Source organism: Cyprinus carpio, chromosome A1 (assembly GCF_018340385.1).
Source record: "Cyprinus carpio isolate SPL01 chromosome A1, ASM1834038v1, whole genome shotgun sequence".
Lineage (NCBI taxonomy): Eukaryota > Metazoa > Chordata > Actinopteri > Cypriniformes > Cyprinidae > Cyprinus > Cyprinus carpio.
Window position 1 is genome coordinate 2,910,863 of NC_056572.1, and position 126,726 is coordinate 3,037,588.

Below are 126,726 nucleotides of genomic sequence, written 5' to 3' on the forward strand. Positions count from 1 at the left end.
CTCAAATTCTTCTCGACCTAAAAAGCCTCAGCATCCATCTGAGAAGCTCTGTGACCAGACGAATATTAAAACACGGATGAATCAACTCATCAGTTAGGAGTGTAAACCTCGTCGCCTTCCTTTGTCAGTTGTGCTCGTTACAGTTGTGTGTCTTTAATCTGGCATCCCACATGAGCATCGAGTCTGAGGAGGAAACTCGCTTGAATATTTTGAATTTGGACTGCAGTTCCCATTTCAACCACTAGCTGTCAATATCACATGCCGCAGCTTTAACCCTCACTGATGCAGTGTGTAGCATTTTGTTTCTCAAACAACCGTGTAAGAAGACGTACACATGTACAGTCTTTCACAGGTTGAGCCTGATGAATTTTTGCATATGGAATATGTTCATTTTTATTTTTTATTTTTTGGCCAGGCAGTGCATATACACATTGTGCAAATATTATTGCATCAAGTAAGTTAGTGTTAAATGTGTTAAATATAAAATTGGGCTGGGAAACCTAAAATATCCCAGTGTAGCTCATGGAAAGTCCTTTGAGGTTCTTCATAACCACAGGCACGTTAGCTATTTTTAGCGGTCTCTGATTTGAAACCATCTCTCTGTTCTCTGACAGGTGGAGACTGTTGGTGATAAGTACATGACCGTGAGTGGTCTTCCGGAGCCCTGCACCCATCATGCAAAATCCATCTGTCACCTGGCCCTGGACATGATGGAGATCGCTGGACAGGTGAAAGTAGACGAGGATCCTGTGCAGGTGATCACTTTTCTTGACCCAGATACAAGTTTAAACAAACAGAACATCTTTTGTTCCGGAACATCTTATCAGCTCCAGGATAATGTAGTATCATATCAGAAGAGCTGAATTATGTGGACACGAAATTAGAAAAGTGTTTGCTCAAATCTTATCTTAGCCTGATGACTGTAAGATTGATTATATGTAACGGAGAACATTACAGCATCGTCACATGAACAAGAATATCCAGTGCTGCTTTCCAAAGACCCCCTCAAACAGTGATTAAGCATATAATACATTTTGTATTTTTTGATGTCACTGTAACTTCTTTTTTCATTCAGTTTTTTCTGGTTTCATTTTTCTGGTTTTAATGGTTAAATTAAATTGTAGTAATCAAAATTAACACATCTAATTAGCTGAAATCATAAAACTCATCAAATGTAACAACAGTTTCTTTGTTTATGTACGTATATATAAGTATGTAGAGTATGTATGGATTTCAGAAATTCTGTTTCCTGTTTTAATTTTTTTCTGGATGTATGATTTAATACATGAGTATGAGTTAATCAGATGAATGCATAAAACGTTAACGTTTAAAATACAATCAAATGAAGATTTAAACACAAAGGAAAAATTGTGTGATTATTCCTTTAGAAATAAAGTTTAAATAATCGTATTATTAATAATAAATGAATAATTATTAAATATTAATAAAATAAAAAAATAATTTAATATAGTATATTTTTATTTTATATTAATATAAAATAAAAAATAAAATTAATAAATTTTAATAAATTAATCATTGTATTATTATTATTATTATTATTATTATTAATAATAATATTATTATTATTATTATTACTTTGAGATGTACATTCATTTCTGTCAAAATTTCTTCAAGTTAAAGCAGACTTTTATTTTGATGGGTTGTTGTGAAGACCTTTAAGTTTCTGTGTGTGTGTGTGTGTGTGTGTGTGTGTGTGTGTGTGTGTGTGTGTGTGTGTGTGTGTGTGTGATATGCCGACTACACTCTAGAGATTTCAATATGTGCGCAGCACTACTTTTGATTTATTCATCCAAGATTTGCAACATTCCGAGACATTCCATGTCTTACAGTAAATTCAATTTTTAGGATTGGATTCCGTGATTCAGTCTGCATTTTCCACATTGTGGAAACAATTCTGACTTTTTTCTAGCAATTCTGCGTGATATAACGTACAATCGCAAGAAATGAAGTCAGAGTAGCGAGTTTATATCTTGCAATTTTCTCAGAATTGCACATTAATAACACACAATTCTGACTTTACAGCATGCAATGTGAGTTATAAAGTCAGAATTGTGAGAATTCAGTCAGAATTCAGTGTGTGGAATCCCATATAATACACAAGTATATAATGGCCATTATGTATTTATAATTAAATGCATAAATAAATCCTGAATGTTTAGACTTGTTTAATGCTCTGCCTCATAGCATCAGTTAAACAACATATCTTGCATATTTTGTGCACCCACCCACCATGCTGTCCTTCATGAAACACCCCCATCATAAAACATGCTGGAGTGCAGTGTATTAAGGGTGTTTTATGATTTCTAAGAATAGCTCTAGAATGCATCTCAGAGGTGTTCGACGTGTCTGTGGTGAAGTCTCAGTAAAGGATCTTTTGTTAAACCAGACGGCACAGGTACAGCATGTTATTATATGTGCGACTGTTGAAGATGTGCCCCTGGAACACTAAGAGCATCTAAATTAGAGAGAAATGACTGTATTAGGCGAATGGCATGGACACTTTCACACCAACACACACACACACGCATGCAAAAGTAAGCACAGTCTGGCACAGGGAGACACCGTCAGATCATCCTTCCTTTCAGTGTTTAAAAATACACCCACATGCACTTTTTTCTGCTGGTTAGCTCAGCTCTGGCACGTACACACTGTCTCGCTCAGAGGAGGAATGCTGGAAACACAAATGCAGGAAAGAAATGAAAGAAAGACAGATTTCTCCCATATAAATATGTCTGAATTGTTAAAGACGATGTGAATATTAATGGGTCATGTGTGAATGTGAATACATTGCCCATGTAACTGTTATGTTTTGGAGCAGATCACCATTGGAATCCACACAGGAGAGGTGGTCACAGGGGTCATAGGTCAGAGAATGCCCCGTTACTGCCTGTTTGGAAACACCGTCAACCTGACAAGTCGTACAGAGACCACAGGAGAGAAGGGAAAGATAAATGTGTCAGAGTACACATACAGGTGAGAGGAACCTGAAGGATAGAAATCTGCATTGAATAGTATGGATTATGTCATGTTTTATATATATATATATATATATATATATATATATATATATATATATATATATATAAAAATAAATAAAAAGATTATTGTACAATTCCAGTTTTTCTACTTCAACATTTTACATTAAATTACATTTTCTTCTTAATTGTTTGAAAAGTATACTTGCAATTTTTGAGTGAAAATAGTTTCTAGACCATCTTTTTCCCACTGTGTTTGTTTTTTTTTATGAAATGGTCAGTGTGCAATTAATATACTGTACTTTTAGAAGGTTATTAAAACACTGTAAAAAGTAACATATAACATTACAGAGCAATTGCATTCAATCTTTTTTTTTTTTGTTGGTATAAATTAAATTATAAATACTTTCTTTCAAAAACATTTGTAATGATTAAGTGATGCTACACAAAACATATATATATATATGTACAAATAGCCAAAGGATATAAATTTCAAATTAGAAATACACATTCATTAAAATAGATTCAGATGTTGCAACTTTGTATCTCAAAATTGACAAAAATAAAAATAAAAATTAGAAAAATGTATTGAAATATATGAAAATAAATTTTTTTTTATAAACTAGATTTTTTAAGTATTGAGTGATTTATACTAAGTCACGATTGTAAATAGGGCTTGTTTATAAACCAAAATTACTTATATTTCTTAATATAGGTGTAGATATGATGTGAGTATTTTCTTGTGGAGAGATATGTGTAATCAAAATAATAAAATAAAATAAAATAAAATAAAGTAAAGAAAGATTTTTGTGTGAATAAATAGAATGTTGTTATTGTGTTGTTTTTGTTCAGGTGTTTGCAGTCGGTGGAAAACGCTGATCCTCAGTTTCATTTGGAGCACAGAGGACCTGTAACCATGAAAGGAAAAAAAGAGCCAATGAAAGTGTGGTTTCTCTCACGTAAGACCTAACGGACGCACCGTCTGCCGTTTTTAGTGTGTCAGTGCGCTAATGTGTGTTCTTTCTGAAATCTATGAATAGGAACATACTTTGCTTTCTTCATCCAGATCTTTTTATTCTTCCCCTCTCAAATTAAGAAGGTTCTTTAGTGACCCGTGCATTTCAAGTGCCAATTATCTCTGAATCACAGATAATGACAGAACAGGGGGAAAGGGTATTACGGAGCTGATGGGAAACAAGCTCTACACATTTCACACAGAAATATGGAAATGACCGTCCATTTGATATTAACGATACTACTCTTGAGTGCCAACTATTGAACTGATTTAATACAGAAAGAGAACATCTGAATAAATACTACTGGAACATGATACTCTATGCAACATGCAGATGTGCTCATCAAGTGTTTATTTCCATCATTTTTATATTTATAGCAGAGAATGCGACAGCAAGTTATTTTCCTGTGTCCTGAGTGTTCGAAATACCTAAAACACTGTTTTTGTTTTAATTGTGCACATTAATTGAGAAATAGATGAATCACATGTATTATATTGGAAATACTCTATAATTAATTTTGCTAGACGGATGCATGCTGTAAATAATAAAAACGCCTGCTCATTGGAATCATATTAACACTCTTACATTGCATCAGAGAATTTACCAAATATGTAGATATAAGCTATTTTATGATTACGGTTTAGTATATGTTATTGTGTTGCTTTGAGGAGTCGTTACTGTGTGAATGAATGGATTCTAAACGAGTTGAATATTAAACATTTGAAAAGTGGATCCGTTTGTATTTAAGTTTGTATTCATTGAATCTCACTGATAGAGCTCTGTTTTGTAAAACTGTCATGTCACGATGATTTTATGTGCACCGCTATTTGCAGCATATATCTTGTATTAAAATATTATTTAAAAGATCTGCATAGTCCGGTTGGTTGGAGTTTTCTTTTTTTCATTTTATGACCCTAAACATATTCATAAGTCTGTCTAATTGAAATACAAATATATAGTCAAAACAATTGAAAACATAAACATAGTCAAATCTAAAATCACATTTTTAAAAAAAAAAATCAGACAAAGAGCCTCAGACTCTGTGTTAGGAATACAAACATTAATAAAAGCATAAATGTGACTCTGGAGCACAAAACCAGTCATAAGGGTCAATTTTTCAAAATTGAGATTTATGCATCTCAATATCTTCATGGAACATGATCTTTACTTAATATCTTAATGATTTTTGTCATAAAAGAAAAATCTATAATTTTGACCCATACAATGTATTGTTGTCTATTGCTACAAATATACCCCAGAGACTTAAGACTTGTGCTCCAGGGACACAAATTTCAGGAGTTTAGAGATTGATTAAACATACTGAAAGTGTTTATTTCTTTAGAATTGTGAAAATGCTTACTATAGTTTGTAATTTTGACCGTTTGAACCTAAGCAAACCAATATGAGCACACTAATGTATTATCATCACCAGAGAAATATCGTCCTTTTACAGTCAGACATGAACAAATACTGAATCACACATGAATGAGGCACTCATCTCCGTCTCCTTCTTGTGTTACAAATATATAACTCCTGCGATGTTCAGCTCGGAAAACTACTACAGATTCAACTTTACTGCCATTTCTAGTTCACCTTGGACTTTGAAATCACTATAACCTCAATATTTTTCATATTTACACTTCCATCTAAGAGAAATCACCTTTCATTTGTAGATTGTGTAGTTAATCATTATCCTCTGGACATAAACACCATGCCATGTGCAGTAAGACAAATCATTATGTCATAAAAATATTGAAACATCACAGAAATGGAATTGGGTCTGAACTAAATGTCAAAGATAGTTAATGTTAATATCACATGATCACAGCAACAAGCATGATTTCATGCGGATTAATAAACAACCTTTCACGTTTCATAGAGGAAAAAATGTTAGAATCATATCAGAAACAAAATATTAGAAATAAAATCATCATATTAGAATGATTTCTGAAGATCATGTGACACTGAAGACTGGAGTAATGATGCTGAAAATTCAGCTTTGATTACAGGAATAAATTACAGTTTCACAGATATTCACATAGAAAACAGGTTTTAAATTAAAATAATATTTCACAATTTTTACTGTATTTTTTATCAAATAAATGCAGCCTTGATGAGCATAAGAGACTCAAAGAACTCTTGTTTAACAAAAAGTATCACTCTTATTTTTGTTAAAATTATAAACATTTTGCATACTCTGCAAGGTTAACGTATGACCACAGCTTTTTCAACTTTTCTAAACCATGTATATCATAAATTAGTTTTTAGTATAAAGCTTCTCTTATCTTTGCTTTCAATGGGACGATACCAAAGGTCTTCAGAGGCGCTGTTGAGAGATTAAGCCTGAGGTAATGATAGAATAAAGCATTATCAGAGATTATCACGTCGCTTTATCTTTCCATATAAAAATTTCCACACCACAGGCTTTGTACAATTATCGGTTTATATGTTCATTATTAGTAAATATCCCTCAGTGTGTCTCACTCAGTATTTGAATCATTGTAAGCAGAAAGAGTGAAAGCTGGTGAGTCATACAGAGAAGAAAAGCCATGCAACTAGGGTTAAAAAGCACAATTAGTCAAAAAGTCAAATTACATTTGATAAATGCATTGCTTAAACACACCACTCAACTAGAGAACAGACACACCCTACACAGTTTATACAACAAATAATTCAGATAAAAGCAGGACAATACAAGCGAGCGCTTGTTCTTATGGAACGACTTGAAGCCTCAATCAATGAAGAAGCGATTTATACTCTGTGAGCTTTACTCAGCCACATCAGCATGAAGATAATACTCCGATAAGAGACTCGCACAGGTATAAAAGTCAGACGCGGGGTAAAGTCAGGCCACCATCAGGATCACAGCAGTCTGTCATCATGACCTTCAACGGGACCTGGAAAGTCGACCGCAATGAGAACTACGAGAAGTTCATGGAGCAAATGGGTGAGTGGACATGAACGCTGCTGGTTTCCAGATCAGCCGCCGCAGGAATCTTCTCTTTCTGACCCTGTTGAGGGATTCAGAGGGTCATTGTTTATAAGGTGCACATGCATGTCTTCAACAGGCATCAACATGGTTAAGAGGAAACTAGCGTCTCATGACAACCTGAAGATCACTCTGGAACAGACCGGAGACAAGTTCCACGTGAAGGAAAACAGCACTTTCCGCTCGGTGGAAATTGACTTTACTCTCGGCGTCAACTTTGAATATTCTCAGGCCGACGGCACTGAGCTCACGGTAAACACAATCCGTTCAGATTTCAGTCTATTTCAATCTGTGATTCCACAAAGACCCTTTAACCATTGCACAAAAAGGTTCTTTATAGCAGAATAATTGTATAAAGCATTCTTCACACTCAATAGGCGTGCATATGGTTCTTTTAAGAAATTAGAGTTTCTTTGGGGAACCCAAAATGGTTCATTGCTTCAAAAAGCTCCTTTGGGATCCTTTTATTTTTAAGCATGTGCATTCTCAGAAAAAAAAGGTGCAAAAGCTGTCACTGGGGTGATACCCTTTCAAAAAGTACACCTTTGTTTTCTCTTAAAGGGTGCATATGTGTACTTTAAAGGTCCATATTTGTAAAAGTGCACCACTTCAAAAGGGACAAATATGTACCATTTAGATTTAGACTTTAGGTGTTAATATGTACCTTTAAGGGTAAATAAGGAACAAATATGTGCCTTTTGAGAAGATTCTGCCCTAGTGATTGCTTTTGGACCTTTTTTTCTGAGAGTGTACTGATCAGATCAACTGGACATATTGCTGCTCAGTTCAAAATGAGTCTGACCTTTGACCTTCTGATTGCAGGGATCCTGGGTCATGGAGGAAGACATGCTTAAGGGGACGTTCACACGCAAGGACAACGGAAAGTCACTTATAACAACCAGGAAGATCATCGGTGGAGAGCTTGTACAGGTGAGCTGCTGTTCAATCCTCAGATCTAACTTTGTAGTAAATGCTGTGAACTTGTGTTGCCTTATGCATTTTTTATTTTTATTTTTTCATTTTGCTTCCAGAGCTATACCTATGAAGGAGTCGAGGCCAAGAGGATTTTCAAGAAGGTTTAAAATAACATCAGCATTCCCAAAAACTCAAAATGACATCTCTACTGAATCTATTGTGTGTTGAACCGTGAATACTCAACCTGATAACAAGTGTTTTAACAACTGGCAGCCCTTAAGTTTACAAAGCATGTATGTATTGCACTGTGAGTTTTGATATTTATGGTAATAAAGCCATTTTTACATCCTTTTGCGAACCGTTTTATTTTTATGCAATAAAATTTTCAGAAGTGAGAAGCAGGTTGCATCAGTGATTGAACGCTTGAGGTTTATTAAACAAAGGATGAAAAATAACTGCATAGACATCTCCAAAAATATACAGCGGATATCATTTTACATTAGTCAATATTTAGCATGAAAATAAATCGCAGGAAGGCACTCCACACACAACCTCTAGGGATCATAAGACCATTTGCAATGAAATTAAAGTCGAGGACACAATCGCTATCTTTGTCTTTAAGACTAGGAAAACTGTTTCTTTTAAGTGTTTATATATTGTATTAGCTGTCACAATTCAGTAAAAGATAATCAACAGATTCAATGTTCAGCATAAAATGGTCATTCCTGTTCACAAGCAATTACTGATTCGAGTCTGACATAAGTGCATACTGCCCCCCTGTGGATGGATGGCTCTTAGAAGATACTTCAACATCATAATTACAGAAAGAGGGTAAGAAAGGACAAACCTCAGTCTCACATACAAATATACTGTAAATACAAGTATAAAAACTATAATTTTTTACGGCTCAGTGGGTCACCAGGACCTGATGAGAAAGAAGACTGATTATACACCATTGTTTTTACTTACATTTACATTTATGCATTTAGCAGACACTTTTATCCAAAGTGATTTACGGTGCATTCAGTTTAAATTATTATTATTATTATTATTTTAACATACACATACACATACATGGAGGATGTTTTTAAATGCTTAAAGTACCAGTCAAAAGTCTGAACACACCTATTAATTCTTTATTATTATTATTATTATTATTATTATCTCAAAGCACATTTTAACAAACTAGTCAACCTATGTCTAAATTCAGAACAGCACGCCAGTGTTATTTTAGTATTATTTATATACTATTATAGTTTTTATTAATATTAGGGATTGGCTTAGTTATCCTTTTTATTCGTTTTTTTTTATTTAGCTTTATTTATTAATTTTTTTTATTTCAGTTTTAGTAATTTTAGTAGTTCAACTTATTGGTAACACTTTACAATAAGCTTCATTAGTTTATATTAGTTAACTACTTTAGTTAACATGAACTAAGCATGAACAATACTTCTACAGCATTTATTACTCTCAGTTAATTTCAGCATTTACTAATGCATTATTAAAATCAAAAGTTGTGCTTGTTAACATTAGTTAATGCACTGTGCATTAATGAACTAACAACTAACATTAACAAAAATTAATAAATACTGCAATATATGTACTGTACATTGTTTGTTTGTCAGTGAGAACTGGACTGTTTTTACAGCTTTATACAAATGTACTAGCACTTTCTTATGTATAAATTAATATTAATCTAAACTAATTCATTTTCTAAATGTGTTTATTGCTAGTTTGTGTTATTTAATGCAATAACAGTAACACTTTATTTTAAGGTGTCCTTGTAACACGTTACATCTACTTACTATTATAATAACATTTAATTATGCATAATTACATGCAAGTAACCCTAAACCAAATCCTAACCATATAGTAAGTACATGTAGTTAATTAATATTACTCAGCACTTAAAATGTATAACTACACTATAACAAGGACACCTTAAAATAAAGTGTAACCGCAATAACTAATAAATGTTATTAGTTGTTACAAAAATGTGCAATATTACTTAAAAATTGTGCTTTTTATACTCGTGGATTTGGACCAACAGAAAAAACAATATCTGAAGGTTTAGTGAGAACTTACCATAACTTTCACAAATATCCATTTTCATCCAGCCCTGTAGCAGTGGGCTTACTGTTGCTATTGCCTTGAAAAGATCATTTAGTTTAGTTCAGCTACTAACTACAGTTCACAAGTTATTAAATACATACACTACTGTATTCAAAAGTTTGAGATCAGTCAGATAAGTGACAGTAAAGACATCTCTAATGTTACAAAATGAACATTTCAAATAAATGCTGTTCTTTTGAACTTTCTGAATCAAAGAATCACAAAAAATAAAAAATAAAAAATAAATAAAATGTATTTCAGTTTCCACTAAAATATTATTGTGCAGCACAACTGATAATAATCAGAAATGTTTCTTGAGCAGCATATCATCATATTAGAATGATTTCTGAAGATCATGTGACACTGAAGACTGGAGTAATGATGCTGAAAATACAGCTGCGCATCACAGAAATAAATTACAGTTTAACAGATATTCAAATAGAACACAGCTATTTTAAATTTTAATAATATTTCAGAATATTGTTGTTTTTACTGTATTTTGGATCAAATAAATGCAGCCTTGGTGAGCAGAAGAGACCTCATTCAAAACCTTTTTTTCACAATATTACTGTATTTTTGATCAAATCCAATTTGAAGAGACTTTTCTTACTGACCCAAACTTTTGAACACGATAGCCTCTCTCTGACTGAATGAGGAGATCAGCGGAGCTTTAACACACCAGAGTCAGGCTTGTTTTTGGTTTGGTTCTCTACGCGGCTGCAGTGTCCCGTGTCTGTCCCGTCCTTCACAGCTCCTCTGGGCTCAGGCAAGGAGAGGACCAGCGGCCTCTGGTGGTGATGCTTAGTCTGTAGGTGTCTGTCATACAATTATCCACTGAGAAATAAGTCATCAGTGCTACTCCTGATGCTGAAGTCGACGGTTTATCACAATCACAAGGTCTTTCTTCAGGCTCCCCTCTCTCCTGGTCTGATGAGCTCGGGCAGGTGCCGTTGATTTCCATTCGCCTGGATGCTCCGGAGGCCGTCTGTGAGTGCTCCTGTAAGACTCTGGGATGGAAGGGTGTTGTCTTTATCTCGATGGGTTGCTGTGCATGTTTGGAGTGAGTTTGCATGAATGGAGCTGTGGCTGGCTCCTTCCTCGGCTGCGGAGGGTAACTGCGGTTAGGACCCGGGGACTTGTGCGGAGCGACTTCACTGTTGTTGGAACGATACGCACTGTCCTCCTGCTCTGAAAGAGGGTTTGTGAGTTCATCAGAACTGTTCCACTCTGAACTGCTTATCTTATCCAGGCAGTGCAGGAAAGGGCTTTCTGGGCTGTGGTGCCAAACTTTCTGTTGCTCTGCTGAAAGTTGGTCTTTCTCTGCATCGCTCCCTTTCCTCGCTCCACAGGATGAGTATCTCAGCTTCCTTCTGTGAAGCATGAACACATATGTGACCCTGGAGCACAAAACCAGTCATAAGGGTCAGTTTTTTGAAACTGAGATTTATGCATCATCTGAAGACTGTATAAATAAGCTTTTTATTGATGCATGGGACAATATTTGGCCGAGATATAACTATTTAAAAAAAATTGGAATCTGAGGGTGCCAAAAAAAATCTAAATATTGAGAAAATCGCTTGCATATTACTAATCAAAAATTAAGTTTTAATATATTTACAGTAGGACGTTTAAAATATCTTCATGGAACATGATCTTTACTTAATATCCTAATGATTTTTGGCATAAAAGAAAAATCTATAATTTTGACCCGTACAATGTATTTTTGGCTATTGCTACAAAAGACGGGTTTTGTGCTCCAGGGTCACATATTTCGATGTCACCACATCTTCATCTCCACTCATCCAATTTCTCCAACTGTACCTTAAGTTGTAAACCGAATTTATTTTAAATACTTATTTTAAATATTTTAAATACTTTTTTCTTCAATAAGATATTAGGCCAGTTATATCAGCTTGACTTTTTTATTTTGTACCCCTCAAAAACTAATTTTAATTCATTAACATTAAACAGTGTATTGAGGTAGAATTGCATTTTTAATGCATTTATGAATAAATTAATAGATAGGACAAAAATGAGCATCATACAATTGACCTAAATGCATTACTGTCAATGCACAAGAAGGTAATCGACCAGAGATATTGTTTATATGATCCAGTACAGTATATTATTCCTTTATATTACTCATGGCAAAACAATGCCACATGCATTTGTAAAGACAAAGCCTGTGAACACCTTGAACTTGGGCTGCATTTCATGAGATGTTGTGAGTTCTTTCCCTGAATTTTAACAAAAGGCTTACCTGAAGGAACAAAATGTGCAATCACTTATTTTTTTGAAACATAAAACAGACAATCAAGCCTCAAAGGTGAATTTTTGCATCTCTGACGAGGGTGTGTAGCGACGGAGGAAGAGAGCTGCCAAAATCAGTCTGGCTGGACGCAGTGGGCACAGACACACTCACTAGGACACATCCTACTCACTTATTTATAGACAGACTATTCATCTCTTTCCTGCCAACCTGCTGAGCTCCATGTGAGGAGAAAGCCACAGGATACGACACGCTCTACGTCTAAGCTTATGGAATACATTTTACAATTAATGATGTTTTTAGCGTTTTTTACTTTCACAGTGCTCCTGTAAGTCTTTACCAAATGTGTGCTGTCCTACTGCCTTCTGGTGCTTTTCCCTTCACTACGAAGGGGCTTTAAAATTCCATGACTTCTGGGAAACAGACATGGATCGGAAATTCATGCAGATTTGAAGGACAGGGATATCAAGAACACAAGTCAGATCGACTGCAGTGCAATTTAAGCTTCATAAAGCATTCCTTTTTCTCTCTCATCTGTGTGTTCTGACGTAATACATCAGTCTTTAGTGAAGCAAAGTGTTTTAAATTTTAAGCTGCTTCTGTCTCTTCTTGCAGAACAGGAGGAGAGAGGGATTTTCTCATGCAGTCTTTGGCATGCTACCATGGAGTTAGTGAGAATTATAGTTGCGTAAAATCACAAAGTTTACAAAAACATGACAAAACTGTAGATGAGTCAGTCTTTTGGAATGACTCCAAACGCCTGTCTCTCTTTGGGCTTTGATGGAGCTTGGTTTCATATTTAGCTGAAACTAAAAGATTATTTTGAGCGCATGCTATACAAAGGGATTACGATTGTGACCTGAAATGCTCATTCTGTGAAAGGGATATGCATTTCAATTAAAGACAATATGTCTACAGAATGAGCATTTTTTTTACGTAAGGTGTTATCAAGTTTTTTTCGTCCAATAATTTTGTGCAAAAAATGGAATTTTGTGTCACGTAATTTATTCAGTCCATGGAATTAGTTACTAATTACTAAATTACAAAGCACATAAAATAAAATTTAGCTTTTTGGGCTTTTCTCCACTTTTTACATGTACATATACTAAAAATATTATACTTTGGACCAACTTTTAAAACAACAACAACAACAAAAGGTTTGTTACTTTGTTAAAACTTTGTAACAAAAATTTGTTACAGCCAAATTTATTAGTTTTTCTCAAATTATATTTACCATTTGGTCAAACATTATATTTGGATTTAATATTAAGCAACCATTTCCCATAACAAAAGCATTCATACAAAGTAAAAATAAAATATATTTATAAAGACCATATACTTAAATAATATATGTTCTTTAGACATGAGCCAAAATGTTACTTGAATGAATAGTTTAACCAAAAATGAAAATCTATCCTCTACAGTGAATGGGTGCCGTCAGAACGAAAGTTATTTTAATTTAAAATTTTAATTTATTAATTATTAGCTTTTCATTAACCTCACGAACCCTCTACAGTTCATTCCTTCACTTAATGTAATGTTTAATGCACTTCATGATGTTAATAATAACAAATGAAATATATTTTCTTATTCTTAGTAATGTTTATATCAGAATGGTACAAGATTATCCTATTCAAATAAATATGATAAATTAGTTAGATTAAACATAGTCTGATTATATTACCTAAAATGTGTAATGTAACTGATTACATTACTAATTACAATTGTCATGTAATTTGGAATAAGTAACAGATTACAATATGTAAGTAATCTAACATCACTGCTGTTAAACAGTACTGTCTAAAAGTCTTTGTTAAATATATAAACATTATTTTCAAAGCCAAACTTTATTAAGTAACATTGTCTCCAAAACCAACGTTTGAAGCCAGTTTAAAGTTAGCAGCTTTGCTGAAATCATATCTGTGTTGTGCTCAGCAGAAGTGTTTCCAGCTCAGTCTAAAGTACAGAGCTCAGCAGAGACGACAGGAACAAGCCGGCGCAGATCCCACATTAAACATCCTTCCAAAAGCACCAGACGAACAAATCCACAGTCTACAAAAGACTGAGCATCTACCAAAGATACACACGAAGGTCCAGCAGAGGAGGGACGCTTTCCAGGACAAACTGCTGCACAACTGCACTAGTTACCCATGTACAACACTGCATCAAATCAATGAAGCTTACAGGAAAAAAGAAAAGAAATACAAGCACTACTTACAGATATTCATGGGAAAATAAGAATGCTTTCCCATTCCAATATGACAGCCTGGGGAGAATATCCAATTAGCACATCAGGCAGAGGAAAGCAAGAATGGATGGAAAATTCAGTCGAGGGGACAAGAGAGTAACAGTGCAATGCACAGGCCAGATACGGAGAGAGAGAGAGAGAGAGAGAGAGCACACGTCGGTGATAAACCCTGTCTCCAATTTAGTTCAGAAAACCATCCAGAAATCAACTCATCTATCCGGCAAATGTTTGCCACAAAACTGGGATTTGTGCTGAAAGTCAAGGTTACAAACAGAATATAGTAATGGATGAAAGCGCAACTTACATACCTCTCAGAGCCTATTGGAAGTTGGTCTATACCTAATTTCCATACAAAAGTCCATTCACAATATATATATATATATATATATATATATATATATATATATATAAATGTAAAAAATAAATTAACAGATTAAAGGGGTCCTCTTATGCCCTTTTCTGAAGTCTTGATTTGGTTTTTGGGGTGTGCTACAACATGTTTTCATGCTTAATTATTGTTTTTTTTACTTATTTTACATTATTGCAGCAGCTGTCTCGAACGCTTTATTTAGTTCCTGTTTCGATGAAGCCCCTCCTTCTGAAACACAAACTGTGCTCTGATTGGTTAGCTGGTCCAGTGCGCTGTGATTGATGTGTTCTGGAAATGACACGCCCCTTACCATAACCATGTGTTTCATCTGTGAATATTAACGATGGCGTCAGTTTTGCCCGATTCAGACTCTGAGAGCGTTTACGAACAAGAGGATCGTGCAGAACGTCTGCAAACACACGAATAAAGGGCTTTTGCATCTTATCGCCACGAGGACAACACGCTCTTCTTCTTCTTCTTCTTAGTTTTCTGTAGCGCAGCTCAACCAGACCACACCCGTGGGTGGAGATTATTTAAATGGATTACATTGTGACTTCACAATACGCAGAAGAAGCGTGATGTAGTTTTCTTAGTTCTTGAAAAGTGTTTTCTGTTCAAGAGAATATCTGCCTTTGGAGTGGACTTGCAGATCGTTATTATGCTCAAACAGCAACATTACACACCAACTAAAGCTGAAATAGTGAAAAAGCATAACAGGACTCACTTAAAAATGAAAAAAGATTACTCCCAAGTCACACAGCCAAAAACACTATGAACATTCATAAAAATTATAAGGTATGTTTTCAAGTATTAGCAGAATAAAAAAAACAATTAAATGTGAATAACTTAAACCAGTGGACAACATTGTGGTTCATCTCCTGTTCATACACTGTTATACATGTTATATTTCTCATTGAGGGGGGTGTTATAATGGGACCACAAGAGGAGCGGCTGGAAGTGACCCCGGATACATTTAAATGCAACATCTTTCCACTTGGAGCCAATCTAGATACAAGATATTAGACACAGAAATATGTCAGTGAACACAGAGTTCAAAAATCTGAGAGCATATGAAGATATTGCTTCAGCAAAGTTTTTAGCATCTGCAACCATAGTCCAGTGCAAACTAGGTTAAATCTGAGCCTAATTTAAAATTCCTTGCTAATGCTAAACATAGATTAAATTATTATTCACGCATTAATGACATCCGGCTTTACTGGTCAGGAAATCCAAAAAGTAATCTTAAAGAGATGAGTGCTCTCTGGTGCTATTCCAGAAGGTGGCGAATAGAGATATGTCATCTATGACGTCCAAATGATGTCCAGAGATTATTGTAAAATAGCAATAGAATGACTCCATCCTCTATGGGAAGGTGCCACTCTTAAAGGGATAGTTCACCCAAAAATGAAATTTACCCCATGATTTACTCACCCTCAAGCCAGGTGTATATGACTTTATATATGATTTTTTTTTTCTTCCAGACGAATCCAATCAGAGTTATATTAAAAATATCCTGCTCTTCCAAGCTTTGTAATGGCAGCGAATGGGTGTTTTTTTGTCTTGTTTGCTCCTCTCCGTTTAGATTCTGGCAGGATCGCTGTTTTAATCGCAGGTATAGCGATACGTTCATCACGTGAAGCAATGATGTCTGAGGCGGGGGACCAAACCTGTGGGGTTGTGTTTACTGGAACAGGAACCTTGAATATGTTTTCAGGTTTCTTAGGTGTTGCCTTGAGACGCCTCTGACTGGTGAAAAACTTTTTGTCCTTGATTATGTCCACCCATGAAGGGCTTAGCAGTTCTGTTGGAGACAAGGGATCCTTGGTGTGCTGATTGCTGTAACATCTGTTGCTGAAATGGTTGTCTTACATAGATATCTTGTGGGGCTTGTGTATTTTTTTCCTGCAGAGGAGGCTTAACAGTTTCACCTTCAGGTTCAACAGTTGCATTCTTTGACATGCGTTTTTGTCTAATTTCCTCTTGTTCTGCTGTCAGTGTCATGTTAAAGCACACTGATAGAACCAGCATTTAAGTGATCAGAGCGATGCTTGCATGCTTGATAACACTTTCTGTTTCTCCACGATGGAAATAGAAAGGTGCAGAGGGGCTGTCTGACCTTGTCTCAATAAGCTCCTAATTGTAGTTTTTAAGTTAAGGTATGTGAATATGATCATGCAGAATAAGGCATTACTTTATAAGTAGTAATAAACAGCTAATATGCTAGTAATATGCATACTAATAAACAACTAGTTAATAGTGAGAATTGGTCTGAATATATATTTACATTTAGTCATTTAGCAGCTGCTTTTATCCAAAGCGACTTAGAAATGAGGACAATAGAAGCAATCAAAACTAACAAAAGAGTGATGATGTGTAAGTGCTGTGACAAGTCCTGGTTAATCTAACGCAGTAGACATAGCAAGGTTTGGTTTTTATATATAATAAATTAGTAGATAGAATAGAAAAAGAATAGGGAACACTAGTGTGAGAGGGTCATTTTTTTTTATTATTATTATTATTATTTTTTTTTTTTTTATTGAATAGAAAAAGAATAGAGAATGCTAGCATTAGAGGGTCATTTTTATAATAAATAAAAAGAAAACAAGATAAAATAGAAAAAAAATAGAGAATGGTAGTGTTAGATGCATCATTGATAATAATCAGAATATTTTTAATTAGTAGTAAATAATGTTTTTAGAATGATTTCTGAAGATCATGTGACACTGAAGACTGGAGTAATGATGCTGAAAATACAGCTGCACATCACAGAAATAAATTACAGTTTAACAGAGATTCACATAGAAAACAGCTGTTTTAGATTGTAATAATATTTCAGATTTTTTTTAACTTTTTTTTTTTTTTGATCAAATAAATGCAGCCTTGGTGAGCAGAAGAGACTTCTTTCAAAAACGTTTAAAAAAAAACGTTAATGTAGATATGATGGAATTACTGTATAATCCCCAAAGGCAATGCAAGAGTGGCTCTATTCAAGTTCATGTTAGTTCAGACTTCTGAGGCAAAGTCCATCCAAAAATACGCTCTCAGCATCGCTCAGTGATTCTGACACCAGTCTCACGTGTCAAGGTTATGCTTTTGAAACTTTTTTTCTTTTGTCCACTGAATCTTTCTAAAACTGAGCTGAATTTAAAGAAGAAATTGTGTCTGACAGAAATGTTAAACATTTGCTTAAATCAAGGCAGATGGCATTTATTATTTTATTATAACACTTACAATAAACAATAATAACCCGTTTTAAAAATACATCTTACAAATGACCACTATAATTCCTCTGAGACAAGAGTTACATTGTTCAAATATCGATAAAGTCACACATAAAATTACTTTGGAATTCACTTTCACTGACAGAGAGAGAGAGAGAGAGAGAGAGAGAGAGAGAGAGAGAGAGAGAGCGAGAGAGAGAGAGCGAGAGAGCAAGAGAGAGAGAGAGAGAGAGAGAGAGAGAGAGAGAGCATGGTTAATTCATGGTTAACTCATCTTTTCATTTATTAAGATGGATTTTATTTATTTGTTATCTATGTGTTTTTTTCTTTTTCTATATTGATTCTTTTTATTTATTTATTTATACATATGTTAATGCTTTGGCAACATCGTGTTACACAGTCATGCTAATAAAGCTTAATTGAATTTAATTAAAATTGAGAAAGAAAGAGGCATTAGAGAGGCATCTCTTCTCTTTTTGTTGATATCAAAACTTTATCAAGGCCTAAGTCATTTAGTTATATATCAATATAATTACTAATTAGCATTCATTAATTTTCATTAATGACCTGTTGTTAAATCTGTTGCCCAAGCATACTGTACATCCTAATCTAGAGTTAAGGAAAGACACTGAGGATTTAATCAATCAAAGAAATCATGCATTTAGAGAACAGAAAATAGCACCAAAATGATATTTGGGGGTTGAGGAAAGAAGCAAAACTTCATCATCTTTGTTCATTATTAGAGCAGCTTTAGAGGAAAAACATTGTGCGTGTCTGTGCATCATTTTTCTGATATATAAGTAACATTTTTAGGTCGATCAAAATGACCGAAATGGTAAAATACAAACTAGATTCTTTCTTCCGGCAGCTTTTGAAATCTTGATAGACTCCTTTTTCTTTTTTTACACGTATGCAATTTTTATTTTCCCTTTTTTAGAAAAAAAAAATTGTTGGATGTAGAACAGTGTTGAATTAATATATTATGAATTAAAAGATCACTTTTGCATCATATATGATACAAAAAAAAAAGATGTTACTTTATCACAAGTTTTTGATGTGCGTATTTGACTTGAGTAACATGGTTCTAGCTTGACCTCGAGAAATAATCCTAGTCTACCATAAATTATTTATATATTGCATTTAATATGAAAAAGCTTAGGGTTAAAGGAGCTTTGAATCTCTACCCAAGTAAACCGAGAGTGATTAGGGTTAAAACGTGTGATACAGCGAGTATGAAACAGCTGGTTAGTGCTAAAAATGAGCCGGGACGCAACCACAGAAGAACATTAGAATACAATAACACTGATGATGTGTTGCTGTTTCACCACTTTAACACAACACTAACGTCTATCAAGGTTCTACATTCAGCAGTCAGTTCACAAAAGACAGTCTGGACAGCCCCGGACAGCAGGGCAGGAAAGCTGGCGCTATCCGGTGAGAATGGTCCAAGTGCTGACTAACATCTAAACAGCATTGTCAAAAATCTTAAGAGACTGCATTATATCCTCATCCTGCAAAACAAAAGCACCAGCAGCTGTGTTATCATGCATATCCTCTTTAGGCAATAAAGGTTTCGATAAAGATACAGTAAGCCTTACTTTTTGGCTTTTGTCAGTGGTTTATTAATTATTTAATAGTCCATCCTGGTTTATGTCCATTTTCTTAGGAGAGAAAAAAAAGTGATTAAAATGCATTTTTTGCGTTCTAATGTACAATGAGGCAATGCATATAAAAACTGATTTTGATAGCGATTTTAATGAATATGTCTGCTGCATAACCAGCCTGATCTTATAACAAATGTGCATAATTAACTATTTAATTGTTGCTACTGTGTCTCACTACAGTTTCCAGGAGAAATGTCCACTGGGTGGCGCCAAAATGTATATTTTCAAAATAATGTTCTTTTTTTCTTTTTTTTTTTTTTTTTTTTTTAAGTCTAATCCTTAATTAATTAAAATTGAATCCAAAATTACAAATGTAATGTAGCCTATTTAAGGAAGTCATAATGCAGTTTGTGTGTTTCCTGCCATTGGAAGCCATGTCTTTGATTGAAAGTAGAGCTAAATTACAGTTTATATTAGATGATTAACAAAATCGTAGAACTGACATGAAAGTAAAAATCTTTTATAATGCTGCTGTTTTCAAGATAAACTGTTCTGAGACTGTACAAGAGGTTTGCATGACAAACAGTGTGATATTTAAGGTGCTATTAAAAAATGAAAATTCTAATCAAACCGTTTCGGTTACCAGTTTTTTCCAGTTTAGAACATTTCTCAGAATATCTTCTGTCATGCTCCACGGAAGAAAGAAAGTCATACAGGTTTGAAATGACATGAGGGTTAGTAATTGACAGAAAGTTCATTTTTTGGGGTGAACTATGTTCAAAAAGGATTAAAAATCTTAGTGTTTCTAGCGCCACCCTGTGGACATTTTCACCTGGAAACTGCATAATATTATGCAAAACGGCAGGTTTTACATATTTCTCCATTATAATAAATAGTGCATAAAAGCATTACTTGGAAAAACATTCTGACGTGTTGCCTCACTGCCTCCTCTTTCAGTCGAGGATGGATAGATTTCCCCATCAAATCATAAATAGACTTCAATACATCCAACATCTCCTGAAACAAAAAGAGCATATACAGTATTTGCATTCAATACTTTACATCAAAACTCAAAATGTAGTTCAGTCAAAGACATCATCTTGTAGATCAAAATGCTTTCAGACCTCTTTAGTGATCTGTCCATCGTTGTTGATGTCGTATAGATTGAAAGCCCAGTTCAGCTTCTCTTCAGTAGTGCCTCTCAACAAAACAGAAAGATCACAGACTAACTCCTGCAAAAAAATAAAATCAAAGACTTCATACTTCCATCGACACTGAACAGATAAAGAACTGACATGATAAAGTGCCTGTACATTCCTAATCAATTGTTCAATCAAAAAAAAAAAGTAATAAATAATGAAATTGGATGCAAACTATCCAAACACTGTGTGACTTTTTTCAAATTTTATCCAAAAACAATTAAGTTAAAAATCCTTACCTCAAAACTAAGAGAGCCGTAAAAAATCCTTACCTCAATTATATGAGAGCTAAGAGAGCCGCGAATAAAAAAAAAAAAAAAAAAAAAAAATATAATATCACTGCATGTAAAAAGTGATGTTTCTGTGATGTGTAAATATCTAAACATTTAATAATAAAGAAATATTATGATGGCAGCCAGTTTTATTATGCATTTAAGTTGTCTTTTATTAAATTGTCCCATAACAAAATCAGGATTTTGATTAAAAAAATGTTCCCAAGGGATTAAAAAGTTAAACTGGTTTCATCATATTATAATATAACCTGTTAAAAAAAAGTCCTGATATCATGTGAAAAATACCTCAAGGAGGAGACACTGACTGCAGTGTGCACTAAAGGTTATCTGGTCTTCCAACTGTTTTGTTTTAATGTGATTTAAATGCATTAATTTACTAATATCCTTATGGTCACACATAAGATACTTTTTTGGTTTCCTATAATGAACTTTTATCAAAAGCGGCATCATATAGTGTGGATAAACATCTATAAAACACACTGAAGTAGACCGACCTCCCAGTGGGAAGAACAAGGCATAGATGTTTTTAAAAGTGTCCTCATTCACAACTCCACTCGGACAATCCTAGCAAAAACAGGAGTAGACAAGACAGCAATATTTAAGAGACGGTCTGGACAGCATGATTTTTAATGTCTGCACCCATCTGGGGTTTAACGGAGCGCTCACGTTCTTGAATCCTCTGTAGAGTAACTGCAGCTCTTGTCTGGAGAAGTGGGTCTGCGACTGCAGCTGCTCCAGATTTTCCGGGTGATAGCGCACCGTGGTGCTCTCTTGTTCTTCGTCCTCATTATCTACAACACAGCACACACAGCCGCCATCATTTGTATGAGCAAAACAGCTTCTGTAGAGAGGAATCAGTGTTTTTTCATGCACCCTTTTGCTTGCGAACTGTCCAAGAGCTTTATCTTTAATTAAGAATCCCGGCACTGCAGGTCCGGTGACACTAATTACACAAACGCTTGGCTTTTTGATGAATAATGAAAAGAGAGTGACATGTATTGATGGCTTTGTCAAGGCCATGCTTCCTTTTACACGCCTTTGAGAAAATGCATTAGCGACGAAACTGATTTTGTGTCATGTTTAACTGTTTTGATAATTTAAAGCGGTTTATAAAATACTATTTAGCAGCTATTATGTATGTGGGTGCAATATTTATTGCATAAACAGCTTAAAGGGTCTGCTGGCCTGTTTCTGTGAATTTTATGAAATATTCACTACTGTGCCTTAGCAGGTCAGGTAACTAAAGACACAGAGCGGTGTCTCCTTTAGGACATGAATAATACCTCTGTCCCAGATTCTCATGAAGAACGTTCTGGTGCATAGGTCCTACAGAAGCACAGCGCTTCACGAGATACAGTCCCTGTGCTTAAAAATGTTCTACTTCTAGCCTAATTTCTTAACATCCTTGAACTATACCATACCTGAGGAAATACAGAACACTATGATAATCACATGATCTCCTTTAAAACATTCAGTCCTGCTTGAACATTTTATTTGTTTGTTTAAATTAATGTTTTTATACCCTACAGTACAAAAGCTACCATATTTACCCCTACATGATACTAGTACATTAAAGGTACATAATAACACTTAAGAATAACTTATTCACTATTAACTATGGCTTTCCCCTCAATAAACTCCTAAGGTGCTTATCAATAGTTATAGTAGAATAAGGCATTAATATGTGCTTAATTACTACTATTAAATGGCTAATATTCTAGAAAGTATGGATGCTAATAAGAAACTAGTTAAGAGACCTGAAAATAAAGTGTTACAGGTACATTTTAGTATTTTTCAAGTACATATTAGTACCTTTTGAAAAGGTACCGCCAGAGTATGCGTATTAGTAAATTATGAGTTTTTGACAAATAATCTTAAAAGTTTATGGGTTTCTTTGTGTGTGTGTGTGTGTGTGTGTGTGTGTGTGTGTGTGTGTGCATCGCCTGAGTTTATTCTTTTAAATTAGCATTTTTATCAGGCTCCTATGAAAATAACTTTGGACACTAAAAATAAGTAATTTCAATAACTGACTAATAACCTTTTCATTGCCATTTATGGTAAATTACTGTATAAAAGCCTGATAAAAAAAGCTAATTTAAACGAAGAAAAACAATGTCAGAAAAATCTTAGAATCTTAGACTTAGACAGAGGTTTATTTAAAAAAAAAAAAAAAAAAAAAAAAAAATATATATATATATATATATATATATATATATATATATTAAAAAATGGTGTATGTGAAATCACTGGCCTTAAATTGAATTTACACGGCAGAATACAGTATTTCACTCTATTTTTTAGGACTGAGAATACAGTTGTGAGAAAGCTAAAGTTAATGATTGCACAAACAAGTCAAAACAACATTATTAACAAAAAAATAAAAATAAATCTTCGGCTCAGATGAAAGAATATATTGAAAAGAATGGTGGGTGATTGAAGAAAGCTATAAAAAGGAGCTATTTTAGTAATCCTTTTATAAAAAATGACCCATTTTGCTGCATTTTCATTAGCAAACCATATCTGTTCATTTCAGCAGGGCTTAGTTTAGTGTAATTTCTCTCATTTTTCTACTTATTGCCACAGTGTGCCATGAGAAATGAGTGGCAACATGCAGTATCACTTCAATAAATGTCTTCCGTGGCCTGTTTCTGAAGCAGAAAGAGGAAAAGGTTGAATGGTTTGTAGCTATTTTTGTCAGATGCTTTTAAGGCAAAGCAGGTGCTATATAAATACAGACGGGGCAGTGAATCCCCAGCAGGAAAACAATCAGATGAATTAAATGAATCAGATACTAAATGTAATCAGCATGCATGAATGTTCAAGTATAGCAGAGAAAACAGGAGCACAAAACCTTCTCAAATGCAGAGAAAAATGAAGCCAAAAATCCAGTAGAAATGTGTCAGACAAAATTACCTGAAAAAGATACCAGTGTCTGCAATACTTAATTTATGGCATTATTAAGGGATCATCAGTGTCTTATGGTCGGCTATGGAATGATGGAGTGTGTAATTATATTTAGTCCCACAAGGATATGAAGCATAGCCAAGGGAAAGATGAAATTAATTAGAACTCTCATCCACAAAGTTAAATCCATTAATGATTAGCACTGTAACTTCAATAATAACTCATACAGGGTGTGGTAAGAGATTATTTATATTATTATTATTATTATTATTATTATCACACCTAAATAATAGACAGTGATGACTGAATACAAACACAATCTAATTTACTCACTACATTGTGTCAATAAATAATGCAATTTTATGGAAAAACAGTGTGTTAAAACCTTAGCTTATAGCCTACAACCTAGATATTGACATTATTGTGTAAAATGTGTAATTACACCCTTGAAGAATCAAAGAAGAAAAAGAGGTGTATTTATAATCACAAGACTGTCTGGAAGGAGTTAAAACACCCGTTGACCTTTCTATTAGCTTAGAAGTAATATCATATGTATTAATTTTATTAATTAAAAACTTTCTGTGAAGTTTCTCAATGCCCAATAGTAAAATAATAATTTTTAAAGAGATACTTTCACAGCCAGTTTGAGTTGAACTAAAAACAATGTCCTTTGCTGCTATAGTGATGCCCTTTTTTAATCTGTCTAACATCATTCGTGATCAGTTTTTAATAAATTTTTGTCCCCTAATCTATCAATATTGGTATTAGATCTGTGCCTGCTTTTTTTCTAACCATTTTTAGATGATCTATTGTCATTTAAGTGCATAATATGATTTTTATAATGTCTGTTGTCATGGTTTTTAAAATAGAAAAATGAATTGTCATGTGCAAAAATGACATTTATTATGCATGTAAAACCAAGGAGGAGTGTATATATATATATATATATATATATATCTATATGCTATATATATATATATATATATATATATATATATATATATATATATATATATATATATATATATATACCTTGTAATATGAATCCTATCTTTCTTTCATTTATTTATTTTTATTTATTTATTTATTTATTTTATTTTTTTTTTTCTGAAAATTTAAAATGGTAAAACAATTGGATTGGCTAAATGTAATTACTGAATGAATCTACAACATATTTTTATTTATTTCTCAAACATTAGTGGCTGGCATTGTCCAGATCATGTGTGTGATCCCCAGTGAATCCTGATGATGTACTCTATGCCTTCAGTGCAGTGTTGCTTTGGATAAACGAATCAACCAAATGCATAAATGTGAATTTAGTTGTAGCTTTGCTGCAGGTCAGAACAGCCCTTGGTCTTTTTGACTGGTGTGTAGACTTATGGCAAAAAACACCATTAGTGGAAACTAACTCTTTTGTCTTTTACTAATTGTTGGTTCCTTTTTTAACCTTTACTTTAAAAAATAAATAAAAAAAATTGGTTGCTAAATTTTTGCTATATTTTTAGTTGCATTTTTGGTCATATAACAGATAATTTGTTAATGTACATTAGTTTAAAAGTCATTCAAGTCAATCATATATTTTCACACACAGCAGTCATGAACTAATGATCTGTAATTAACCTACTAATTACATTGAATGTGTCTATTGTGTCGCAGTCCTCCTCTACATGAGTTTGTGTGAAACACACAGTGAGCCTTTGACTGAGAAATCCTCAGATTCAGAACTGGCTCATGCTGCCCCTCGGGTTTTAACACAATCACTGCTTGCACGATGTTTATGGTCCTCCAGTTATTTAATGTAACAGTTTAGAAACAAAAGCTGAGCGCGATAAAAGATGTAATAAACTTCAGCACAACAAAGCGACAGTCAGACGATGAAATAAGTCTCTTAAGTCATCTTTTTGGTCTCATCCAGAGCCAGATCTCAGATCCAGAAGGACTTTACCTGAGCTCAGAGTTCCTGTGATTAATCGAGTGATGTGCTGAGTGAACTTGATCAGCTGCCGCTTGCATCGTCGCCGTCGGCTGCTCATTTTCATTGACAGAGAAGGAAGGAGATCAAAAGCGAGTTCTCTGGTTTATTATTCCAGTGTTCTGTCGGCTTGAGTTGCGCTAGTTTCAGTTTCTGGTCAGGTGTATGGATGAAGAGAAAGGTGTGAACGCGCGGAAGCTTTACAAACACCTGAGAGCGAATCTCTCTCTCTCTCTCTCTCTCTCTCTCTCTCTCTCTCTCTCACACACACACACACACACACACCTCTTTAAAATGGTTTTCCGAGTTCTCTCACTTAGGTTTGAACTGTGAAACTCCATACAGAGCTCTTACAGCCTCCCTCAGGTCTTTATTTAAAGCTCTTAGTATCCCTCGGGTGTATTTGACCTCGTTTTTAATTATTTCTTCTTATTATAACAGATGACCTTTGGTGTCATACAGATCATTTAGTGAGTATGCAATATATATATATATATATATATATATATATATATATATATATATAAAGTTTTTTTTAATGTATGTTTATACATAATAAAACAATATTAATAATAATATGGCAATACACTTCCTAGATAGAACCTGTACATCTGCAAGATGTCTATTAAAGATTTGGAAAGCATCTGCTGTGTACAAACATCTGATAGACTTCTTTAAGATTTTACATGCATTTTAAATAATTAACCTCTTAAAGACATCTTCTAAACGCCTATTTGACATCTGATAGGAAACATCCTGTAGATGTATAGCAGATGAGCAAAAAAAAATACCTCTAACAGATGTTAATGTAGACTTCAAATAGACGTCTCTGTGATGTACATGTATAATCAGGGTTAGTTACAATGAAAATCATTCTATCTCTCACACGGTATAGATCTAGTAGCATCGCTGTTGAAGAGTAGTTAGCTAATGAAGTGGATTTTTTTTATGTATTGTAGAGTTAACTAAAATTATCATGTGCATTGTTACATTTGAAGCGGATGTCATAATAAATGTGAGTAAGCCAGGAAGATTTTAGAAACAGCGGTTCATTCATAAATTCATTCCACTCTGTGGAAATACAAACCGGAAGACAGAAGACAACAAACTCTGCGCTGAAAGGGGCGGAGCTACATAAAGTCTATAAGTGCCTCTTTACTGATGACAATATAAAGCAGCCATTATATATTAGTAAGTGGGTCCCACATGAATTGATTGTCACATTTAGGGATACAGTTATACAATGAAGGCAACACATGGCAAGGGTGTAACATATGGAAGGCAGACGGGGCCAAAAGACTTTAAACGAAAGGTGTGAGATTTAACTGAAACACTTAACTCTAATTTGCCTTATTTTTAGTGAAACTGTATCATGAACGTATTTGCAACATGAAAGAAATTACAAAAATGACTGCAAGTGATATGAGGTCTGATGCAATGGCGCCCTCTGGTGGTGTGAGGTACTTCAGATAACACATTGAGAGTCTTTATACTTTATGGGAATATAAAAATTAATTTATGGATGTTTTTTCAATGTCTAGGCATTTTCAAGGAGCACTGCAGATTAGTTTGACTTAAAAAATGTATAGGCCTATTTTGTCATTTTAAATAGTCCTACGTTTTTAGGGTTTTAAAGTGGTCTTAAAGGTTAGATTAAATTGAGAACAGAGAAAATGCTTTAAAATTAATAATAAAAGTAATTTATTATTGTGATAAATTCATCCTTATAAGTCTAGAACACTGAATGCGGTAAACATGCATTAACAGAATGAATGTAACCATTACATTTCATGCATTTCTGAGAACATACAGAGTTTATTACAGAATCAGCGTGTAGAAGCACAGCATGAGAAAGGAAGCCGTCAGATTCAGGAAACTGGGACTCAGGAAACTTGACGATGATTCTTTAGATTCTTCAGACAAGCTTTAGACAGAAAGAGAAAATTCAGATCAGTAGGTTTGTTTTAGATGTGCTCAGTTTATCACAAATTAGCATTGCATACAATCAAACAAATCTTTACTGCTCTCTCTCGATCTCTTACCTGGCAAGACTGCTGCAGTCAGAAGAACTGTAAAAGTAAGAATGCACCAAGGTGATCTTTGTATACTCATCATTACTATTAGTAACATCCGTGATATCCTTAACTGTGAAAACTTCAGTGGGTGATATTAGTTCATCTATTTCCTCTGAACTACACCCATACTCATCAAGACTGATCACAGAACAAGACGTGATGTTGAAAACAGTCCCAGTGTTTCCAGCTTCAGTTGCAGCAGTAAATTCCAGTTTTGCTGGTAAAAAACTCACAAAACGAACTTTCTGCCCAGTTGTGGTCTTATATTCCTCCTTTGTGCCAGAATACACTGTACGACATTTCTTTTGGCCTGTGAGTTGCATGGCATCTGTCAGCAGGAAGAAAAGAGATTTGAAAGGAAACTCGTCTCGGTAAGTCGAACTGCTCCTGCCATGGTTCTGAACCAATTCCTTGAATTTTTCATGAAATTCAGTAGTAGCATCAACATAACTCTTCAGCGCAGTCATGTGCTCCGGTGTACTCCCTGGAATGGCCCTTCTACATGCTGCATTACTTTGCCACATAGTTTTAAAATCAGTATTGTTGTTAAGCTCAGTCTGCAGCAGACCTCCACTTTTTGTGACCATCTGCAGCATCTCTTTCCGACAGTTGTAGAATGAGTAATCAGCAGCTTCAGGAAACAAGCCCATGTCTATCGATTCTTCTTCAGTTATCTGCACCACAGTCTGAAAACACAATTTAGAAATACAGCAGAAAATTCGGAGACAAAAAATAAGTCAAAGATTCACAATTTTGATGAGTTCCTTAAGTTAAAAAGTTCAAAGTAGTGATGATAAAAGTGAGAACTTACAGTGAAGAGCAGCAGGAGAAATGCATGGAACCTCAAACTTCCCATTGTTTTAGTTGGCGTATGAGCACAGGTCTGGACAAAGACAATAACATGGACAGCAGGCTAAAAAAAAAAATTCTGTATGCAAGTTAATGTAGCAAACGTTAGCATAATGTGCAATGTTTACGATATAGTAAACCCGGCCAGGGTGCATTTACGTAACTTGGCCTATTGGTTAACATTATATTCTAAACACCAGAATCAATGTGCACGTCTCATCGCTCTTTTCAGATATCGTTGATTGGGCTTTTTTTTTTTTTTGAGATTTAGTTTAATGTGCCAATGGAGGGACTGTTCTTGTTATTAGCTATGGCTTGGCCATTGTGTATACATGTGTATATCAGCAAAATATTATTTTAAACATTAAATAATTAGACATTTCTCCCTTTAAACATAGTTTCAAAATGCCACACCTGCTTATGCTACCCAGCTTATTGAATACATTATGCAAAAATTGTCAAGTTAAATCTATGATGCACATGCAGTTGACCATATATTTGAAATGTCCTTACAATTTGCAGTTAAAGTTATTTTTGAATAGGTATGCATGGTTTTATTCAGGGGTTATAGTTATAAATATAAGTAAAACTCTTGATATTTAGTAACAGCAGCAAGTCATTATAACCTTTTAAATGTAGAATTCACAGCAGCGCTCCTGTATTGAATTGAAGTTTACTTTACAGATGTACATTATATAGTGGCCAGTGTATAAGTGTGCAATTCTTGTAATAAATATTTGTGCTCATTTTTGTTTGTAATCTTTCATGTAGTCCCACAGGATTCAGACATTGAGTCACAAAGCACCATGGAGCAAACTGATGGGAGTGTATGTCATACTGAAGGAGGGAGCACTGCCTGACGATGACCCACAGGACACTGGTGTCCTAACTGAGGGTGTGGAAGTAGCATTGCGCAGGCTTGTGCTCTGTTATTTGGGCTGATGTACTGTTTGAACATGAGCTACTCACCAGAGCTCAAATGCACTTTTGAAGTCATGCAGAAGATCTTTCTAGATCTAAATGGACAGAGGTTGTCATCCAAGGCACAGCTCTTAAAAAAACAAGCTTTCGGAGTAAATAAGCTTGAAAAAGACAGAAAAGTTAAACAAAATACACTTGGAGTTCCTTATGTATAAGGACAATATTTTTTGCCACAGTTCCTTCAAAACATGCTACTGGAGCAATTGAGCTTGAACAGGACTGGTGTACTTCAGGAAGATGCACATTTGTAGTTAGACAGAAACTGTTATTCATGGCACAGTTCCTTTAAACAGGGTGCTGGAGCAAGTAAATAGAAGCAGTTGTTATACACTTACAAATATTTTATAGGAGTGATTTTCTTATTTTCAGATGTAATGCAACATGGCTACACTGGTAATTTAGAATTATCAAAATTTTCATGTGATATCATCACAGCAAGCTGCTGCAAGGTTTTTTTTTTTATAGTATTGCATATCTTTATTATTATTATTTTACAGCTCAAATCGTTATACTCACAATTGTTTGTTTTATCTTATGTTCATTCATGTTTATGTTAGAATGTTGTTGTCAGGCCAAGGTTTACTTTTCCCCGGGTGCCGCAGCATAAATGGCTGCCCACTGCTCCGGGTGTGTGTTCATAGTGTGTTCACTGCTGAGTGTGTGTGTGTGTGTGTGTGTGTTCACTGCTGTGTGTGTGCACTGTGGATGGGTTAAATGCAGAGCATGAATTCTGAGTATGGGTCACCATACTTGGCTGTATGTCACCTCACTTTGTCACTTTGTCACTTTACAAATTCCCGAAAAGGGTGGTGTTAAAATGGCTTAATTTTTAAGAAGTTTAAATACAGAAAGGGCGTTAAAGTCCTACAAGCATTATTTGGGGGTCTGTTTTCTCAAGAGCCTAGATTTTGTTGGCTAAATGTTTCTTATACTTTGTGTTTCAAACACTCAAATGGATAGGAGACTTAAAGTGAAGAAAGTGGTTTAAACTTTATCAGGTGCTTGTTAAAGCCTAATGAAAAAAAAATGTTTGCATGTTTTTTATTTTATTTTTATTTTTTAACTGAATTTTTGCTAATGTCTTGCTTCTTGGTTCTGTCATCTAAAACAAATCTAATTGAAACAACAAGATGGATATTCATTTAACTACCAAAACAATACATGAACAAGACATTAACTAGTTGATGTACCAAGGCAGAATTTTGTTGAATTGAAGAGCTTTACTGACACTGAGTGAATAAGAATAAATTTGATTAGACTAACACAATACACACATTTTGATTTAATTAGTTGCAAAGAAGTTACATTTACATATCTCAATCATGTTTAATATACATGTTTAATGAATATTGTGTTCATATAACATATTCAAAGCAGTTTAAGTTTACTTAATTTGATTAGATGCAGAATGGGTGCTACGATTAAATCATGTTCATTCCACAAATAATTTTTTTTGAGTGTATATATAATCATTTTCAGCACAAACGGAGCACAAGCACAAAGCCATAAAGAAAACTGCATGAAGCACTACAAAACACCTGTTGTTCATGATGCATTTAATTTTGTTAGAAACATTCACCTAAAACAAGTGTCTGAAAACTATAACTGAAAAAGGCAGCACTCACCGTCTCAAGATGTCTGGTATTTTTAGGGTTAGTTAAGCGAAATGGTCAGAACTGCAGGGTGTTCACACACTGACAAAAACAAAATGACAGGAAAGCTTATCACTGCAGTCACACCATCTGCGTTTCAGTGAAGCGCGGTCACGCTATCTGCGCGTCAAGTTCTCTGCGCGTGTACTCGGCGGTGTGTGGTAGATTAAGGTGTGCGCGTGTTCAAGGCGCTACAGTCTTCTTCTTTTAGTAAATCCTCCTTCGGTTGTCATATTTATTCATATTCGTATTTATATTCATATTCACGGCCTTCTATTTCGGTTTTCACCGTTTATTTTACTATAATTATGTTTTTATTTTATTTATTTGTTATTTTTGGTTCAAAGCTGTATACTTTTTCATTTTTTCATGTGGAATGCTGCTAAATTAATGCATAATTTGGATTATGTGTTGTACAAATGTTTTCTTTTCTTCTTACAGTTAACATTATTCTATATCAATTGGATCCATGGGTTGTTGTTGTTTTAAGAATGACGGAATTCATTCATGTTTTAAGTATTATAAGTGCATATGTTATCATTCAGTCTGTACCTGCTATTGTATGTTGTATCCTGCTTATGTGGAGAAAATCTAAATAAAGTGGGGGGGGGGTTATTAAAAAGGACAAAACCAAACCGTTTTCATGTCATTTCACTGTTTCATTCTTTAATAATTGCATGCCAAAATCATGAAAAATGCTATCCTTCTCAATATACCCTCAAATTTTGAAACTTCATAAAAATAATTGTTTTCTGCAAACTCCACCAGATTCTTATTCTACATCATCCCAAGTACCACTGTGGTTACCATCATCCTACTTTACTGTATCATTTTTTAAATAATTGCTTACAAAAATCATGACCAATGCTATCTACGTTGCTGTACAGACACATTTTTCAAAAATCATAACAAAGGAAATCAAATTGTTTTCTGCAAACTCCACCAGATTCTTATTCTACATCTCCCCAGGTACCACTCTGGTGATTGTCATCTTACTTTACTGTATAATTTTTAATAATTTCTTACCAAAGTCCTGACCAATGAAAAAGATAGCATTTATCATGATTTTGGCATGCAATTATTAAAGAATGATACAGTTAAAATATATGAAAATCACCACAGTGGTACGTGGGTATATGTAGAACAAGAGTCTGGTGGAGACTGATCACACACTTTATTTAGATTTTCTCCACATAAGCAGGATACACCATACAATAGCAGGTACAGATTGAATGATAGCATATGCACTTATAACAATTAAAACATGAATGAATTCCGTCATTCTTAAAAAAAAAGAAAAGAAAGAAACAATAACCCATGATTGCAATTGATATAGAATAATGTTAACTGTAAGTAGAAAAGAAAAAATTTGTACAAAACATAATCCAAATTATGCATTAATTTAGCAGCATTCCACATGAAAAAAGGAAAAAGTATACACCTTTGAACCAAAAATAAATAAAATTAAAAATATAATTATAGTAAAATAAACGGTGAAAACCTAAATAGAAGGCCTTGAATATGACTATGAATACGAATATGATTAAATATGACAACTGAAGGAGGATTTACTAAAAGATGAAGACTATAGCGCCTTGAACACTCGCACACCTTAATCTACCACACACCGCCGAGTACACGCGCAGAGAACTTGAAGCGCAGATAGCGTGACCGCGCTTCACTGAAACGCAGATAGCATGACCGCGCTTTACTGAAGCGCAGATGGTGTGACTGCAGTAGTTTACCAGAGCTTTGCAGGTGCGAAACTACCGGGGTGGCATGGAAAAAGCTGTGCCACACCCGAAATAATCACAGAATAACATATAAATGTAAGCAGTGTTTCATGTTCTACTTTTCAGCCGCGGCGATGACAGATTACGCAAAATAATGATAAAAAACACGTCTTTCAATAAACTGTGCACGATGGTTGCACGCGCACGCAGCGTGCCAGTGTAGTCGGCTTCATTAACAAATGACTCTTATGAACCGAAGTCAAAATCACAAAGCGCGGCCCAGTTCACTACTAACGAATTGTTTATACATTGTTTCGTGAATCAGATAATGACTGCTTCCCAGCTCACTCGGAAGTCCTCTGAGAGATTGGTGTGTGGAGAGTCTGAGAAATCCACGTATTCAAAATGGGTTTTATTCATAATGAGAAGTTTCATTTAAATGTTTAAAAAATATTCCATGGTAATGATATGTCTCATATAAAAATAAGTTTCATTTATATATTCAAGATGTCTTTTGGTAAATTTTGTGGTATATCTCATTTGTAATTTCAAAGTATTTCTAGCTGCGTAGTCAGCTGAGTCTGTTTTGCATAAGGAGTTAAACTGCACGTATTGTTCTTTTGTGCCAATATTTCTAAGATCTATCAGTTAGTATGATATTTTAGACCTAAAAAGAGGAAGAGGTCCAAAATCGAGACACTGACTAGACTATTTTTAAAGGTCATGATGTATTGTTAATTATAGTTCTTCTATGTTGAAGATGACAACTTCTGTCTGGAACAATAGTATATAAGAAAGAGCCAGTGCACTATGCAAGTTATGACTTGACTTTGACTTTCTGAGACTCTCTGGTCTCTCTCTTTCTTTTCAGCTCTCACTTCCTCTTCTTTGGCTTCACTCGAAAACTCTTAGACTCAGACTTAGAACTCTTACAGGTTTTTATTCAAATTCAGATACTTTGATACTTTAATACTTTGGTACTTTTGATTTAAACAGAATAATTGTTTATGTTTTAATTACAATTTTATTAATGTTTTGATTAATACTAGATGGGTTCAATCCATCATAAATGGATTGTTATAAAAAATGTACTAACATTTGATTTGCATTTTCTATATTCGAAGGTTGTTATTATTATCAAGAGTTTTATTTCAAAGTTATGATTTGTGGTTTCTGTTCTCTATATTCTTTTTAATAAAAAATTACATACTTTCATCGTGGATATAAGCAGTAACAACAACAACATGAAATCAATAACATGCCAATCACAGAAACTAACAGCAGAGTTAAGTAAGAATCTAGTCGTATTGCAATTTTCTCGATTGTTAACATATAAATGATTTTAGTTGGCACTTTTCAGTTTTCAAAACAAGGACATTTCTCAAAAAGTTTAACAAGTTAAACATTAGGTAGCAAAACTGATGACACACCAATCAGAATCTCTGCATCTTAACAACGGAGAGAGCTGAGCCAATCATCTACAGGGGTTACTTACACATACAGTATAATTACAGTTCAGTACATTATGGAAATGTAACTATTCTATATGTACAGTAAACTGTAGCACGTTGTACACCTTCAAACTGTGACTGCCAAATTTCCTTTGTAACCATTTATGTAAACTGCATTTTTGCAGAACTGAGAAATTATAGCGATATAGATATTCTTGTGTCAACATCTGTATCTGTTACGATGGAGGCGTCGTGACAACAGAGTTGAGGATCCAAATGCAGGCTTTATTATAGAGAGTGGTCAAACAGGCAGAGTCCAGTACCAACAAACAATAATGTCCCAGGCAAAGACAAAGAGGAATCCGTAAACAGGCAAAGGTCAGGGCAGGCAGCAAAACAACCAAAAACCAGATGAACAGTCCAAGGTCAAAAACAAGGAGGCGAGGCAAAGCAAAGAAACAGGGTAGAGGCTAAACAATAATCAGCAAAATGTGTGTGGATGTGTGCAACCTTTATAGTGCGAGACTGATGAGGTGATGAGAGACAGGTGTTTGCAATTGATGAGGAGTCCTGGCAAAGGATTATGGGAAATGGAGTCCAGGTTGAAGAGGCAAGAGTCTGGAATGGAGTGCCCTCTAATGAAGCTCACGGGCACTCCAGCTAGAGATCGTGACAGTATCTGTAATTTAATTTATGTATACTGTAATAGACATTGAGCTGCAAAAATAATTCCTGAATCCTAGTAAGAGTTTTTTTTTGTTACAGTGTTATTGATCTCAGTGTTCACTGGGCAGGAAAGTCGTCTGTGTATTTGAATTGTAAGCATTTACAGGATTTTTCAACTGCTTGCACACATAATCTTTACTTGTCACACAAATTATGAAAGCTGACACTCAAACAGCAGAAGCACACACCGAATCTGCAAAACCATATGCTAATTCTTGGCCTTTGACTCAGTTTTCAAATTCATAAAACACTTTTTGCAAAACACAACACACAATTCTCTGTAACACACAATGATTGCTTTTGAGATATGTTTGAGATATTTTGAATGCAGTGCTCCATTTTGCAAAATATGAGAGGCATTTTGCACTTTGTGTGTGCAATTCTTGGATTTAGGTGTAAAGTTTTGAAAAAAAAAAAAAAAAAAAGAGGCAAAGTTTTGAAAATGTGTGAAAGCAGTTGAAAAACAAAGAAAAAAGAAAAAATGTAATAACTAGATTGAAAAGTTTGAAAGACGTACAGTACAGACCAAAAGTTTGGAAACATTACTATTTTTAATGTTTTTGAAAGAAGTCTCTTCTGCTCATCAAGCCTGCATTTATTTGATCAAAAATACAGAAAAAACAGTAATATTGTGAAATATTATTACAACTTAAAATAATAGTTTTCTATTTGAATATACTTTTAAAAAAATAATTTATTCCTGTGATGCAAAGCTGAATTTTCAGCTTCATTACTCCAGCCTTCAGTGTCACATGTAACATCCAGTCTATCACATGATCATTTAGAAATCATTCTAATATTCTGATTTATTATGAGTGTTGGAAACAGTTCTGCTGTCTAATATATTTGATGAATAAAAGGTTAAAAAGAACTGCATTTATTCAAAATAAAAATAAAAATTTATAATAATATATATTCTAATAATATATTTTCTTTACTATCACTTTTTATCAATTTAACACATCCTTGCTGAATAAATTATTGTTAAAAAAAGTATTGATTTTATTTAAAAAAAAAAAAAGAAAAAAAATTACTGACCCCAAATTACTGACCAGTAGTGTATATTGTTATTACAAAATATTTATATTTTAAAAACATAGCTTCTTTTTTTTTTTTTTTTTTTTTTTACTTTTTTATTCATCAAAGTATCCTAAAAAAGTATCACATGTTCTGAAAAAATATTAAGCAGCAGAACTGTTTCCAACTTTGATAATGAATCATCATATTAGAATGATTTCTAAAGGATCATGTGATAATGATCCTAAAAATTCAGCTTTGCATCACAGAAATAAATAATTTAAAGTATAATAAATTTAAAAACAATTATTTTAAATTGTAATAATATTTCACAATATTACAATTTTTTTCTGTATTTTTGATCAAATAACTGCAGGCTTGATGAGCAGAAGAAACTTCTTTCAAAAACATTAAAAATAGTAATGTTTCCAAACTTTTGGTCTGTACTGTATATGGTTTTGTCAGTTAGATGTTCTAGATGTTTGCTAAAGTGTTGCTAGTTGGTTGCTAGGATATTCTGGGTGGTTGCTAGGCTCTTGCTATGCAGTTGCTGGGGTGTTGCTAGAGTATATTTGATAGAGTTTGCTCTGGGTGATTACAAACATTCCCACCTCTGTTAATAACAGAAAATCAAATAGTTTCAGGGCTTCAATATTACTGTATTTCTTTCTAATGTTAGGAAATTCAAAATTTTTTGTTGCTCTTAAACTTGTACTGAACGTGATTTTAAAATCTAAGTAGCCTATATGTGATTTTAATAGAACCGCATGTCATCTTTAGTAATACAAGCTCAGAAACATTTAAAACCTGTTTAAGTTTTTTATATTGTGTATTGACTTGGTGTCATGATGGATATTTAAATGTTATTTATTTTTCATTTTAAACAGTATAGATGAATACTTAATGGTAATACAATATTTGTGAACAGAACTGTGTATGTCAGACCACAAATCCCCAAAAACTATGCAAGGGGGCTTGCTTTGGTGTTGCGACCCCGCGTAGACCCCCTGCCACCCTAAAAATTATTTTCTAGATCCACCCTGCTCTCTCTCTCTCTCTCTCTAGCACACACACGCACGCGCACACACACACACACCTCTTTAAAATGGTTTTCTGAAACTCCATACAGAGCTCTTACAGCCTCCCTCAGGTCTTTATTTAAAGCTCTTCTAGTCTCCCTCGGGTGTATTTGACCTCGTTTTTAATTATTTCTTCTTATTATAACAGACCTTTGGTGTCATACAGACCATTTAGTGAGTATGCAATATATGTAATACTTTGCAAGTTTTTTATGTATGCTAACACAAATAAGAGAAATAATAATAATAAAATAATAATAATATGACAATACAATTCCCAGATAGCACACATATGTCTACAAGATCTCTGTTAAAGATCTGGAAAGCATCTGCTGTGTACAAACATCTGATAGATGTCTTTAAGATGGATTTATTTATTGTAGAGTTAACTAAAATTATCAGGTGCGAGATTTAACTGAAACACTTAACTCTAATTTCCCATATTTTTAGTGAAACTTTATCATGAAAGTATTTGCAACATGAAATTACAAAAATGACTGCAAGTGATATGAGGTCTGATGCAATGGCGCCCTCTGGTGGTTTGAGGTACTTCAGATAACACATTGAGAGTCTTTATACTTTATGGGAATATAAAAATTAATTTATGGATGTTTTTTCAATGCCTGGGCATTTTCAAGGAGCACTGCAGCTTAGTTTTACTTAAAAAAAAATTATAGGCCTATTTTGTCATTTTAAATAGTTCTTCGTTTTTAGGGTTTTAAAGTGGTCTTAAAGGTTAGATTAAAATGAGAACAGAGAAAATGCTTTAAAATTAATAATAAAAGTAATTTATTATTGTGATAAATTCATCCTTATAAGTCTAGAACACTGAATGCGGTAAACATGCATTAACAGAATGAATGTAACCATTACATTTCATCCATTTCTGAGAACATACAGAGTTTATTACAGAATCAGCGTGTAGAAGCACAGCATGAGAAAGGAAGCCGTCAGATTCAGGAAACTGGGACTCAGGAAACTTGACGATGATTCTTTAGATTCTTCAGACAAGCTTTAGACAGAAAGAGAAAATTCAGATCAGTTGGGTTTGTTTTAGATGTGCTCAGTTTATCACAAATTAGCATTGCATACAATCAAACAAATCTTTACTGCTCTCTCTCGCTCTCTTACCTGGCAAGGCTGCTGCAGTCAGAAGTATTGTAAAATTCAGAATGCACCAAGGTGATCTTTTTATAGTTATCATTAATATTCCTAACAGTTGTGATATCTTTAACTGTGAAAACTTCAGTGGGTGATATTAGCGCATCCATGTCTTCTGAATTACACCCATACTCATCAAGACTGATCACAGAACAAGACGTGATGTTGAAAACAGTCCCAGTGTTTTCATCTACACTTGCATCTTCAGTTGCATCAGTAAATTTCAGTTTTGCTGGAAAAAAACTCACAAAACGAACTTTCTGCTCAGTTGTGGTCTTATATTCCTCCTCTGTGCCAGAATACACTGTACGACATTTCTTTTGGTCTGTGAGTTGCATGGCATCTGTCAGCAGGAAGAAAAGAGATTTGAAAGGAAACTCGTCTCGGTAAGTCGAACTGCTCCTGCCATGGTTCTGAACCAACTCCTTGAACATTTTACGAAATTCAGGAGTAGCATCACCATAACTCTTCAGCGCAGCCATGTGCTCCGGTGTACTCCCTGGAATGGCCTGTCCACATGCTGCATTACTTTTCCACATTTTTTTAAAATCAGTATTTTTGTTAAGCTCAGTCTGCAGCAGACCTCCACTTTTTGTGACCATCTGCAGCATCTCTTTCCGACAGTTGTAGAATGAGTAATCAGCAGCTTCAGGAAACAAGCCCATTTCTATCGCTTCTACAGTCTGAAAACACAATTTAGAAACACAGCAGAGAATTTGAAGAGAAAAAAAATCAAAGACTTTTAAACTTCACAAATCTGATGAGTTCTTAAGTTAAACATTTCAAAGTAGTGATGATAAAAGTGAGAACTTACAGTGAAGAGCAGCAGGAGAAATGCATGGAACCTCAAACTTCCCATTGTTTTAGTTGGCGTATGAGCACAGGTCTGGACAAAGACAATAACATGGACAGCAGGCTAAAAATAAGATTGGTGAAGAAATGCTCACCAAATATATATATATAAAATCATTTTCAGCACAAACGGGCACAAGCACAAAGCCATAAAGAAAATTGCATGAAGCACTACAAATCTTGATATCTTAAAAATACCTGTTTTTCATGATGCATTTAATTTTGTTAGAAACACTGGCCTAAAACAAGTGTCTGAAAACTATAACTGAAAAAGGCAGCACTCACCGTCTCAAGATGTCTGGTTTTTTAAGGGTCAGTTAAGCGAAATGGTCAGAACTGCAGGGTGTTCACAGACTGACAAAAACAAAATTACAGGAAAGCTTATCAAGGCTGCGCTCTGCCTTTTCCTTCCTGTACTTCAATTGCTACCGTGTTCAGGAATGAGCAAAATCAGACAGCAGAAGAATCTTACTGTAGAACATTTTTAAAACGAAGAAAAATTAAACATTAAGAATGTAAGGCAAATATTTCAAATAAGGTGGTAGAACTATAATTGTCAGCCATGTGAAGAGATTCATTAAAAAAAATAAATAAAAAATAAAACAGCCAAGAAATAGTTAACAAACTGTCTTCTTGTTTAATTTTTGTGTTATTTGTCCCTAGTTTTCCTATATTATAGTGTTCAGCTTGCAGCACTACTCATTTCTGTGGTGTCCGCAAATAATGATTGACAGCTGTAAAACGATTCAGTGACGTCAAGGCTAAAATGTGACGGGTTTAAGAGGCACATGATTTAGAGCTATTATGGATTATTTATTAAATACAACAAATAATTGCATGTCTGATCTGTCTCAGGCACTACAAAACTATATATTATTAACTGAGTGTTGACATGAAAAGATCTTAAAGTAAACCTTCTTTATTTTTGGAGGGCTGAATTTGTAATTGTGAAATGTTTGTCCTTGAGATGGATTCGCATATTATGTTTAGTATAATTTTTACTACTTCCCGTGGCTACCAAGGCTCAAAAAATGCATTATTTAATTACTTATTGTTATGTTGTTTTTCAGTATGACTCATGCACTCAGAGCTTGGATGAAGAGCTGATTTTCCTAATGCTGTAAAGTGCAAACCTGCAAGACTGGGCCACTGTTGACTGCTATTATAGTAACACTAAATTGTATTTGTACATAATCTTACATGATCAGAGTAGCTTCACATAATCAACTTTATGTCAAAATATTACTTTCTCCGATCTCTGAATGTTCTTGATCGAGGCAACGGTGAAGCAACTTAAGTTTGGCTGAACTCATTGCCCAGCCTCCCTCATAGTCATACCATGGACAAGGACTTGGTCAACTTGTGGCACAAATTTCATCTGAGACTCATTGTCTCCTTGCCTCTCATCCTCATCCTCTTCCTCTTCCTCCACTCCTTACTGCTCTTGCTCATCCTCTTCCTCCTCTCTGATGTCCTCGACCTTTTCAATCACTTCTCTCTGGATCCAAGGTTCTGACTGGTGTGTGATAAATTTTGACTCTTAGTGTTTCCACGTGGGTGCCTGTGTGCTAATTGAGCTCAAGCTGTGCTGACTTGAGTGAACAATATTGAATGCTATAGTGTTTTCTAAATGACCACATGGTGTAAGCACTGAGAAATGTAGGGATTTGTGTGTAGAGTTTTGCAGTAAGGGTTCACCAAATCCGACTCATGTGTTAAAGCAGGGGAATAGTGTTTATAGTTCAGCAAAATGGGTGTGCTTTCTGAAAAATGGCGTTATGGTCTTGAAATTTTAGCTCAAAAGCCTGCTTATAGTGTTTAAGCAATCGAGAAAACTGTAATATAATGTAGACTACTGTCAAAAAAAAAAAAAAAAAAAAAAAAAAAAAAAAAACAGGGGTTACTGGCAGAGGTAGTGTGCAAATGACTTGTGCTAGGTGTGTTTTCTGTTTTCCTCTTACCTCTGCGGCACTAACTGTCCTCCGCTGCAGCAGCCGGATTTAAACCTTTTGAAAAGAGTTCGGTTAATTTTACACATTTAGCAGAGTCGGACCTAAGCCCTTTTTTTTGTCACTTTTCTCAAAGTTTTTCCTGCACCGCCTTTCCTTTTTTGAGGTCCATTGTCTAGCTTTTACTGAACATTAGCTCGTGTTGCAATCTCTCTGATGACGTGCTTGGTTTTGACAGAACGGTTCGGTCGGACCATCTCGGGACCAGGCAGCCGTTGCCGACTGGGCCAAATGCTTAACATTTATTTATTATTAACATTATTATTATTATAACCGTAGAGAAATCGATAAAACCCTGTCCTATGCGCTGTTGGCCCGTAAAAACAATTTTATTTATATATATTTAGAAAAAATCTGACCGGCCCATATTACACAAAATGGTCCGGCCCCTCTGGCATTTGCCAGAATTGCCAGATGACCAAATCCGCCCTTGCCTGCAGTAGAATCCTGGATGTCGTCATCTGCGATCGTGATGACCGTATAATGAGGCTTCTTCCGCTTGAATTGTGATCTGTAATCCCTAGCCCCCAAATTCATCTTGTCACCAACCATATTTATTTTTAAATCTATATATCCCTCCATAGCATATTTAAGTCCCACTTGAATGGTGGTCCTTTCTATGTCCTAAATTTATCAAAAACATCTTAGGACAAGGTTTTCACACTGACAGCTGTCATTGTAAGACAGTCAGCAACTCTGTTTGTTTGTCCGAGTAAGCAACAGTAGCTAAGGGGGGCGGGGCTTACCGATAGGTCAATTACTTCGAATGGGCGACGTCATGCATTGCCAAACTGAATTTCTGGTCTGAATTTCTGGCGTTACTTGCCGCAGAAGTAAGCATATGGACGAAGACTTACGTTCATTAGCCGCTATAGGGAAATAATGGGATGAATAACACAGTAAATGGTAGAAGTGCATTACAAACCAGTGTGTTCATAATTAAGATGATGCATAAAAAATAATATGGTAATAAACACCAGTTTGCCATAGCAAAACGAGCTGTTTTGCACAGCTGAAAATAGCTGGAAGTGGATGAGACCGATATAACCGGATAGTTACTTTGACCCAATCAACAATAATAATCATAATAATATTTTATTTTAAATAAAAAAATTAAAGTTGCATCTGACGAATGAACTGCATTACCTTTAACAGCCACAATGGTAGCGAAATGAGTGTCGCTTAACTAACGTTAGATCCATAAAGGTGGAGCTCTACTAGGTAAAGAGAGGTGGAGCTTATGTGTAGCTCCTCCCCACTGGTCGTCTAGCGAGGGGGAACTACACGTAAGCTCCACCCATTTGCTCTGCAGCCCTCTGGCAGAAGTTGAAAATTGTTCAACTTTTCAAGAGCAAGTGCAGGCGTCAGCCAATCAGATTTCCTATGTAAATACCCTAGCGCAGATGCTAGCCAATCGCGTTCATGGATCATGGGAGAAGTTATATGATTGGCTATTGTCACTATGACAGTCGCCTCAGCACCAAGCTTCAGACGCTGACACCTCGTGTGAATGAACTGTAACGCTTTTGGTATGTTTTGCATCCCATAGAGCTTCATGAGAAATTGTTCAGCTTACTCCAAACGTGCTTGGAATCTTCAGTATCATGTCATGTGTAATCATCACTAGCACACATGAAGCGGACTCGCTCACTCAGTCAGGATTGCACTTCTCGAAGTGACCTCGTTTCAGTATAACCGAGGGGATATGGAAGGCCAAAAGGGCCAAAAACACGTGAATTTTAATGCGGCAACAACACGTTAAATACGCGTATTTAACGTGTTAAATATGCATGAAATACACGTGAAATACGTGTTAAATAGGCGTGAAGTACGTGTTAAAAAAGCTTAGGGGGGTGTACCATTCATAGACTAGGCAACTTTTTTTGTATAGCCTACATAAATAATATATTTAAATTGCAGTTTGATGAAAAACGAATTTTTTACTCATGCCTCTTTGTAAATAAACACATTAGCGGACATTCTAGCTTCAATAGTGATCAAACTTAAAGGGTTGGTAACTAAGCAACTAATCTGTTTTATGGATGTTAGCTGTAAAATTATTACTGAAATATTATTAGTAATTAGTTACACTACTAGTTCCTGCAAAAGCAATATTATTACAATAACTAAATTACTAGTAACTAGTTACTGTTCAACTCTGACTTTCAGTGGGAAAAAATCATTTGGACATTCTCCTGCTGAGAAATAACTGATAAAAATGTAAAAAAAAAAAATTTATATATATATATATATATATATATATATATATATATATATGCCCAAGATAAATTTTTCATATCCGTTTTATTTGACATTCAATATCTCAGGACATAAATAAGGTAAGTTAAGGTGTATTTGTTTCAAATTTTGTGGTGATAGTATAAAGTATCCAAAAGTTACAGCATTTTGTAACAAAACATGCCTTTTTGTTTAGCTCTTGACTCCCAGAAGGATTTTTAAATACTGTTGTTTTCTGAGTGCCATACACAAAAATACTGACTCATAACTCCATGACTGTAGCAAGAAGAGTCAGAAGGTATAGTCTGATAGAAATTTTAATGGGAATTTTTTATTTTTTTTTATTTTTTTGTATTTGGATATTCTCATGCTGAGAAATAGGTAAATTTAGTGTGGTCAAGGGAAATTTTTCATATTCGTATTTGATGTTCAATATCTCGTGAAAGAAATAAGGTAAGATAAATTATTTTTGGTGATGTTCCATGTATGCTGTATGTGAATTAAATTTTGTGGTGATATCAGGAAGTAATCAAAATTTACAGCATTTGGAACCAAGGGAGTCCTTATCTTAGCCCTTTACAGTTTTGAAATTGTTGTTTTGAATTTGAAGTAATGCCTCACTCAAGTTTAGTCAAGGCCCCAAAATATTATACTTGTTTTATTATACTCAACGAGACCATTCAAATGACACATGACTATCTGAGCTGTATGATGTTTCAGACATATTAGAGTACATGGAACAAATACACGGGTACACTCCGGTTTAGAGGAAGTAGGCAGCACTGATCAGGTGTTGATCAAAATGATTGGATGCATTCAAAAGCTGAATTTATAAGCTTTAAAATGATACCTAATTTTATATATATATATATATATATATATATATATATATATATATATATTATATATATATATATATATATAGACAGAAACATTATAGGTTTTACATTCTGCTTGCCAAATGTTTAATAGAGCTCTCCAACTGATTCATGGGTTTAGGTATTATTTACACACGAAAGATGTAATGGATTGTTTTGATTTTAGACTCATTTCAGTCGTGAGAATCTGCTGTAAATAATGATATGCCATTTTCCACAATCAGAGCATGTTTCATGAAATGATAAAGGTATAAATCCATGAGAATATTGCAGCATTTGCACATTTGGAGTAATGTTATAATTCGATGACGAATATCTTTAGATCTAAATGACAGATTATTGTATGATTGGGCTCATTTTTTTAGTGGGAGATTTTTTTCTGAATATTGTGGCGGTTTTTTATGTTATATGTGTGTGTTTCGTGAAGTTATGAATGAAAACATAACCTATGTTTTTGTTTTGTTTTTCAATTTAATGGTTTCATGTGTGTGATTAATATCGTATGTAATATATTTAGATCAAATGAACGAATTACGATGTGTTTGAGCTCCTTTTAATCGGGAGAATTTTCTGAAAATAATGACGTCGAATTTTGCATGATCTATGGATGTTTCATGAAGTTAAAAATAAAAGCGCAAAGTGAAAGTTATTTGTCCTGCTACGCCTGAAGTGCGCCATTTGGGTTTTATGTCTTATAGCAATATGAGCAATATCTTTGGATCTCATCCACGGATTTTGGTATCTCTGGGCTCATTTGTTCAATTGGGAGAATTTTCTGAAAATAATGATCTATGCATGTTTCCTGAAGTTATGAATGCAAACGCAAAGTGAAACATAGAGCTGTTTTTCTTTGCAGCCTCAGTGCGCCATTCTGCTTTCATGTGTCACAGCTCTATGAATGAAATCTTTCGATCTGATCAAAGGATCTATGCAAGTTCAGTGAAGTTAAGAGCTAAAACGGAACAGGACTAAAACCTAAGCTACATGACCTAATTATTTTCTATGTGTTATAGTGTAATGGTTTATGGTGAGTTTCAACACTTTTTAATCTGGAAAATTTTCTGCAAATAGTGACGTGCCGTTTTCTATGATATATGCATGTTTCATGAAGTTATGAGCGAAAAGGCTACATGACAGCTACCATAGATTTTTTGGCTAAACTACATGCTCTCTGTGCAGTTTTATGTGTGTTATAATATAATATATGTTATAGATATAAATGGCAGACTCTGGGCTCTTTTTAGTCAGGAGAATCTGCTATAATGGTGCATAATTTTCCACTGATCATGTTCTATGAAGTAACAAGTAAAACGGTGACATAGATATATTATTTTATGGTCTGGGGTTGACTTCTTGTACAAAACTCACTCCAGTTTATTCAAAGCCCCAAACAATTTCAGGGCTCTAGAGTGCGACCAATTTGTTCAGATGCGGACCGGGCCTCCAGCCTGTTTTGGACTTCTCCTTACTTTTATATTTAGACATCCATCAATTAGTGATGTAAAAAAAAAAATTTCCGCGCTGGTGGAAACAACACGAGACCGTGCTACCACGACTGTCAAGAGTGGCTCGAAGGTGTTTAGTGTCCCGCAGCAGCAGCGCAGCTGAACTGGGCTGAGTTTCCCAAAAGCTTCGTAAGCCTAAGAAGTTCGTAAAAACGATCGTACGACTGATCTTAATATTACGGTCTGTTTCCCAAAAGCATCGTAACTTGAGTAGCACTTGAAAATCATCGTAGATCTACGAGTGCTCTGGAGTAATCGTAAAGCCCTAAGTGCGTCGTAAGAAGACAGATTTATGCGTTCACCTGCAGGACAATCGGCAGATTACACCTTTAACTTGATTCAAGTGCAATGTGCTTATAATATAAGGATTTGATTGTGCTTTATTGTACACTTTATGACTCGTTTTTTTTTTTTTTTTTTTTTTTTTTTTAAATTTATAAATGAAATAATTACAGTAAAAGGGGCAGAAAAAAATAGAAACACGTCTTAAATGACTGAAAAAAAAACGAATAAAAGAAGTAATGTAGGAAATGCTTTAAAGACTGGGGGGAAAAATCTGTCAATGATTTGCTGAAGTGCACGAAAACCAGTATTGGACCCGGAAATAACGTCTCTCTCTCTGTACTGTATATAAAGTACATTATATATTATTATGTATAGATCCATCCAGCAGACTCACCTCACAGGAACGGAGCTGCTGAAGCTGCTGTCCGGACTGTGAAGCGGGCTTTGCACAATCTGGGGGGTAATGGAGTCTTCACATGGGGTGAGTTTCAGACTTTCCTTTATATGGCTTCCAACCTCGCCAGGACTCAGAGCCGGGAGGACTGTGTAGAATACATTAGCCCAAATTCACTTCTGCTTGGAAGAACTGGACCCAGAGGAGATCCAGGGACCTTTGACTTTGAAGGCTACTCTTACAAGAGATTAAGAACCATCCAAGCAGAAGTTGACCGGTTCTGGAGGAAATGGAGCCAGTTAGCCGGACCAAACCTGTTTGTCCGGGACTAAGTGGCACACAGCTCACAGGAATGTGGCAATTGGAGATGTCATCTGGCTGGCTGACCAGAATGCCTTGAGAGGTCAGTTCAGGCTTGCCAGAGTTATTGACGTCAATACTGACAGAAAGGGAGTTGTGAGGGATGTATATCTCCGATCCTTCCCCAGCTACCCAGTCGCAACTGTGAAGCCCACTAAAAAGATGAAAAAACACTCAACCAAGATACCTGCAACAGTTCTTCACGGGGATGTCAGACGAATAGTTGTCCTGCTTCCAGTTGAAGAGCAGCAGCAGCTACAGGATCAAAAAATAGAGTAACTAAATCCAACATATCACAGTACTGGTGTGACCTCCTTGGGTTGAAGAACCAGGAGGTCAAGTGGGAGGTGTTGTGTCAATTCATGGTTAAAAGTTGTACTGAGCACTCCAGCCTAGATTCACCCAGGATACTCAGAGCACTCCCAAACTGCAGGGGGCAACCATACAACAGGAGGTGGAACCAACTTCTCGGAAGTGCTCTGGGGACCATATTTACCGGAGCACCCACAGGGAGTGCATGGCATTGAAATGTTTGGTAAGAGCTCAGTTGGCCCTCTCACCCATTCCTGGAAAAAGATACTCTAACCACAGCTCCTGATCCATTATCCAAAGACGCAACTGGTAGGACAGAATGTGATTGTGTTTGAATGTGTTGAGTTCAGGTTTCTATATGATTTTTTGCTTGGTTGTAATGTGCAATTTAAATTAAATAGTGAAGATTTTATTATGTCAATGTAGAACTTGGCAGAAGTAACGTTACTCTAAGCATGTGTATTGTTTAAATTATATAAGTTTAATTATGGGATTGGTATTTTAATAATTAACTATTAGAGATCCTGGGTTAATCTAAATTACTTTGTTTGGTTTGGTTTGAGGGTTCAGTAACATCTATTTATTATTACTTTGAGAAAGTGGTATTGAGATTTATTTGTGATTTATTTGTAATTAATTCATGGTTTTGGTTTGTGTATCTTAAAGGTTATCAACCTATTCTGTTCCATCCCAATCTATCAAACCATCTTTAAGAAAATAAAAGAAAAGAAAGTGAACAGTTTTGAGTTGCCCTTTGCGTTCATCAGAGATAAAGCAGTTTTCAAGTTTGGGCAAAGCTGTGGTCAGTCAGCAAACACACAGAACTTGACAATATTATACACTATAATATAATATAATATTGTATTGTATTATAGTTATTATATCCAAGTTGTCTGTCTGGAACGCAGCATAAGGTTTAGATTTCAATAAACGATCGTGTACTACAATTAAGAGCCATTCTATAAGGTCTATAAGGTTTGTTAAGACATTTCAGCACTTGACAAACGGATAGCGACTCCTAAGTAGCACTTAAAGCACAGCTAATGGCTCGTAATTGTAGTAGCTTACTACACGCTAGTTTATTGAAATTTAACCTAATGTTGCGTTCCAGACAGCTTGAATATCATATCATATAATATCATATCATATCATATCATAGTTATAAGTATATTTGTAGAGACTTTCCATTTACATTTAATCATTTAGCAGACGCTTTTATCCAAAGGGACGTACAAATGAGAACAATAGAAGCAATCAGACCAGCGAGAGAACAACAACAGTATACAAGTGCCATGACAAGTCTCAGTTAGTCTAGCACAGAACGCATAGCAAGGTTTTATTTTTTTTATTTTTTTTTCCTTCCCAAGAATAGGATAGACAAGAAAATAAAAGGTAAGTGCTAGTATTAGTTGGTCAAGTGCTGGCGAAAAAGATGAGTCTTTAGATGTTTTTTGAAAATGAGTAAAGACTCGGATGTTCGAACTGAGATTGGGAAGTCATTCCACCAGCTGGGTACAGTCCAGGAAAAGGTCCGTCAGAGTGATTTTGAACCTATTTGGGAAAGCACCACAAGGCGCCTTTCACTTGCAGAACGCAAGCTTCTGGAGGGCGCATACGTTTGAACTAGTGAGTTTAGGTATATCGGTGCCGTGCCAGTGGTCGTCTTGTAGGCAGGCATCAGTACCTTGAATTTGATGCGAGCGGCTACTGGTAGCCAGTGTAACCTGATGAGGAGAGGAGTAACGTAAGCTGTTTTTGACTCATTGAAGACAACCCTTGCTGCTGCATTCTGGATCAGTTGTAGAGGCTTGATAGAACATGCAGGAAGGCCCGCCAAGAGAGCATTACAATAGTCCAGTCTGGAGAGAACAAGAGCTTGGACAAGAAGTTGGATGGCTTGCTCTGACAGGAAGGGTCTAATCTTCCTTATGTTGTATAGGGCAAATCTGCAGGACCGGATCGTTGTATCAATATGATCTGTGAAGCTTAACTGATTATCCATCACAACTCCTAGGTTTCTGGCTGTCCTGGAAGGAGTTATGGTTGATGAACCCAGCTGTATAGAGTAGTTGTGATTTAACGATGGGTTAGCTGGAACCACCAGCAGTTCTGTCTTAGTAAGGTTGAGCTGAAGGTGATGGTCATTCATCCAGCTTGAAATGTCACTCAGACAGGCTGCAATGCGAGCAACTACCGTCGGGTCATCTGGTTGGAATGAGAAGTAGAGTTGAGTGTCATCAGTGATAGGAAAAGCCATGCTTCTGAATGACAGATCCTAATGACGTCATGTAGATGGAGAAGAGAATTGGTCCAAGCACTGAGCCTTGAGGAACCCCAGTAGCAAGAAGTTGTGACTTAGAAACTTCACCCCTCCAAGACACCCTGAAGGATCTATCTGAGAGGTAGGACTTGAACCACAGGAGTGCGGTTCCAGAGATGCCTATCTTTCTGAGGGTGGACGGTAGAATCTGGTGATTAACTGTGTCAAAGGCAGCAGACAGATCCAGCAAGATGAGTACCGAGGATTTTGAAGCTGCTTTTACCAGTCGCAGGGCTTCAGTAACCGAGGACAGGGCAGTCTCAGTTGAGTGGCTGCTTTTGAAGCCAGATTGGTTGCTGTCCAGGAGGTTGTTCTGTACAAGAAACATAGAGAGTTGGTTGAACACGACTTGCTCAAGTGGCCCAAGATGGCTGCACGTCAGTAAGTCATTGACAGTTTATTTTTTTTTTTATCCCTATTTTTCCCAGTCTTTGAAGCATGTTTCCTACATTATTATTTTATTAATTTTTTTGTTCAGTCATTTAATTTAGTGTTTATTTGTATGTTTTTGTTTTCTGTCCTTTTTAATTATTTCATTTATAAATTCAAATTCAACTATTATCACATGAATAAAGCACTTGAATAAAGTTAAAGGTGTAATCTGCCGATTGTCCTGCAGGTGACCGCATAAATCTTTCTTCTTACAATGCACTTAGGGCTTTACGATTACTCCAGAGCACTCATAGATCTACAATGATTTTCAAGTGCTACTTAAGTTAAGATGCTTTTGGGAAACAGACCATAATATTAAGATCAGTCATACGATCGTTTTTACGAACTTCTTAGGGTTACGGTCACCTGCAGGACAATCGGCAGATTACACCTTTAACTTTATTCAAGTGCAATGTGATTATAATATAAGGATTTGATTGTGCCTTATTGTACACTTTATGTGTAGTTTTCTTTATTTTTTAATTCATTTAAAAATTAAATAATTAAAAGGGGCAGAAAAAAATAGAAATACACTTCTAAATTAAATGACTGAAAAAACGAATAAAAGAAGTATTGTATGAAATGCTTCAAAGACTGGGGGAAAAAATATGTCAATGACTTGCTGAAGTGCACGAAAACCAGCTATGTATTGGTCCCGGAAATAATGTCTATCTCTCTCTCTCTCTCTCGCTCTCTCTCTCTTTATACTGTATATAAAGTACATTATATATTATTATGTAAAGTTCAATTCAGGTTTATTTGTATAGCGCTTTGTATGATACAAATCATTGCAAAGCAACTTTACAGAAAATTAAGTTTCTACAATATTTAGTAGTATCTTATCAGTGGTGACTGTCAGTTTATGTGCATACGGCAGAAATGTTCAAAAAAATCAATAAAAGACGTAAACAAACAGATGATTAACACTATTAACAGCAATTATGCAATCAGACTTATCTAGATCTAGATTTAAAGTATAATATTATACACTATAATATAATATATTGTATTGTATTATAGTTATTATATCCAAGTTGTCTGTCTGGAATGCAGCATTAGGTTAACGTCAATAAACGAGCGTGTACTACAATTACGAACCATTCTATAAGGTGACATTTCAGCACTTGACAAACGGATAGCGACTCCTAAAGTAGCACTTAAAGCACAGCTACGTGCGATTACTTTACATGCATTGTTGGGAAACACACGTGAAACAATAATGAACATTCGTAAAATTACTCATAGAAAACACTCTTAAGCTCTAAGATGAATCGTTATTGGGAAACCCGGCGCACAATGGTTCGTAATTGTAGTAGTTTACTACACGCTCGTTTATGGAAATGTAAACATAATGCTGCGTTCTAGACAACTCGAAAATAATAACTATAATACAAATTTATTATAATACAATATTATTATATTGTATTAAAATTTACATAATAATATACTTTATATAAATATTGATACTGAATATCAAATAAGACGGATATGAAAAATTGATCACTCAAATTTTTCTTACATTTTTATCAGTTATTTCTCAGCAGGAGAATGTCCAAATGAAATATATTTTTTTTCCACTGAAAGTCAGAGTTGAGCAGTAACTAGTTACTTGTAATTCAGTTATTTGTAGTAATATTACTTTTGCAGTAACTAGTAGTGTAACTAATTACTAATAATATTTCAGTAATAATTTTACAGTTACCATCCATTAAACAGATTAGTTGCTTAGTTACTAACCCTTTAAGTTTGATCACTATTAAAGCTAGAATGTCTGCTAATGTGTTTATTTACAAAAAGCCATGAGTGGTGAAAAATCAGTTTTTCATAAAACTGCAATTTAAATATATTATTTCATACAAAAAAAGAAAAGAAAAAAGACAAAATAATTTGGCTGAATAAGCTGATCTATAGCATGTTAAATGGTGGTTGCCTAGTCTATGAATGGTACACCACCCTAAGCTCACAGAAGAGGTTTGACCCAAGTCCTCAGCAGCCAATGACATTAACCTGTTCAAAGGGATTTTTAATGCTACTTCATTCTATTTAACACGTATTTCACGTGTATTTAACATGTATTTAACGCGCTGATTTTTCACACGTAAACGTCACGTATTTAACGCGTTATATATGTGTTTTGTTTTTGTTTTGCAGTGAAATACGCGTATTTAACATGTTGTTGACGTTTAAATTCACGTGTTTTTGACCCTTTTGGCCTTCCATAAGGGGATTCCCGTGAGGGAAGTGCTTAGAGAAGTTTGTGAGTACAGCCAAGTTGAAGAAGATGGTTTTAGGATTTGAAAACATTCACAAACCAGTTCCGTGAATCAAACCCATCACTTACACTTACTAGACATTAAACTATGGAGGAATGTGAGCTGAGCAACAGTCCTAGACATGAAGAACAGGTCAAACTGAAGAAAGATAAGAATAATGTGGAGCAAACACGTACGGATCTGGGTCCTTGTGTATGCGGTTATGACTGCTGTGTTTGTTTCCAAACCTGTGATTGTCCTGGATGCTGTGATTGTCCTGGATGTGATTGTCCTGGATGCTGTGATTGTCCTGGATGTGATTTTTCTGCATGCTGTGATTGTCTTGGATTCTGTGATTGTTCTAAATTTTGTGAGCTTGTGTGTTCTGGATTCTGTGATTGTTTTTCATCCTGCTGCGAGTGTCTGGGATCCATTTTGGGATGTTTTTGTCAGGTAAGTAACATTTAGAATCACAAAAAAAAAAGCCTTGTTTTAAAAAACAATTTCCATTTCATTTGGATTAAGTCACAAGAGATGTGACTAATATACATATATTATAATGTTAATAATGCATCTTTCAGAGCCTTTTGGATGCTTGAGTAAATGGATTTCAAGGGACGCCACAGAAGTCAGAAGAAAACATCCGATACAAAGCCAACAAACAAACATTGGGAAGTCTTCATTAAATATCATAATGGAATGATTTTTAAACTTCACAAAGATGTTGTTGTTATCTGTACATTTACAAAAATGCAACTGTAAAATACGCTAAAACAAATCCAACAAAAGTTGAACTTCTTCTGCAGTAATGTCTGATTGTAGCTTTAAATACAAACTGCTCGAGAGTGAAGAGAAACTAAAATGCACCAGCATAAAACAAGTCTCTTGAGATTGTTGAGCCACAGAGTTTGATGATGTGGTTTGAAAAATGTCATCAGTTTTGGTTTCGTTTGGAGGATGTTTAATCTAAACCAGATTTTGTTCTATTTCAGGCAGAAGGAGAATAGTGTGATGAAATTAAGCAGAAGGTTTGGTCACATTAGATTTTATGCTCTTCACTTCCATTCATGAGATCCTCTGGACTCTGTAAGAGTAGATGAACTCTCACTCAGAACAGATTAACTTTCACAGCTTAGTTCTGCTTTAGTCTGTCTTTCATGTTCATGCCTGTCTCAACGAGACAGCAACAGGATATTAACCCTTAAAGACCTAAAACATTTTGCACGTGTACTTTTCTTTCTTTCAGACCTATTCTAACAGTCAGCATCAAGCACCATATATCTTTATAAACAAGAGAACTAGAACAAGAGAAAGTCCCAATTTTCCTTTTGTTTTCTCTGAGAATGAATGAATTTGCAAGAATTTTAAGAACAACGCAAGCAACAGTTGGGTGTGTCCTGGATTTTTTTTCTTAAGCGTTTTCTTTAGTGCTTTATTTTTTGAATCAGTTGGCACATAAGGGATAATGCAGGGCTAGATGTGCATTAAACGATTTTAATACACAAAGTGGAGGTAAAGAACCACCTGACGTGAAGAATTAAAATATCATGGTCATTTGCCAGCATTGACAAATGAGAGGAAGCAGAAGAGGGGTAAGCGCGGAGGTATCTGGGCTAGGCTAACGGCTAACCCACACAAGCCATCTATCCCCACCATCGTACTGGCTAACGTACGCTCTTTGGACAATAAACTGGACTTCATCCGATTACTACGTTCAACTCAAAGGACTGTAAGAGACTGTTGTGTTTTTGTGTTCACGGAAACATGGCTTAGCAACAGCGTTCTGGACTGCGCCATTCAGCTCGACCAGCTGACGTGCTATCGAGCAGACAGCGCTCTCGTCGCGGGAGGAAAAACCCGCGGCGGTGGGCTTTGTGTTTACATCAATGATGCGTGGTGCCGCGATGCTGTTGTGGTCTGCAAACACTGCTCACCCCTGGTGGAGTTTGATTATTAAGTGCTGGCCGTTCTATCTGCCGAGGGAATGTACTGCCATACTGCTCGTTTCGGTTTACATTCCCCCAAACAACAACAACTGCAACAGGAACGATGCACTAAATAAACTGCACCAGCACATCAGTGAGCAGCAGACAGCACACCCGGATGCTTTTCTCATCATAGCTGGGGATTTCAACCATGCTGACTTAGAGAGTGTGTTACCAAAAATACACTAACACATTCATTTTCCAACAAGAGGTAAAAACATTTTAGATTTTGTTTATATCACACAGAGAGGAGCTTACAAAGCCCTCCCCCTCCCCCACCTCGGTGCCTCAGACCACATCACTGTCATGCTAATGCCTGCATACAGACCGCTCGTTAAAGTAGCCAAACCAGTTCAGAAACAGATTCAAGTGTGGCCAGAAGGGTTGTCAGACGCTCTTCAAGACTGCTTTGATACAACTGACTGGAATATGTTTAAGCAGGCTGCCACTTACAATAGCACCACTGACCTCCAGGAGTACTCAGAGACTGTCACTGCTTACATCAACAAGTGTATTGATGATGTCACAAAAACTATCACTGTCCGGGCTAACCAGAAGCCGTGGATGACAGGGGAGGTCTACAGACTCCTGGAGACACGGAACGCTGCATTCAGAGCTGGAGATGAGGTGGGCCTTAGAACAGCCAGGGCCAACCTATCCCGCGGCATCAGAGATGCTAAGAGACAGTACTCCAGGAGGATAGCCAATCATTTCAGTGACAGCAGAGACACTCAGAGCCTGTGGCAGGGGATACAGACCATTACGGACTACAAGCCCCCACCACGGACTTATGACAGCAACATCTCTCTGCTGAACGAGCTGAACACCTTCTTCGCTCGCTTTGAGGCACAAAACAGCTCCACTGTACAGAAGACTCCACCTCCTCCCAGTGACCAGGTGATGACGCTGACCCTGGACAGCGTGAGGAGATCCTTCAGCAGGATCAATGCACGCAAAGCTCCGGGACCTGACAACATTCCTGGGCGTGTACTGAGAGACTGTGCAGCAGAACTTCACTGATGTCTTCACAGACATTTTCATTTTCTCACTTAGTCAGGCTGTTGTCTCCACATGCTTCAAAGCTACCACCATCATTCCAGTCCCGAAGAAGCCATCTCCATCCTGCTTCAATGACTACCGTCCTGTTTTGCACTTACTCCCATCCTCATGAAGTGCTTCGAACGGCTAGTCATGCACTATATCAAGTCTGCCCTCCCCCCTCCCTGGACACATTCCAGTTTGCATATCGGTCCAACCAGTCGACCGATGATGCCATCTCAACTACCCTCCACTCAGCACTCACACATCTAGAGAAAAAAGACTCATACGTCAGAATGCTGTTCATAGACTTCAGTTCAGCGTTCAGCATTCAACACAATCATCCCTCAACAGCTCATTCACAAACTATTCGAGCTGGGGCTCAACACTTCGCTGTGCAACTGGCTGTTGGACTTTCTGACTGGAAGACCTCGGGCAGTACGGGTCGGCAGCAACACATCCAGCACCATCACACTGAACACTGGGGCCCCCCAAGGATGTGTGCTGAGCCCCCTCCTGTTCACTCTGCTGACCCACGACTGCACACCGTCACACAACTCCAACCTCTTCATTAAGTTTGCGGATGACACGGCAGTGGTGGGTCTCATTAGCATTAGTCCCCCCCCCACCCCCCCCCCAGATTCCACATCTGCAGGTCCTTCCAACCCCCCCCTCCCACTAACATACGATGACATGCACCAGTCACTTTGTGCAGCATTGGTCTGCTCACTACCTCATTCACCATGGAACTGACGTCATTCTACCACCTCATCTGTCAGTTAAATTAAATAACTGCTCTTGAGCCCTTTTGTCACTTCTTTATGCACTAAAAATCTTTTTATCTTGAATTTTTTTTTAATGTTTTTGGTTTTATGTGTATCTGCCATGTGCCTTGCGCTGCTTTTACTTATTTTTATTTTATTTATTTATTTATTTATTTTATTATATGTATTTTTTACATTCCCTTATTGTATAGTTATATCTTATATTTTATATTTGATCTAGATTTTTTTAGGCTCTACTGTTAGTGTTATCTGTATGCACCGGGGGTCTGAGAGTAACGCAATTTCGATTCTCTGTATGTATGTACTGTACATGTGGAAGAATTGACAATAAAGCAGACTTGACTTGACTTGACTTGACCAGAATGGTAAAAAAATGACAGTTGACCTGCATCTGCGCGTCTCTCTCTCAATGAAGCTGTGAGTTTAGTTATTTCAAAACCAGCGATTTTACCCCCTCGTTGCTGCGGAATATAATGCAGTGTTCCAGTATCTAAACTTATAAAAGTTTCTGCATGTGTGCAATAATATCTAAACTCTGTGTGTGCATCTATAGCAGCATATCAATAAAGAACAGAGATTAAACTGACTTGGAACTACCTGTGCATTACACGGTTTTAATGCATACCTGCCAGCCAATCAGAATCAAGAATTAAGACAGACCATGGTATAAATATATATGTGACCCTGGAGCACAAAAGCAGTCATAAGTAGCACAGGTATATTTGTAGCCATAGACAACAAGACATTGTATGGGTCAAAATGAATTATCCAATTTCCTTTTATGCAAAAAATCATTAGGATATTAAGTAAAGATCATGTTCCATGAAGATATTTTGTAAATTTCCTACCGTAAATATATCAAAACTTAATTTTTGATTAGTCTGATGGCAGATGGAGTATTCTGATGACGACTTTCATACCTTTTCTGGACCTTGACACTGTTATTTATTTGGCAGTCTATGGGACAGTCACAGGCCTCCCGGTTTTCATCCAAAATATCTTAAATTGTGTACTGAAGACAAACAAAGCTTTTATGGGTTTGGAACGACATGGGGGTAAGTGATTAATGACAAAATTTTCATTTTGGGGTGGAGTATCCATTTTTATAATTTATTGACCTCACTAATTTTCAAACACTGGCTACGGCCATGAATATGACAACCGAAGGTGGATTTACTAAAAGAAGACTGTAGCGCCTTGAACACGCGCACACCTTAATCTACCTCACACCGCCGAGTAGACGCGCAGAGAACTTGAAGCGCAGATAGTGTGACTGCAGTGAGGAGAAGTTGAAGAAGACGGTTTTAGGATTTGAAAACATTCACAAACCAGTTCCGTGAATCAAACCCATCACTTAAACTTACTAGACATTAAGCTATGGAGGAATGTGAGCTGAGCAACAGTCCTAGACATGAAGAACAGGTCAAACTGAAGAAAGATAAGAATAATGTGGAGCAAACACGTACGGATCTGGGTCCTTGTGTATGCGGTTATGACTGCTGTGTTTGTTTCCAAACCTGTGATTGTCCTGGATGTGATTTTTCTGGATGTGATTTTTCTGGATGTGATTTTTCTGAATGTGATTGTTCTGGATTCGGTGATTGTTTTTCATGCTGCTGCGAGTGTCTGACATCCATTTTGGGATGTTTTTGACAGGCAAGTAACATTTAGAATCACAAAAAAAAAACATTCCCTAACAAAAGGCTGTTTTCTGATTTGCTGTCACGATTGAAAAACTGTAATCATCCATGTTTATAACTATAAAATCGCAATGTGTCAAACATGCTTTCATTTGGATTAAGTCACAAGAGATGTGACTAATATACAGATATTATAATGTTAATAATGCATCTTTCAGATCCTTTTGGATGCAGGGACTTGGATGAATTTCTAGTGACGCCACAGAAGTCAGAAGAAAACATCCGATACGAAGCCAACAAACAAACATTGGGAAGTCTTCATGAAATATCATAATGGAATGATTATTAAACTTCACAAAGATGTTGTTGTTATCTGTACATTTACAAAAATACAACTGTAAAATACACTAAAACAAATCCAACAAAAGTTGAACTTCTTCTGCAGTAATGTCTGATTGTAGCTTTAAATACAAACTGCTCGAGAGTGAAGAGAACTAAAATGCACACAGCAGCACCAGCATCTCTCAAGATTGTTGAGCCACAGAGTTTAATGATGTGGTTTGAAAAATGTCATCCGTTTTGGTTTCGTTTGGAGAATGTTTAATCTAAACCAGATTTTGTTCGGTTTCAGGCAGAAGGAGAATAGTTAAGATAATAAATTAAGCAGATGTTGTGAAGGTTTGGTCTTTAGATCCTCTGGACTCTGTAAGAGTAGATGAACTCTCACTCAGAACAGATCAACTTTCACAGCTTAGTTCTGCTTTAGTCTGTCTTTCATGTTCATGCCTGTCTCAACGAGACAGCAACAGGATATTAACCCTTAAAGACCTAAAACATTTTGCACGTGTACTTTTCTTTCTTTCAGACCTATTCTAACAGTCAGCATCAAGCACCATATATCTTTATAAAACAGAAGAACTAGAACAAGAGAGAAGTCCCAATTTTCCTTTTGTTTTCTCTAAGAATGAATGAATTTGCAAGAATTTTAAGAACAATGCAAGCAACAGTTGGGTGTTTTTTACTTTCTATTTAAACTGACTTGGAACTACCTGTGCATTACACGGTTTTATTGCATACCTGCCAGCCAATCAGAATCAAGAATAAAGACAGACCATGGTATAAATATATATGTGACCCTGGAGCACAAAAGCAGTCTTAAGTCTCTGGGGTATATTTGTAGCAACAGACAACATTGTATGGGTCAAAATTATCGATTTTTTTTTTATGTCAAAAATCATTAGGATATTAAGTAAAGATCATGTTCCATGAAGATATTTTGTAAATTTCCTACCGTAAATATATCAAGACTTAATTTTTGATTAGTCTGATGGCAGATGGCGTATTCTGATGACGACTTTCATACCTTTTCTGGACCTTGTCACTGTTATTTATTTGGCAGTCTATGGGACAGTCACAGGCCTCCCGGTTTTCATCAAAAATATCTTAAATTGTGTACTGAAGACAAACAAAGCTTTTACGGGTTTGGAACGACATGGGGGTAAGTGATTAATGACAAAATTTTCATTTTGGGGTGGAGTATCCCTTTAACCCCACCCCAGACCTCACTAATTTTCAAACACTGGCTACGGCCATGAATATGACAACCGAAGGTGGATTTACTAAAAGAAGAAGACTATAGTGCCTTGAACGCGCGCACACCTCAATCTACCACACACCGCCGAATAGACGCACAGAGAACTTGAAGCGCAGATAGTGTGACTGCAGTGAGGAGATTCCCGCGAGGAAAGTGCTTAGAGAAGTTTGTGAGTACAGCCAAGTTGAAGAAGACGGTTTTAGGATTTGAAAACATTCACAAACCAGTTCCGTGAATCAAACCCATCACTTAAACTTACTAGACATTAAGCTATGGAGGAATGTGAGCTGAGCAACAGTCCTAGACATGAAGAACAGGTCAAACTGAAGAAAGATAAGAATAATGTGGAGCAAACACGTACGGATCTGGGTCCTTGTGTATGCGGTTATGACTGCTGTGTTTGTTTCCAAACCTGTGATTGTCCTGGATGTGATTTTTCTGGATGTGATTTTTCTGCATGCTGTGATTGTTCTGAATTTTGTGGGCTTGTGTGTTCTGTATTCTGTGATTGTTTTCCATCCTGCTGTGTGGGATCCATTTGGGAATGTTTTTGTCAGGCAAGTAACAATTAGTTACACTTTAACATTAACTAAAAAAAACTTAAAAAAAAAACATTCCCTAACAAAGGGCTGTTTTCTGAATTGCTCTCACGATTGAAAAACTTTAATCATCCAGGTTTATTACTATAAAATCGCAATGTGTCAAACAAGCTTTCATTTGGATTAAGTCACAAGAGATGTAACTAATATACAGATATTATAATGTTAATAATGCATCTTTCAGATACTTTTGGATCCAGGGACTTGGATGAATTTCTAGTGACGCCACAGAAGTCAGAAGAAAACATCCGATACAAAGCCAACAAACAAACATTGGGAAGTCTTCATGAAATATCATAATGGAATGATTTTTAAACTTCACAAAGATGTTGTTGTTATCTGTACATTTACAAAAATACAACTGTAAAATACACTAAAACAAATCCAACAAAAGTTGAACTTCTTCTGCAGTAATGTCTGATTGTAGCTTTAAATACAAACTGTCTCGAGAGTGAAGAGAAACTAAAATGCACCAGCATAAAAACAAGTCTCTCAAGATTGTTGAGCCACAGAGTTTAATGATGTGGTTTGAAAAATGTCATCCGTTTTGGTTTCGTTTGGAGAATGTTTAATCTAAACCAGATTTCTTTTGGTTTGAGGCAGAAGGAGAATAGTTAAGTTAAGATAATAAATTAAGCTGAGGTTGTGAAGGTTTGGTCACATTAGACTCTTCACTTCCATTCGTGAGGTCCTCTGGACTCTGTAAGAGTAGATGAACTCACTGAACTTTCACAGCTTAGTTCTGCTTTAGTCTGTCTTTCAAATGATCAGGTTTCAAATTATCTACTCCTTACTTTGGACTCCGGTAAATCTGCTATTTTAATGCTACTTGATCTTAGTTCTGCATTTGATTCAATTGATCATGCTACCCTTCTTAATCGTCTAAGGGATAAAGTTGGCATTAGGGGCACGGCACTGGATTGGTTCTCATCATACGTCTCCGATAGATCAGTTAAGGTGATGATTGGACACCCATCCTCTCCTTCTGCACCGCTCACTAATGGGGAACCTCAGGGCTCCCTCCTGGGGCCTATCTTATTTTGTTTGTATATGCTCCCCTTGGGTTCGAGCATGAGGAAATATAATATTTCATATCATTGTTATGCTGAGGATACTCAGATCTACATTCCTCTTAGTTCTGATCACTCTTATTCTGACCTTTTTAACTGCTTTGAAGATATTAAAAGCTGGACTGGCAGAAACTTTCTACAACTAAATGAGTGCAAAACTGAGATTGTTGTCTTTGGACCCCCGGGTGCTATCAATATTAATCTAGATTCTGTCATCAAACATTCATCCTTTTGCTAAAAAAAAGTGCTGTGGTGAAGAGCTGCTTTTTTCAACTAAGGCAAATAGCCAAATTAAAATCTACGCTCTCGTTTAAGGATTTAGAGATAGTTATTCATGCCTTCATCACTTCCAGACTTGATTACTGCAATGCACTTTATACGGGTCTCAAGCGTTCATCGCTGAATCTCTTGCAGTTGGTCCAGAACACAGTCGTGAGGTTGCTGACTGGTACTAATGATGGGACTTCTCCTGTCCTAGCATCTCTTCATTGGTTACCAGTGCAGCATAGGATCCATTTTAAGACTTTATTATTTGTGTATAAAGCATTAAATGATCTAGCCCCATCATACTTCTCAGCAATCCTCTCGCTCTCTCAGATCCTCTGATAAACTCTTCTTGCATATACCTCGCTCTCGCTTTAAATTTAAGGGGGATCGGGTTTTTTCTGTAGCCGGTCCTAGACGTTGGAACAGCATACCTCTAGATATTAGATCTGCGCCTTCCCTTCCTGTTTTTAAATCCCGCCTGAAGACTTATCTGTGTTTCTTGGCATTTGGATGAAATGTATGTTTATGTATCTTAATGTGTTTTTGTATTGATTGTGTTTGGAGTCATTTCTTTTTATTCTCTTAATCTCTATATTTACTTCATTTGTATATGTACAGCACTTTGGCATACAGTACACTAGCTGTTTTTAAATGTGCTATATAAATAAACTGACCTTGACCTTTCCTCTTCATGAGACATCAACAGGATATTAACCCTTAAAGACCTAAAACATTTTGCACGTGTACTTTTCTTTCTTTCAGACCTATTCTAGCAGTCAGCATCAAGCACCATATATCTTTATAAACAAGAGAACTAGAACAAGAGAAAGTCCCAATTTTCCTTTTGTTTTCTCTAAGAATGAATGAATTTGCAAGAATTTTAAGAACAATGCAAGCAACAGTTGGGTGTTTTTTACTTATCTTTATAAACAAGAGAACTAAGTTTGGATTTTTTTCTTAAGCGTTTTCTTTAGTGCTTAATTATATTTTTAATCAATTGGCATGTAAGGGATAATGCATGGCTAGATGTGCATTAAACGATTTTAATACACAAAGTGGAAGTAAAGAACCACCTGATGTGAAGCATTAAAATAGCTTAATGCACAGCTAGCCGTGCATTATCCTGCTTATATCATGACCATTTACCAGCACTGACAAGTTAAAGCCAGTAATGACGTTTGCAGAATTTACCCCCTCGTTGCTGCAGAATATAATGCAGTGATCCAGTATCTAAGCTATTTTATAAAAGTCACGGGGCAGCGCTGACACGTTTCTGCATGTGTACAATAATATCCAAACTCTATGTGTGCATCTATAACGAATAAAGAACAGAGATTAAACTGACTTGGAACTACCTGTGCATTACACGGTTTTAATGCATACCTGCCAGCCAATCAGAATCAAGAATTATGACAGACCATGGTGTAAATATATATGTGAGACCCTGCAGCACAAAAGCAGTCATAAGCAGCACAGGTATATTTGTAGCAATAGACAATGATACATTGTATGGGTCAAAATTAATTATCCAATTCTCTTTTATGCCAAAAATCATTAGGATATTAAGTAAAGATCATGTTCCATGAAGATATTTTGTAAATTTCCTACCGTAAATATATCAAAACTTAATTATTGATTAGTAATATGCATTTCTAAGAACTTCATTTGAACAACTTTAAAGGTGATTTTCTCAATATTTAGATTTTTTTGCTCCCTCAGATTCCAGATTTTCAAATAGTTGTATCTCAGACAAATATTGTCCTCCTAACAAACCATACATCAGTGGAGAGATTATTTATTCAGATTATGTATTCTTAAATTTACATTCAAGGCTTGTTTTGTGCTCCAGGGTCGTATCTATTCAATATATATCCAAATGCATGAAAAATTGAGACTGATGACACTTACTGACAAAAAACAAACAAACAAAAAACCAAAGAGTTTAATCATGTTTTCTAATCTAATTATATAATCACAACCCACTGACAGCTTTTTTTTTTTAATGTTTCATCCAGTTCCTGTTGTTTTGTCTTCTATATAAAATGTAGTATTTTGTACAGTATTTCATACTGTTCCAGCAGTCTTTAATGAAAGCAACGCATTTCAAATGAATTGGACTGAAAAATGAAAAGCCTCTGAAATTCTTCACAAAAGCCGATCAGATCAGAAGTCAAAGTTAAATGAGGTACGGTAGTCTCGTTCCCATCTCTGGTCTCGCTCTTCTTTCCTCTTAAGCTCTTTAGCGCTGAGCGTCGCTCCTTTCTCCTGCCTCAGCCTTTTCTCTTTATGGATGTGTTGCACTGCTTGAGGATCTCTGGGCTGGAAGTGTGTGACTTTGGGCTGCGGGGTCTCTCCGTATCCCAGGCCCGCCTGATCTCTCTTTAGTATCGTGCTGACGGGGTTTGTGCGGCCCGAGTGGGCGGGGCCCAGACCAGAGGAGGGGTTCCAGCCCAAGCGGAGCATCATTTTATAGCTGGTGCTGGAGGAGGGCAGGCAGTATTGAGGCGTGGCCGGGGGGCGGAGCTTACTGAACTGATGCAGCGTGGACCTGGAGTGTGTTTCAGTGCTGTCTGTGTAACGCACGGCACACACATCACACCACTGAGAAGCAGCACTGTGGAAACACACACACACACACACACACACACACACCGTCATTCTCAGATCTCTTCAAATTACACTTATTACACAAAACAGAACTTTTAATATTCCTATCTGACAGGATGCTCTACCTGGAAAAATACACTCACTCAGATCCAAAGCACTTGCAATACTGAGAGTGGGTTATAATGACGTAAATAATGTTCAGTTTCTTTCACAGGCCGATGGTTTTGGACATCTGGACACCAAGTGAGGCGTAAACACTAACCTCTCCGCATGGTTTGCAGTAGGTGTGTTTGGCGTGTCAGAGATCACAAACTGCTCCAGTTCTCTCACTACATCCTGGTGCCCAGCCTGCAGGGCCAGATCCCGAGCATCTCTGCCCTGAGAGAGGACCAGAAAGAAAACAGGATGGAGATACAAAAGAAAGGAAACGACATGCTTTTACAGGAACAGTGTTTCTATAGAAACAGACTGTGTGCCTCGGTGACTGGAACGCTTTCCATGAGGCATATATCAGTGTGACTAATTATTTTAGTTTAAAGATATACGACTCGTTTAAAGGAACTGTTATGAATAACAAATACTTCACTGCCCTTGTGTTATATGTTATCATTCTCTCTTTTTGACATCCGTTCAGTGGCACAGACAGGGTTAGTATCGTAAGACAAAACTGATACAAAAATATTACTGCCAATGAAAATAAAGCTGAAATAACAAGAAATGTTAGAGTTGAGGCACTAAAATTATTAATTGGATATAAATAAAAACTAAAACCGAAATTATACTAAAACTGAAATGAGCATATATATATATATATATATATAAAACGAATGCCAAAAGCACATGCCAAAACTATAACAAATATATAAGCACAAAACAGACAAAAACGTTTTATATTATTATTATTTAATACACCTTATTATTCATATCCAATATCTTTTCATACATTATCATCTCCTCAGAATGCACTGTGGAGGCTTGCCTTCTCCAGAATGTTGTTATTGGTTTTTGTTATTTGTTTATAAGTTTTATTTATAAATATTATTCATATTTATTAATCATCTTTGTTAATTTGCACAGGTCTTTTAGTGAAGATTATGCGTGAAACTGGTCATGAGGGTCGAAACTGAGATTTATGCATCATCTGGAATCTGAATAAATAATCTCTCCATTGATGTGTGGTTTGTTAGGAGGACAATATTTGTCTGAGATACAACTATTTGAAAATCTGGAATCTGAGGGAGCAAAAAAATCTAAATATTGAGAAAATCATTTTTAAAGTTGTTCAAATGAAGTTCTTAGCAATGCATATTACTAATCAAAAATTAAGTTTTGATATATTTACGGTTGGAATTTTACAAAATATCTTCATGGGACATGATCTTTACTTAATATCCTAATGATTTTTTGCATAAAAGAAAAATCTATAATTTTAACCGATACAATGTATTTTTGTCTATTGCTACAAATATACCCCAGAGACTTAAGACTGCTCTTGTGCTGCAGGGACACATATTTTGCATCTTTACTATATATTTGGTTTCTTAAAAACTCCTTCTATTGTCTGAATTACTTCTGTATTTCTTGTATAAGCTTAACACATGCACATTTTTTATACCTTTAGAAAATTGGACAGAAGTGTTATTTGTCTTATTAGTAATAGCGCACACAAGCGCAGTGGTTTTGCTGCAAAGCGAGTAAGTTCAGTCCGCAGGAATGAATGGTGGAGGTAAGTTACGATGGGAACATCTACTCTGCTCTCATATAGAGGAGGATTACGCACCTGTCTGTCCACCACTCCCACCCAAGCAGCTCCGTGACGCAGCAGCAAGCGAACGGCCTCCGTCTGTCCTGCTTTACTCGCACACATCACCGCCGTCCAGAAGAAATCATCGCGGAAGTTGACGTCACAGCCTCGGCGCAGGAGCTCCTTCAGGGCCTGAGTGTCTCCCTCCTGAGCGCATCGCAGGAGTCTGTGTCCGTCTCGCTCGGAGCTGCTGACCGCTTCGGCACGAGCAGCTTCTCTTCTTCTGCGTTTGGCTCCTCGTGTCAAAATAAGATAATGCGTGTAAATACATGCACACAAAACATTTATTTGTTGACTCATTCTTTGGAACATAATTGAAACAGATACACCTGTAGCCAAATCTCAAACAATTCAGTCTCGATTTCATTAATCAGAGTAACAAAACAGTTATAATGAAGTTACAAGAGCAATGCCTCGGTTTAAGATTTTATTTCCTCATCCTCCCACGCTGCCAAAATGAAAATAAAAGTACAATTAATTTCAGACCCTAGGCCTGTCATGATGTTTTGTTTTTTGCAGCTGTGCTTTTAAGACGTGTGTAAAATGTTTGTCACAGTTAGGAAAAATATAAACCCTGGCAACACATCTGTATCTGCTTTCATCTGTGGATTGTTGTTGATTTTTAAAGCGAGACACCACAAGCAAAACATTTTTCTCATGCATCTGGAAACTTTTTTGGGTTATATTTCAAATATAACACACATCAAATGTTCATTTTCAATTTGTAAGATTTGTTACATTTTATTCCTGAAAAAAAAAAAATGTGAATTGTTTATTTTATTTATTTACTTTTAATTGTTTTGGCTGTTGAGCCTGACTTTATCCAATGTTCGGATTTTTGTTCTAAAAATGTATGCATATTTAATTAGATAATGGGTCATTTGCATGTTTAAATGTAGCATTTCAGAAAACTTGTGATACAAAAGGATTTATGCATTTTTAAATGAATTATTACACACAATTCCTTGATGACTGCAGTGGCACAGCAGCATAAACACAGATCAAAGGACATAGAAAACCCCCAAAACATGCCTAGATACTAACATTTATTTTAATATTATAGTTATTTTTTACGATTTATATATTTTTAATGCATTTTTTAATATATTTTTAATGCATTTTTTTATATATATTTTAATTCATTTTTTTATATATTTTAATGCATTTTTTAATATATTTCTAATGCATTTTTTTATATATTTTTAATGCATTTTTGATATATATTTTAATGCATTTTTTTATATATTTCTAATGCATTTTTTTTATATATTTTTAATGCATTTTTGATATATATTTTAATGCATTTTTTATATATATTTTAATGCTTTTTTTTTTTTTTTACATATTTTTAATGCATTTTTTATACATTTCTAATGCATTTTTTATATATTTTTAAACATGATCTTATTTATACATTTATTTAAAAGTGGACTGTTTGGATCATGTATTTCTTTATTTTATTTGCTCTTGCAGCGGTGTGCTCTCTCTCTCTCTCTACCTGCTCCTCGTCTCGCTCTTCTCGCTGCTGCTTCTCCTTCTCTTGGCTTCCCCCCGTCGGTCTCTCGCAGCAGGTTTTGGTAGAAGTCTCTGGCCTCCTGTCCGGTAATTGTCTGTCTGTCTTCTCTCTTTCTCTCTATCCAGCGCTTCTCCTCTTCTTTGGCTCTGGTAAAGTAGACTGGGTTGTTCATCTTTAACTCAATCTCTGCTAAAGAAGAGAAATCTGAGAGATCCTGCAGCAGCCGCTCATGACCACGAGACTAAAACCAAGAGAAGGAACAAACACACGCTTTAAAATACTGACGGATCTCATTTCCAGAACCCAGTGTTAGCTTTAGCATCTCACAAACCAGACGTACACTAGATAAAAACAGCCTTATACGATATGTGTAATTGTATCAGATTAGTCTGAACGGAACATAATATGAGATACTTTCAATTCGTATTGGATTTACGAGCGATACCTGCGAGAGTGGAGCCAGAAAAATAAAAAAAGACGCGACGGAGAAAATAAAACAGACGTAAACGCCGTCTTCTTCTTCTGATGATGATGTCTTTAGGAGAACATGCTCTACTGCTGCCACCCAGCGGCCAACCGCGCGAGGTCCCAAGGTTCCATTAGTTAATGTCAGCTAAATAAAGCAAACAATTATTTTAAAGTGCAAAAATATTAAGCAGTATTACTATTTACAGTGTTTTGGACCTGGTTAGATTAAGAGAATTTTTTCCAAAACATTAAAATATTTCACTGACCCCAAACTTTTGTTAGTTAATAAAACAGATTCACGTTATTTCTTGTGGATGTATTTTCAAAACAGAACTACACTTTAACAATTTGCAAAGAGGCTCATTTTTGCTTTTCCTTTGGGATCAAGGTCTTAAACGAGTCTCTAAGAATAAGAATAACTCTCTCTATAATAACAAACGAGTAAATAAACACACACAGGAACGTGAATATGAGCAATATGAATTTTTATTGAATTTTAGTGTCAAATGCTGGAACTGCTGCTTGACAAAAATATGTTTTTGCTTTGAAAAAGTGTCCCATAAACAAACATAGAAAGAGTGAGCGCATGTACAAAAGCCCTCTGGGTTAAATTAGTCCCTTCCTTCCTGTATACTATAATCAAACTATAATCAAGAGTGTAACGAGGGAGATTAGCTGAAATGTTTCCCACTTCAAAAACGGCACACGTATGTGTCTATTAACTGTTCATTCAGCTGCACGCACACAATTTAACCAGTATTCCCAGTCCAGATAAACAACAGTGCACCATCAAACAGGTATCTGCTGTGAAAACGGGAGATCGTAGTCTCAGTTTATGGTTTTCTGAGAGGCGACGATGCTCTCTCCTCCATTCTTTGGCTCCAGAAACAGATCAGAAGTAGAATTTCTTGTCATTATTAGGTATAAAGCACCGAGAAGCGAACCGTAAAAGAGTCTGTGTGTACTTAACCAAGCAGAATCTGTAAATGTGTGATGTTTCAATATGCAATAAAAAGACAAATTTAAAGATAAACATGCAATAAAAATGAAAACAAATAGACTTGACCCCATCAAATGTTGTATTTCGGCCCAAGCACTTCATTTGAATAGCACAGTTTATTTAATACCTTCCTTTAAGCCCTCATATTTTATGCATTACATTGCAAAAAAAACAACAACAAAAAAAAAAAAGTCTTGAGAGAGCACCGTGAACACTAACAAGTGAACATCAACCAAAAACAACTGAAGCTGAAAACATAAAGCAGTGTTAATCCCTCAACCCAAACTGTGTTTCATGGCCATCGGAAGCTGCTGATTTCTTTCCTTCGCCACAGCGCTCACGCTGCATGCATACATTCACAAACAAACACAAAACAGAGGAGAGAGCGGCATCTCTCGGTTGTTGCACTTCTGTTTTCTCGGAGGATGAGAGATGAAGACGGTCAGAACTGACTCCTGATCCTTCTAGCTCTTCACGAGCCCTCCGTCGCCTTCACTCACAAAGCGCTTGCGCCCCCTGTTGGCCACAAGAGTACATCTGTTACACTAGTGCTTACAGGACTTACCCATCAAAGTGCACATCCTCTAGTCTGCACGTTCTCTGACCTGGTTGGACAGGAGTCTCTCAGCTGCTTCGTGATGACCTGCTCCTGGAAACAGAGGTCCACAAAGGTTTCCATGATGGAGTGTGCATGAGGCACATCCAGACTGATCTCCGGCAGCTCGTCGTAAACACGCTGGAAGCCCTGTGTACAACACGCAAACCCTTCAAACCTCTGGGCTTCTTTGGTCACTTCTGACAAAACTTAGTGACTTTTATTTATAAAAAAAAAAAAAAAAAAAAAACGTTTGTGGCCCTCGAAATAGGAAATGAATGGAAATGAAAAAAAAAAAAAAAAAAACTACAAAAAAAAGGTCCTCACCATAGAAAATGAATGGAAATGAAAAAAAAAAATAAACTACAAAAAAAAAAAAAAAAAAAAAAATCACATTTGTGGTCCTTGCCATAAGAAATGAATGGAAATAAAAAAAATACAAAAAAAAACAAAAAAAACTACAAAAAAAAAAAAAAAACACACATTTGTGGTCCTCACCATAGGAAATGTACAGAAGAGGATTAGGGCCAAGCAATAATAAAAAAATAAAACCATCTCGAGATTAAATTCATTATATTGCGAGATTAAACTCGTTAAATTTCGAGAAAAAAAGTCGAAATACAGTCTTGAGAATAAACTCATTACATTTCGAGAATAAAGTCGTGCTTGGCCCTAATCCTCTTCCGTACCTCGCCATAGGAAATGAAAAAAAAAAAATTGCATGTACATTCTACAAATCAGCCATGATGAACAAAAAAGGTGCACAGCTAGTCTCTATTTTTACCCTGAAGAACTGCGTCAATTTAAAAATAATTCTAAAAAAAAAAAAAAGCCATTTTCAAAGGGGATATTGATTCATAATTATTGCATAAATATTACTTGGTAGCACTACATTCTCTCAAAATACAAAATGAAACAGAAAACATATTATTGAACAAAAATTCATTACATTGATTTTCCTAAGAAGAAGAAGAACAAAAAAAGTTACATTTCAAAGCTTCAAGGTATCAAATGTGACCCAAAAATGCAGGGGTTCAGAGGGTTAACAATTCAAGGAAAATGTATTCATTCATTATTTTATGATTTAACACCATGTCAGCAGCGATAGCTATATTCATTTCAAAACCATTCAATCAAAAATCCTGTTTACAATAATTTAACCATTTTGTCACTCATATTGTACCGCAGCTATTTCATATTAATCTGGTTAAATTACGCACCGAATGATGCTGGATTCAATGAGTCAGTTATGAGGAGATAGCTTTAAAAACCAGGACCATTAATAATATGGGAAATTAAGAAAGAATGAATAAATCAAAGATTCTCCCTCACTACAAACACCAAAACTCCATCCAACAAAAAACCAATCGATCAAATCAAGTCCCTGTCCTAGATTTCATCGTTTCTGATGCTATGCTTACTCTCACCACTGATGAAAGATCTGCCTCTACTTACATCACAACTACAGAATCACCAAAGTACACGAAGAAGAGCGAGTACAAACCCTGTTCATCTGGTCCAGAGTGATGAGGCCAGTCTGCCAGAAGACTTGAGCAGTTTGACCATCATCTGTACGCGGATGTCACCCCCGTGGACTCCAGCACCATGACCACAAGGCCTGCAACCCACCACAGAGAGGAAAGTCATTGTGGGACAACCAACAACACCGCATTCATGTACATTCTACAAATCAGCCATGATTTACAAACAAAGTGCACGGCTAGTCTCTATTTTTACCCTGAAGAACTGCGTCCATTTAAAAATCATTCTTAAAAAAAAAAAGCTATTTTAAAAGGGATATTGTTCATAATTATTGCATAAATATTACTTGGTAGCACTACATTCTCTCAAAATACAAAATGAAACAGAAAACATATTATTGAACAAAAATTCATTACATTGATTTTCCTAAGAAGAACAAAAAAAGTTACATTTCAAAGCTTCAAGGATCAAATGTGACCCAAAAATGCAGGGGGTTCAGAGGGTTAACAATTCAAGGAAAATGTATTCATTCATTATTTTATGATTTAACACCATGTCAGCAGCGATAGCTATATTCATTTCAAAACCATTCAATCAAAATCCTTGTTTACAATAATTTAACCATTTTGTCACTCATATTGCTACCCAGCTATTTCATATTTAATCTGGTTAAATTACGCACCGAATGATGCGGGATTCAATTAGTCAGTTATGAGGAGATAGCTTTAAAACCAGACCATTAATAATATGGGAAATTAAGAAAAGAATGAATAAATCAAAGATTCTCCCTCACTACAAAACAAAACTCCATCCAACCAAAAACCAATCGATCAAATCAAGTCCCTGTCCTAGATTTCATCGTTTCTGATGCTATGCTTTACTCTCACCACTGATGAAAGATCTGCCTCTACTTACATCACAACTACAGAATCACCAAAGTACACGAAGAAGAGCGAGTACAAACCCTGTTCATCTGGTCCAGAGTGATGAGGCCAGTCTGCCAGAAGACCTTGAGCAGTTTGACCATCATCTGTAACGCTGTGTCCCCCGTGGACTCCAGCACCATGACCACAGCCTGCACCCACCACAGAGAGAAAGTCAACAACACAAGCGCTTCACAGAACACAGGGCTACAATCACTACTGCTTTGCATTAAAACAACACATTTATTTCTTGGTTATACACATTTGACAGTAAAGCAGAGCTCGAGTTGGGAAGCCTATGAAATTTATTAACAGTAACACATGCAAAAATCTAATTTTTTTATATTTTACTGTTATTAAATGTACAGTTATTCTTCTATAGTGTTATACTGAACCGACCGAGAACATAAGGAGCGCTCTGCACGTCATCTGTGATTCTGTCCCAAATTAAAGAAACATTTGTGTTCTCTTACTTCATATGCAAAAAAAATAAAATAGTGCAAAACTTTGACAAAATTTGATTTCTTGATGATTTGATATTTTATAATAGTGGTCCTACATGTCTTTTTTTACTTTAAACAAGTGTTTGTTTACCACAAAGTATATTTTGTTATAATAACATTTATTTTAGAGCTTTACAGTGCTGGAGATTGTTGAGAGTCACTGAAAAGCGTTTGAATTTCTCTCTCAGAAGTCGTACAGACCCTGAAATGAATGATGTAATAACATTCGACTCTTTCTGGCACGACTCCACGGTTCTAGTTAGTGTAACTGCTTCTGGTTTTCTACGTCAGTGCTGATTGATCAGTTTATGAGAGAGAACTCGAGCGCTTCACACCTCGTAGACCAGCTCGTGATGGAAGTGTGGCACTTCTAGATCTCGCAGACAGTGCTCCGCCTCGGAGAGCTCACCTGACACCAGGTACTCCTTCAGCAGCAGGTTCATCTGGGAAACAAGCACAGCGTCACATGTGGGTCAGAAATCACTGTAGCAACCCGTTTCTGGACCGGAAGTCTTGCATTTGAAACTTTGCATGCTCCAAACACTCAGTCGTCATTCAAATGAATGATAAAGTCCTGAATGCATAAACATTTAGTGCAGCAGTGCTGATGGAGAGACCGGCGTACCTCTTTGATGAGATGTTTGACAGGCCTCTGGCCTCCACCAACTCCCCACACATTATCAAGCCGCATGATCTCTCTCTTCATGGAGAGCAGAACTGATGCTCGGTCCAGCGCAGCTCTGACCGTCAGGAGCGAACACAACACAAACACATCAGCAGCAAGCATACGGAAACAAAACTGAACTGCAAATTCATTTCAGGAGCCAGTGTAGGGTGCACCGATTCATCACTTCAATTCTAGCCTTTTTCATGTTTTAACTTCTGAAAAACCAACATGCATCGTGAAATGCTACTTTTACAAATCCAGGCCAAATTCTGCCACTTTCTGTGGAAACGTCCAGATGTGACTCTCGTAATGTAATGCACGAGACGGCTGGCGAACAGCACATCAAGCTCACCTGGCATGATCACAGTCTACTTTGCCTTTGTAGCAGTCGAGGAAGCTCATGGGTATGGCGTGGTCAGCAATGGCTCGTGCAATGAACTGACCGAGCATCTGAGGAGAGGTGATATGGAGAATGCATTTGATGTAAGGGATGATGCACGGCTTGCTGCACGCTGAATGATTTTAATGCACGATGTGGAGACAAAGAACCACCCGAGGTGAAGTGAGTGCATTAAAATCATTTAATCCACAGCTAGCCGTGCATTATCACACTTATACCATGCTCATTTGAATTAAAGAACTCTCTTCTGCTCACCAAGCCTGCATTTATTTGATCAGAAATGCAGTAAAAGCAGTGATATTGTGAAATATTTTTATTTTTTAAATTAACTGTTTTCTGTGTGAATCTCTGTTAAAGTGTAATTTATTTCTGTGATGTGCAGCTGTATTTTCAGCATCATTACTCCAGTCTTCAGTGTCACATGATCTTCAGAAATCATTCTAATATGATGATTTACTGCTTGAGAAACATTTCTGATTATTATTATTAATATTTAAAACAGTTAAGTATATTTTTTCAGGATTCTTTGATGAATAGAAAGATCCAAAGATCAGCATTTATCAGAAATAAAAAGCTTTTTTTAATACTTGTATTTAGCTTTAAAGGATGCTTTAAATTCAAAAGTGATGATAAAGACATTTATAATGTTACAAAAATATATACACATGCTGTTCTTCAGAACTTTCTATTCAAAGAAACCTGAAAAAAACCTATCCCGCTGTTTTCAACATAATAATAATAATAATAATAAATGTTGAGCAGCAAATCATCATATTAGAATGATTTCTGAAGATCATGTGACACTGAAGACTGCTGAAAATACAGCTGCACATCACAGAAATAAATTACACTTTAACAGAGATTCACACAGAAAACAGTTAATTTAAATAGTAAAAATATTTCACAATATCACTGCTTTTACTGCATTTCTGATCAAATAAATGCAGGCTTGGTGAGCAGAAGAGACTTTTTTTTAAAAATATTACAAATCAATTTAAAAGAAAGAGACAGAAAGCATTTATTTTCAGTGCTCTTTTGTGTTCCACAGTCACGAGGGCCGAGTGTTGAGTCGGAGATATCTCTGCTGTACCTGTGGAGCCTCCGGTGTGTCCAGGATCAGGTCGGGCAGCTCTTTGAGCATTTTGTCGAATGCACGAGACATGTCGCTCTCCGAGAGCACCTTTCCAGACAGGTCCGAGAGCAGACGGGACGTGAGCTCCCTGTGGCTGGCCTTGCCTTCCAGAGACAGAGACACAGCCCGAGACGAGAACTCAAACTTGTGATGGCCCAGGTTCAGCTCTTTGAGCAGCATCTACCAGACCAGAGAGGAAAAACTGATCAGTTCACAAAAATAACAGAAAACTGAATTCTCCTTTTAAATATATTAACTTGCATGTCGTTACTTTTATCCCCAATATCTACCTGATAAAACAGAGATGGGCATAACTACAAAATGTAATAATAAAAAAAGTCTTTTTTTATTCAGTTGTGGAAACTTAGGCTTCCTCATTTATCCGAGCTGAACCCTGGATCTTAAAGGTGGTGTAGTGAACTTGATGTAGATGTGTTTCTGGTTGAGAAGCTCTATTCGCTGATCAGCTGCGGCTCACCTGCACCTCTTTAGTGTCTCCGTGCTCAAAGTACTCCTGCACAATGGGGTGGATGGTCTTCTCGAGCTCCCTCTCGTCCAGCTCTGGCACTACTGTGGCATACACCGTGTCTCCCTGATCAACAAACAAGAGAAATGCCTTTACTGTACATGACAAGTACATACCAAGTGATAAAATGAATTTATGTTTTGCATCTGTGCACCGAGTAACATCACTGCAGTATTCAAACAGCAGCTCAAATCTAACACTGACTCTCTGAAAAAGGCCAGTGCACTCAAAAATAAAAACCCTGTCATTATTTACTCACCCTCGTGACACTGCAAACATCAAACCTCAGTCACGGTGACATGATGCAGGAATATATTAGTGACATGTCACTGTATTTGATTTGGGAGTTGTAAACATGAGCTCTTTATATACACATGCACGTGCATTTATATAACTTTTATGCTTTGATTTCCTGATTTAATTAGATTTCATAGAGAACTGTTGCAAACACTGTGACACTATTCATTTATAACCCACAGTAAGCTAAATCCTCATTCGAGGCCGTGTATCCCATCATGCATCATGTTCTGGAAATAAACCAAGAGAGTATTTGCTGATAACTCACGAGATGACGCGGAAACATTTGCAGTACCAAGTTAAATAATAATAGTTGGATATTTGTGGAAGCTTTTATTTCTGCCACTGAATAAAAAAAAAAAGGTAATCGCGACTTTTTATCTCACAATTCTTTTTTTATTTTCTTGCAATTGTGAGTTTACATCTCGCAGTTCTGACTTTTTTTCTCAGAAATGCGTGACAGAAACTCGTAACTGCAAGAAAAAAGTCATTTATGGGAATATGGGAAAAAAGTTGCAAGTTTAAGAAGACAATCCCTCAGAACTAGACTTGAGAGAAAAAAGTTAGAATTGTGAGTGAAAAAAGTAGAATTGAGGGAAAAAGTAGAATTGTTAGAAAAAAGTAGAATTGTGAAAAAAGTAGAATTGTGAGGAAAAAAGTCAGAATTGTGAAAAAAGTCAAAACTGTGAGAAAAAAGTAGAATTGTGAGAAAAAAGTAGAATTGTGAGGAAAAAAGCAGAATTGATTAAAAAAGTCAGAATTGTGAGAAAAAAGTAGAATTGAGAGAAAAAGTAGAATTGTGAGAAAAAAGTAGAATTGTGAGGAAAAAGTAGAATTGAGGTGAAAAGTAGAATTGAGGAAAAAAGTAGAATTGTGAGAAAAAAGTAGAATTGTGAGGAAAAAGTTGAATTGTGAGAAAAAAGTAGAATTGAGGAAAAAAGTAGAATTGTGAGAAAAAGTAGAATTGTTAGAAAAAAGTAGAATTGGGGGAAAAGGTAGAATTGTGAGATAAAAGTGGAATTGCGAGAAAAAAGTTAGAATTGTGAGAAAAAAGTAGAATTGAGAGAAAAAGTAGAATTGTGAGAAAAAAGTAGAATTGTGAGTAAAAATTAGAATTGAGGAAAAAAGTAGAATTGTTAGAAAAAAGTAGATTTGTTAGAAAAAAGTAGAATTGTGAGTAAAAAGTGAGAATTGCGAGAAAAAAGTCAGAATTGTGAGGAAAAAGTAGAATTGAGGAAAAAAGTAGAATTGTGAGAAAAAGTAGAATTGTTAGAAAAAAGTAGAATTGGGGGAAAAGGTAGAATTGTGAGATAAAAGTGGAATTGCGAGAAAAAAGTTAGAATTGTGAGAAAAAAGTAGAATTGAGGAAAAAAAGAGAATTGTTAGAAAAAAGAACAATTGTTAGAAAAAAGTAGAATTGCCAGAAAAAAATTAGAATTGTGAGTAAAAATTAGAATTGAGGAAAAAAGTAGGTTTGTTTGTTAGAAGTAGGTAGGTTTGTTAGAAAGTAGTATTGTTGTTAAAGTGTGAGGTTTGTGAGTAAAAAGTGAGAATTGCGAGAAAAAAGTCAGAATTGTGTTATCTCAATTGGGGGGGGTTAGAAATCATTGGGGGGGGGGGGGGGATTCAGAACTGTGAAATAAAAAGTCACAATTATCTTTGTTTATTTTTATTCAGTGTTGGAAACGGGCTTCTGTGGATATTACATGTAATTTGGTAGTAAAAGAAATTGTTGCACATTTTACTGGTGTAAAGAGGAGCTGTCCCTTCGAGTGATGAAAGCTATACTTGAAGACTTGGGCTGAACACAGGAGATACGTCCTGCATGTAGACGAGTGCATCTACACTAGCCTCCGCAGTGTGCTCTTACTTGTGCAGATTCATCATAGTTAGGGTCATCAGCGTCGAGCTCCTCCACCTCGTACACCATCCCCGCTGCCCCCCACACACCTTTACCTCCCGCTCCACCTGCTCACAACAACAACCAGTGAACAAACGTCAAGCCCTACAACAGAAGAGGGGACTGTTACATCCGCCACTGTCTTGCATCCATTAAAGAAAGAGTACAATCGCATCAGATTAAGCATTTATTTAACACGGATATATAGGAAAACATTGTTAGGATGATTCTGCAGCAAAACGAACTACATCATGATGATCATCACGTCACACAAATAACTGGAGGTACTGTATAAAACACACATCTCACCTTTTTTGGGCAGTCCTCTGCCTTTTCCGGTCCGTGACTTTCGGTCATTTACAGCAGCTTTGGCCTTAGGGCTGTGTGGATCGGTAGACGGCTCTCCTGACACCGAGTCCGAGAGCGATTCTCGGGTGGAATCACGGGACGATGACTTACGCAGGCGCCGCTTAGCCTTCGCTTTCAACCGGGCCTCGTGCAGGGCCTTTTCCTGAGGGGTCCAGTTCCCGTTGACCTCCAGCTCATTCAGATCCTCGCTGTCGTCCTCGTCCTGCTTCTGCTCGAACGAGAACACACCTGCGCCAGACACAGAGCCAACAGAGTCTTTCCTGCACACCTGCTCAGCTTCACATGTGAGAAACCTTGAAAAACAGTCTTCTAGTTCTCAGCCCTAAAAGCATGCAACCATCTAAATTCAAGATATTCAAGCTTTTTCACTCCCCCTTTGAGTCTTTTCAAACCCGTCTAATGGATCACAAAAGAAGAATATTCATGCACTTAATGTGGCAGTGTGTCCCAATATATTTCAATACTCATCATAAGAAAATCCTATATTTTCTGGGAATATAAGTCAGGGTTTTAAACATATGAAATGTGCTTCACTTTCTATTCCAAACGATGCAATTAACATCAAGCACTCGCAAGACACAGCTTTGGTATAATAGCATTTAAATAATACAAAAAAAAGTGATCCAAGTCACTTTCAGATCAAACATGATCTCAGAAGATAATCAGAAGTATGAGCTGAGGTCCATCCAACAATACATAAACCACACTCCACTCGGTTTTAAAGGGACAGACTCTGAAATAAACATGCTTATAGGTCTGTAACGACGTTACGGTGTAAACCCCACCGGTTTTACCTCCGCGTTCACTGGATTACACAAAAGCATGAGCAAATAAAGAGATGCAGGGGGCAGCAGCACAGAGGAGGCAGAAAAGCTGACGCTGTGTATTTCGATGCCTTGCTGGTGCTCCTGCCAATCCTGGCCACATATGGCAGTGTGGGAGACACGTTCACAGGAGACAGGAGGCGTAGGAGCGGCCTTCGTGGTAATAAACACTAGCTACGGTCAGTACTTACTACAGAGTGCCAGGAACAGCAACACAAAACAGACGCAGCAGGGCCAAACCAAAACACAGTGCGTCCAGTAAACACTTTCAGATATTGATCAGACCTCTGAAGCTCTGAATTACATTAGAAGGAAAAAAACATTTCTTTTTGTTTTGAGTACTAAGTGAGTGGGAGAACGGGGGTGTGGTAGGTGTGTTTAACCAGCGGTTTAACCGTCAATAACAAAGAACATTTGCCTTGATAAAAGGAAAAAGTCTTATCTGTTTCTGTCAACTATTGCAGGCATCTGGAGCTGTACATTAGACCCGCTTTACAACACACACACAGTCTGTACTAGTGCCTTGCTGCTCTATGCATTACACTACGATCCAATTAAAAATACAGGGATCCACAGTTAGGCAGATATTCTTATATCATCTCATTTGTCTACTGCATGCTACACAGAAAAACACTTTCAACATACGTAATATAAAATGCATGTGGTGGAGATAAACAAACTGAACAAATTAAAACCTCAGCAATCAGAAGAAAGTTATAAAGTAGATATCAAAAAGCAATTACTAAGTAATAATTCCTTTATTGTGCATGAGCTATATTAAGTTTTTTTCATGCAAGTAATAAATTAATATCTTCTCTAAATTTATACAAAAAGTACATGTGTGTTAAGCAAGCGTGCAACTATTTTTTTCCTCCAGAACTCCACGCGGTGACACCTGATCTGTTACTACTATTATTACTATTGCTATTATTACTACTACGAGAGGTATCGTTTTACGTTTATGAGACTACACAAGTGACACAATTGCATTTACTGTTTGCTGCAAATATGCAGGGGAAAAAACAGCTAGATGATGGGCAAAAAACTGATAATACGACAAAAGTTTAAAAACATCTCGTGACAAAATACCAAAACTGGTTAAAGATTTCTGAAACTTTCCACATTTTAATTTTTACACAATTACTTTTAGTTCTCGATTATTTGGATAAATATTTTCCAACATAATGATACTAATAATGAAAACAGACATAATCAAGTCGTCGGTTACATGATTCACATACTAAAGTCAGATAGTCATCAGATAAGAGAAACTCACTGAAGCAAAGTTCTGTGTGCAATCTAAAACTCCAGACAGGTCAATAAACAGTCAATAACAGCATTTTCATGGACTTTGCGTGTGAGATTCTTGTGCAGAGCAGCCAAAATAAGCAAATTCAGATCTGAAATCAAATCTCTTTATCAGGCATGCTCGAGAGGTTCAGATCATTTCTTTCTATAAGGACCTTTTCAGTCCAAATCTGCTCCATTGATTTGTGGAGTTCCCCAAGGTTCAGTTCTTGGTCCAATCCTGTTTTTACATGTCTACAGAATATTATTTCTTTCTTTTATATATATATATATATATATATATATATATATATATATATATATATATATATTTATATATATATATATGTGCATGCATCTAATATTGTTAAAGCCCGAAGCTGATATATCACTGGTTTCTGTGTTTTATATGCATGCACTTATTTTTCATTATCCCTGATGAAAATAATATGTTTGTATATATGTGTGTGTGTTTGTGTTGGGGGGTATAGCACTGATCTGGACCTCTGCACTCATGCATTTCTGAAAGACAATCACAAGGAACGTCTAAAAAAAACCACTCGTACTTAAACTCACGTGGCAAGAAAAAAACCTAACATCCGGGTATCTCAGAAAGGGGGCGTAGTGTTAAATATAGTTCCGCAACAAAGACGCTTTATTATTTTATGTTATACTAGATCAAATATAAAAACATGTGATTAGAAAATAAATATATTTAATGACACGACCAGTCATTGAATATTGCTTTGCTCACAAACCCAGTTTTGCAGCACTAAACACGTTGGTTCCTATGTTTTGGCTCCAAGATGTAGAGTTCACATTACGAACGAGTTAATTTGTGTAAAATCTAAGAAAAAACTGTATTTGACCGCTTTATTTGTAAAGAAAAGGAAGAAAAAACAAGCTACTACGAAAAAAAAAAAGTTTTGCTTTAAAGAGTCGCAGTGTCTTTATGAGCTCAAATTAACATCCACTGAATCCTGGATTTAATGCAGTAATGCAGTGCTCATGTTTATTCGAGTTTACACACATATGCGATAAACAACCCTGTCTGCCAGAGCACATGGTGCAGCGCGACTGCAGCTCGAGGCCGTGTCCACTGCTAAAGCGACACGGTAAAAGACCAGCTATGTTTTCATTATCCAGATGCACGCTGAATGCATTAATGCACAGTTTTTATTTTAATGTTCGTACCATCGTTTTGAGGGCCAGTGGTCCATGCTTCAATCTCAGTCGCCATTACTCGCTTGTTTACCGTCCTCCTAAAGCCTGCAGATCACGGAAACAAGTACCGTTAGTAACCTCATCACAATCAAACGTGCAAAATCATGAGCTTTACATTACCAACACTAATCAGTAGAAGTCATTTGACCGTGTTAATGTTCATTTTAGTCATAAATGCATTGAGCTTAGCCTCACCTTAAACCGAAGGCTCGCTTGTCACTTTAAATCTAACAGTGAGGCTGCTGGTAATGTAAACAGTCCTTGAGAAAAATAAGAAGATCTGTCAAAAATATCTTCTTTGATTATTAAAGATCTACAAAAATATGATTTGCATTGGCAGTGCACGTTGCAGGAAAGGAGCAATAACACGGACAGTGTTTTTAACTTCAGACAGCTCATAGCACGTCTCATGCATATTCATGAGCTGGGCTTGTCTGTCGTCCAGTAAGAACGTGGACTGTTCGGCAGAGGACGAATGAGCGAGGCGTATGCCTCATGAATATTAATTACGTTACGTGACTGTGCCGACGCTTTCAGCGTCGCAAAATTAATATTCATGAGAGAAGCTCTCTCCGTGATGTTGGATTGGTAGTTTGGCAATCTGAACTGGGATTGGTGGATGAAGGGGCGGGATTAAAACAGTTTGTCCAATCACACAGCAAAGACGAACTAGGAGGAGTTTGACGAGTTTGTTGCTTTGGTAAACACGTTTCAATTTCCGCGTTCTGAGAATACCAATGTGTGCTATATTAAATTACTTACTTAAATAGCTTAAAACTTGAAATATTAGGCCATAATGTGATTTAGTCTGCATTATTTTAAATACCTTCAATTCAACTTGTGCTTTATTTTCATGACAGTTGTTACAATGTATTGCCAAGGCATATAGTGTTTACATCTAGAACAGATATATATATAAACATTTACATTACATGTACATTTAGTCATTTAGCAGACGCTTTTATCCAAAGCGACTTACAAATGAGGACAAAGGAAGCATTCAAAAACAACAAAAGAGCAATGATATATAAGTGTTATAACAAGTCTCAGTTAACCTAAACGCAGTACACGTAGCAAGGGCTTTTAAAAGTAATATAATAAATAAAAAGAAAACAGATAGAATAGAAAAAGAATAGAGCAAGCTAGTGTTAAAGGTCTTTTTTTTTTAATTGTATAATAAATGAAAAGAAAATAGATAGAATACAAAAAGATTAGAAAGGTAGTTAGGTTTTTTTTTTTTTAAATAGAATTAGAATAGTGAGTGCAAAAGTTAGAGGGTCAAATAAAGATGGAAGAGATGTGTTTTAAGCCGATTCTTGAAACATGCATGTATATACATTTAATAAGCAACAAATCAACATTTTAGTATTCTATGAACAATTTCAAATTGAATGTGGCGTGTGTGTGCGTGCGTGCGTGCATGTGTATGTGCGTGTGCGCGTGTGTGTGTGCGTGCGTGTGTGTGTGCGTACGTGTATGTGTGTGTGCGTGCGTGTGTGTGTGTGTGTGTGCGCGCGCGTGTGTGTGTGTGGTGTGTGTGTGTGTGTGCGTGCGTGTGTGTGCTGTGTGTGTGTGGTGTGTGTGTGTGTGTGCGTGCGTGCGTGCGTGTGTGTGTGTGTGTGTGTGTGCAAAGTAAATACTGTTGAATACAAGAAAGGGAAACCGTCTAGTCATAATTAGGTTTGAGTTCAGTCTGTCACTCTTCTAGAGCTGTGTTATTATATCATTGTATTATTACATTGTGTTTAACTTCTGCCTTCTACTGAATACAGAGCCTTTAAATTCCCCTGTGCGCCACCAGGCGTCGCTGTCAATCATAATAAAAGTGTTCCAGCAGAGCTTCTCTCCTGATTCCTGCAGATTTCACAAAATACAAATCTGGTACAATATTATGCTTTCATTTTGTTTATAACATAACTGATATCATTTTTTCTAAATCAGCTTGACATTAAGTCTTTGAATCATTTATTATGAATTATTATTATGATGAATTATTTCCAGAACAACTTTTTGTAGTTGCACTATTGGTATCAGTTATAACATTTGATTATAATTCAGTAGTCCAACAAATTAAATATCTCTCTTTTTAAATGACTACAGTATGATAAGCAATTGGTCCAATTTTGAAGCAGAGACGTTTTCATTAAGCATGTATGTTTTTACTTGTTTGAAAAATTAAAAGCAAGGAGATGAAGCTGCATTATCATAAGGTTGTGTGTAATTTTCCTTCGCATTCAATAGAAGTAGAAACTTCATGAAGTTTGGTCAATGGCATAATGTTTTTTTTTTTTTTTTTTTTTTTGTTTTTTTTTTTGCTTACATTTTTCAGAATTAAGTAAATTAATATTTTGCAAGTAGTAGGACTGTGTGTGCAGAATAATGCCATATTTTGCTTTTCTGTATGATAAATCATACTGCTGCGAAACTCTAATCAAAGTCAAGTTCAGCTTTATTTATTAAACACTTTTAACAACACCGGACATTTCAAAGTGCTGCACAATAAAGAGAAACACAGTAAGTACAGAATTAAAAGACTAATAGATTAATGGAACCTAATAGATTAAGCCATCAGTCTCTTAACTGTTACATTATTGATACATTGTTTAATTCTGCATCAACTGTAACGGTTAATATAATGATATGTTTTTCCCTGATTGCTGAACATAATAACATGAGTCAACCAATGATGTGTTTGTGTGAGAGGCCATTTTTAAACATTTCTCTTTTAAATAACTTGCATGTTGTAAATCTTAGTTTGCATCGTTTCTGTATAATACACTTGGAGGAAGTTGAAACCTTTGATTGGCCTGGTTTCTGCAGAAATCAGTCACAGAAACAGAATCTTAAAGTCATAGCAACAGAAATACCACGCACACAATGAAGTGTTTTGATGTCTTTACTGAACACACTGCAGTGTAAACATTCAGTGCATGGTGGAAAAAGTAGGCCAATGACTTCTCCAAAAGTTAAACGGAATTAAAGGTCAGCTAAACTGAAAGTGTTAGGCCGAGCCTCTCGCGCTGTACAACACATTTTGAGTTCGCTGTTCACGAGAAGCATTATGTGAACCACAGAAGAGTTCTCAGAACACCTGAGATAAGAACGGTTTATTTGCATGAAAGCTTACACTGGTAAAAGCCTTGATGCTCATCAGTCCACGGTAAGACTAATCGTCTAAAAATAGAGAAAGTTGAGTGCTGCTGCTGCTCTTTCGTGAGTGGGCGTCCTGCAAAGATGACTGCAAGAGCATAGTGCAGAAAAGACTTGCAGAAATCTCTGGAACACGCTGATATCTGGTGTACAACGTAAAAACACTAAATGAGAACAGTGTTGAGTGGGAGGACACCACACAGCCATCCCCCAAAAAACCCACAAATATCAAATCCTCATCCCATCTGTAAAGTACGGTTGGAAGGCCACTATGGTTTAGGATAATCAGTGATAAAAAAGAAGTCTATGTAATGTCTCCATTTAGATAGCTACTGTAAGTAATCACTTAAGTGGATTTATTTGTTTGTTTTCTAAATGCATAGTATATCACATAAAGCTGTTTTAAGATAATTTTTCATTAATGAAAATCAGACAAATAATTCTCATATTTCACGTGAGTGCTCATCTTTCTTCCCCTCTGTGTTTTCTTCTTTTCCCTCTCTCGTCTCTCCTCGGCTGAGTTCAGAATCTCAAGCAGAATGTAGGTCAGCAGTCGACTTACCAATTACAAACAGCTGTGTTTTTTTTTTGTTTTTTGTCCATAGAGTGAGCGGAGGTCAGCGATTTCTACTTTCTGTCTCATTCTTCTTGTTGTTTCCCCCTCTCTCAGTTCCCAGTCTACAAAAGTAACGTTTACAGTCCCTTCTCTCTGATTTATGATGATGATAACACCCCAGCTCTTTCTGCACTAAACATATATATTGTTAGAAGGAGTAGGCCGGTTAAAACAAAATAAAAAATCTGTCATTATATGTTCACAGAAGATGAAATTTTACTAGTATAGCTCTTTTAAAATCTTTAATCACTGAAGCTTTCTCTAACCCTAACCCTAGCTGACCTTAAGGGACAGAATTTTAATTTTTGGGTAAACTGATCTTTTAATGACAAAATAATAATATTAAGTTAACATGCGTGTTCTGCAGACTCATGTTAACTGCCTTGAGAGTTTTTTGTGACATGCAAACAAACATTTGGTTTTGAACACTTGTTTTTCAAATTCTGCTGAATTGTTAACAAGAACACCAAGTTCTTGCAAGAAAAAAAAAAAAAATCAAGAATGACATGTGATAGCCATCATCATCAGCAAAATTTTCTCAGCAAAATATTTATACCTGTCATGGACTTAAGTTATAGCTATTGCATTTCCAGTTATATATGCAAATAATTAAAATAACATTTTTTTGTATTTTTTTCTATATAAATATACACACAAAATACTAATATTTCACACTTACAAAATCAGAAAAAAATATTTTAAATAATATATATTTTTTTTTATTGAACTGATCTTTTATTTAAAAAAAAAATCAAAAACTGGTTAAATAATTAAGTTAACAAACAAACATTTGATTCTGAACACTCGTTTTTCAAATTCTGCTGAATTGTTTACAAGAACACCAAGTTCTCACAAGAAAAGAAAAAAAAATCAAGAATGGCATGTGATAGCCATCATCATCAGCAAAAGTTTTTATAACATGTATACCTGTCATGAAGTTACATTATAGTTATAAAGCTTCCAGCTATTGCAAATAATTTAATATAATAATTTAAATAATTTACATTATTTTTAAAATTCTTGTTTTGACGCTCTAAAAAGTAGCCACTTTGAAAACCAAAGAGCACCAGGATGAGCATCACGTCACAGTGGACCGCGCCCTGGACGTCTTTTCTATCAGTGAGTGTCAGCAAAATTAATGATACATGTGAACTAATCAACACCTTGCTTTTTAAACGTCAATAAGTGAGTTGCAGTAGGATTGTAATGAGATTGTAGCTCAGTAAACGATCAGAAACCTGACTCTCAAGAACATTTCCTTTTGCTGACTTCTTCCAGATGCGACTTTGTCACTAGTTCAGCGAACGCGTTTACAAGAAGACACGCCCACCATCCCCGTCGTCCAATCAGCAGCTCGTACAGTGTTCGTCAGACCAATGAGAGATTTAGGGGTTGAGTCACACGTACTGTTGCTAGGGCATGGCTGCAACATTGTTACTATCACTGACTGACCAATCATGTGACATTTCGCAATGTGTCAACATCTTTCCTGTGAACTTCTCTCTTTGGAGTCTTTGATTGGATACAAATGTTTCTAGCTCCCGCCTTTCATACTTTTCTGTTGTGTGATTGGACGAAGAAGCCATCGCTCGCGCTCCAGATTTTAGTTTACGTGCAGTCTGCTCTGCATTCATTTTTGTTGAGAGTCTCTACGACTCAGAATAGAACTGTTCACATCGAGCGTCATCACTTTTTTTGTTTATTTGTTTAGTTTTGTTTGCTCCCTTTGTTTTAACAGTGCACCATACGTTTTTTTTTTAATTTCTGTAAATAGCCTACATCAGGATGGAACTTAATTCTCTTCTTCTTCTCCTTGAGGCAGCAGAGTATTTGGAAAGAAGAGACAGAGGTATACAGCCTAATGATGTTTGTGTGCTCAACCCATAAAAACATATTCTTTGTCATTTCTATATTGTTGTTGCACTGGTCTAATGTCACTTATAAACCTGCCTGCTGAGCAAGTGCATTTAATACAAGCCCAAAGGGACGATGGCATCATAGTTATCGAGTCTATAAATGTTCAATAATCAGAGATCAATGGCTTACGTGCATATGAAATGCAATGTGACTTCGTTTCATTTTCCGGGGTGTTTGCTTGCTGTACAGTAAGCTGATAGAAGCATAACTGGTCAAATCTGAAAACATATCAAGTGCCTAACTTTCTAACATTCCCATCTGCGTCTGGATTTAATGCTGGTTTTGTTATCTTTCTCACTAGAAGCTGAACACGGCTACGCGTCTGTTTTGCCCTTCGATAGCGACTTTTCCGGAAAGAAAACGAAATCCTCTTCCATTTCGAGAAAACCCCACAACAATAGGTAAATGCAATACAGTGACACTGCAATATTAATGGATGAATACATTCAAATGATGTGTATTCTTCATGCATTCGCCATTTTTGTTGTTGGGCTTGGCTGTGTATAAATATTGCCACGCGTACAGCGTTAACTCTCTGCTGCTTTCTCTTTTCCACTTCTGTCATCTCCCTTCAGCGCAGACACTTTCTCGTAGAAGCACCACACTATTCATTGACCGAGAACTTTTTCTTGTTTACAGACGACTGGCAACGACTGGTAGCTACATTTTAAGCATTTATCACACAGGCCCGTGAAGTGTCTTGGGAACATGAATGAAAATACGCTAGAATGTTATATTTCAAGACTAAAGTTTGCATGCATAAATTTTGTCAAGCTTTTTTTTTGTTTGGGTCATGCATTCTTGCATACAAACAGTAACTGTAGAATGAATGTGCTTGCCACACTTGAACTTATTGCTGACTTGTGTAAGCATTGATGTGACACATGTACATGTCATCGACAGTATGCATGCGTCTAGTGCAGTTTAGGTGTGGTTAAACTCTCACTGTTGGGTGTGGTGTGAATAGATGCAAGTCAGCTGCTGGAGAGCATTGACCCCTGGATCTGTTTTGCTGCATTAGCCTCCTTTCCTTGCAATGTCAAAGCAAAACAGCAGGAGCCTAGTGTGCAGCCCTTCCCCCACGTATGCATAGAAAGCACTGAAAAAAGGAAATCTATGGAATTAGGACTTTCTAGAAAAGCTGTGATGTTTTTCTTTTACTTCTTTTCTTTTCTTGTCTTTTCTTTCTTTTTTTTTTTTTTTTTTTACCAAAACTTACCTGTACTTTTAACTATCATGTGCGGCAATTTCATCATGCATTATAAGGGAAATGTGGCATCTTTATTTTTGCAGTCCCGAATGATGACGCTAGTGGCGCAGAATCTGCACGCTGCAGCTTCGGCATACAACAAACAACAACTGATGCAGTGACCCATATATTATTTTTTATCTTGCATGCATTACAGTCCTTGTGTTTTGTTTGTTTTTGTTTGGAGGAAAGTGCCATCGTGCAGGCCAGCATTCATACCCTGGACTAAAATAGCAATGCGTTATAGCATGCTGAATTTCCTCTGCGTCGCTGAGTGCTTGTTGTGCTTTACTTACAGTGATATCAGCCTAGCAGACACAGTAAGGCAATGCAAAATTATTGTGTTTTGTGTGCAGTCTAGAATTCAAAACAGAACAGCATGTGGTGTGTGAAGGGGCCAGGGAGCATACATTCATTAATTCATGCATTTGTTCCAAGTGAAACTGCATTATATTTGACATTGCACATTTTTAGGTTCAGTCATAATTTGTTGAATATTTATATTTGGGGATAAATGGGGACATTTTTGTTCATTCACAATGAGTAACATGTTGACCAAGTGGCAAACAAGAGTGCATGTGTAGTGCTAACAGACAAATGCAGCCCTTTGAGGTTCCTTTTGGAACATTACATGAAGAACATCACCATTAATTCAAGACCTACCCATGTATTTTTTTTGAAAATTGCCTTTATTGCATCTTCTCTTACTGTAAAACATTTTATTTATTTATTTTTGGAGTATCTTGTTTTAAATTATATTAGGAATCTTTTTTTTTTATCCAGAAAGTACATTAATAGACATTTTTAAATAAGTGGGAAAATATTTTAATAATTTTTTTCTGAAAATAATATTGTTAAATAATTGTATGCAATTAATTGAAGTAATGTTATTAAATTATTTTAAATATATTTTTTTCCATGAATATAGCCTTTGATGCTGATATGGCATAACGTGATGAATGTTTATATGAATCACCATTAATTCATTAATTATATTATAGATTATAAAAGCATCACTCTCATTAGAAAAACATCCTGTGACAGTTCATTGATCACTTCTGCCCTTTTATTTATATTTTTAGTAAAGAGTCAGTGTATTTATTTTTTATTTTTTTGTACTTTTAAAGTAAAGAGTCAGTGTTCTTCTTCTTAATTTATTATTATTATTATTATTATTATTATTATTATTATTATTATTAGCTGAACTCATCTATGCTTTTCTTTATTCCCTGTTCAGGTCATCACACAATGAGCTGGAAAAACACAGGTAAGAATCTACCTGGTATACCCGACATTAAGAAGTGCCTTTGAGAGGGCTTGTTTTCATGTGTGTGATTTGTTTCCCTCGTGCTGATATCTTGGAGTTTGCTCGTCACATGCTTGAGTTTGAGGAATTGATTACTGCTGCTCTGAGAGAAATATGTTCAGTCATGTCCTTCCGCAGAATGGACCATTAGGAAAAACAGGAAAAGGGTGGTTTATGGTTTATTTTTTAATTTTGAAATGTAAATTATAAGTAGAAAACATTCTAATGTCATGCAATTTCCCGGAGCATCATATTTTTAGTTAATGCTTTTAAGTTATAATTAATAAAAGGTATGAGAGGCCATGCTATACACTGAATATAGTCATTTTGTGGCTGGAGATTGATGCACAGCATTATTGTTTGAAAGGTTTTCTAATTTATGTTTGCACATGACACTGAATGCTCAGGTTTGTCTGCCTTATTAGCATTTTAAAATAAAAACATTCAGATATGAATTCAGACATTCAGAACCCATTTCAGAGGCTCCCATGCAGAGATGATCTCCAGTCATATCCACTGTGTTTGGATTTTTTATTTCTTCTGGTGATTTTGGCTTTTTATGTCAAGCATTCAATAACAGCATTTGCCACTCAAGTACATGCGTGTTAGGATCACCTGTGGCAGGAGTTGCTGCTATCAGTGTCTATTGTTGACTCACAAAGAGATCGTGCTTCTCTGATTTTTGGCAAACATTTTCAAGCTTTATCAAGGTGCACGGGGATTGTTTTATTATATAGATGTTCAGCTGGATTGGGATCTGTAGGGCCACTCTTGTTTTAAGCCAGTCCAGCTTTTTTTTGCTCTGCCTTTGCTGTATACTCTGGGTTATCAGAAGTATAAAGTGTCTTCCAAGTTACAGTGCCCTTCCTCAGTTGTTGGCACCCATCATGAATGTCAAAGAATTTATGCACATAATAATTCCAGTATGTTCCTGCATGAAGCACTGACCGCAGTGCACCTTTGCCAAGTGCATGTTTTAATAAGCGTTTTCCTTTTCAAGTGAGACAAAGAAAGGCATCCGAGACCCACAGTAAAATGTGATTTCGACAGCTTCAGTGATTATACTATGATTGGAGCATTCTGTTTCATCGTCTGCTTCCTGTGCGCAGTTTATTAAAAAAACTGCTGACCACAAGCCCACGACTCAATTCTCTTTCATAGGTAAATTAATTCAAATATATGTCAGTATCAACTAGGGCTGGGTCTTATGTTTTTTTTTTCAGAACTTTTCAAATTCATGATTTCATTTTTTTTTTTTTTAACTATTCAACTTCAAATGTTGAAATAATAAAACATGATTCAAGTAACATTTTTTTAGAATAGGGAACACATTAAATAAGACTTTTCCCTCAATAAACTCCTAGTTTGCTGCTTATTAATAATAGTTAGTAGGTAGTTGCACTTACACATAATCAGATTGATATTTTCAAAGAAGCCCCTCCTTCTGAAACACAAACTGTGCTCTGATTGGTTAGCTGCTCCAGTGCGCTGTGATTGTTGTGTTCTGGAAATGACACGCCCCTTACCATAACCATGTTTCATCTGTGAATAGATTATTTAAATGAGTTACACTGTGATGTCACAATATGCAGATGAAGCATGCTGTAGTCCAAACGAGCCGTTTGCTGTAAATTAAGTGTCGTTTTTATGCTCAAATAGCAACATTATACAGTAACTAAAGCTGAAATAGTAAAAAAAAGGCATAATGGGACCCTTTTTTAAAATTTTGAATAATCACAGGAGCAGTCCTCTTACATGCAGCTGTGATCACAATCTCATTAATCTAGTTTCCTAGTCACGACTGCACCGCATCAGACCTGCAAGCTTTGTTTTGGCAGCCCACAGCATCCTGAATCAGTCTCTAAGATCTAAATTTATCCCAGGCTAATACTTCACTCCAGCCTGTTCTTTATTTGCAGACGTGCCAAACTGCGATTGTACCTGGAGCAGCTGAAACAGCTTGTGCCTTTGGGTCCTGATAGCACCCGTCACACCACACTGAGCCTGCTCAAACGCGCCAAAATGCACATCAAGGTACGAACAAATCAGCATCTTTCTGACAGTATCTCTGTTTGCACAGCAGTGCAGCGGTTAGAGCAGCTCGAAGCAGTTACAGTCAGAGAGGAAGTTCATCAGGGACTGTCTACAGGAAGCTTATGTCACTCTCAGATGACCCACAGCTATTGACATGATCTGAGATGCTCATTTACTCCAGCTTAAAATTAGTCTTCTTGTCATTGAAATGTGTGTTTATGTTCACGTACGTGAATCATTGCAGCATTTTCTGATTTAAGATTCATGTTAATATTTTTGGGTGATACAGTTGTCCTCATTAAAAGAATTAAATTCTGGAAAAGAGACTGCTTTGATGCTTGCTAGTATTTAAAAACAACTCATCTGCCAAATTATGTAGTGCAACCAAAAATAAAAAAATAATGCATTAACACGAAGGGAAGACAGCAAAACAGAAATTATATCATAGAGATGTCTCTTAAAATAGAAGATCATTTATGATAAGGCGAGCTGAGTTTGTGTGTGTAATATGTAGTGCTACTCCCTAAAAACATGATGATATTTGTAAAAGTAAATAAAAACAACTTGAAATAAACACTGCCGTTCAAACGTTTGGGATCAGTGAGATTTGTTATGATTTTTAAAGAAGACTCTTCTGCTCAAGGCTGCATTTATTTGATCAGAAATACAGAAAAAACTGTGATATTGTGAAATATTATTACAATTTAAGATAATGGTTTTCTGTTTTAATATTTAATTAATTTAACTGTATTTAATTTAACTTTAATTAGAAGTAAATAAGAATAGCATTTAATTAAAATATAATTTTTTTTGTAACAATATACACTACCGCTCAGTAAATTGTTTGTTTTCTTTTTTTTTTAAGAAATTAATACTTTAATTCAGCAAGGATGCTGTTAAATTCATAAAAAGGGATAGTAAAGACTTACATTGTTAGAAAAGATTTCTACCTGGAATAAATGCTGTTCTTTTTTAACCTCTTATTCATCAAAGAATCCTGAAAAAAGATCCAAAAACATTTTTTTAAGAAGCACATCTGTTTCCAACACTGATAATAAATCAGCATATTAGAATAATTTCTGAAAGATCATGTGGAAATTAAGATGCTGAAAATTCAGCTTTGATCACAGGAATAAATTAAATTTTAAATTATGTTAAAATAGAAAACCGTTATTTTAAATTTTAATAATATTTCAGATTATTACAGTTTTTTTCTGTATTTTTAATCCAAGAATACAGCCTTGATAAGCGGAAGAGACTTCATTAAAAAACATTAAACATCTTACTGATCCCAGACTTTTGAATGGCAGTGTATTAAAGGTTATGAGTTACCGAGAACAGTTTGTTTCCCAACATTCTTCAAAATATCTTCTCTTGTGTTCAGCAGAAGAAAGAATCTCGTTCAGGTTTGGAATAATTGGAGGCTGAGCAAATGATGACAGGACTTACATTTTATGGTGAATTATCCCAAGATCTTTCAAAAAAAAAAAAAATACTGATTAAGTTTTGTACAGTAACATGTTTTCAAGGTTACACCCAAGACATCTTAAAAGTCATTTAATTGAAACTTTTGTAAGAACTAGAGTTTTCCTTTCCTTCATCACAGGCACTTTTGAAAGTCGCTGATTCATTTATCTCTGCCACAGGAAAGTGTTCAACAAAACGTCACTGCAAGTGTGTGACAGAGACGAGACAAAGAAAACCCAGTAGCATGTGTCTGCTGACCCTTTTGTTTCTTTCCTGTTTGTTACAGTGTTTCGGCTCGACCTGCCGGGTTTCCTGTCATGCAGCATAGAGCTGTCTTTTTTTTTTTTAATGAGATTGTTTGCCTTTTTCAGCTCACAAAATTGTGCAGGCTCACGTCGACTGTTAGCTGATGCATGTCATGCAGTGTGGTGTCTCTGTGGTCTGATCAGTGGAAACATGTGCTCTGCAGAAGCTGGAGGAACAGGACAGGAAGGCTCTAAACATGAAGGAGCAACTGCAGAGAGAACACCGCTACCTCAAACGGCGCCTGGAGCAGCTCTCTGTACAGGGCTTAGAGCGCATTCGCACTGACAGCATGGGCTCCACCATCTACACTGACTCTGAGCAAGGTACAGCACAGCTGAAGTATTCACTGAGCACTGAGTTACACGTGCTGCACACACACTGTGTGTATATACTACACAGACTGTATGAGCTCAGGTGACTGCAGATCAGATCTACATACTGAGTATTTAATTGTGATTAATCGCTGCATATACAGTGAGGTTCAGACTTCTGAGGCCAAACTATCTACTGTATTTACAACCAGTGCTGGGTAGATCACTTATATAATGAAGTCTGTTACTGATTCCAAATTACATGACAAAAAGTGAAGTTAGTTACATTACATTAGAAATTTATTTTGATTTAAATAGGATAATCTATGATATAAAAATACTAAGAGAAATAAAAATATATTCCATTTGTTGTTTGTAACAGCATGATATGCATTAAACGTTACATTATATCAAGGTTTCCCAAACTGGGGTTCACGAAGAAATGGGTTTTAATGCAAAGCTAAAAGTTAAATATGTTGTAAAAAGATATAAAATTAAAATGAATCATTTTAAAATAACAACAGTCAAAATAAAAACACTTACTTAAAAAGATTAAATATTTTATTTGTTTGCATGTCATGTGATGATTAAACGACGTTAGAGAACTATGAAGATGCAGATATGTAGTGTTAATTAAGTTAACGAAAAGTGGGATGAAAAATGTTCCTTGACAAGCTTTTTTTCGCATGACTATGACGAGACGACAACAAGGTCAATAAACAATAACTGTGACTATATCAACGTCCAATATCGTTATAGATAAAAGATGAGACTAAAATGAATTTTTTTTTTTTGTTTTTTTTTAACCTTTATTTAACCAGGAAAGTCCCATTGAGGTTAAAAACCTCTTTTTCAAGGGAGTCCTGGCCAAGAGGCAGCAAAAACACAGTAAATTACATTTATGAAAGTTATACAATACAAATAATTAAAAACATTTACAATTTAAACAGGTCATTTCTGGTTCTCTCAATTTAAAAAAAAATTCAAACTATACCAAAATTTATTTTTATTTTCATCGAAAAAAAGGAGACAAAACATAATTTCGGACTGGTGTACATGCCTCTAACATACAAGCTTTCATGTGTGCGGTTGCCAGAAATCAAGAGTTAAAATCCAAAAAATCTGAGCTTCTCTGTTAAAAAAATAAATTTTCTACCCGGTGCTTTGCTTATTTTTTTGCAATCTGGCAACCGTGAGCATGCACTCCTTCTTCATCTCAGGGGAACTTATAAATAAATATATCATGTGAAAGAGGTTCGGCTGACAAAAAAAAAAAAAGTTGGGGAATCCCTGCATTACATGCAAATAAGAAATAACGTGAATTTGTGCATTTTAATGTGTTTGAAATACAAAAGCCTTCCAAAGTCAAAGTAACGCATGGTTAAATAACCGCTGAGTGATACTTTATGAATTTAAAAAATGGAAAATAAAACATTTTAATACATGAAAAAGAAGAATTTAGTGTAATCAATAAATTATGAATAATTTACTGCTATTACATGAATAATATGTAATCATATAATCAATAAAAATTAACTAGTATGATTTAAAGAATGTATATTAAAATGTAATCTAAGTTCAAGTACTTCATTTTTGGAATCTGATTACATAATCCAGATAACATGTAACCAGTTACTACCCAGCACTGGTGGTAATCGACAGCATGGCAAGAGGAGCATCCATAGAAATCATAACACAGAATATCCCTCCATTCGTGAGATCACTGCTAATGAGTTTTAATTTCTGTGTGTGTACAGAAGTGGACGTTGACATAGAGGGGATGGAGTTCACAGCAGGTGAGGGTGATAGTGTGCACAGTGTTAGCGATGGTGAAGACCACTACAGCCTGCAGAGCAGCTCCAGCGACGGAGGACACCGTTCACATTCCTGCAGATTACAGGCTCACATCTGCTAGACCGCAGCGGTGTCGCCTACCCAACATATACATCAGCCGTCACAGCTGGCAGGAAGCACCTGGCTGATTTACACTCCTCGGAAAACTCTCAACTCTTGCAACGCTTTATATCAAACCCTCCCCAACACCACAAATACACAGACAAGCAATATGTGGTTTAGGAAGAACATGTGGTGCGGTAATGCAGTTTTAACTCGTCTCTTCTGCTGTGTATGAGTGAGAAAGTGTAGCTCTGTTCCAAAACCTAGTGTGTCATCTGCATAAACCGTTCTGAGACATCATCTTAACTCACAAGGAACAGGCTTGCGTACGTGATTTTACTGTGTACTTCTTGGCTGCGTTTACACTTCAGATTTCAATCAGATTTTTTATAACTAACATCTGGCCTAGATCGGACATCGTCGCACATGTGTAATCACAAAGATCCATTATATCACCTCGGTTCTGAGTTACGTGATCAGATTACTTTTTTCAAGTAACTAGTAAAGTGTTTATGCATTACTTCTAAATTTACAAGAAAATATCTAAGTTACTTTTTTAAATAAGTAACGCAAGTTACTTAGTCTCCCCGTGTATCGACTGACAGCTCTTCTGTCCTCATGTTGAGAGAAATCAGGGTTTTTTTGCTATTAAAAACAAAGAAGCTCAGCCCAGGTGACAAAAAGTAACACAAAAGTAACGCATGCATTACATTCCATAAACCGTAACTAAGTAACGTAATTAGTTACGTTCCCCAACAGTGCTTCTTCTGAGCCACTCCAAACATTCAGGAGCACGGAAGCCTGTCCCATGATATTAATGAATAAAATAGGTTCTTTACTGAACATTAAATTGTATTTTTTGACAGCAAAGTGATAATTATTCTAATTTGGACCGGAATGAATGTAAACACACATATTAGATACGAGGCATGTCTTATATGATTATAAACAGAAGAGGAAAAAACGGATATGATCAAAAGATTAAATCAGTGCATTAATGTAAACACAAATGTAAAAGAAAAAAAAAAAGTGGGGAGTAAGTCTGTGATACCCAAGATGCTATCTAGGTGTGCAGCTCACTAGGTTTGTGAATGGAGCTTGCTTGTGTGTCAGTTTATTTTGCATTATGGTTTTGAATAGGATTCTTGTGTGGTTCCTAAAAAAGTGCAAGTCGTAGCATCATGCACACTAATAGACTCCATAGTAGAGTAATGGATCGGGAGCAAAAGGACAGAACTTCAGGGCACTTCTAGGAGTCAGTGGATTTTATTTCAGCATTTACCTCAGATTCATTAATTGGCTACTTCTTTGCGAAAGAAAAGAGAATATCCATTTATAACGGATGATTCAAGTTGACTCTGTTGCAAAGAAACGGTGCTGTGCAAATGCATCAGAGTGTAGAAGTCTTTATCTAAAACTATCAGCAGTAAATGATGTAGCAATAAACTTGGAAAGCTACGGCTTTCTGATGCAGTGAACTGATTCTGGCCCAAGCCTGAAAGACGTGAGAAGATGAACAGAGCTGTTTTGTTTCAGTTGTATTGCACTCAAACTGACAAGTTAAAACTGCATGACCGACCGTGCATGTGAAGGTGTAGGGGTAGAAGAAGCTCTGTGGAGGTGTTGGTACTGTCAGAAAATTATACTGATGCTTTTAGTCCTGTGTAACTTACTCGCAATCATTTCTGAAGCCTTCCTCCTTCAGCAGTATATATGCAGTGCAGTGTGCAATATTCCGTGTGTGAAAGAAGAGAGTTCTTAGTGCTGGGAGTTCCAGCTCTTCACAGACAGTCCCAGACCAAAATAAAAAGAAACAGAAAAATATATATATATATTTGAAAAAAGGAAAGAAAAAAAAGTGTAGTTTATATTTTCTGTAGTAGCTTTTGTATTATATTTTCCTAAATATTCCTTGATTTAAAAGACAAATCGCAGAGTATATGAGAATGACAGAAAATGAGGCCAGGTTAATGTTTGGAGAGCTCTGGCATGCTGTGCCTTGACTTGTCATAGCCCTGTTCCTTTGATTCATCCCTCCAAACCAGCTCAACCTGCCAGCCGCCCGCAGCTTCCGTCCTCAGAACAGACTCGTCCTGTGTCCTTCAGACGAGAAACATGGGTTAGTCACCTCTGACCTCCATCAAAACATGCATCATCCTGAACAACACACTGGTCATCTTCTCCTGTGGCAGCTCGTCTCACCTAATCAGCTCCGCCCTTGAGGCTCTTTTCATTTTTTATCATCTTCATAATAGCTGTCTTCTTATTATCCTCATGCCTGAGATGTGTTTTGTATTTCAAACAATGAAGTGGAAGACCTTGGGAGAAGAGCATTGGAATCAATCATTAATGGCAGCTGGAGTCCTCCCCACCGTCTCCCAGCAGTAGATCCTGTTCTTTAGTGTTAAAGAGTGCTTAAGTATCTGATCTTCTGCCCATAAACGCAAAGAGACAGCAATATGATTCTTGTGTTTGCAAAGGGGTGCGGTGTTGTATTAGAAAGCAGCACTGTTTCACAATTATGGTGCATATTGTGACCAACACTTTGTTTTTTTATTTTTATTTTTTTTATTCTCTCCATTCTCTGCAAACACTTAAAGGATTATGGAAGCCCATTTCTGCCACAGAAAAAAAAAAATAAAAAAATAATTTTAACTGTATATATATATATATATTTATTATTATTTTTTTTTTTTTTTTTTTTGACAATTCGGATTTTGTTTCCCAGTGGGTATAAACTCAGAATTATAATTTTTTTTTCTCAAAATTCTCAGTGAAACTTATTTTTTGTTTTGTTTCCACCGTGTAATAAAAAATTAAACCTTAGTCTTTTTATCTCACAATTCTGTTGTTTATGTCTCACAACAATGACATTTCTTCATAGAATTGCGAGTTTTTATATATTATTTTAGGCATGATAATATTCTGTCTTTATTTTGTGGCAGAAACAGGCTTCCATTTTTTTTATATACTATTGTTTTATTCTGTTTAGTTTTGTTTTATATATATATATTTTTTAAAGCTACATTTTTATGAAGAGTTTACATTTATGGAAATGCCAGACTGTTGTAGCAAAACTATTCTTTTTCAGTGTGTGCTGATCAAGTGATTTCTCGTTAAATCAACAAACCTCTTGCACAGAACCTCCCATTAACACGCTTTGATTGAGAGTTCAGAGACTTGATCAAATCTCTACGAGATTGTAGCTTTCGTTGGGATTATCAAAGAAGTCACATGCCAAACACGTGAAATCAAGCTAAAGCCAGTTTCCAGTGTGATGAAAGAAATACTTTGTGTCAGAGACAGGGCTGTTCGGTGGCTGCAGGGTTTTTGAAAGCTTTAAAACACTAAAACGAGGGAATGCCAGCAGACAGGCACAGATATAATTAAGTGGAAAGTGTCAGGTGTCCAAGGATCTTAAATGTATGTTCCATCACTCAGCACAAAAAAAAACTAAAACAAAAGAGAACAAATGATACTTTGTGTTTGCTGGCACTTGCAGATTTTTTGATTGAGAATACTTAAATTCAATGCAGCAGGAAAAGTAGATGGGATGAAGACAGAAAAACAGTCCAGAGTGAACAAAATATATATATATATATAACTATATAAAAATTGATTTTACCTTTGTTGTATAAAAGCACTAGAAGAGAGAAAGAGAAAGATTCCCGCCTTATAAATTCTATTAGATACAGACTTTTATTTTTCTATCCCCTCCCAGTTTTGTGAGGCATCAGGTGTAATATCAGATTTTTTATCTTTATATGACTATAGATTTGTGACCCATATTTTCTGCTCACTTTCCTGTCCCCTGCTTTTATTTGTTCTGTGTTGACGGAGCAGTTTGTGGACAGGTCTGCGTGTGGCGTAGCTTACAGAACGCTTGCGTTTTAGCATGAGAAGAACTTGCGGGAAGAGACGACTGAGAAAGGGAGGGTTCTGTGCCGGAGACCTGTGAACAGATGTCCTTTTAAAAAACAAGTAATATGCATTCAGATGTTGTATAATATTGTAAAGGTGTTTTTTGTTCTTTATGTGTGTGTGTGTGTACATACTCATATTTACCTGGTGCTGGCTATGTTTGAGCCCACACTCTAAGGTATTATGTATTCTTGTATTGTAATATAATTAATTAAAATGTTTTATACATACTGGCTCTACAGAGTCATTATTTGCGACAGTAATTGTGAAAATACAGCATTGTAGTGTAGATCACAATTTTTCTAGCCCAGTACTGTCAGTCAGTAATTTTTTACTTTTCAATCACTTCAAAATTTCCTGTTTAATTCAGTGTGCTGCTTGCTGCTTCTTTGTAATTGTTTGTGAAATTTACTAGCAATTTCTATGTGAAATATTTTTTTTTCTTCAGTGTTTTGGAGTTTGGGGCATATTTATGAACTAAACTTGGTTTTAAAAAAAATGGTACAGGAGAGTGGCCAAGTTGTTCCACCTTTTACTCCAGAATAGTTCACCCAAAAATGGAAATAATCTGAAAATGTGCTCACTCTCAAGCCATCCAAGATTCTCAAATGTGTAGAAATGTAGCACTGCATCAGTGTCTCAGCAATGAATGCTCTGCAGTGAATGGGTGCCGTCAGAATGAGAGTCCAGACAGCTGATAAAAACATCACAAGTAATCCACAGCACTCCAGTCCATCAGTTAACATCTGGAGAAGACAAAAGATGAAACAAATCCAGCATTAAGATGTTTTTAACTCAAATACATTGAGTCTATAATCCATAATAACACTTCCTCCAGTGAAAAAGTGCATCTGCTGTTGTCTCTCACATTAAAATCCAAACACATATTTGTTTAGAGCTGTTTAAACACTGCTTGATCTGTGCAGATTTCACTGGAGGAATACTGGTAGTTTAGGCCTATCACATGCATTTACATCTGCAATATGTCTCTAAGATGTCTTTAAGATGTTTTACAATGTGTGTAAATCAGCTTTTTCTTAGACGTTTATCAGATGTTTTACACAGTAGTTGTTGAAGTACCTGTGCAATCTGGGTAATAACGTTCTGTAATGTTTTATGCTTTTACATAAGCTCAAGGGCACCTCAGTCGTGGTATTGCTGGTCCAAGACTCGAACCCACAACCTTAGGGTTAGGAGTCAAACTCTCTAACCATTAGGCCACGACTTCCCCACATCTGTGGCGTGAACGTGAGAACGAGATTTGCCTGGTGGTATAAAGCCGTTGGTGAGCTTTCATTATTCCCTGAATACCCCCGACAGTAGATACACAGCCAGACCTGGAGGATTCTATACATTATATACATTATACAACACTGTCAAACATTTGTTTTTGTTTTTTTGTTTTTTTAAATAAATGTTTTGTTTGGCTTTTTTATTCTTTATTTATTTTATTCTTTCTTTATGAAAATCACATGACTTTTTGTGTATGGTTAACAGTAATATATATATACACTGCCGTTCAAATGTTTGGGATCAGTAAGATTTGTAATGTTTTTTAAAGAAGTCTATTTCTGCTCATCAAGGCTGCATTTATTTGATCAGAAATACAGAAAAAACTGTGATATTGTGAAATGTTATCTTCTTCTTTTTCTTCTTCTTCCGCTTATCATGGGGGCAGCAGTCTAAGCAGAGACGCCCAGACTTCCCTCTCCCTAGACACTTCCTCCAGCTCTTCCGGGGGGATACCGAGGCGTTCCCAGGCCAGCCGAGAGACGTAGTCCCTCCAGCGTGTCCTTGGTCTTCCCTGGGGCCTCCTCCCGGTGGGACGTGCCCGGAACACCTCCCCGGGAAGGCGTCCAGGAGGCATCCGGAACAGATGCCCGAGCCACCTCAGCTGGCTCCTCTCGATGTAGAGGAGCAGTGACTCTATTCTGAGCTCCTCTCGAGTGACCGAGCTCCTCACAATATCTCTAATGGAGCGCCCAGCCACCCTATGGAGAAAGCTCATTTCGGCCGCCTGTATCCGGGATCTTGTCCTTTCGGTCATGACCCACAGCTCATGACCATAGGTGAGAGTAGGAATGTAGATGAGAGCTTCGCCTTGTAGCTCAGCTCCTTCTTTACCACGACAGACAGGTACATCGACCGCATCACTGCAGAAGCTGCACCTATCCGCCTGTCAATCTCCCGCTCCATCCTTCCCTCACTCGTGAACAAGACCCCAAGATACTTGAACTGCTCCACTAGAGGCAGGAGCTCTCCACCAACCTGAAGGAGACAAGCCACCCTTTTCCGGCTGAGAACCATGGCCTCTGATTTGGAGGTGCTGATTCTCATCTCAGCCTCTTCACACTCGGCTGCAAACAGTTTCCAGCCGCTTCACAGTCAGCTGCAAACCGTACCTGTGCACGCTGAACTGCAAAAAGCAGAGACGAAATCATGTGGTCCCCAAACCGTACACCCTCCGGCCGTGTGTATACAGTATATATGTATAATAATGTTGTATATACAAGTTTTTGATGTATAAATTTTTCAAGATTTTTTTTATTGTGAATTCACTGTCCACGTATAGTTCCAGTTGAGTAATAAAATGATTGATTATTGATGTAGTGCTTCTTTCAATTCAGTATAACATGATCACATAAGGCAATGACTACTTCTTATTTCAAAGAATCTCAGCTTTATTCATCTCTTTGTTACATTCAGTAAGTGTAATGGGAATATTTTCATCAAGGGTTGTACTATGTGTACAAAGTGTTGCAGATCAAATGTAACATCAGATATCCTTGTGCTTTGGCTGATCATTATCATGCTTCAATTTAAAGCTCAAGCGGGTTGTTATTTCTTATTTAAACAGAAAGTGCTGTATGGAATTGTTGCTCTTAAACCCAGACTCTTTCCTGTAAGTATTTGGTTTAGCACACTAATAATCAGAAGGTGTCTTGTAAATTCAAATAGTCATTCATTCAGATGTTTCTAAGTGTTCTCATACACACCTTCTTTGTGTGTGTGTGTGTGTGTGTGTGTGTGTGTGTGTGTGTGTGTGTGTGTGTGTGTGTGTGTGTGTGTGTGTGTGTGTGTGTTCAGGGAGACACTATACTGGAAACAGGAGAAGCAGACAGTCGTGGGTGTGTGCGTGTGTGTTCGTGTTCAGTGTTGTCATGCCTGTCAGCGCTGGTTGTAATATTGACATGTTTGTGTATATACTATGTCAATAAAATTAATTCTACAGATTCTGAATGCTTTTCCTGTGCCTGTAACAGTAATTAATATACCCCTTTGGGTAGATTTTGGTCATTGAAACTAGGCTAATTTAATCTTTTCGTTATTATTAGTTAGTGTTATAGATCGCACGTGCAAGAAGAGTCATATATTATTCTAATGAAAAAAACAATGAAGAGCCAAGAGTAACATTCTTTAAATTACACCTTTATTGACAAATTAATAACAAAGAGTCTTATACATTTTTTTTAAAAAAAGTATCACAATTCAGTGCATTAAATGTCAAATAAGCAGATGATTAAAAAAAAAGAAGCAGCAGTGAACTATTAAATTCTACTTGTTTGAATATTATAATAATTAAATGCTCCTCAAGCTTTGCCGTTGCTATTTTAATCAACAGTACTCAGAGTTTTTTAAGTATTATAAACTTATGAAATTAAATTCATAAACCATATCTAGAAGTAACTGTCTGCTTCTCTGATACATAATTAACGCGTCAAATTTTACTCACTTTTTGTCTTGCGTGTGGCTGAAGGGCTTTTATTTTGAAGTGGAAAACAGGAAGTTCCGAAAGTTTGACAGTATGTCACTTCCGAAATGTTCTTGTTTTGTTACGTCACGATCGGCCGCCCGAGACAGAAGTCGTGTCGCTTCTGGTCGTTATTAAACGCTTCTAATATTCGCGTTCGGAGCAATAACGAAATATCGTGACCTGGTCTTTGAAGCGGCACTGGTTTGATAGTCAGTAAGTTACATGAGATTCAGCTCAACATGTGTTTGTGGATTCTGTAAAGCGTTATTAAAAATATAACATTAACATTAAATGTTCTTGTGTTTGTTTCAGAGACTTAAGAAGCCAAGTGGAGTTCAGAGGATCTGAGTAACTTACTCCCAAAGTTTAAACAAATACATGGAACAGTAAGTTAAAAAACATTTTGAAGGAGATGTTTTCTTTCTCTCTTTTTGTTTCTACGTTTCTGTTTATTATAGAAATAGTGCTTATTGTGCTGAAATAAACTCAAAAGCTAGTGTGACACTGCATAGTTTTGTTTATATTCTGTTAACATTGTAAAATAACAATATAATGTTACTTCCGTCAGAAAGTAGCTTATTACTAATAAAAAGAAACAAGGTAACACTTTATTTTAAGGTGTCCTTGTTACACATTACATGCACTTACTGTTATAATAATTAATTATGCATAATTACATGCAAGTAATGCTGAGAACAAGTAGCCTAATAATTAAACATTTCTTCCTTCAGATCATGGCATCACCGCAGATGAAGGAGCGTCCATCGGGCGTCGTGTTAAACACTATATCAAAAGGAGCATCTCCAGAATCCAAATGCCCGATATGTCTGGATCACTTCAAAAACATATCGTACCTAGATGTGTGCCTGCATAAGTTCTGCTTCTGCTGCATCCGCGAGTGGTCGAAGAACAAAGCTGAGTGCCCTTTATGCAAGCAGCCATTTAATTCAATTTATCACACCATAAAGTCCGAAGATAACTACCAGAGGTTCGACCTGCGACCAACCGAAAATGGCTCATTTGGCAACATGGCAGGGCAGAGATTCCGTTATCGCACCACGCTCACCGGCGAGCGCAGACCAGCGGCGAGGAGAACGTCGCCCCCTCCTGACCACGGGGTCTTATTCGAGGGCCTGAGAGGATCTCTTCCTCAGCGGCACAATCGAGAACTCCACGGCATGTTAAGGAGGTTGGCAGAGGAGAGACAGAGGAGAGTGAGAGAGGGAAGGTCTCTGCGAAGTCTTCACGAGCAACAAACGGTTAAATTCAGACGGGCCTTGTACAGGAGAGGCGTGCGGGTCCAGAACGTGGAGGACGGTGGCCGTAGCAGGGACACTTCTGCAGAGTTCTTCAGAAGAAATCCTGCATGTCTCCACAGGCTTGTGCCTTGGGTGAGACGAGAGCTGACTGTCCTGTACGGTACTCACGGGTCGCTTGCCAACATAGTGCAGCACATCATCATGACTCTGATCACTCGGCATAACTTGGACGAGCAGGCTGTTCTGCATGAGCTCCGGCCCTTCTTGCTAACCCATACAGAGCACTTCCTGCACGAGTTTCTAAGCTTCGCTCGGTCCCCGTTCAACATGGAGGCGTATGACCAGCGCGCCGTTTACGACTTGCCTCGGCTTTCCGGAGAGAGCAGACTTTCGGAAACCTCTGTGATCGCCATCTCTGAGGACGAGAGCGATTCTTTAGTGTCAGGATCCCAGGATTATGCCCCTCCTAGTGTGACCTTAAGCCAAGCGCCGTGGGATGATGAGACCCCAGGGCCATCCTACTCCTCAGAGCCGTCTCAGGTGTTACCTTTCCATGTGAGGGACTCGGATTCTGATAGTAGCGTAGGGGAGGCAGTAGTGTCTGTCGCCGCTGTGCCACATCAGGACCGTCTGGATAATCCTGGCACTGTTGCTGTAGAAGAGGAGCATTCCTCTGGCAGTGATGAAGACTGTGTGATTATCGGATTTGTTAAGCCAGTGTCAGAAAGGACACCGGAACTGGTCCTGCTTTCCTCTGATTCAGAACATTCCGAGGAGAATGTAGAGCTGCAGAGCCCTCTTTTAACTTCAGAGTCTGATCTGTCTCCCGCAGACGCTCAGAGGAGGCCGACGAGATGCTCTCGCTCGCCTGAGAACACCTCTACTCGCTCAAGAAAAGATAAATGTGGTGAAAGGCATCATGAGAGAGAGCTGTCGGGATCTAGAGAAGGATCCTCACGCAGCAGTAGGACTCACTCCTCCTCTCATGGCCGGAAGCACCCATTGTCTAAAGAGAGCAATCGTAAGCGGAGACGAGAAAAAAAGTCAAGTCACCACACCTCGTCATGTTGGCATTCATATAGCCATTACAGTCAAAGAGACAGCAGCAGGAGATGTTATACAGAGACATGCTCTTCCTACACCAGCTATTACAGAAGTGTACATCGCTCTCGTTCTCAGTCGCATGGTAGAAGGCGAAGCAGGGACCGTCAGGACAGAAGACGCTCAAGGAGCAATTCTAGAATCAAGTCCAGCTCCTACAACCATCATGACAGAAGACACTCAAGAAACAATTCTAGAATCAAATCTTCCAACCATCAGGACAGAAGTCGTTCGAGGAGTAATTCTAGAATCAACTCTTCCAACCGTCAGGACAGAAGTCGCTCGAGGAGCAATTCTAGAATCAACTCTTCCAACCGTCAGGACAGAAATCGCTCAAGTAGCAATTCTAGAATCAACTCTTCCAACCGTCAGGACAGAAGTCGCTCAAGCAGCCAATCTAGAATAAACTCTTCCAATCGACAGGACAGAAGTCACTCGAGGAGCAATTCTAGAATCAACTCTTCCAATTGTCAGGACAGAAGTCACTCGAGGAGCAATTCTAGAATCAACTCTTCCAACCGTCAGGACAGAAGTCACTCGAGGAGTAATTCTAGAATCAACTCTTCCAACCGTCAGGACAGAAGTCACTCGAGGAGTAATTCTAGAATCAACTCTTCCAACCGTCAGGACAGAAGTCGCTCAAGCAGCCAATCTAGAATCAACTCTTCCAACCGTCAGGACAGAAGTCGCTCAAGCAGCCAATCTAGAATCAACTCTTCCAACCGTCAGGACAGAAGTCACTCGAGGAGCAATTCTAGAATCAACTCTTCCAACCGTCAGGACAGAAGTTGCTCAAGCAGCCAATCTAGAATCAACTCTTCCAACCGTCAGGACAGAAGTCGCTCGAGGAGCAATTCTAGAATCAAATCTTCCAACCATCAGGACAGAAGTCGCTCAAGTAGCAATTCTAGAATCAACTCTTCCAACCGTCAGGACAGAAGTCGCTCGAGGAGCAATTCTAGAATCAACTCTTCCAATTGTCAGGACAGAAGTCACTCGAGGAGCAATTCTAGAATCAACTCTTCCAACCGTCAGGACAGAAGTCACTCAAGGAGCAATTCTAGAATCAACTCTTCCAATCATCAGGACAGAAGTCGCTCGAGGAGCAATTCTAGAATCAACTCTTCCAACCGTCAGGACAGAAGTCACTCAAGGAGCAATTCTAGAATCAACTCTTCCAATCATCAGGACAGAAGTCGCTCAAGCAGCCAATCTAGAATCAACTCTTCCAACCGTCAGGACAGAAGTCACTCGAGGAGTAATTCTAGAATCAACTCTTCCAATCGTCAGGACAGAAGTCACTCGAGGAGTAATTCTAGAATCAACTCTTCCAATCGTCAGGACAGAAGTCACTCGATGAGCAATTCTAGAATCAACTCCAGCTCACATCAGACATCACATCATGATGATCCTGGCAGGAAAAAGAAATACAAAACAAAGCATCGTGAGGAATCCTCAAGGAAAAGTTCAAGTCAATTGTTCACCGATTCTGTTGATGATGGTGCAAAAAAGAAAAAAAAGAAGCACAAAAAGTTCAAGAGGAAAAGTAGGAGTCCAAGCATAGATGAAAGATCTGAGGGTCACGGTCGGAAACATCACAAGAAGAAGAAGAAACACAAGAGGAAGAGCAGGAGACATAGTAATGAGGAGAGGGTGGGGAAAAACAGCCCAGTTCTCATTACAATTCCTAGTGACAGTGACAATACTGACCCCAGTGAACCCTCAGCCAGGGATATCAGTGCAGCTGACTCCACCGTCACAATAACAAACAGTGCCACAGAAACTCAGCCGCTAGACGTGGAGCAAGAGTCAGCTGCTGGAGCTGAATGTAGTTCTGCGGGTGATGCAGGGAATCGTCCCCAGACAGATTAATGCCAGTGACATTCTGAGTTTACATGTTCAGTTTTACAGAAACGCCTGAATTTGAGGCAAATCAAGACAAAGACTACTGTTGTAACACCCACATGTATTTTCAGTGTTTTATAAATAAAGAAGAGATTTGTTTTAAATGCGATTTTGATTTGGAATTAAAACATTTGTATTAGGAATATTTGCATTTGTGATTTTGGAAATGTATTAAATTCAAACTCCACTATGCAAGCAAGTTAACAGTCACTAATTTTCAAAGTTGTCGCAAATAAATAAAAAAGGATAATAAAAGTGTCTTTATTTGTTGAATGCATTCTTTAATAATGTGTTGTTTTGTGCGCACATTGTATTTCTGTGCATACATTTGCTTAAAACAGTCTGGAATCAGTTTCATGCAGGTATTCATTAATCTTTTTTTTTATTTACTTATTTTTTTTGTCCATTATGGTTTAAGACACATGAACTCAGTGTACTTCCTCAGATTTCTAAAACAATTTCAGAAAATACACTGAAAATGTATCTTTAATTTGAATCAATACATTGATGCCAAAAGTAAATAGGTCTGCTTTGATTTTTTTTCATTCAGGTATGTTTTTTCTTGATAGTGCATACTGTACAAACTATTGTTAAAAGAATGTAAAATGCCATTAGAAAAATCTCTTCTGCTCTCCGAGCCTGCATTTATTTGATTCTAAGTGCAGCAGTAATATTATGAAATATTTTTACTATTTAAATTATCTGTTTTCTGTGTGAATATGTGTTAAAGTGTAATTTATTTCTGTGATATGCAGCTGTATTTTCAGCATCATTACTCCAGTCTTCAGTGTCACATGATCTTCAGAAATCATTCTAATATGATGATTTGCTGATTTGTTTTTGTTTTTTCAGGATTCTTAGATATATTCAAAGATCAGCATTTATATGAAATGAAAAGCTTTTGTAACATTATACACTCTACCATTCAAAAGCTTGGAGTCAGTATAATCTTTTTTTGGAAAGAAATTATAGAAATTAATACTTTTTTAACAAGGATACTTAAAATGGATCAAAAGTGACGATAAAGACAATGTTACAAAAGATTTCTGTTTCTGATCAATGCTGTTCTTCTGAAGTTTCTATTCATTAAAGAAACCTGAAAAACATTCTATTCAGCTGTTTTCATAATAATAATAATAATAATAATAATAAATGTTTCTTGAGCAGTAAATCATCATATTAGAATGATTTCTGAAGATCATGTGACACTGAAGACTGGAGTAATGATGCTGAAAATACAGCTGCGCATCACAGAAATAAATTACAGTTTTAAAACGTATTCAAATAGAAAGTAGTTATTTTATTAGTAAAAATATTTCACAATATTACTGCTTTTGCTGTATTTTTTGATCAAATAAATGCAGCCTTGGTGAGCAGAAGAGACTTCTTTAAAAAACTGTTGACTGGTAGTGTACATTTATTATTCTTTGAGACCTATCGTTGTTTCTGGGTATCTTCTCGGATCTGATATCTGTCATATGTTGGTGTTACAGTAGGTGGCGCTACTGCGCTTCTCTCTTCTGCGCAGCGCCATCAAGATCTCGGAAGCTGATGTTACATTTCTACACGTGAAAGAAAATGGCATCAGACAGTCACGTAAAGGTAAATGTAATATTTTTATCGTGAACTATACGGGTGAACACATGGGTTATATAAGAAAATAGTCCAGGAGGTTGAACACTGCAGTGTTTTCACGTCAACACGCCACTAAGCAAATGTTGCATTACTAGCGTTCTGAAATGAAGATTAAGTCGATATATTATATTTATGTGCGGTATTAGGCTGGATGCGGTACTTTTCTTTTCTTCCGATGTCAGCAGGCGCTTTCGCATTATATAGCATGAAGAAAAGCTTCTATCATCACGTGCTTGACCACTATCGGTCATAACATGAGTTCTCCTCCAGGGGGCGCCCTGGCGCTTAGGCGTGTCCTCCTGAGAAAAACAAACCAGAAACAAAAGTTTTGTGAAGTGTTTTTTTTTCTTTCTTCATTACATTGGTTGGAGCATAAGAAACTAATGGAAAGTATATGTGTATATATACCTTTAAAAAAAAAAATGTATATATATATATATATATATATATATATATATATATATATATATATATATATATATTATTCTATAGTTTTTTTTTGTAGAGGACTGAGTAATTCAAAAAAGTAAATAGACATGAAAAGGCATGCATAGGCAAAAAAAAAAAAAAGGTTTTTTTTTTCATTCACCAATCAGTTTTTAGGTTTCAGACTGTTTTTAAGCAAACTTTGTGCAAAGATGATTCTCATGTTATGAAAGATAAAACAGATATACTATTTTGCAATATGTGTGTAAAATGTCCATAAATTGGTATTCCGATTCTATACAATGTATCTAAATATTGCATCTAATTTGCATATTAATGTGTTTTGGGGGCAAACAATACAAAAAAAAAAAAGAATTGTAATAATGGGAGTAATAACTTGGCAACATTTTCATAAAAAATATCTCATAATTCATATGAATATTGATCTATAATTTCTTGTCGTGTTTCCTCAAAATGTTCATAGGTGTTAATATGCCGTTTGTCCTGGTGTCCTCTTCAGAAGAAAATTATGTCCTGTTTTATAACAAAAAGTCATATTCTGATTCATACTGTTTTTCTGAGATGTTTATTTGTTCTGAAAATTAGATTTAAATGATAATTACAAAACAGGATTATATTTCCCTGAGAGTGCTACATTTGATCATTCTGTCAGTATCATTCATATTTAAAGAGCAAGCAGAGGGAGTGTTTATGATCAAACGCCCTGAATGTGCTCTAAACAGGACATCCAGACTACAGCTGTGCTCTCAGAGAGTTCACTAAAATATAAAGTGCTCTACAGAAGTCTGTCGGGGTCCCCTGAGGATATACACTGCATGTTTATATTTCTGGGGATGTGAAACAATTGTAACGTAATTGTATAAATAATTGTAACATTGCAGACGATACTCTCTTCAGTTTATTCATTTTGTATCAAAGACGTTTCATTGTGAGAGTTTGTCAATAAAATATCATCTAAAACATGATGACTTCTATCCTGTGTTTGGGTTGTCATGTTGAAATAAAGAGCTCTCTAACAGCTTCCTGGTTGGAACTTAAAATGTGCAATTCTACACAATTCTGTCATGTTCATTAACCACATCCTCCTTGTTTCATGTCACTCTTAAATATGTGCGAGTTTGCGACCCACTGCTGACCTCATCTCACATTCAGAGACGTCTGTAATCTGTAATCATGTTCTCATAGATAGGAATAATTGGAGGATCTGGGCTTGATGATCCGGATATTCTGGAGGGGAGGACGGAGCGGTATGTAGTCACTCCATTTGGAAAGGTGAGTGTCTCTGCATCGTGTCTGCTGTACTTTCTAGCATGCATGATTACAGGAGAGCACATTTGGAAATGAACATGTGACCTTGGAGCACAAAAGCAGTCTTAAGTCTCTGGGGTATATTTGTAGCAATAGCCAAAAATACATTGTATGGCTCAAAATTATACATTTCTCTTTCATGCCAAAAATCATTAGGATATTAAGTAAAGATCATGTTCCATGAAGATATTTAGTAAATTTCCTACTGTAAATATATCAAAACTTAATTTTTGATTAGTAATATGCATTGCTAAGAACTTCATTTGAACAACTTTAAAGGTGATTTTCTCAATATTTTGATTTTTTTTTGCTCCCTCAGATTCCAGATTTTCAAATAGTTGTGTCTCAGACAAATATTGTCCTCCTAACAAACCATACATCAATGGAGAGATTATTTATTCAGCTTTCAGAGGATGCATGAATCTCAGTTTAGAAAAAATGACCCTTATGACTGGTTTTGTGCTCCAGGGTCACATATGTGCATTTGCTTTAATTAAACTGAGAAGTTGAAAAAAATGCTATCATGGTTTGCTTGATCACTATAATATATTAAGTCAGAATTAAACCAGAAGTGTATTTATTCATTCTCATTTCCTCCTCTCTTTCAAGCCATCTGATGCTCTGATTTTTGGCAAAATAAAGAATGTCGATTGTGTCCTTCTTGCAAGGTGGGGGTATATACAATACAGTATACAATGCTTTGACTTCCACTGAAATATCTGCTGGTTTTTGTATTTATTTTGTCTTAACTTGTCCCCTTCTGCAAGGCATGGGAGACAACACACCATAATGCCATCCAGTGTTAATTACCAGGCCAATATTTGGGCCTTGAAGGAAGCGGGCTGCACTCATCTGTTAGTGACCACAGCATGTGGTTCCCTCAGAGAGGACATCCAGCCTGGGGACATCGTTTTGATTGACCAGTTTATTGATCGGTTAGTGTTCCGTTAAACGATTGGAGGAAATACAGATCTACTCAGCAATACTGTATGAAGCAGACAGTGAGATATCCTTAGTTGAAGACATTTATTTAAGGTGGAATTGAACCAAAGATTCGCAGTGACACGAGCTGAAACTTGCTGGCGGAAGAAGTTCGTTTCAAGGAGCGCGGCTGTAATCGCACTGCCTACAGAGTCCTTTTTATCACAGTTGCCACACAATGTGCATTAACGGTTAAAGAGTGTGTGTCAGGATTTATGAATGTGTTTCTTTTTCTCCAACTCTGTCGCTTTATAATATTGTGATAAAAATGTAAAACATTTAGTATGTTCCTATATTATTCTAACCCTAATCCAAACCTTGGGAACACAGCATGCTTTGTCATGTGTTTATATATGCAATATAAATGAGCGGAAGATAGGGCCCCAGGAACATAGGACCCCAGGAACATAGGACCCCAGGAACATAGGGCCCCAGGAACATAGGACCCCAGGAACATAGGACCCCAGGAACATAGGACCCCAGGAACATAGGACCCCAGGAACATAGGGCCCCAGGAACATAGGGCCCCAGGAACATAGGACCCCAGGAACATAGGGCCCTTAAAACATGGGATATTACTAAAATTTTGTCTTGTTTGCTGTTTTTCACAAAGCTTTTGTGCTCTCTTGTAAATTAATGATAAAGATATTCCAACTGTCCAACTTAAATCTGTTATTTGGCATTAAATGACATGCTACTTTTTTAATAATACTTTAATAAAACTGTAGAAGTGAAGATTTGTCTGTGATTTTAAAATCCACCCTGAAGTTGAAGGCATGAGTTCAGACTGCTGCTTGCTTCTTGAGTTTGGTGCATATTCATATTTCCTTTTCTTCTTAATTCCCACACCACGCTGAATTGAAGACAGCGAAGCGTGTTCAGACGTTCTATGACGGGCAGCCCACCAGCCCCGCAGGTGTGTGTCACATCCCTATGGCTGACCCTTTCTGCAGCAGGACTAGAGAGGTCAGTGGCGCTTCCCAGCTCTCTGTCTGATATCCCATATTCTCCCTCTGTTCACCTTCGTCTTACCTGCTCCTGTAGGTGCTCCTGGAGGTTGCGCAGGGACTCGGTGTGAAGTGTCACCCTCGAGGGACTATGGTGACCATAGAGGGTCCTCGTTTCTCCTCTCGGGCAGAGAGCCTGATGTTCAGACTATGGGGCGCTGATGTCATCAACATGACCACAGTCCCCGAGGTGGTTCTTGCCAAGGAGGCGGGGCTGTGCTATGCTAGTATTGCAATGGCAACTGATTTTGACTGCTGGAAAGAGCACGAAGAGGCGGTGAGCTCATAGAAACCTGTCTGTGTGTGTTTGTACAGTACAGTGTGTGTGTGTGTGTTTACCTACATAACTGTATTTGTGTGTGTGTGTGTGTGTGTGTGTGTGTGTATGTGTGTGTGTGTGTGTTTACCTACATAACTGTATTTGTGTGTGTGTGCGTGTGTGAGTGTGTGCGTGTGTGAGTGTCTGTCTCTGTGTGTGTGCGTGCGTGTGTGTGTGTGCGTGTGTGAGTGTCTGTCTCTGTGTGTGTGTGTGTGTGTTTACCTACATAACCGTATTTGTGTGTGTGTGTGTGTGTTTACCTACATAACTGTATTTGTGTGTGTGTGTGTGTGTGTGTGTGTGTGTGTGTGTGTGTGTGTGTGTGTGTGTGCGTGCTTGTGTGTGTGCGTGTGCGTGTGTGATTGTCTGTCTCTGTGTGTGTGTGTGTTTCCCTACATAACTGTATTTGTGTGTGTGTGTGCGTGCGTGCGTTTGTGTCTGTGTGTGTGTGTGTGTGTGTGTGTGTGTGTGTGTGTGTGTGCTTGTGTGTGTGCGTGTGTGAGTGTCTGTCTCTGTGTGTGTGCGTGCGTGTGTGTGTGTGTGTGTGTTTTGTTCCCTACAAAAAAATTTCTTTGGATCAATTCTTGTGTTTGTGTGTGTGTGTGTGTGTGTGTGTCTGTGTGTGTGTGTGTGCGTTTGTGCTGGGGGTTGTGTGTGCTTGTGTGTGTGCGTGTGTGAGTGTCTGTCTCTGTGTGTGTGTGTGTGTGTGTTTACCTACATAACCGTATTTGTGTGTGCGTGCGTGCGTGTGTGTGTGTCTGTTTTGCACTCTTGATATTTTAGAGTGCCATCCTTCATTGCTGTGCACTTTTTTCTGCATTGTGAATGATTTGTAGATTGTACACACAAAAAAAAATCTCTGTATTTTTGTGTATTTCCCATTCATTTCCAGCAGTGGTCATTTTTGACCATGAACAACACAAGCATGACTTTTTTTTCCATTATTTTTTTGTGGTCACATAGCTTGTTTCGTACCATTCCAATGAAGTAGCGATTTAAAAAAAAAAAAAAGAAAAGAAAGAAAGAAAATTCCGGTCTAAAATGACCAAACAACAGCAGAAGATTAAAGGGTCACTTGAGTTCGTGCCAGTGATGGTCTTTCGCTGTACATGCACAGCTGCACACACCTGATGTTCTCTGCACAGGTCATGCATTAACATTCTTTTCCATATTGTTTCATCTTGTAATCATGATTAAAGTTGTTTTTCAATGAGTCTCAAAAACAAGAGAGAAAAATAACTAATGCATGGCTAATATTAAACTTAAAGATATTAAATAACTATATTCCTGTCACATTTAAACCTTAATTTATTGATTTAGTTTTTCTATATATAACATGGAACTGCAAAAATAAATGGCCTGATTAATAAATGAACTGATATGTTTTTTAAAGCTACTAATCTTTGGGCTTATAGGAAGTTACAAAAATAAAAGTTCTTGCAAAATCCAGTCGTTTTGGTTTCCCCCTCGCAGTTCAGAGTCCTCCTTCCAAGTTCCTTCTGCTGACCAGTGGTTTTCACTCCCCGGTCACCACATACTTCCGTCCCTGACCGGATTCTCAGTTTCGCTCTAACCCATGCACACACAATCACACACATTTTGCTGCCAACCAACTAGTCAGTTCCTCTAAACTAAAGGCAAGCATTGGTGATAAAATTGTCTGTAGTTCAGTTTTCTTTCTTGATCACGTGGATTTTCTGGTTGCTGTCTTGATTCAGTAGGTTAGCTGTAGATTTATTGTCCTCTGCAGAATTTGAACACACACAATGTAACTCTTGACAACTAAATGGCTGACGAAGTCTGGCATTAATTAGAGACAATAGTTCATCTGTTGCTTCTGCATGAAATGTCTTCCAGTTCCAGTTGAACATGTGACAGGTTATTTATGACTCATGACAACCTTATCTGTGCGATCTGAGAGACCACAGGCAAATGTGAGACTCATTGAGACTTGGCAGATTGATATCTGCTTTTTTTTAAAGAATAGATGCAATCATTTTAAGTTCATAATGCATTGCTCTTTGTACTGGCCCGTCATATCCTAATAGTTTATGATATCTTTCTGGTACATGCTTTTAATGTGCCATTGTTATTATTATTTTTTTACCTATATATTTTCTAAACCTGCATATACCAGACTTCTTATTATTTATTCCAGGTGTGTGTGGACAATGTTCTGAAAACCATGAAGGAGAACGCAAACAAAGCGAGCAGCATCCTGCTCACAGCAATCCCGCAGATCTGTCAGATGGACTGGGAGTGCACAATAAATGCACATAAAGTGAGTTTAAAGCTCTTTGAAATCTAAATGACAGATTTGTTTAAATAATTGTTTTTTATATAATAGTTATTTTTTCTTAATATGATGTCTATGCTGAGTTGAAACCCTGATATTTGTTTTTGCAGCTGATGTCACAGTCTTCAGTAATGTTTGCCTAAACATTAAAACACCTGTCCACTGAGAAGACGTCAAGATGCTGTCATGTCTCTGTAAACATGTCACATTCTGATCAGTATTACCCTAAATAAAAAAAATGTTTGTCATTTTTCATTCCATAATAGTGTTTAAAAATACAGTTAGTAATATGCATGGAAGCATTGCCAGAGGACAGGGTCTTTTGATTGTCACATTGTTTTTCAGTGCCTTTTAATACTAACAGTATTGTTGTTACATCATGAAGTACCTTGGATATAAATCCAAATACAAGTATTTTTGATTGCATATAAAAGTAAATACACGTCTCTCTTAACCACAAATAAAAGTTTTCTCTATGCAGATTGTGTGGGTTATTATTCACTGGTCCATCTCAGTCAGCAGCACATTTACTGTAACAGAGTTTTGTGAAGAGCAGATGCATATTTGTTACAAAATCTGATAAACTTTGGTTGCTTGTCAGAATTTTTTTTAATAAAATACTCCTGCATTTTTCTGTTGAGTGTTTTTGCCTCAAGCGATCTGAACAGATCTCAGAGTATCATGATTCTTTTATAATATCTCTGCTTTCAAACTGGAGAAAGTCTGATTTCTGATCGAATTCTTTCATGAGATCAGATCAGCTGTTTAATGTGCAGCAGTCCATCTCTTTAAAGACAAACTCAGAAATTAACAGGTTCACTTTATTTGTCTTTTGCACTTATTAAAACTTAATAGTCTCTATGCAAAATCAAGCTTTAAATACACATTATCATTGTATTTATTTAGCCGAACTTTTTCACAAGACCTGCACCTGTATTCCGCACAGGTTATTTGCAGCAGCAGAGGTAAATTGTATGATCAAAAAGGTTTGCGTAAAAAATGACATCGATAATAACAAGAAACTTTGCGCACAAGATTAATATTATTTTTGCGCTCAAGTTTGTGTGGCGATGCGCGACAGAACCCAGTTTATGCGTTATAAAGAACAAAACGTTTTTTAAGTTTGTCTGGTGGCATATAGAGAGTTGCATTTATTAGAAAACTTAACGAAAATATCTTCTTTACGAGAGACAGAGCTGAGAAATATAAGTAAATCACATATTACTGTTGCGTGGAGCGCAAACTCAAAAAACGGATGACTTCGTTTTCTTTTCTCGATTTGACTATTTAGTCATCATTCACCATGCGAAGTGAATATCAAATATTTTGGACATGTTAAATAATTTTTTTTAATCTATTAATGCTGTGTGATAGGCTGACATTGTCATTAATTCTACAGACTAAAGTTGGGTTTTTTCTATGATGTCGCATGTATTAAAAATGAACAGTGAACCAAAAATTCAAAGGAAACTAAAGATACTTAAAATGTTTAATGCTCCCAATAGCATATAAATCCACAAACTATAATGATTACAAATATATCCTACACAATGGAAGTGCATTAACTGTACTGCTGTGCTTATTCATTTACTTTTAAAATATAGCTATAAATCTTTCATATTAATTTATAAATATGTAGCTAATGCAAAAAAAAATAGCGTTTAAACACTTCTGAGAAAATCAGCCACGTCCACATGGCCAGTCTGCCGCGCCACATCCACGGGTCGCAAACTGCTGTGATCCACTGCATTGGGATCGGCCTTAAAGCGGATTAAAAGCCGCACTGTGTCCATGAATCCGGTTCTGGCTGCATCGTGCAAAGGAGTGCTTCCTGTCCCGGGATCAGCCACATTAGGATCTGCTCCATATTCCAGCAGCACGAGAGCCAAAGCTGTGTTCCCCATCATCATCACCTGCGGGGGGCAAAGATGCGCAACAATGCTTTTGAAGCGCTCCTTTATAAGCTATGTGTGTGTGTGTGTGTGTGTGTGTGTATATGTTATCAAGTCTGCAGTAGACTGGAATTTCTATGTCAAATGTCATTATTCGAATCACCGAGGGGAAAAAAAAAATATATATTCAAATGTCATTATTCGAATCACTGAGGGTATATATGTATATATGTATAATATATATTAAAAAAAAAAAAAAAAAAAAATATATATATATATATATATATATATATATATATATATATATATATATATATATATATATATATATATATATATATATTGGTTCAGTAAGAACATTGCAGTGCATATTTAGGACAATAATGAAACAATTCGGAGAATTTAAATAAATATCATTTAACATGTAACATTTAGTTTATGGTTTTATTACGATTTTATACTGTTTTTATTTAAGTGCGTTTATATGAGTGTGTGCTTTGTGATAATCATGAACATATTTCGTTACAAGATTCAAATATTTCACTTATCTTAACCAATCAGCCTGAAAATACATAGGACTAATCTAATCTACATAAGCAATCTTAAGTCGCTGGGGTATATTTGTAGCAATAGCCAACAATACATTGTACACTCTCAGAAAAAACGGTACAAAATCTGTCAGTGGGGCTGTACCTTTTCACAAGGCACACTTTTGTATCTAAACAGTCTATATCGGTATCTTAAAGTGTACATATTAGTACCTTAAAAATAGAAAAGTGTACCTTTTGAAAAGGTACCACCCCAGTGACAGATTTTGTACCGTTTTTTCTGAGAGTGTATGGGTAAAAGTTACTGATTTTTCGTTTATGGTAAAAATAATTAGGATAAAGATCATGTTCCATGAAGATATTTTGAAAATATTCTACTGTAAATATATCAAAACTTAATTTTTGATTAGTAATATGCATTGCTAAGAACTTCATTTGAACAACTTTAAAGATGATTTTCTCAATATTTAGATTTTTTTGCTCCCTCAGATTCCAGATTTTCAAATAGTTGTATCTCAGACAAATATTGTCCTCCTAACAAACCATACATCAATGGAGAGATTATTTATTCAGATTTCAGATGATGTATACAGCTCAATTTTCGAGAAATTGACACTCCAGAGACAGATTTGTTGTCTTTGTGTCTGTTCGTTTGAAGCTTGCTGAACTATTAGATGTTTATCCTGTGCAGAATCATGTATCATGACCAATTAGTTTGATATAATAAGTACTATAGCCTAATAATAAGTAAATATAATAAGAATAAAACAATAATTTAATGTCAAAATATTACACGTCAGTGTTGTCTATTATATTTACAACACATGCTGGAAGTAACATCAGTATTTTGATATTAATCTGTTCAGGAACAAAACTGCATGAACTACTAAAATGCGACGTTGAAACACTTTAAAGTAGAATTAATAGAATGGGATACATTTCTTACCTTGAAGCACATAATACATTACATTACATCGTCTTTCGTGAGTGAGAATGTTGCTAAAACATCACAACTATATTAAATTTAAGACACATAAAACTGCAAAGATTGTATCCTTTTCTTTTTTTACGAGGTTAAACATGTCTAGCCATTTATAGTGTTTTTGTTTTGTGTTTTTTTAAAGTGAAATTTAAAAGAAATTTTTCAGGCTTAGACACCTCCAAACAGCTGCACCTACATTATACACCTAAATAACACATTATTGCACTATTCTGCATATTCTAATACACTGTGCGAACTGATAAAATTAAAAATAGATTTTTCAGCAACATGTTAAAAGTTAATAGAATTGCATGTAGGCTATAATAAAAACGTGAATTATAATCTAAATATGGCGAAAGTGTTTGCAATTAGTCTAAATATTAAATTAAAGTAAATAAAAACAAGCATAAATAGAAATGAAATCCTATGTTAAACCGAGCTTAAGAAAGAATTAAGCAAAATCCTAAAGTTGGCCTGTTTTATAAAATAAAATAATTTGCCCTTTTGTACAATAGGCTATTTTCTTAAGTGCGTTTGTATTTTTATATTTAATATTGCATATCTGCAGTCCGTCTGCTGTAGGCTACGCATTTTTTCTTTTCTTCTTGTTTATTTCTTCTTTATTCTTCAGACACGTCTGAAACTCACCTGTATCGCGGTTCTTCCGAACTTGTTCACTCCGTTCACATTGACTCCGTTAGAGAGCAAGAGCCGAACACGCTCCGTGTCTCCAGTCGCGGCTGCTCTGGTCAGTTCCTCCTCGTCATGCATCATCATCATCATCATCAGTCCTCTGAAGAAATTCGCGCTGACAGGTAAAAACTACTGCGAAAATATTAACACTTCACATTGTATTTTAATTCTCTGTGTCGCCGGACGGAGAAGGCTGCGGAAACGCGTTAAATCGGCTCCTTTATAAAGGTGCGGCGTCTAATATTTATTACATGCTGGGAGATATGTGTTCGGACTTGCCTCCTCTGTTATGAACGTCACAGCACAGCGTGCTGCAGTCGTGTGTGTTCTGCGCATGCGCACTCAAACAGCTGATCTAGGAAGACTCGGCTGGAGCTCAGTGACAGGAAAGCAGTAAGCAGAGAATCTGTTAATGCGTAAAAAACTGTCGCGGAGTCCAGCAGAGTCCTGAAACATTCAAGCAAATGCTGGCATTTTGGAAGTTAAGGCTCTTATTTGGGAAGAATGGTTAAGTTAGCCTAAGCCTACCCAGGAACAATCAGCATTTGTCAGAGCATGCATTTCTGAAAGAGATGTCATGCGTAGCTAACCATGTGGACTCACTCAGCATCCCTCATAAGATAGCTAGAGATTTAGAGCTGAATTATCTTTCTATAGTCATAATAAGGGACGCCTGCTATGAGCCACATCAGTTATAATAAAGCATACACTGACATGAATAGGTTTTATGTGAGCACGTAAGCATAGGATTATATGCAGGTATATGTACGTATGCCTATATTTTAATTGAAGATATGCCATAAAAGCAACTATGTGAATTCAAACGGAATGATTTCACTCAATCAGCCTGTATGTTTTAATGAATTGTGAAAATGTCAGAAATGCACGGAACCTAAGAGCTTTGATTTTCAGCATTATGCAAAATGTCACAGATCACTATTTTCCGGAAGCACTGAAATAGATCATTTGACAACTCAAAACCATTTTGATAAATTAAAACAAATGCTGATATTCAGAAGAAATGGCAAAATGAAGAAGAACAAAGCCATTCCAAATATGCTGAGATGACATTTTGTGGTCAAGAGAAAAAATAAAGAAGTAAGGTGGGTGTTTCGCGGTCAGCTGAGCTAAATAGCTTTTTAATAAAACCAACCAGAAAATACTGTGTTTGTTCAACTCTTACACACTCGCTCACCTACACTAAGACATTTCTTTTATAATAAATATAGATATCACTCTCTTATAACCTTTATAACATTTATTAAAAGTGCACTCAGTAGTTTTGTCCTCATTAAAAACATTCTACACAAAGAAATGAGAACAAAAAACTATTTTCTGCTACATGTCAGTTTTAGATTGAACGTATATGTAAATGAGAACCTTTTGTTTGGATTTGATTTGCTGACCACATCAATCCTTTGCCGATAGCTCCAGCGTCTTCATCTAGCAGAAAACATTCTCCATTAACAAACAAAAAATATTGGTATTTTGACAAAGCAGTTTTTGCAAGCCGAATGTCATTCTATTATAGCAGTGGTTTTATCATGCCTAATTCTTTCTTGAAATCTATTTTATTTCCAGTGAGGCTTGAGGATGTGCATGTGCTTGAGGTGTCTTCAGTCTGTCTGCGCTGTGATCACATTGACTTTCTCTGTGGGTGATCTGGCACAGACGGGCCTCAGTCTTTCGACTCTGACCTCTTTTTTGAAACTGCCTTGTGGTACATCCTTGTTCTGACCTGATTCAGACACAAAAAACATGACATTGCTCGGTTTCTCTGAAGCACTAGACCATCTGCTGAGATTTAGAGTGACTCATTCACATAACGGTCTGGAAACAGAGTATTCAGACACAGCCTTCCTCTTAACCCTATAAAGACTACTGGATCATAATTTTTAAGCACAGTCAAAATGTGATTTGAACAACCCTGTTGTATATTATTCTACACATCTTCTGTGCTTTAATGGATAGTTTAAACATTTTCAGCAAGTAAAGGGCCTTTTAGTATATATATATATATATATATATATATATATATATCATATATATATATATATATATATATACAGTACAGGTCAAAAGTTTGGAAACATTACTATTTTTAATGTTTTTGAAAGAAGTCTCTTCTGCTCATCAAGTCTGCATTTATTTGATCAAAAATACGGAAAAAAATGTAATATTGTGATATATTATTACAATTTAAAATAATTGTTTTTAAATGTATTATACTTTAAATTATCATTTATTTCTGTGATGCAAAGCTGAATTTTTTAGGATGATTATCACATGATCCTTTAGAAATCATTCTAATATGATGATTCATTATCAAAGTTGGAAACAGTTCTGCTGCTTAATATTTTTTCAGAACATGTGATACTTTTTTAGGATACTTTGATGAATAAAAAGTAAAAAAAAAAAAAAAGAAGCTATGTTTTTAAAAATATATATATTTTGTAATAACAATATACACTACTGGTCAGTAATTTGGGTTTTTTTTTTCTTTCTTTTTTTTTAAATAAAATCAATACTTTTATTCAGGAAGGATTTGTTAAATTGATAAAAAGTGATAATAAGAAAATATATTATTAGAATATATATTATTTAGAATTTTTTTTTTTATTTTGAATAAATGCAGTTTTTTTTTAAACTTTTATTCATATCCTTTTATTCAGCAGAACTGTTTCCAACACTCATAATAAATCAGAATATTAGAATGATTTCTAAATGATCATGTGATAGACTGGATGTTACATGTGACACTGAAGGCTGGAGTAATGATGCTTGAAAATTCAGCTTTGCATCACAGGAATAATTTTTTTTAAAAGTATATTCAAATAGAAAACTATAATTTTAAGTTGTAATAATATTTCACAATATTACTGTTTTTTCTGTATTTTTGATCAAATAAATGCAGGCTTGATGAGCAGAAGAGACTTCTTTCAAAAACATTAAAAATAGTAATGTTTCCAAACTTTTGACCTGTACTGTATATATTAAATATTAAATAACACCTACAGGACTGAAGCAACTTACACTGGGAAAAAAAATGTGACCTGAAATGGAAACATCTAAATTAAAATCAAAAAATTTTATTTAGCACAAATGAATGTTTGGATCATGACTCTTGAGGTCTGTGAGAAAGTTGAAAGAAATCAGCCGCCAGGTGTCGCTATTGTGTTTCAATATCAAGCGAGGTTTCACACAATATTCATATCATATGTCAGATTTCCTCATTCTGAACAACTTCTCCTCAAGAACTGCTGCTGTCAATCAAACATTTTCATAAATATTATGCAAAAAGCCTACTTCTTCAAACTTGTCCAAGACGGTTCCTCTGATTTTCCCCAAAATCGATACAGATGCTCCTTAAAAAAGTTTTTTTTTTAAATAAATAAATAAATATATATATATATATATTTTATATATACCATTTACCAATTGATGAAAATGAAGAGCAACTGCCACCAACAGGCCTATTTTGTGAAGTTTAGTTTACACACACACACACACACACACACACACACACACACACACACACACACACACACACACACACACACACACACACATTTGAGCTCCTGGCCCAGAGGAACTCTCTGCATGTCCCTGTATAACTGTTTGCAAACAGATGAACAGACACCTCTAAAGAAACAATTGAAAAATGTGTGTAATCTACCCCCCATTTCACTGAAACATAGCAAGCAGAATATGAAAAATAATGTTTCTCAATTAAACTCTAACGTGAAGTGCTCTTTGTCACTGTTGTGTGTGATATGCATCCGTCTGAGACTGCTGATGTGTTTAAGAGGCTGGTGAGTCACAGTGGAGACACGGTTAGAGGACTGCTGTGGGAAAAACTAACTGCAAAACTTTGACTACATTTGATTTCATGATGACTTGCCATTTTATAATAGTGATTTTATAATATCAAAATATAAAGCAAAAAAGTGGAAATGAATGACCAATAAGTGCTGCTATCTACTGGTTATATATTTTAAATAAGTGTTTGTTTACCACAAAGTACATTTTGGTCATTCCATTAAAAATAATATTTAAATTGTATTATTTTTAGAGCTTTAATAATCACATTAGGCTCTCGTGATTCCTGTTGTTTCATCCCCAAGTTTTGGACGTCTTAATTTAGTTATCCCATTTAAATTTGTTATCCCATTTAAGATACTGAAGACTTTTTATGAGCTTTAATTTATTTATTTGCGCACATGCTTCTAAATATATTTTACAGCTCACACACATCTTTTTTTAGAAGAAGCGAGTGAAACGCTCGCACTGTCAAGCCCTGTAACAGATGATTTTTAATCAAAGGCTATCGAAACACTAATGCCAGTGTTCTGAAAATCTGATCGAACAGCTCAGATAGTTAAAATTGTCATTTAAAATTGGGCAAGCACATGACGTAAGACACAGAGAAACCTGTCAAGATGTACCACCACCACCACAGTAAATGTGTGAAAACATATGCAGCACATCCTGTCAGGAGGGAAATGTCTCTTGTCAGGTAGGAAGAAATCAGGATGAGCTGATATTGTGAGGCAGGACTAGCCTTCAATCTAAATTCAGCAAGAAACACTTTAAAATGTTCCTAGACAAACAAATATAATAAAAGAAAAATATTAATTAATCAATGTGCAATTATTAATATCAAATATTACTATATAGACATTAATAAATCAAGTCTAGTCATCTTCTCTAGGCTTTCTACATATCTTTTTTAATTTATACCCTTAATTTTTAATTTTTGTAACGAAGTGCTTGTAAAAAGCATTTCTCTGCAAAAAAAATAAATAAAAAAATAAATAAAAAATTAATTTGAATTTAGTCTAAATGCAGGCTAATGTAAGATTTTAAAAGTTTGTTCTTGCCCCTAAAAAAAAAACATTTTAAAATATATTTTGGTTTATGAAGTTTGAAATAAAAAATAAATATATAATATATACAAAATATGGCCAACAAATACATTGTTAGACTTAAAATATATTTTAAAACATATAATATAGACTAATAAATACAAAAATGTATTTTTAAATCCAAGAAATCCATGTGTGAACATATAATACATATACATTAAAATTCTTTAATTTGTATGAATCTTACTTTTCACATCATAGAAATTTGTACAAAATTGCAACCTCAAGAAATTACATTTTCCCACGAGATCAGTGTTAAATGAACACTTTTCAGTGTAAGATAAAACGAGTACACAAAGTGCTGTATGGATGTGAAGAGACACGTTTGGCTGTGCATTCATGTTTGGTTTCATATATGAAGTATTGTGCTCAGACGTCAGTTTTTGTTTGCGCGAGCTTCTTTTTGTGTGCGTATGTGTTTGTGGCAGTAATTGTTGATGGTAGTAAGGTTAGGGTGAAAGCAGCGAGAGGTGGGGGAGTGGAAGTGTCAGCTGCTGCGTTCACTGACAGTGTCAATGCCCCGGGAGCGCCAGCAGGCTCACAAAGACAGACAGCATGAATTAATCCCAGGAGAGTGTGCCTGACAGTCTGACAGTGCTGTGAATCGAAAAGAGGAGGCGCGAGGAATCACGAGGCAACAGCATTTGTCAAATCATAATTAAATGATGAATCACTGTTGTGCTCTTCAGGACCCCAAACCCTTCTTGGAGATACACGATATAATAAAAACAAGAAAGCACAGGATACATCATAAAGAATTAGGGATTTTTGTGTAGAAAACCAGTCTTGAATTTTCCTCATTTTCCAGAGAAATGAAATTACATGCATTAAAATAACTGTGATTCATTCTACTGACTGTGATGTCACAGCAGTTACATATGAGTCTCAAATCTTGAATCTAAGTGCTTTTTATTCTTTTATGAAAGGATTAGAAATTATTGCAAATAAGCAAGAAACTGTGTGAAGATGAGGAAGATGATCTTAACGGCTTTGTGAACAAATGTATTTATGAAATTAGATTCTGGTTCAAATGGTTGCAGTGCAGTTGATTTGATCTGTGGAACTATTCTCACATAATGCATTCACGTGGAAAGCTCTGGCTTGTGTTTTGCAGTGAACTGGTGGTTGTTCATGACACATATGGCTTGTTTGTGAGCACTGTGAATATCTGTGAGGGAAAAACCTCCAGTCGTTTATGACACGTGTTTTTGAAAACGATCTCACTGTATGCTGCTGATGTGCACCACCCTTTGAAAACAAACTTAAGAAACCACGCACCAAATGGTTCATGAACTTTTTGGACAGAGTCAGAGTTATGTACAGTCAAGAAAAATGTTTTTTTTTTTTTTTTTTTTTTGGAAAGTGATTTTATTCGCCGAAACATCGGTGCATCTCTAGAAAATATGCTGAAAATGTCCTCACTCTCAGTTCATCTGAGATCAGGATGAGTGTGTTTCTTCATCAGGTTTGTAGAAATGTAGCACTGCATCAGTGTCTCATCAATGGATGCTCTGCAGTGAATGGGTGCCGTCAGAATGAGAGTCCCAACAGCTGATAAAAACATCACAATATCCACAAGTAATCCACATCCACAAGTATCCACAGCACTCCAGTCCATCAGTGAACATCTGGGGTCCCGAGTTACTGCTGGTTGCAGATAAAGTTTTAATTGTTGGTGATTTTAATATCCATGTTGATAATGAAAGATGCAATGAGATCAGCATTTATAGACATTCTGAACTCTATTGGGGTTAGACAACACGTCTCAGGACTACTACCTCATTGTCGAAATCATACTCTAGATTTTTAATACTGTCACATGGAATTGATGTTGAATGGGGTGTTTGAAGCGATGATTATATCAGCCTATAAGCGATGATATCTCTCAGATCATACCACAAAAGACTATTCTAGTTTGTGCTGATGTACCCAATTTCATATAGATAAAATTGCTGGATTCCATTTCTTGATACAGTGACAGTAGACCATTTTCACTGGAGGACCTGAAAACAAAACTAGAAGATTTTTGTAAGTAATCTACACGAAAGCATTCCTGATTATGGATTCCTTGGACTGTATTTGTAGTAAACTAAACTCTCTTTCTCTAATACTGGATTGTTAAATTCAGACAGCTTATTGTTCCAATCATTCCTACCAGTGTGCTTGTTTAAGGTTCTGAACTGATGTGACTGGAGGAAACACAAAACTAGAGGTATTTCGTATTGCTTGGAGGCAAGTAACCTATCTGAATTGATAACCTTACGTTTGTATTTTAAAGATTTGAAATGATGTTTTTTATTTTTGTGGATTGTCATTTTTAACTTTAAATT

At 36.2% G+C, this 126,726-nt stretch overlaps 10 protein-coding genes and 3 long non-coding RNA genes across 25 annotated transcripts in view; 5 read left to right on the top strand and 8 right to left on the bottom strand.

Moving 5' to 3' along the window:
• The window catches only part of LOC122146705, a 7,963-nt gene extending 4,977 nt beyond the window's left edge, over positions 1-2,986 (bottom strand). The window contains exons 1-2 of one of the 3 annotated variants that reach the window (XR_006161222.1): positions 2,845-2,986; positions 2,626-2,692 (exon numbers count right to left, since the gene is read on the bottom strand). This is a non-coding gene — a long non-coding RNA (uncharacterized LOC122146705). Of the gene's footprint in view, positions 1-2,625; positions 2,693-2,807 lie in introns of all 3 variants that reach the window. The other 2 variants (XR_006161226.1, XR_006161230.1) reach the window with 2 other exon arrangements.
• Positions 1-4,878, top strand: part of LOC109069220 (guanylate cyclase soluble subunit beta-1) — a 24,612-nt gene extending 19,734 nt beyond the window's left edge. Inside the window, 3 exon segments of the mRNA XM_042767012.1 lie at positions 615-755; positions 2,840-2,994; positions 3,849-4,878. Of these exon segments, the coding sequence (XP_042622946.1) occupies positions 615-755; positions 2,840-2,994; positions 3,849-3,966 (414 nt within the window). The 3' untranslated portion in view covers positions 3,967-4,878.
• Positions 4,879-6,823: 1,945 nt separating this feature from the next.
• Positions 6,824-8,265, top strand: LOC109050032 (fatty acid-binding protein, intestinal). Its single transcript, XM_019067700.2, has 4 exons — positions 6,824-6,959; positions 7,081-7,253; positions 7,824-7,931; positions 8,033-8,265. The coding sequence occupies exons 1-4, from the start codon at positions 6,893-6,895 to the stop codon at positions 8,081-8,083; spliced, it is 399 nt and encodes a 132-aa protein (XP_018923245.1). The 5' UTR covers positions 6,824-6,892; the 3' UTR covers positions 8,084-8,265.
• LOC122146694 lies at positions 6,893-14,882 on the bottom strand. Of its 3 annotated transcripts, none has more exons than XR_006161211.1 (4): positions 14,516-14,882; positions 10,643-11,425; positions 10,002-10,065; positions 6,893-7,023 (listed from the first exon to the last, which is right to left on the bottom strand). It is a non-coding gene; the product is annotated as an uncharacterized LOC122146694 (long non-coding RNA). The 3 variants fall into 3 exon arrangements; XR_006161209.1 differs by having other exon boundaries at positions 10,708-11,425; positions 14,516-14,881; XR_006161210.1 differs by having other exon boundaries at positions 10,708-11,398; positions 14,516-14,880.
• Positions 14,883-19,758: 4,876 nt separating this feature from the next.
• On the bottom strand, positions 19,759-21,198 carry LOC109050031. The gene is made up of 4 exons (XR_006161218.1): positions 21,179-21,198; positions 20,865-20,972; positions 20,653-20,757; positions 19,759-19,797 (listed from the first exon to the last, which is right to left on the bottom strand). It is a non-coding gene; the product is annotated as an uncharacterized LOC109050031 (long non-coding RNA).
• A 6,587-nt stretch (positions 21,199-27,785) lies between these two features.
• LOC122146654 lies at positions 27,786-31,747 on the bottom strand. 4 transcript variants are annotated; one of them, XM_042766924.1, is made up of 4 exons: positions 31,639-31,747; positions 28,995-29,066; positions 28,151-28,869; positions 27,786-28,032 (listed from the first exon to the last, which is right to left on the bottom strand). In XM_042766924.1, exons 2-4 carry the CDS (start codon positions 29,037-29,039, stop codon positions 27,927-27,929), a joined length of 870 nt encoding a protein of 289 aa, XP_042622858.1. In that variant the 5' UTR covers positions 29,040-29,066; positions 31,639-31,747; the 3' UTR covers positions 27,786-27,926. The 4 variants fall into 4 exon arrangements, with proteins under 4 accessions (XP_042622858.1, XP_042622866.1, XP_042622878.1 ...); XM_042766932.1 differs by having other exon boundaries at positions 28,995-29,096; positions 31,639-31,713; XM_042766944.1 differs by lacking the exon at positions 31,639-31,747 and adding an exon at positions 30,002-30,020.
• Positions 31,748-38,436: 6,689 nt separating this feature from the next.
• Positions 38,437-41,874, bottom strand: LOC109079889. Of its 2 annotated transcripts, none has more exons than XM_042766955.1 (5): positions 41,646-41,874; positions 39,970-40,038; positions 39,647-39,718; positions 38,803-39,515; positions 38,437-38,683 (listed from the first exon to the last, which is right to left on the bottom strand). In XM_042766955.1, the coding sequence occupies exons 3-5, from the start codon at positions 39,689-39,691 to the stop codon at positions 38,578-38,580; spliced, it is 864 nt and encodes a 287-aa protein (XP_042622889.1). In that variant the 5' UTR covers positions 39,692-39,718; positions 39,970-40,038; positions 41,646-41,874; the 3' UTR covers positions 38,437-38,577. The 2 variants fall into 2 exon arrangements, with proteins under 2 accessions (XP_042622889.1, XP_042622890.1); XM_042766956.1 differs by having other exon boundaries at positions 39,647-39,748.
• A 21,697-nt stretch (positions 41,875-63,571) lies between these two features.
• On the bottom strand, positions 63,572-68,162 carry gpank1 (G patch domain and ankyrin repeats 1). 4 transcript variants are annotated; one of them, XM_042766826.1, is made up of 5 exons: positions 68,020-68,162; positions 67,557-67,815; positions 66,035-66,294; positions 64,517-64,632; positions 63,572-64,261 (listed from the first exon to the last, which is right to left on the bottom strand). In XM_042766826.1, the coding sequence occupies exons 2-5, from the start codon at positions 67,744-67,746 to the stop codon at positions 63,811-63,813; spliced, it is 1,017 nt and encodes a 338-aa protein (XP_042622760.1). In that variant the 5' UTR covers positions 67,747-67,815; positions 68,020-68,162; the 3' UTR covers positions 63,572-63,810. The 4 variants fall into 4 exon arrangements, with proteins under 4 accessions (XP_042622760.1, XP_042622779.1, XP_042622769.1 ...); XM_042766845.1 differs by having other exon boundaries at positions 67,557-67,760; positions 68,020-68,154; XM_042766835.1 differs by lacking the exon at positions 68,020-68,162 and adding an exon at positions 67,915-67,939.
• A 348-nt stretch (positions 68,163-68,510) lies between these two features.
• On the bottom strand, positions 68,511-81,580 carry LOC109071376 (programmed cell death protein 4-like). Its single transcript, XM_042766785.1, has 12 exons — positions 81,367-81,580; positions 81,142-81,216; positions 77,777-78,064; positions 77,438-77,535; positions 75,223-75,336; positions 74,703-74,924; positions 73,565-73,662; positions 73,171-73,285; positions 72,881-72,988; positions 72,084-72,194; positions 69,648-69,787; positions 68,511-69,558 (listed from the first exon to the last, which is right to left on the bottom strand). Exons 2-12 carry the CDS (start codon positions 81,185-81,187, stop codon positions 69,507-69,509), a joined length of 1,392 nt encoding a protein of 463 aa, XP_042622719.1. The 5' UTR covers positions 81,188-81,216; positions 81,367-81,580; the 3' UTR covers positions 68,511-69,506.
• Positions 81,581-86,525: 4,945 nt separating this feature from the next.
• LOC109071378 (max dimerization protein 4) lies at positions 86,526-98,068 on the top strand. Its single transcript, XM_019087834.2, has 6 exons — positions 86,526-86,786; positions 87,156-87,255; positions 89,341-89,370; positions 91,329-91,443; positions 93,380-93,539; positions 95,285-98,068. The coding sequence occupies exons 1-6, from the start codon at positions 86,723-86,725 to the stop codon at positions 95,440-95,442; spliced, it is 627 nt and encodes a 208-aa protein (XP_018943379.1). The 5' UTR covers positions 86,526-86,722; the 3' UTR covers positions 95,443-98,068.
• A 5,084-nt stretch (positions 98,069-103,152) lies between these two features.
• LOC109071375 (E3 ubiquitin-protein ligase Topors-like) lies at positions 103,153-107,623 on the top strand. 2 transcript variants are annotated; one of them, XM_042766522.1, is made up of 4 exons: positions 103,153-103,311; positions 103,411-103,484; positions 103,830-105,728; positions 106,137-107,623. In XM_042766522.1, exons 3-4 carry the CDS (start codon positions 103,833-103,835, stop codon positions 107,328-107,330), a joined length of 3,090 nt encoding a protein of 1,029 aa, XP_042622456.1. In that variant the 5' UTR covers positions 103,153-103,311; positions 103,411-103,484; positions 103,830-103,832; the 3' UTR covers positions 107,331-107,623. The 2 variants fall into 2 exon arrangements, with proteins under 2 accessions (XP_042622456.1, XP_042622446.1); XM_042766512.1 differs by having other exon boundaries at positions 103,830-107,623.
• Positions 107,624-108,816: 1,193 nt separating this feature from the next.
• LOC109071381 (S-methyl-5'-thioadenosine phosphorylase-like) lies at positions 108,817-115,836 on the top strand. The gene is made up of 8 exons (XM_042766962.1): positions 108,817-108,965; positions 110,631-110,717; positions 111,363-111,421; positions 111,521-111,689; positions 112,599-112,700; positions 112,779-113,018; positions 115,219-115,341; positions 115,467-115,836. Exons 1-8 carry the CDS (start codon positions 108,942-108,944, stop codon positions 115,497-115,499), a joined length of 837 nt encoding a protein of 278 aa, XP_042622896.1. The 5' UTR covers positions 108,817-108,941; the 3' UTR covers positions 115,500-115,836.
• Positions 115,837-116,140: 304 nt separating this feature from the next.
• Positions 116,141-119,812, bottom strand: LOC122146690 (cyclin-dependent kinase inhibitor 2A-like). The gene is made up of 2 exons (XM_042767004.1): positions 119,427-119,812; positions 116,141-117,269 (listed from the first exon to the last, which is right to left on the bottom strand). The coding sequence occupies exons 1-2, from the start codon at positions 119,562-119,564 to the stop codon at positions 117,018-117,020; spliced, it is 390 nt and encodes a 129-aa protein (XP_042622938.1). The 5' UTR covers positions 119,565-119,812; the 3' UTR covers positions 116,141-117,017.
• Positions 119,813-126,726: the final 6,914 nt, after the last annotated feature.

Bases quoted from the DNA above. Each gene is read 5' to 3' on its own strand.
- gpank1 (XM_042766826.1), bottom strand. From the start codon at position 67,746: ATGAACAACCCAGTCTACTTTACCAGAGCCAAAGAAGAGGAGAAGCGC. The intron at 64,633-66,034 runs GTGCGTAATCCT...GTCCTCTCTCAG, and splicing joins TGGGAGTGGTGGACAGACAG to GGCAGAGATGCTCGGGATCT. The intron at 64,262-64,516 runs GTTAGTGTTTAC...GTGTTTCCACAG, and splicing joins ACTGCAAACCATGCGGAGAG to TGCTGCTTCTCAGTGGTGTG.
- LOC122146654 (XM_042766924.1), bottom strand. From the start codon at position 29,039: ATGGGAAGTTTGAGGTTCCATGCATTTCTCCTGCTGCTCTTCACT. The intron at 28,870-28,994 runs GTAAGTTCTCAC...TTGTGTTTTCAG, and splicing joins TTCTCCTGCTGCTCTTCACT to ACTGTGGTGCAGATAACTGA. The intron at 28,033-28,150 runs GTAAGAGATCGA...TTCTGTCTAAAG, and splicing joins GACTGCAGCAGTCTTGCCAG to CTTGTCTGAAGAATCTAAAG.
- LOC109050032 (XM_019067700.2), top strand. From the start codon at position 6,893: ATGACCTTCAACGGGACCTGGAAAGTCGACCGCAATGAGAACTACGAG. The intron at 6,960-7,080 runs GTGAGTGGACAT...TGTCTTCAACAG, and splicing joins GAAGTTCATGGAGCAAATGG to GCATCAACATGGTTAAGAGG. The intron at 7,932-8,032 runs GTGAGCTGCTGT...TTTTGCTTCCAG, and splicing joins TCGGTGGAGAGCTTGTACAG to AGCTATACCTATGAAGGAGT.
- LOC122146690 (XM_042767004.1), bottom strand. From the start codon at position 119,564: ATGATGATGATGATGATGCATGACGAGGAGGAACTGACCAGAGCAGCC. The intron at 117,270-119,426 runs GTGAGTTTCAGA...TGCCCCCCGCAG, and splicing joins TCGGAAGAACCGCGATACAG to GTGATGATGATGGGGAACAC.
- LOC109071381 (XM_042766962.1), top strand. From the start codon at position 108,942: ATGGCATCAGACAGTCACGTAAAG. The intron at 108,966-110,630 runs GTAAATGTAATA...ATGTTCTCATAG, and splicing joins CATCAGACAGTCACGTAAAG to ATAGGAATAATTGGAGGATC. The intron at 110,718-111,362 runs GTGAGTGTCTCT...CTCTCTTTCAAG, and splicing joins TAGTCACTCCATTTGGAAAG to CCATCTGATGCTCTGATTTT.
- LOC109071375 (XM_042766512.1), top strand. From the start codon at position 103,833: ATGGCATCACCGCAGATGAAGGAGCGTCCATCGGGCGTCGTGTTAAAC.
- LOC109071378 (XM_019087834.2), top strand. From the start codon at position 86,723: ATGGAACTTAATTCTCTTCTTCTTCTCCTTGAGGCAGCAGAGTATTTG. The intron at 86,787-87,155 runs GTATACAGCCTA...CTTTCTCACTAG, and splicing joins TTTGGAAAGAAGAGACAGAG to AAGCTGAACACGGCTACGCG. The intron at 93,540-95,284 runs GTACAGCACAGC...GTGTGTGTACAG, and splicing joins CTACACTGACTCTGAGCAAG to AAGTGGACGTTGACATAGAG.
- LOC109079889 (XM_042766955.1), bottom strand. From the start codon at position 39,691: ATGGGAAGTTTGAGGTTCCATGCATTTCTCCTGCTGCTCTTCACT. The intron at 39,516-39,646 runs GTAAGTTCTCAC...TTGTGTTTTCAG, and splicing joins TTCTCCTGCTGCTCTTCACT to ACTGTAGAAGCGATAGAAAT. The intron at 38,684-38,802 runs GTAAGAGAGCGA...TTCTGTCTAAAG, and splicing joins GACTGCAGCAGCCTTGCCAG to CTTGTCTGAAGAATCTAAAG.
- LOC109071376 (XM_042766785.1), bottom strand. From the start codon at position 81,187: ATGGCGACTGAGATTGAAGCATGGACCACTGGCCCTCAAAACGATG. The intron at 77,536-77,776 runs GTGAGATGTGTG...TGTTGTGAGCAG, and splicing joins CAGAGGACTGCCCAAAAAAG to GTGGAGCGGGAGGTAAAGGT. The intron at 73,663-74,702 runs GTACAGCAGAGA...ACCTCTCCTCAG, and splicing joins ACACACCGGAGGCTCCACAG to ATGCTCGGTCAGTTCATTGC.